General features: G+C 47.3%; 3 protein-coding genes and 1 pseudogene across 4 annotated transcripts; 3 read left to right on the top strand and 1 right to left on the bottom strand.

Annotated features, from left to right (window-relative positions):
* The first annotated feature begins 29,039 nt into the window (after nt 1-29,039).
* Nucleotides 29,040-30,009, top strand: LOC121441335 (vomeronasal type-1 receptor 94-like). The gene has a single exon (XM_041642468.1). It carries the CDS (start codon nt 29,077-29,079, stop codon nt 30,007-30,009), a length of 933 nt encoding a protein of 310 aa, XP_041498402.1. The 5' UTR covers nt 29,040-29,076.
* Nucleotides 30,010-41,491: 11,482 nt separating this feature from the next.
* On the top strand, nt 41,492-42,427 carry LOC121436117 (vomeronasal type-1 receptor 54-like). Its single transcript, XM_041635796.1, has one exon. The coding sequence runs from the start codon at nt 41,492-41,494 to the stop codon at nt 42,425-42,427; it is 936 nt and encodes a 311-aa protein (XP_041491730.1).
* Nucleotides 42,428-55,234: 12,807 nt separating this feature from the next.
* Nucleotides 55,235-55,996, bottom strand: LOC121436112 (annotated as a pseudogene).
* Nucleotides 55,997-66,361: 10,365 nt separating this feature from the next.
* Nucleotides 66,362-113,854, top strand: Wnt7a (Wnt family member 7A). 2 transcript variants are annotated; one of them, XM_041679364.1, is made up of 4 exons: nt 66,362-66,702; nt 68,823-69,049; nt 83,293-83,409; nt 111,551-111,732. In XM_041679364.1, the coding sequence occupies exons 1-4, from the start codon at nt 66,632-66,634 to the stop codon at nt 111,580-111,582; spliced, it is 447 nt and encodes a 148-aa protein (XP_041535298.1). In that variant the 5' UTR covers nt 66,362-66,631; the 3' UTR covers nt 111,583-111,732. The 2 variants fall into 2 exon arrangements, with proteins under 2 accessions (XP_041535298.1, XP_041535288.1); XM_041679354.1 differs by having other exon boundaries at nt 66,368-66,702; nt 83,293-83,564; nt 111,551-113,854.
* The last annotated feature ends 30,022 nt before the right edge of the window (nt 113,855-143,876 follow it).

Below are 143,876 nucleotides of genomic sequence, written 5' to 3'. Positions count from 1 at the left end.
AACAAAACTCACAGAGAGGGCGGGGTTCTGTCCAGGAAAGAGCGCGGCACCAGCTGGGACAGGCGTGGTATATATAACTGTAAGATACTGTCGCTAAGTTATTCAGGCCTATACTCTCCATTATCGGAATCCTCCACTGTGCAGCCATACAGTGTGGTTTAGCTAAAGGAGCCGATGTGTCCTCCTCTCCCCAGGTAGTTGGTCAGCTGTGGACTCTGTGACCCTTGTCTAAACCTGTGTTGTAAGATCTCGGGGCTTTCTCCCTGCCTCTCTCCCTCCCCCGACACTTATCTTCTATTTTTCACTCTCTCTGAGTCCCACTCAAGAAACTGCTCCCTTTAGAACAGAAGGCGGCTCAGACCCTGCTGTGGCATGGGGCCTCGCGCCTCTGTCGTGTCTGCTGTGAAGCACACGATGCTCTATTTATTGTAGAAAGTGACTTTATTTGCCTTCTAGAGTTGTTTATAACAGATGGTTATAAGAGGTAATAAACAGAAAATCTATGCCTGTAAAGAATACAAGAGTTACTTTTACCTACAAAAAAACCCATAAGAAATAATAAACCATTTAAAACTTATTAAAGAGAGAGTAAGTAAAGTCTTTAAAGAAATATTAAAGTAATATAGAAAGAATAAACCAAGTAAAGATGGAAATACACAGGAAGTCTGGATCCTGTATGGTGCTTTGCTGACTTTGAATTTTTGAATGTTGATGAGCAAACAACAGCTATTAAGAGACATGGGAATATAAAAGCAACTGCTGAATTAAACAAGCCTAGATAATTTAGGGATATCTTTAAAATGCAATTCAGAAAAAATATTGCATTTGGGAAGAGCTTATGCCTTTGTTTCAACAGGAAATGAAAGGCTGTGGATTCCTCCCAAATTAATAGAGACCAGATTTGATTGGGGTGACCCTCTGAAAATCTTGACTACAGACATAAAGAAGTAAACCTAGGAAAACTATAGGACAGGTGATATTTATGCTGATCTTTTGACAAGGGAACAGCTCTGAGAGTTGGTGAGACATGATAAATCCTGTTGGTTACAGAGTCCTTGTGACTTAATACATGCCATCCTTTCATAAGGCCTGGATAGCATTTTGGTTATACAGTCCACACAAACTTAAAGCTGACAGATATTTTTTACCTGCTCAAACATAAAATTAAAAAATAATTTTTGCTTGGCTTGTGTACAATGCTAAGTTCATACTTGTGTTAATGCAGATATGTATGTTACCTTTGAACGTTCTTGTGTTTTCAGACCAAGGGGACCAGCTACTAATGAAAATGGGGACCCTAGATAGTCTTTCAGAATGCCTCTGTTGCAGTTTCCACAGAGTTCTGCATTCAGAGAAGATTCAAGGTTGCTAGCTGAGGTGATCCAGCCATTATAGACGATTCTTGCCAGGACTTTGGATAAGCCTTGTACTTTCCCATTAAACAGAGACTGGACAACAAATGTTGTGACTAGTTTTCTTAGGATTTGATAATTATCTCAAATTTCTCAGGGTCCACTGGGAATTCCATTACCTTCAGACAATAGGACGCAGTCTAGAGTATACAATGTCCATATTCACAAGAGGTGGGATGGGTAATTTTTGGTTATTTGGTGCATTATGAATGTTTGTCATTTGTCATCATTTAGTTGGGATACAGAAATATAGGATAAAAGGCAACTATTAATCGCAAATATTCTACATTGGTATAGATTCTTATGTAATATACAAATTTAAGGTTATTTTGCTATTTGGTATATATGTTTCTACTCTTGTTTAAGGTATTGTACCTAAGAAACTCATTTAAGAATGCAATTTACAGTTCTAGTTCTTGAAAGCTCTTATTACAAATTGTTTAGGATAATTAAGAAATGTGAGTTAGTATTTAGTCATCTGTAACAATCAAACTTGTAGTCATATTAGATATGTTTTCAAGATTAAAGAGATATATTTTAGATAGATAGGTGATCTTCAAATGCTTCAGATTCTACAGAATATAGCATTTAAAACATTTAATAATCTAAGGCTTTTCATGACAGTGAGACATGTTTGCTCCTGGCAGCACCAATCAACGTCATAAAAAGATGATGGGTGTTAAAGAACCTCCATATGGAGTTTGCTTTCACTGTGTCAAACCTAGCCATTTGGGCAAGAAACTGTCACTCCTAAACTGCTGAGAGTATACTGTCCACATTGGACAAGCAGGACACAAAGGAAAAAAACTGCTGAACTTTGCCTAGACTAGGTGGGATAGTCCTTCAAAATTCCTGCTTCACAAAAAAGTTGGTCAGATATTCTAGGCCTGAAGGCCAAAGATGGATTTCCCAATGTTGCAGAAGAAACTTGGATGACTTTCCAGGTATCCAGATATCTTTGTCTTTCCTGTAGTTTTGGAAGTTGCTTGGTCTGCACTTCCTGTTTACTCAGGTAGTGTTATATCTTTCTTGGGTCTCTAATGGGGTAGAAGATGATATAGTTATAGTTTTCCTTATTATAAAATTCTGAAAACAAACTTACATAAAGATGTAAAGTTTGTAAGTTTAAGAAACATAAAAGCTTAAATTATTTATCTAAGAAAACATTTTGAGAGGTAAAAAATAATTTTTGGTTGGTAATACAAGTTAGGATAGAAAGTAAATTAGGTATACAACTCTGAACTCACCAAAATAGGTTAGGTAGTGAAGTATTTTCTTTGAATTCACCAAATTCAAATGAACTGGATATTGTAAGTGTAATTCTTACTTAATAATTATTTTTATTGTATATGATCTTACTATGTTAAAATTAAAACTTTTCTTTTTATTTAGATAAAAGAGGAAATGTTGCATAATATTTGTTTTTTTAATTTTTTTGAAGATTTATTTATTATGTATACCGTATTCTCAGTATTCTGTCTGCACGTATGCCTGCAAGCCAGAAAAGGTCACCAGATCTCATTACAGATGGTTGTGAGCCACCATGTGGTTGCTGGGAATTGAACTCAGGACCTTTGGAAGAGCAGGCAATTCTCTTAACCACTGAGCCATCTCTTCAGCCCCACAGAATATTTGTTTAACTATGTAAAGATGTGTTGCACTTGCCTGCCTAAGGCACCTGATTGGTCTAATAAAAGGCTGTATGGTCAATAGTGAGGGAGGAGGTATATGCAGAACTTCTGGATGGAGAGAGTAAGTAGGAGAAGGAATTTAGGCTCAGGGGAAGAAAGAAAAAGAGACACCAGGGGACACGCAACCAGACATGGAGGAAGCAGGAAAGTAGGATCTCCAGAATGAAAGAAAGGTGAAAATCCCTGAGGCAAAATATAAATGAATAGAACAGATTAAATTAAGTTAAAAGAGCTAGAGGCACAAGCCTAATCTATGACTGAGCATTAATAATATTCCTCGTATCTTTATTTGGGATCTCATTGGTGGTCTAAAGTGCTGTGGTATCCTGTCTGCTGGGAATATGTGTTGTTCTCATTGGTTGATAAATAAAGCTGCTTTGGTCTATTGCAAGGCAAGATAGAGCCAGGCAGGAAATCCAAGCAGAGATACAGGTGATGAAGGGCTGAGTCTGGGAGACACCAGCCAGCCACCAATGAAGCAAGACATGTAAAAAAATAATGTAATAAGCCATGGACCACATGGCAAAGTATAGATAAGAAATATGGGTTAATTTAATTGTAAGAGCTAGCTAGTAATAAGCATGAGGCATCACCCTAACATTCATAATCAATAGAAGCCTCTAAGTGGTTATTTTGAAAGTGACTGTGGGACCAGGTGGAAAGAAAAGCCTCTGTTTATAACAAAGAAAAGTTCCAACTTCAGTTTCCTTGGGTTTTAGGCTATTTCAGTAATTATAAGAACTGTCTTGTCTGACCACTCGCTGTGTTCTGACTCTGTGTGACTTCCAATTCCTTTAGTGAGACAAGGACCCACAAAATCAGAGATAGTGTACAGGGTAACTTCTTAGTACATGGTATGTTGGTGAAGTCCCCTGTCTTACTCATCCTACAGGCAGAAACCACGAGCACTTCTATTCCACAGTGATAGAGTATGGTGAGGCTCAGTGAAAAAGTGTTCATTTAGCATGCCCAGGGCCCGAGTCCAATCCCCAGGAAATACACTAGAAAAAGTAAAAGAAGAGAAGATAAAGAGGGGGGAAGGGGTAGTTGAGTAAATCAAGATGAGATGTTTGCTTACATGTGCTTACCATGGTTTGTATTGTTTTGAGTGTGATCCCTAAGTCCATGGACTGGAAGCTTTGTCCTCAGTGTGGTAGTATTAGGAGGCTGTGGACACTTCCTGAAGTGGCAGCTTAGTGTAAGGTGATTACAGTAACAGTGTCTTTGTTCTTGGAAGAAATCAATGTTATTCTTAAAAGAGGGGTTGATGTAAAAGAACAAGTCTGGCCCCTGAATCACTCTGGCTCCCCTGTAATCTGTCTTACTCACATGTACGCCCATGACATCATTCTCTATGATGAGACACATCTAAGTGGGCATCACCAAAGTAAAATAGGAGCCAGAATCAGATTATTGAGCTTCTAAACTGTGAGCTAAATAAATCCTTCCTTTATACAGTGCTAGCCTCTGGCATTTTCTTATAGCAACAGAAGATAGACACTGTCAAATCAAAGCTGGAGAGCAGCAGAGTTGAGATCCCGGTCTACATTCCCTTTTCAGAGTCCTTACATTGACGTAAGCAGACACCCACTCACCATCACTAGAGTTGTTACTGTCTTCTATCTTATAGAAGAGGATGCCAGAACAGAAATGTTGTCCTCAGTTCACCTCCTCTCTTTGGATAACAACTGGATATTAGACCTTGAATAGCTAGAAGATTTCTCCCATTCTGAAAGACCTCTTCTCACTGTGCTTTAATGTTTTATGTTTGCTTGCTTTGGTGTGACTTTTGTTTGTTCTGCTTTTGTCTTTTTCCAGACAGGATTTCTATGTGTAGCCCTGGCTGTCCTGGTACCCATTCCAGGTTGCCCTCAAACTCAGAGATCTGCCTGCCTCTGCACTGTCACCTTCTGGCTTTTGGTGTTCTTTTGCTGTGCAGAAGCTTTTCAATTTAACACACCATCATGCATCAATTCTTGCCACTATTTCCTGAGCTATTAGACATCAATTTGGAAAGTCCATGTTTGTGCCTAAATCTCAATGGGTTTCCTGAGTGCTCTCCTCTCTCAGGTCCAAGGTTTCACTGGCTATCAATAAGTTCTTTGGCCGGTTTGGGGTTGGTTTTAAATAGGGTAAGAGATAGGAATGTAGTTTTGGTCTTCTACATGAGGACATCCAGTTTTCCCAGATTAAAACCTCTGCATTTTGCAAGATGTGTGATCTTTAGTTGTTGTTGTCATTGCTTTTGCCTGTTTAAAAGCATAGTGATGATGATAATGATAATTATTATTGTCTTAGAGCTACTATTGTTGTGATATAATATTGTGACCAAAGAAACTTTGGAAGGAAAGGGTTTACTGTATTCTTTCACAAAACTGTTCATCAATGAAGGAATTTAGGACAGGAGTCTAAACAGGGCAGGAACCTGTGTTGTGGTCTGGTACCAGCCCGTACCATAAATTATTTCTCCAGACCAGAAGAAAGGCGTGGGGTGGGAATAATTGAGACAATTCACATGGCTTTATCAGGAGGGAGATTTTCAGCGATCCCTCATGAAATCCTGAGTTCACATCCTGAAAATTCTTCTGTGTTTATTATCCAAACAGCCTTATATACCAAAACATAAACTGAGGGGGAAATTCATTAGCATTCTATTTCCTAGGTAACCAGGTGGATGGCTGTGGTCACATGCACACATCTACCTATGCCTGCTCTGTCACATCTTTCTATCTTCCTGTTCTGTATGCCAACTCTTTTCAGGCATCCTCCAAATTACAGAAGGAGCAGAACAACATTAGCATATCCTGACCCTTTGTTGGGGAGGTGACTACCTCCTGTGTGGCAGGTGCAAACTATGGCCTGGAAGTCTGGCCACCATTTATTGTAGAAATATGGGCCACAAACCTGGAAGTAGGAGCTGCAGAAGGCATGGAGGAATGCTGCTTACTGTCTTATTTCAATGGTTTTACTCAGTCTACTTCCTTATAGACACAGAACCACCAGTCCTGAATGGAACCATTTACCATGGGTTGGGCCGTCTACTATCAACCAGTAATTAAGAAAATGCCCTGCTGTGTGGTGGGGGTGCATGCCTTTAATTCCAGCACTCAGGAGGTAGTGGCAGGTGGATCTCTGTGAGTTCAAGGCCAGCCTGGTCTACAAGAGCTAATTTCCAGAACAGACTCCAAAGCTACAGAGAAACCCTGTCTTTTTTTTTTTTTTTGGTTTTTCGAGACAGGGTTTCTCTGTGGCTTTTGGAGCCTGTCCTGGAACTAGCTCTGTAGACCAGGCTGGTCTCGAACTCACAGAGATCCGCCTGCCTCTGCCTCCCAAGTGCTGGGATTAAAGGCGTGCGCCACCATCGCCTGGCAGAAACCCTGTCTTGAATAAACCACAGAAAAGAAAAAAAAAGTGTTACAACTAAATGTCATGGAGGCTTTTTCTCAATTGAGGGTTCCTCCTTTCAGATAACATGTGCCAAGTTAACATAAAACTAGCCAGGACAATTATGTATATGGTTTGTGCAGGTTGTGGTGTAGCAGTTTCTTAGGAGAGTAAAACATTCCATCCTAGGGGGAAGCTCCTAAAGACAAAGAAGGAGAGAGAGAGAGAGAGAGAGAGAGAGAGAGAGAGAGAGAGAGAAGAAATGACTCAAAAAACCGATTCAGGAAGTCTCTGAAGCTGAAGCTGACTGGATTAACTAGACCCCTTCTTCTCTAAGTAAACAGTCAAGCCTTCTAAGAGTTATTCTCAGACAAGTTAAGCTGCAAAGAAGACTTAGACAAACTGAACTGCCTGAAAGAGGTTCAAACCAACTGAGGCACCTGGAAGGGACACTCTCCAACATGTTGAGCTGCCTGAGGGTTGTGTTGTGTGCTCCAGGTTCTCAGATTTTGGGCTTTGTCACCTGTGATGGGGTGGCCTTTGGTGATACAGCTGTCTTTGAATCATTTCTGCTCCTGTAAGTAACCTCTCACTCATATTCCTGTAATCAACCCCAATAAAACTCATTAGTTCACCAAGCTGGACTTTAGTGACATCCATACTTTGAGATAGTGTGGGTTCCCTACCTGAGCATGTGTTACATTTACTTAGTAAAAGTCTGTCACACAACAGAGGTGCACATGCCATGACCTCTTTTTAATAGATGCTGCCTTTTAAGCTACTCTATCCTAGTCAGCAACTGCAATTTCACTGCTACCAGCAGCAGCAAAGCTACAAGAGCTGCAGCCTGAGGAAATTCTGTTTCTTCAGGCTCTGACTCTTTCAAAGCTATTAAGAGAGCATATCTAAATCTCTGTCCCACTAAAGAACTAAAGGTTGAGGTAGAAACCTGTTTCCCAGAGAGCGGAATAGAAAGCAGCTAACCTAGTTCACCTCCTCACATCTCTCAAGAAGTCCTTGTGGTTTTTCTCACACTCCTTATAAACCCTTCTCCATCTGGCTCCTCCCTACAACTTCCAGTCAGCTGGTTGCTGACTCAGCCTACAGAACACAGGTGAATTTTATTTAATCAAACCCGTCTTTGCATCTTTAACCAACTGTTCCAGAGCTTTTTTAAATAAAAGTAGCACACCTTAAAATAATATTCTACAACATTTAAACAAAAAATGAAAGGTTTTTAACTCTAACATGATAAGACTGTACACAATAAGAACAATTAACATGTAAAAATTAGGGCTGGAGAGATGGCTCAGAGGTTAAGAGCATTGCCTGTTCTTCCAAAGGTACTGAGTTCAATTCCCAGCAACCACATGGTGGCTCACAACTATCTGTAATGGAGTCTGGTGCCCTCTTCTGGCCTGCAGGCATGCACACAGACAGAACATTGTATACATAATAAATAAATAAATAAATATTTTTTTTAAAAAACAAGTAAAAATTACATTCACAATGTAATGAATTTCAGTTCATTGGAGTCTGGTAAATTAAAAGAAAATGCCCCATTATCTATCATATCTTATTGAATCTAAACTTTTATACCTAATCTGCTCTATAGTGTAACTAAGGAAAACTGCAACTATAACTATCTGGTCTTCAACTCCATTAAAGACCCCAGAAAGATAATATTATTTGAGTGAACAAAAAGTGTATTGCAAGCAACTTCCAAAATCTCTAGAGACATCTGACTGCCTGGTCAGTCACCCAAAGTTCCTTTGCAATGTTGGCACAGTCATCTTCAGCCCAGAGGCCCATAGTACCTGGCAGATTTTTTCAATGAAGCAGGAAATTTGAAAGACTGTCACACTTATTTTGGCAACTCTTTCAATCATTTTCCTCTGGTTCCTGCATGATGTCTATCAGTTTCTTCCATGAAGCAGGAATTTTCAAGGACTGTCCTGCCTTGTTTTGGCAAACTTCAGCCGTCTTTTTCCTGTGTGACTTGCAGAATGTGTGGCAGACTCTTCTTTGAAGCAGGAATTTTGAAGGAACTGTCCTTCCTTGTTTTAGCAAAATTTATCAGTTGCTTTTCTATGTGTCCTGCAGAATATCTGACAGACTTTTCTGTGAAGCAGGGATTTTGAAAATCTGTCCTGCTTTGTTTTGGAAAAATTCTACAGTTTTTTTTTTTTTTTGGTGTGTTCTGCATGTCCAATCTGCACAGCACATTGTAATCAGTCAAAGGCAAGAACCATTTCTTTGCCCAGTGGCTAACCTTGCCACAATGAAAGTAAACTTTATAAACAGTTTCTTCAATGCCCATTATCTTCTCTGAAGTAAATCAGTGCTTCCAGGAAGAGATGTGTCTCAGTGCCTTGAAAACATTTAAATTAACAAAATATTTTAAATGCCATATTCTATAGGTCTTTGAAGTATCTGAAGATCACCTATTTAAAATATATCTATTTAACCTAGAAAACATACCTAACATATCTACAAATTTGACTGTTATAAATGACTAGCTACTGACGTATGTTTCTTGATTGTTCTATAAACTTATAATAATAGATTTCAAAACTAGAAATTTATCATACATTTTAAAATGAACTGTATAGGTACAATACCTTAAACAAGAGGAGAAACCCATATATAATATGTAGTAACAAATACAACTTGAAATTTGTATCAATCTACAAAAATCCTTTAGACAAGAGTAGAAACATTTATATAGTGTAATAAAAATAACTTTCAAATTTTATCAGTATATCAGAAATAATGTTTGAAGAAGCCAAGAAAGTTTTGCCTAAATGGGGATTACAAATTGCTCCTGGAAAAAAATACTAAGAGGAGACTCTGTCATTTACCTAGGTTATAAAATAAGTTTACAGAAAATTAGAACACAAAAGGCACAAATTAGGAAAGACTGATTCTGGACTCTTAATGACTTTCAAACACTGTTAGTAGACTTTTTCTGTCTATGACCCACTGTTTGGATAACACCTGATCTAACAATTTATTTAAACACAAACCTTAGATGGTAACAAAGACTTAAACAGTCCCAGGGAATTAACAGCTGAAGCTGAGAAAGAATTAACTGTAGTTGAAGAGAAATTACAGGATGCACATGTGGATCAGGTGAATCCAAATCTTAATTGCATTATAGTGATAATGCCTTCCAGAATTTCTCCTACATTAATTTTAATGCAGAGGAAAGATATTTTCTTAGAATGGATCTTTTGCCACATAAACCTAGGAAAAAATTAAAAATTTATGTGGAAAATGTCTCTGAATTAATTATAAAAGAAAAATTGAGACTTTGTCAACTAGCAGAAATAGATCTAGCAGAGATTATAATGCCTTTTACTACTGATGAAATTTAAAAATTACGGAAAGACAATGAACCCTGGCACAGTGCTGTGCTAATTTTTTTAGGAGCGATTAATAGCAATTATCCCAAAAATGATAGACTTAACCTTATAAAGAGAACTACTTGGATTCTTTCCCACGTTGTAGGTGTCACACCATAACTGGAGCCTGTACATTCTATACTGATGCAAATACATCAGAAAAGGCAGGTTACATATCAGAAGATTTAAGTAGGGCAGAACAAATCCCTTGTAATTCTGTCTAACAGGCATAATTATATGCTATTCTCATGGCACGAAGGGATTTTAAAGACTCTCTCAATATAGTTACTGATTCACAATATGCAGAAAGAGTTGTCTTGCATATTGAAACTGCTAAATTATACCAGGTGATACCGAATTGACTTTATTACTCATTCAGTTTCAAAATATAATTAGGAATATGGTTTGTCTCATGTACATAAAACACGTCTGATCCCATACAGGATTTCTAGGTCCTCTAGCATAAGGTAATGCTGAAATTGATTGATCATTGTAAATGTACTGAAGGCCTCAGAATTTCATAAAAAACATCATGTTGATAGCAAAGGTTTAAAGACAGAATTTTCTGTTACATAGCAAAAACTAAGGAGATTATAAGGAGATGTCCTACTTGTTCTTTTTATAACCAAACACCACTACCTGCAGGAAGTAGCCCAAAGGAATGAAATCTGGCAGATGGATGTGTTCTACTTTACAGAATTTTGAAATTTAAAACATGATCACCACACCATTGACACTTATTCAGGTTATCAATGGGCAACTGCTTTGAGAAAATGCTGATTCGGTAATCATGCATTTATTAGAACTTATTGCCATCATGGGTATACCTGCACAAATAAAGACAGATGATGGTCCAGCATATGTCTCTAAGAAAGTGAAACAGTTTTTGGTTATTATAATAAACAACATAATACAGAGATATCAGATACTCCTATAGGTTAGGCAGGTATAGAAAGATGAAATCGAACTGTTAAGCAAACAGAAAGGCATGGAAAATACCCCCAGAAATAGATCATATAATGCTTTATTAACTTTGAGTTTTCTTAACATGAATGAGAAAGGAACAAAGGCAGCAGAGCGGTATTGGATAACAGAAAAAAAAACCTTATGAATTAAATCAGCTAGTGTATTTCAAGGATGTGTTGACCTCAGAATAAAAGCCAGGAGATGTGCTACATTGGGGAAGGGGTTTCACTCTTGTCTCTACAGGAGAAGAAAAAAGCTGTGTATTCCTTAAAAATTAATAAAGATTTGGTTTGAAAAAGACCTCTTGAGACAAGAAATGACAGCTCATCCACAGAGGTCACAATCATCCATGGGGTGGTAAAAATACCTCATAAGTGTTGAGGCAGGGTTCTTGTCTTTGCAGAAAACTACTCATCTTCAAGAAGTAAAGAGACCTTGGATATTTAGATGCCTAAAGAAGAAAATATAGCTATCCATAAGGAATCACCAAGCAAAGAGAAATCTGACTTATTATACCATATCCTCTACAGGGTAAAATTTCATTACCTGAACACACACACACAGACACACACACATCCATATTTATGTACATATACATATACATACACACATGTATATATATATATATATATATATATATATATATATACACACTTCTCAGTATAATAAAAGTGTAAACCACTTAAAAATCAAACTGGCTTTGGAGTCGGACAATGGCTATCCATCTCTAAATCTAAGCATGTTTTTTTAATTTAATTTATTTTTTTTTATTGAGAAAAGGAGAAAAATAAAAAAACAAGTTTCCACCTCCTCCCAACCTCCCATTTCCCTCCTCCTCCTCCCACCCTACGCCCCCTCCTCCCACCCTTCTCCCCCTCCCCCCACTCCTTTCCCCCTCCCTCTCCAGTCCAAAGAGCAGTCAGGGCTTTCTGCCCTGTGGTAAGACCTAGGACCTCCCTCCTCCGTCCTTATCTAGGAAGGTGAACATCCAAACTGGCTAGGCTCCCACAAAGCCATCACATTACATAGGATCAAAACCCCGTGCCATTGTCCTTTGCGTCTCATCAGCCCTCATTGTTCGCCATGTTCAGAGAGTCCAGTTTTATCCCATGCTTTTTCAGTCCCAGTCCAGCTGGCCTTGGTGAGCTCCCAATAGATCAGCCCCACTGTCTCAGTGGGTGGGTGCACCCCTCGTGGTCCCGACTTCTTTGCTCATGTTCTCCCTCCTTCTGCTCCTCATTGGGACCTTGGGAGCTCAGTCCAGTGCTCCAGTGTGGGTCTCTGTCTCTATCTCCATCCATCACCAGATGAAGGTTCTATGATGATATGCAAGATATTCGTCAGTATTGCTATAGGATAGGGTCATTTCAGGTTCCCTATCCTCAGCTGCCCAAGGAACTAACTGGGGACCTCGGCTTGGGCACCTGGGAGCCACTCTAGGTTCAAGTCTCTTACCAACCCTAAGGTGGTTCCCTTAACTAAGAATTGTGCTTCTGTGCTCTCCTATCCAACCTTCCTTTATCCCAATCCTCCCCTTCTCCCTTTTCTCTCCCCATCTCCCCTTACCCCCATCCCACCCCACCCCCAAGATCCCAATTTTCTCCCCGGCAATTTTGTCTACTTCCCATAGCCAAGAGGACAACTATATGTTTTTTCCTTTGGTTCACCTTCTTACTTAGCTTCTTTAGGATCACCAATTGTAGACTCCGTGACCCTTATTTATGGCTAGAAACCAATTATGAGTGAGTACATCCCATATTCATCTTTTTGGGTCTGGGTTACCTCACTCAGGATAGTATTTTCTATTTCCATCCATTTGCATGCAAAATTTGAGAAGTCATTGTTTTTTTACCGCAGCGTAGTACTCTAATGTGTAGATATTCCACACTTTCTTCATCCATTCTTCCATTGAAGGGCATCTAGGTTGTTTCCAGGTTCTGGCTATTACAAATAGTACTGCTATGAACATAGTTGAACAAATGCTCTTGTCATATGATAGGGCATCTCTTGAGTATATTCCCAGGAGTGGTATTGCTGGGTCCAGGGGTAGGTTGATCCCGAATTTCCTGAGAAACTGAAACACAGATTTCCAAAGATTGCATTCCCACCAGCAATGGATGAGGGTACCCCTTCCTCCACTGCCTCTCCAGCAAAGGCTATCATTGGAGTTTTTTATTTTAGCCATTCTGACAGGTGTAAGATGATATCTCAAAGTTGTTTTGATTTGCATTTCCCTGATCGCTAAGGAGGTTGAGCATGACCTTAAGTGTCTTTTGGCCATTTGAACTTCCTCTGCTGAGAATTCTCTGTTCAGTTCAGTGCCCCATTTTTTAATTGGGTTAATTAGCATTTTAAAGTCTAGTTTCCTGAGTTCTCTATATATTTTGGAGATCAGACCTTTGCCTGTTGCGGGGTTGGTGAAGATCTTCTCCCAGTCAGTAGGTTGTCTTTTTGTCTTGGTGACAGTGTCCTTTGCTTTACAGAAGCTTCTCAGTTTTAGTAGGTCCCATTTATTCGATGTTGCCCTTAATGTCTGTGCTGTTGGGGTTACACATAGGAAGCGATCTCCTGTGCCCGTCTGTTGTAGGGTACTTCCCACTTTCTCTTCTATCAGGTTCAATGTGTTCTGACTGATAGTGAGGTCTTTAATCCATTTGGACTTGAGTTTTGTGCATGGTGATAGATATGGGTCTATTTTCATTCTTCTACAGGTTGACATCCAGTTATGCCAGCACCATTTGTTGAAGATGCTTTCTTTCTTCCATTGTATACTTTTGGCTCCTTTATCAAAAATGAGGTGTTCATAGGTTTCTGGTCATAAAATTCGGGTCTTCTATACGATTCCATTGGTCGACTTCTCTGTTTTTATGCCAGTTCCACACTGTTTTCATCACTGTAGCTCTGTAATAGAGTTTGAAGTCAGGGATGGTAATGCCTCCAGACAATCCTTTATTGTATAGGATTGTTTTGGCTATCCTGGGTTTTTTGTTTTTCCATATAAAGTTGATTATTGTCCTCTCAAGATCTGTGAAAAATTTTGATGGGACCTTGATGGGGATTGCATTGAATCTATAAATTGCCTTTGGTAGAATTGCCATTTTTACTATGTTGATCCTCCAATCCAAGAGCACGGGAGGTCCTTCCATTTTCTGGTATACTCCTCAGTTTCTTTCTTCAATGCCTTAAAGTTCTTGTCAAATAGATCTTTCACTTCCTTGGTTAGAGTTACCCCAAGATATTTTATGCTGTTTGTGGCTATCGTAAAAGGTGAAGCTTCTCTGATTTCCCTCTCTGCTTCCATATCCTTTGTGTATAAGAGGGCAACTGATTTTTTGGAGTTGATCTTGTATCCTGCCACATTACTAAAGGTGTTTATCAGTTGTAAAAGTTCTTTGGTGGAGTTTTGGGGGTCGCTTATGTACACTATCATATCATCTGCAAATAACGAAAGTTTCACTTCTTCCTTTCCAATTTGAATCCCCTTGATCCCCTTATGTTGTCTTATTGCTATTGCTAGAACTTCAAGCACTATATTGAAGAGGTATGGCGAGAGTGGACAGCCTTGTCGTGTTCCTGAGTTTAGTGGGACGACTTTGAGTTTCTCTCCATTTAATTTGATGTTAGCTGTTGGCTTGCTATATATAGTTTTTATTATATTTAGGTATGACCCTTGTATTCCTAATCTCTCCAAGACTTTTATCATAAAGGGATGTTGAATTTTGTCAAATGCTTTTTCAGCATCTAATGAAATGATCATATGGTTTTTTTCTTTCAGTTTATTTATATGATGGATTACATTGATAGATTTTCGTATGTTGAACCAGCCCTGCATCTCTGGGATGAAGCCTACTTGATCATAATGGATAATTTTTTTAATGTGTTCTTGGATTCAGTTTGCCAGTATTTTGTTGAGGATTTTTGCATCGATGTTCATGAGTGAGATTGGTCTATAATTCTCTTTCTTGGTTGAGTCTTTGTGCGGTTTTGGTATCAGAGTAACTGTAGCTTCATAAAAGGAATTTGGCAATACCTCTTCTGTTTCTATATTGTGAAATACATTAAGGAGTATAGGTATTAGGTCTTCTTGGAAGTTCTGGTAGAATTCCCCATTGAAACCATCTGGTCCTGGGCTTTTTTTGGTAGGGAGGTTTTTGATAACCTCTTCTAATTCTTCGCGACTAACAGGTCTATTTAGATTGTTCACCTGGTCCTGGTTTAACTTTGGTATATGGTATTTATCTAAAAAAGTGTCCATTTCCTTTACATTTTCCAGTTTTGTGGCATATAGGCTTTTGTAGTAAGATCTAATGATTCTCTGAATTTCCTCTGTGTCTGTGGTTATGTCCCCCTTTTCATTTCTGATCTTAATAATTTGCAAATTCTCTCTCTGCCGTTTGATTAGTTTGGATAGGGGTTTGTCAATCTTGTTGATTTTCTCCAGGAACCAGCTTTTTGTTTCATTGATTCTTTGTATTGTTTTCTGTGTTTCCATTTTGTTGATTTCAGCCCTCAGTTTGATTATTTCCAGACTTCTACTCCTCCTAGGTGAGTCTGCTTCTTTTTTTTCTAGAGCTTTCAGGTGGGCTGTTAAGTCTCCAATGTGAGCTTCTCTGTTTTCTTTAAGTGGGCACTTAGTGCTATGAACTTTCCTCTTAGGACTGCTTTCATAGTGTCCCATAAGTTTGAGTATGTTGTTTCTTTATTTTCATTGAATTCCAGGAAGACTTTAATTTCTTTCTTTATTTCTTCCTTAATCCAGGTATGGTTCAGTAATTGACTGTTCAGTTTCCATGAATTTGTAGGCTTTCTGGGGGTAGCATTGTTGTTGAATTCTAACTTTAATCCATGGTGATCTGATAAGACACAGGTGGTTACTAATATTTTTTTGTGGATGTTTGCTTTGTTACCGACTATGTGGTCGATTTTTGAGAAGGTTCCATGAGCTGCAGAGAAGAAGGTATATTCTTTCCTATTTGGGTGGAATGTTCTATAGATGTCTGTTAAGTCCATTTGATTCATTACCTCCATTAATTCTCTTATTTCTCTGTTAGGTTTCTGTCTGATTGACCTGTCCATTGGTGAGAGAGGAGTGTTGAAGTCTCCTACTATTAGTGTGTGCGGTTTGATGGCTGCCTTGAGTTTTAGCAATGTTTCTTTTATGTACGTGGGTGCTTTTATATTAGGGGCATAGATGTTCAGGATTGAGACTTCATCCCGATGAACTGTTCCTGTTATGAGTATAAAATGCCCCTCTCCATCTCTTCTGATTGATTTAAGTTTGAAGTCAACTTTGTTAGAGATTAGTATGACCACACCTGCTTGTTCCTTAGGTCCATTTGCTTGATAAGCCTTTTCCCAGCCCTTTACTCTGAGTAGGTGCCTGTCTTTGTGGTTGAGGTGTGTTTCTTGTAAACAGCAGAATGTTGGATCCTGTTTTTGTATCCAATCTCTTAGCCTGTGCCTTTTTATAGGTGAGTTGAGTCCATTGACATTAAGTGATATTAATGACCAGTGGTTGTTAACTCCGGTCATTTTTTTAGTCGTAGAGTTTGTGTGTTTCCCTTCTTTGATTTGTGTTGGTGAAGGGTCTCTAGATGTCTGAGTTATTGTGGTCATTGTTGGACTCCTTGGTTAGTGATTTTCCTTCTATTACTTTCTGTAAGGCTGGATTTGTGGCTGCGTATTGTTTAAATTTGTTTTTATCCTGGAAAATTTTATTTTCTCCATTTATAGTGAACGAAAGCTTGGCTGGGTATAGTAATCTGGGCTTGCATCCATGGTCTCTCAGTTTCTGCAGTACATCTATCCAGGACCTTCTGGCTTTCATGGTTTCCATGGAGAAGTCAGGTGTAAGTCTGGTAGGTTTACCTTTATAAGTAATTTGGCCTTTTTCCTTTGCAGCTCTTAATATTCTTTCCTTATTCTGTATGCTTTGTGTTTTGATAATTATATGGCGAGGGGATGTTTTTTTTTTTTTTGATCCAGCATATTCGGTGTTCTGTATGCTTCTTGAACCTTCATAGGTATATCTTTCTTTAGGTTGGGAAAGTTTTCTTCTATAATTTTATTAAATATATTTTCTGGACCATTGAGCTGCACTTCTTCTCCTTCTTCTACTCCTATTATTCTTAGGTTTGGTCTTTTATTGTGTCCCATATTTCCTGAATGTTTTGTGATGAGAGTTTGTTGGACTTGCTGTTTTCTTTGATCAGTGTGTTTATTTTCTCTATGGTATCCTCAGAATCTGAGATTATTTCTTCTAACTCTTGTATTCTGTTGGTTATGCTTGTTTCTGTAGACTCTGTTTGTTACTTAAATTTTCCATGTCCAGCCGGCCCTCTGTTTGTGTTTTCTTCTTTGCCTCCATTTCAGTTTTCAAGTCTTGAACTGTTTCCATTATCTGTTTGATTGTTTTTCCTTGGCTTTCTAGGGTATCATTTACTGATTTATTCAATTCTTCAAACTTTCTGTTATATTTCTCATCCATTTCTATAAGGGCGTTTTTTACATGCTGTTTAAGGGCGTCAATCACTTTCATGAAGTCAATCTTTTCTACTTCTTCTTGATTAAGGTGTTCATGTCCTCCCATTGTGAGGTCGCTGGTTTCTGGTGGCTTCATGTTGCTTTTCAGTTTGTTGGGCGAATTCTTGCCTTGGCATCTGCCCATCTCTTCTTCCAAATGCTCCCTTATGGATCTTCTTTTACCGGATCAGGTCTCCTTGCCTACCCAATGCTGGCTCTCCCCAACGTTGGCTCTCCTGGTGCCAAGAGATCAGGTCTCCGTGTTGATTGGGCAGCTCGCAAACAAAGCACCTACCCTGCTTGGTGCAGGCAGGCCATAGAAACAAAGGAACTCCCGCCCGCTTGGGTTCCCCGAGGATTCGGACCCAGTGCCCAGACAGACTGGGCTGGGTGATGTTATGTGCCGAAAGAGGGCGGTGGGGCTGAAGTGGGGAGGGTTCTGGATGGAAGCTGGGTGGGCTAGGAAGAAAGAGGCGGTATGCAGGGAGTAGAGGCCCTGCAGAGAGCCCAAGAAGGATTGGGGGCCAAGGAACCTCTGAGCTCCCCGTCCCAGGCTGGCGCCGCAGGGCCAGAAACTCACCCCAATGCTGGCTCTCCTGGCGCTGAGAGATCTAGGTATGTTTTCAATGCAAAGATATGATTTAAATAGATAGATCATCTTCAAACACTTTAGAGATCTACAGAATATGGCATTTAAGATATTTTAATAACCTAAGTTCTTCTTTTATATGACAATGAGACACATTTGCTCCTGGCAGCACCAATCTACTTCAGAGAAGATAATGGGTATCGAAGAAACTCCACATAGAGTTTACTTTCTATTGGGCAAGAAAATACCCATGTCTCAACTGCTGAAAGTATGCTGTCCTAATTAGAGGAGCAGGACACAAACTATCCTGCTTCACAGAAAAGTCTGTCAAATATGCTAGGCTTGTAGGCCAAAGATGGATGCCCCAATGTTGCAGAGGAATTTTGGGTGACTCTCCATGCAGCCAGCTGTTTCTGTCATTTCTCACATTTTTTTTTAGAAGTCACTTGCTTGTTCTTCCTGCTTACCCAATTAAAATTATTTCTTTCTTGGGTCTCTGAGGGAGTTGAAGATTAGATAGCTATAGTTATAGTTTACCATATACAGAAAGCAAGTTATGATAGAAAGTAAATTATGTATAAGACTTTATGTATAGAATATATAAAATGCCTTTAAAATGAAATAATGAGAAGACTTAACTAAAAATCATGCGATTGTTGGGAGCAGTGAACTCCCAGATCCTGAATTTCTTGTAAACAACTGTTTTCCCCTGATCTGAGTGCCTGCAGCTGCTCTGAGTATGAGTTCCTAATGGCAGGGGAGTGGTTTCTGGTGTTTGGCTGGAGCATGGCTATCCCTGTATAAGCTGCCCCTGCACACAATAAAGGGGGCATTCTTGGGGCATTCCTGTTTCAAGGATGACCCGTGTCTCTGTCAAAAAAAAAAGACTTACTAAGATAGGATAGGTATAAAATATTTTTTTCTGAATTTGTCAAATGCAAATGAACTAGACATTGTTGTTATATTTATTGCCTGTATGTATTATACATAGTCATTGTACTTACTGTATATAGTTTTCTTATATTAGTTATAACCTTTTCTTTATTTAGACAAAAATGGGGAAATGTAGTGGCATTTCAGTCTTTTTTAATAAATAAAGACTGCTTGAAGATCTGAGAGTAAAACAGTCCAACTGGTTATTCTTATAGATTAGATTATGGTAACACACACCTTTAATCCAATTAGCCACACTAGTTGCCATAGAACTGGGCAGTGCATGCCTTTAATGACATTGGTGCACACCTTTAATCCCAACCCTAGAGAGGAATATAAAATGGAAGGAGGCAGATCTCAGACAGTCTCCTTCTGAGATTCCTGAAGCCAGTATTGCTATTTTCAGACTGAGGTCAAGGTAAGAGCTTGAAGGCATAAGTCATAAACAATCCCACACCAGTTTGGAATTATGATTAATAGGGTGGTATTTACTTAAAGGGGAAAAAACTTACAGATCACCGTCCCAGACAACAGCCCTCTGCGCAATCAGGAAGGAGTCTAATCGCCAGAAACGGAGCAGGAAGCAAAGAAAGAGTAAGGAGGGAAGTGGCCGCTTTTTTAAAGAGAGAGACCACGCCCCAATGGGCTGGTATCTCAGCGGCTATTGGCTGGAGGAGCAGAAGAACCTCCCGCAACAAGAGCTGGCTGTTTTACTTTTTGGATGGTCAGGTTGAACCCCAATTTCTGACCCTGAACTTCTATTAATTGTGCTTCACAATCTCTTTGGCAGTTTTTATTCATTTAATTTTTTGACTTTAACAAAATAAATATTTATCTTTCAACAGTAAACTATGAGTTCCATGGCTTTTCAAGGCATTGGAGACCCAGTATCCTTTTATTTTGCACTTTGCAATTTCTAATGACTCATTTGTCCCTTTGCCTTAAATGCAGCTTCAGTCTCCATCTTCACATTAGGTCAGCTACAGGTAAGAAAGGCTGGGATGCTCCTCTCAATTACCAGCCCACCATCTAGAATTTAGTCATATGACTCTTTTTTGCTGCTGCTCTTGTGAATGTAGCCTCCACTTATTCCGACTCAAGTTAGGGCTCATTATAGAACAATGTTTCCATGAGTAAGATAAAATGTTTAACAATGTTTTTGGACCTTGTTATAGTAGAGCTCATTGATTTACCACATTTTTCTAGTCTTCCATTGTTCTAGTCTAGTCTTTGGCAGTTTTTATTTTCTGCCCATAATGAAGCAATTTCAGCATCAGTAAGAGGTACTACAATTTCTGCTGGGTCCATTTCTTTCAATTGATGAAATCTTAATTTTCCTTTTAGAATCAATTCAGAAACCTTTTCCACATAGGTCTTTAAGTTTTTATTTTGCTTGTTTGGCTAAAAAAATTACTTTAAGATAGTATCTTCCCTCTGCATTAAAATCCCTGTAGGGGAATGCATAAAGTGTAAAATAACCAAAATTCAATCAAGCTCCAGATCCACATGATCCACACGAGCAACCTGTAATTTGTTTTATACCAAAGTCAATTCTCTCTCAGCTTTAGCTGATAATTCTCTTGGACTTTTTAAGTCCTTGTCATCTTTTATGGTTTGGAACAAATTATTCATTTCTTGAGTTGTTACTCCAATAGTGAATTGAAGATAAGAAATGTCTCCCAGAACATTTTGAAAGTCATTAAGAGTTCACAATTGATATTCCCTGATTATTACCTTTTGTGGTTGAATTTTTGTAAGCATTTTATTTCCTATGTAATCAATAGAATCTTTTATTTGTATTTTCTCACAAGCAATTTGTAATTTCCAGCAAGGCAAAATTTTCTTTATTTATTCAAAAGTATCTGCATTTAACTCAGCTAATAAGAATCCAAATAATGGTAAATTATAGACTGGAGAATGTACACAAATTATTTCTAATGACTAACATATAAACTATTGGCACAGGGTGGAACTGTTAAACATCCCTCATGGGAGAACTTTCTATTGATATCTCTTTACAGGCTGAGAATTAATATAAGTAGGCACCATGAAGGCAATTTTTTCTCTATCTGGATGTTTAATTGTATGGTAAAAAAGTAGTCTTTTAAATTAATCACTATAGGGGCTGGAGAGATGGCTCAGTGGTTAGGAGCATTGCCTGCTCTTCCAAGGGTCCTGAGTTCAAGTCCCAGCGGCCACATGGTGGCTCACAACCATCTGTAATGAGGTCTGGTGCCCTCTTCTGGCCTGCAGGCATACGCATAAATAGACTATTGTATACATAACAAATAAATAAATATTTTTAAAAAATTAATCACTATAATAGCCAATCCCTTAGGCAATAAAGAAGGCAAGGGAATTCCAAATTGTAAAGAGCCCACTGGCTGAATCACCTTACTTATGGATCTTACATCTGTTACAATCCTTCATTTTCCAAATTTATTTTTAGTAACAAATACAGGAAAATTCCAAGGACTTGTGATTCTTCAATATGTTGAGCATTTAGCTGCTCCTTTACTAGCTGTTCTAAGTCCCGTAATTTTTTAATGTCAAAGGCCATTGTTCCACCCAGGTTTGTCAGTCAACCATTTTAAAGGTAGGGCAGTTGTACCTTTGAAATACCAACAGCTTTTATGCTATGCTTACGTACCTCTTGGATGGTCTGTGACTGCCCTTGATAGTTTCTTTCAACATTTACTCATAAGCATTTCTTATTTTTTATAGTTTCTGAGATTGGGGAAATAGTAATCTGTGTTTTTCTACTGCTGCAATAAATTACATCCTCATAGATTCATTGTTATGTTAGCCACATATGGTTTCAATTTTCTTATCACGCCATCTGGCATGATTCTTTCTTCCATGTGGTTCTACCACCTGTTGGAATGCCAATTATTGCCCTCTTTTTTTAATGGTTGCTGCCTTTTAAGCTACATCTACACTAGTCAGCAACTGCAACTCCATCACTACCAGAGGCAGGCCATGAGAGCCACAGCCTGAGGACACTCTGTTCCCTCAGGCACTGACTCTTTCAAAGCTACTTAGAGAATTTAATTAAATCTCTGTCCTGCTAAAGAGTTCAAGATTCAAAGGCTGAGGTAGAATCCTGTTTTTCCAGAGAGTCTGAATAGCAAGCAGTTCACCTAGCTCACCTCCTTGCAGCGCCCAAGAAGTCCTTGTGCTTTTTCTCCCTTCCTCGTAAACCCTTCTCCACCTGACTCCTCCCTACAACTTCCTGTCAACTAGTGCTGATTCAGCCTTCAGATCACAGGTGAATTTTATTTAATCAAACACATCTTTGTATCACTAACCAAATGTTCCAGAGCATAAACAAAACTAACACACCTTAAAATAATATTCTAAACAGAGGTCAGAGAACAACAGTGTGGATTCAGTTCTCTCCTTCCACCTTTACATGGGTTCTAGGGATAGAACTCAAGTCCTCTCCGAGCAGTGGTGGTGCAAACCTTTAATCCCAGCACTCGGGAGGCAGAGACAGGTCTATTGCTGTGAGTTTGAGGCCAGCCTGATCTATAGAACAAGTTCCAGGACAGGTTCCAAAGCTACAAGGAAACTCTGTCTTGAAAAACCACTGTTTTGCACCTTTGTTTTTTTGTTTCTTTTTGGAGGCTTTGGGAGGGTGTTGTTACTGTTCTTCTAAGACCTGCTCCAGGCATCTGATTTCAGGGGTCAGGGAGGACCCAGACATCAATATGTTTGTATTGTCTTATTTAATCATCACAACCAAAGTGCAATTTCCACTCCTTTTTCTTTAAAATCATGAAACCAAGACCCAGAAAGGTGAGTCATTTTCCTAAAGCCACGTGCATCTACACTGGCACCAGGAAAGTGTATTCAGATCTCACTGGCTTCTCCAAAGTATTATCCTTGGTTTCCTGAAAGAGCAGCCCCACCTCTGCTACAGCATCCCCAGTCCCTCTCAGGGGCTGTCAGGGACAGAACTGTGTAACTGGCTAGCAGCGGGTGTTCAATGGCCATGCCATGCCAGCCATGGGTTGGAGGTAGAGGAGTTTTGGGTTTGGCTTGAAGTGAACTGTACACGATGATCAACATCTGTCAACTAGCTTTAAAGGCCACTGTGCTCTGTCAGTCTCCAATCCCCACTGGCCCATCCACATGGAATTAGAGGTTGGAAATCTATAGCCTTCAGTTCTTCTGTTTCTACTGAGATCCTTCTAGGTTTCTAGTTCTCTGTGGAAGTTACTAATCTTTCCGTCCTTCTATCTGTATTAACCTCTAACACTGGCAACTGTTGTTCTAAAGTATGTTTTCCAATTCTAATACTTGAACTATTCCTGAGTCCAATAAAATAACTGTTTCTATCGACAGGATATTTCTATGCAGCTTTGAACACAAATCCTGTCTTCACCTCCTAAACGCCTGGAATGTGGGTGTTTGCCACCTTGGCTGTAAGTAGAATCCAGTGGGCTCTATTTTGTCCCCAGGTTTCTAATGTTCTGTATAACTCTGTATAAATGGCATGAGAGACCTTGCTGGGAATTTCTGTCAGCTCAGGAGTGAGTCTTCCTGCTGCATAAGTGAAGATTAGGCTGGTCCCTTAGGCTTCTGGGGCCTGAAGTCTAGCCTGGGCTTGGCCTTGGCATCAGCAGCCTTCATCTGCCTGTGGCTGCACCACCTCCAGGCTCCAGCTCTGCTGTTTCCTCTACTTTATCATGTTACTTCCTTTTAAATGTACTTGTAAAAGCCACTTGCAGCTCGAGTACTGAAGCTGGAAGTATGAAAACTGAGGCACAAGAACAACACTACCTGGGAAGCAAGTGCTCCATGTGAGATTCATCAGAAAATATGAAATGGGTCGGGACTAATTACATTTGAGTTCAAAATGAGCAAAGTCAGGTTGTTTACATCATGGGGCCAACTGATCCCTCTCACAAATACAGCAAGGGAGCTCAGATCATTTATACCCAGCCCTCCCTAGATGCCTGTTATCCAGCACAGAGTAAGTACTGTGACAGGCAGGCATGGGGCTCCACTGGGATGCCACATTTCCGTGCTCCCCAGTGGGAATACCTTCGACACACAGTAAACTTACAAACGGCAGAGATATATTAAAACCCCTTCTACCTGAGTCTGGGCAGATCTCCTCAGACAGAATTCTCCCCTGCCACGTCCATCTGGGTAAGTGTGCTGCATCCAAGTGCAGACTCAGAAGGTGGTCGGGTCCCAGGCAGGCAGTGGAAAGAGGAGCAGTGGGGCTCAGGGAGGTTTTCAGTGTCTGCAGAGGGGATGCTGAGCTCTGTCAGCCCCTCGGCACAGGGACTGTGTGCTGCAGGGCAACGAGGGTATTTTCGTCTTAGGATATTCTTTTCCCTAGTTTACAGACACTCAAAATTAATTTTGGATCCACATTTATTCCTACGAAATAAGTAACTCACAATGAATATCTGAAAAAGTTGTCAGTTTCAAAGCATTTTACTGATTTACCAAAAATCAGAGGTCTTGGTCCTTAGCCTCTACCAACCTGGTCAGAACTGTCACGGAGTAGCCATGATGATGAGGTTGCCAGGACAATAATTGTTAAATTGCACTGAACACAGTGGCAGGTTCCTTCCCTGACTCATTGAGAGCAGGAATAGGATGGCCTGGGAAGAGTGGTTGAATGCTTTATCTTTTTTCTATGTTCTTCCCATGCGCTACATATCATTTTTATAATGGAAAAACCTGAAACTCATTTTGTTTCAGGACCACTCTGTCCTGCTGTCTCTACTTGGTTTTCAGATTTTTTTCCCAAACCTCATCTTTTCATGAACTTATGTGAAGAGATGGGCAGGAACTAATTTCTCTTGTCACTGAGGTGATGAATGCTCTGACAGGGAGGTCAGAGTCCCTCAGCAGGAAAGCTAAGTCAGCAGGCGTCACTGGGTGATGAGGGAAGCAGGTTGTGCTGCAGCACTGTGTAAGGTCCCACATTGGTGGCTAGAGTCTGTGCCATGCTGTTCTTCTGGGGCTGCTCTTCTGCTCCTGCTCATTCTGGAGGGTGATTTAGAAACATCAGGTGACATTCTTGCTGCCAGTCTGAGCCCAGAGATGCGGCTTCCAAGGTTTCAAAATTTAAAAATACAATTCTCACAGCCTTTCAGAAACAGCTGTCATTCCGTATCCCAAAGGCTCTTCATGATTTGCACATCACATTCCAGTTCACTTATTTTGGTCTCTGGAAACAGTGCTGGCATATGCTTGGTGATGGTTTTCCCTTCCTGGTGCACCAGCAATCTATCCCCAGTGTCTTCCTAGTTTAAAGTTAGCATTTTGCCAAAAGTAAACATGCTGACTGAGTATCATCCTCAAGTCACGTGCATGAAGCATGACCGGTGTGACCTATCACATCTCTCTGGTGATGCTATGGATTGTGGGTTGTCCATGGTTTGGGTAACTGTGGGATGGCACAAAGGCTAAGGTCATGGCTTCCTTGATTCAGACAGCACAGGAAATTTTAAGTCCTCTGTCCTGAGAAGCTGCAGCCTTCACAGTTGGCTTTAACTGAGGAATGTTTAGATTCTCTGTTATTTCTTGCTCCATGCATTTTTTCTCTAATCTTCCAAAAAGTCTTCCCTTCCTCTTCTCCAATATAACCTTTTCTAATGGGACCCACTTCATGAATTTGGGACCTTTCCTGACACCATACAGAATACCATATCTCTAGAAAGCAGCCCGTTTTGTTACATTGTGTAAAATCAATCACAGTGGATGATAAAAATCCCAAGCTATCCCAGGCTATCCCAGGCCCTCACAGCTCAGTCTCTCCTTCCTGGCTTTCCTAAGTGCTTTAGGATCGCAGGGCTGGGTTTCTGAAGTGATGCTGCAAAGAGCACAGCCATGCCCTGCTCTGCACAGCGCCTGGGCAGACTGACAATGTGATGTGTTCATGAAGATCAACTTTCTTTTCTTTTCTGGTTAGTTCAGTGGAATTAAGGAAAAATGCACATTTCCAGTGGTGTAGGAGGTTCTTCTGTATTTGTGTTGCTTTCCCTGGTAAATAAAGAAACTGCCTTGGCCTTTTGATAGGGAGGCACTTAAGTAGGCAGAGTAGACAGAACTGAATGCTGGGAAGAAGGACAGAGTGGCAGACGCCGTGGTTCTCCTGCCTGAGACAGACACTGGTTAGACTCTTGCCGGTAAGCCACAGTCACAGGGAGATGGGTTAAACTAATATGTAAGAGTCAGTCAATAAGAAGTTAGAGCTAATGGGCCAGGCAGTGTTTGAATAAATACAGTTTCTGTGTGATTATTTCAGGTGTAGGCTAGCGGGGCAGCAGGAACAAAGGGCCCGTGCTTTCCACTACAACAGTTCCAGAAACAGCACAAGAGAAAAGATTTTAGGACTCCCTTACTTCTTAGTTAGCAGTGATGACATGCATGCAATGCAAACTGCTATTTTAACTCTACAGGTTTCTGCCTTCTTCCATAGAATTAGTGTATAAAACACACACTGCTACTCAGTGCACACAGATCACAAAGCAACATTCAGAGTGTGTGCTCCTGGTGTCGTCTGTCCCATACAGCTGGGAGACAGTGGAGCCCTATTGCTCTCTCCTTTGTTTCCCCACTATATCATGACACAACACAGATGTTAGAACTGTTCAAAGTAGAGAAAACTGCCATTTTACCTGATCTCTGGAAAGCATCACTAACTCCTCCTCCGTCCCTAAGCCCTTACTCTGTTCTGATTCTTGTGACCGGGACTTGGAAAACAAACCCATAGAGTTTATAAAGAATGTCACAATTCAATGGGAATAATCAAACACTATTCATTTAGTCAACACCTGCTGCTATCCAGAATACATGGTCTATAATCCTATAAATGATTAAAACTTTCTTCTAACAATGCTATAGAATTTTTACTTCAGAAAATCTGCTTTGTTAAATGTTTTTACCACCTATCTGCCTGGGTCTAAATCCTTCAATGGTTCCCTGTCCTTGTGAATTTTATCTCTTTTGTCATTCCATAATACCTTCCATTATAATATCACATATCTCAATAAGTACAAAACAATTTCACCCTACACCCTTGACTTTCAGTGATAACTTTTTACCATGTAATTGGAATTTCTTTACAATATTGCATATTCTATATACAAGGTGTCTAACTAAAGGAGATGTGACACTGCATTTCCTGTCCTAGTTATTGTTCTCTTGATGTAAAGACAGAAACCATTGCCAAGGCAACTTATAAAAGAACACTAAATTCGAGGCTTGGTTACAGTTTCAGACAGAGTCCATAACCACCATGGCAGCGAATGTGGAGGTGGGTAGGTGGGTAGGTGGGCGGGCTGGTGGGTAGGCAGGCAGGTGCTGGAGCAGTAACTGAGAGCTTACATCTCATCCACAAGCCTGAGACAGAGGGGGAAGAAGAGAGGAGAGGAGAGGAAAGGAAAGAGGATAGGAGAGAAAGGGCCTAGTGTGGGTTTTTGAAATCTCAAAGCCCATACCTAGTGACATACTTTCTCCAACAAGGTCATATCCCTTAATCCTTCCACCATTTCCACCAAATGAAACTAAACATTCGAAGACATGAGCCTGTGAGGGCCATTCTCATGCAAAGCACCACATTTCCTAAAATAAATTTGGGGATGGCATATCAGAGTCTGGAGAAGTATCACATCTCAGTTAAGGAGGGCAGGGACTTAGACTCCCATGGAGCCCTCCTTTCAAGACCGAGTTGCACCATTTTCCTTTAATTAGTTCCGTAAAGTGGGATGGGGAAGTCTTTCCCCTGACTTCCCAGGCTGAAGGAGAAGGAGGTGGAATGTGCTCGGCTGATGTTACACTGTGCTTTTTCTCATGGAGGCAGCTCTGGGGTGGGGTTAGAAACACGGGGTCCTGGTCACAGAGCAGCGCTCACACGCTGAACTGTCCGTCAGCGTTCTCTGGAGAGGACTCCGCTCCAGTGTTCAGTTATTTTCTCATTTCTCATTTATCTTCTGTTTCAGGCATGGATAGAGCTGACCAGTCACTACAAGCAGCCTTAGCTCTCCCAAAGCACAAACATAAGGCGCTGCATTAGAAAATCTGAAACACTGACAGAGACGATCATGTGCTGGAACACTGCCGTGTTTTGTGTGTATAAAGCATGTTCTTACACACCTAGTGTCTCCCTGACACAGGAATGTTGACAGAGCTTTCTGTCCCACCCAGCAGTTATTCAGTCCCAAAGAAATCTCACAGAGGTCTACATTAATTATAAACTGTTTGGCCTATTAGCTTAGGCTCCTTATTAACTCTTATAACTTATATTAGCCCATAATTCTTGTCTGTGTTAATCACGTGGCTTGGTACCTTTTTCAGTGAGGCAGTCACATCTTGCTTCTTCTGTGTCTGGATGACAACTGCAGACTGACTTTTCCTCTTCCCGGAATTCTCATTGCCACGCCTCTACCTTCCTGCATGGTTGCCATTGCCTCACCTATACTTCCTGCCTGGCTACTGGCCAATCAGCATTTTATTAAAAATAATACAACTGATAGGACAAAAGACCACCATCCTACAGCACAGGAACACAACTGTCCATATGTTCCAGAGGAGGTGATTGGAACCCAGCCTTAGCTGGCTAAAGGTCACACTCAGGAAACTGCTGATTGTGTGTGGAGTGTGAAATGTCTGGATTCATAGTTCACAATTCCCAATATTTGCTACTAAAATATATTAAGAAATCTGAGTTTACAATAAATAAACCAAGTAAAGACAGCCTTGAATAGAATACGGGCATGCCCCATCCCTGGACCCTCTGTCACTGCAAAGGGCTGACTTCCTCTTTTACACAATCATCCACATTCAAACTCGCCCTAAATAGTAAAGCTCTGTCTATAATGGACCTGGCAATCAAGACGCTGTGGATGAAAACCAAGATCCTGTTCCTGCTCCATTAAAACCCAAACATGGGAAATGCGAAAAGACATCATTTCTGGTGGATGCTGTTTTTAATGCGGAAGGCGCTCACACACTTGCGGCCACCATGGACACAGCATCCAGCCATGGCTCTGAAGTCTAGGACAAGTGATAGCTGAGGACGGTCTGTGGAGTGTGAGGTGGAACTGAGATCTTCAGTGGAACAGGTGTCAGGAGGGGCTCATGTGGCTGTGCTCATGATAAGCCATTGCTGTACTCTTCTCCTCAGCCACTCTTTGTGCCCACATAAGATGAATGAGAACAGCCGACTCCACGCTAGTTCCAACTTAAGGAACACCCTTCTCTCTGAAATTGGCATTGGGATCTCAGCCAACAGCATCCTTCTTCTCTTCCACATCCTCAAGTTCTTTGGTGGGCACAGGCCCAAACCCACTGACCTGCCCATTGGTCTCTTGGCCCTAATCCACCTACTGATGCTACTGGTCATGGCAGTCTCAGCTACAGACATTTTTATTTCTTGGCAGGGATGGGATGACATCACATGTAAATTCCTCGTCTACTTGTACAGAGTTTTTAGGGGTCTCTCTCTGTGTACCACTAGCTTGTTGAGTGTCCTCCAGGCTATCATCCTCAGTCCCAGAAGCTCCTGTTTGGCAAAGTTCAAGCAGAAATCTCCCTATCACATCTCACGTGCCCTTCTTCTCCTGAGTATTTTTTATATGTTCATTAGTAGTCACCTCTTAGTGTCCATTATCGCCACACCCAATTTGACCTTGAATAACTTTATGTTTGTTACTCAGTCTTGCTCTATTCTACCCATGAGTTATCTCATGCAAAGTACATTTTCCACATTGCTGGCACTCAGAGAATCCTTTCTTATTAGTCTCATGGCCCTCTCCAACGGGTACATGCTGACTCTCCTGTGCAGGCACAAGAAGCTGTCCAGGCATCTTCACAGCACCAGCCTCTCTCCAACAGCATCTCCAGAGCTAAGGGCCACCTGGTCCATCCTGATGCTCCTGAGCTTCTTTGTGTTGATGTCCATCCTGGACAGCATCGTCTCCTGCTCAAGAACCATGTTCCTGGATGATTCGACATTTTACTGCATTCAACTCTTAGTGGGCCATATCTATGCCACTGTCAGTCCTTTGGTGTTTATGAGTACTAAAATATATAAAGGTAACTTGTTGAGGTCTATGTGTGAGAGGGTGATAAATGTTTGAATATTCATTGATGGGTAAGTTCCTTTAAGAAGAGCCAATGTGCTAGCATTAGAGCTGTCAATCATGGCATAGTGAATATGTGCTTTGATATACATGAAAATATGAAGTTGTGTTTTTTTCTCTTAAAATTATTTACTTTAACACATGTGGTGGCAAACATGTAACAGAAAACTAAACCACATTCCCTTTGAGATATGATAAGGAGTACACACACACACACACACACACACACACACTCACACACCAATGAGTCTTTAAGGGAGTCCTGTGAGGTGGCTCTTACACATCATGGCCTGGGATAGCCCCCTTAACTTTTAAGTATGTGACTACTTTTAACACCTTTCAATATTTCATCTTTCTCTTTTATATCTATTTTTACAAATTAAAGAAGAAAACATTTCTTGTCATAAATAGTCATATGATTCAAAAGAAAAGGAATTACATAGCTTTCAAAACAGAACTATGTACAAGGAACCACGCTGTTGTAAAATATTATTTTAACTAGGAAAAGACATTTGTTTACACTGCCAGTCAACCAGACATAGAAACAGTAAAAAGTAAGTCATACAGAAGTCAGAAACATAATCCCTGAGGCAAAAAGTAGATAAAGAGAAACAGGTTAATTTAAGTTAAAAGAGCTAGCCAGGAAAGAGTTAAGGCCAAGTGTTCAAAACTAATGAAAAGTCTCTTTGTCATGATTTGGGAGCTGGTTGGTGGCCCCAATGAAAAAGCTTGGCACATTTGGTATTCCAATGTTAGGGTCCATATTTCCACATAGGGCCCAAGATAGCTGGAAAAAAATGAATATGGCTCCTTTAAGAGACTCTGCCATACCAGTACTCTCAGAAGAAACCAAAAGCTAAGTAAAAATGCCTGCCACAGTGCAGCGTACCAATTTCCTAGAGCTGGGGGATTAAATGCGATTTCTGATTACACACCTAGGACCTGGCCAGTGAGCCTACAGGGGCAGAGCCAGCCACCAAAGCTGCAGCAGAGGACCCAGTGGTAACTTCGCAGTTTTTTTTGATTCTGCAGACAGAAAAGGCTAGAGATATGCAATAAAGAGAGATAAAACTCGAAACAGGTTACGGAGTGCTTTAAAATGTGCGTAGGTTTAAGAAAGTAAAGAAAAATGGGTATAGACAGTCATAGAAAAATTAGTTTCTAAATAATAAAAAAGAATAAGCCGCATAGGGATGGGAAAAACACAGGGAGTCAATCCTGTATGATGTTGTGTTGACTTTAAATTTTCTGAATGCTGATGAGTGAAGAACAGCTGCTGGGAGACACGAGATTGTGAAAATGACTGCTAAATTAAACCAGTCTAGATTCTTTAAGGATGCCTTCACTTTAAAATGGAAGTCAAACAATGTATTGTTTGGGGGAAGAGGTTATGCTTTTGTTTCCACAGGAAATGAAAGGCTGTGAATTTGATCAAGGTTAATAGATATCAAGTTTGATCAGGGAAGACAGGTGATGTATATTTTGCCTGCTCAAACATAAAGCAAATCATTTTGGCTGGCTTATGTACAATGTATAGTCTATACTTATGTGTATATAAAGTGTGTTACCTTTGAAAGTCTGTGTGTTTTCAGAGCAAGGGGATTAGACACCAATGAAAATAGGTTACCCAGGTAATTCAGCTTCCCAGAATGCCTCTGTTGTAATTTCCTCAGCATTCTGAATCCAGAACAGCTTAAAGGCTGCTGGATGAGATGGTCCAGCCTCACAGAATATTCTAGCTAGAATCACAGATAAGCCTTACCCTTCCCCATTGCACAGAGACTGGACCACAAATGTTAAGGCTAGTTTTCCAAGGACTTGGTCATTATTTCAATTTTCTCAGGTTCCCTAAAGATGTCATTGTCCTCAGACAACAAAGAGCAGTCTAGAGAATGAAATGCCCACATTCCCAAGAGGTGGGGTAGGTGATCTTTGAATATTAGATGGGTTATGGATGTTTACCATTATGTAATGGGAATATAAGAATATAGGATAAAAGACAAATATTAACCTCAAATACTTTACATGGGTATGGATTTTGATATAATGACACAAATTTAGGGTTATTATTTGCTATACTATATATATGTTTATACTTTTATATAGCGTGTTGTGTTTATACAGTTTATTTTAAAATGTATAATTATGAGATGCAGGTTAGCAGTCATATATAATAATCAAATTGTATATTAGGTAAGTTTTCAAGGCAAAACAGATATTTTTACTTTTTATTTATTTGTTTTTATTTTGTTTTGTGTTGTACATTTTATCCACTCCTCTTTCCTCATCTCTCCTCCCCTTCCTCCATGTTGACTCCCATTTTCCCAATTTGTTTAGGAGATCTTGTCTTTTTTTCTCCTTTCTAGGCAGATTCATGCATGTCTCTCTCAGGTTCTTTTTTGTTCCCTAGGTTCTCTGGGCTTGTGGCCTGTAGGCTGGCTGTCCTTTGCTTTATGTCTAATATCTATTTATGAGTGAGTACATGTTATATTTGTTTTTCTGGGTTTGGATTCTTTCACTCAGGATGGCTTTTTCTAGTTCTGTCCATTTGCCTGCAAATTTAAGATATTGTTTTTTTGTAGCTGAATAATACTCCATTGTATAAATGTGCCACATTTTCCTCATCCACTCTTTGGTGGAGGGGCATCTAGGTTGTTTCCAGGTTCTGGCTATTACAAATAATGCTGTTACGAACATAGTTAAGCAAATGTCCTTGTGGTATGAGTATGCAACCTTTGGATATATTCCCAAAAGTGGTATTGCTGGGTCTTGGGGTAGATTGATTCCCAATTTTCTGAGAAACCACCATACTGATTTCCAAAGCGGCTGTATATTTTTGCGCTCCCACCAGCCATGGAGGAGTGTTTCCCTTCCATCCTCTCCAGCATAAGCTGTTATCAGAGTTTTGATCTTGTCCATTCTGGCAGGTGTTAGATGGTATCTCATAATTGTTTTGATTTTCATTTCTCTGATGACTAAGGATGTTGAGCATTTTCCTATGTGTCTCAAAAGGCATCTTGCAAAATGTGGAAAAGTGAGGGTCACAACTGAGACTCAACAAGGTGTTTAAAGTGCCAATTTCTTCCTCTAATGATAAGTCAGTTTGTTTGGGTGGGCAATGAAGGGGATTATACACATTACCTATCCTGGGTTATGATGGAACAGGCTGATGCATGGACAAGGGCACATCTCTTACTGGGCCCCATATTGGCGTTGTGGCAGTCTAAGGAAAAACACAAGCATATCCTCACCCATGAGTTAGCAGGGGGGCTGGTGTCTGCCATTGGAGGTTGATGGGATCTCTTCATCTCATTAGGGGTAGGGGTGTGATCCTTGGCAGAGATGCCTAGGGCCTGAGACCCTTGTCGTCAAAACTAAAAAAGTTCATATGGAAAAGGACCTCTGTTAAGGCCAGATGAGGATCCCTCGTAGCCTGTGGTGAGATTGTCCTGTCCAGCAGCTCCATAAGAGCTCTGTTGGTCCTTTCCACGATGTCTTGTCCCCAAGGATTGCAGGGGATGCCAGTGGTATGGGAAATCTTCTAGGACCCCAGAAAGTCATTGAATTGTTAAGAGGCAGAGGCAGGGCCATTGTTTGGATTACCAGATTCTCCTCTTACTGGTGGGGCTAAGGAGCATCCCACCTGGAGTTTAAAGGGACTGGTGTTTTGGCAGGCTGTGACCTCAATCCTTTGCCAATGAAATCCCTTATTGCATCTGTGGAACGGGGTCCTGGGTTGTTCCTGGGTGCAGTCACATTGCAGATGGTCTGGTTTGCTGCACCTCAACAAGATCTATCTACTTGGGGGCCCTCAGGGGTGTCATTGGTGCACTGCCTGTCTGCAAGGAGGGCATCCAGAGAAGCGGTGAGGGCAACGATGGAACCATTACTGGGGTCAAGGTCTCTTGTGGCCAGTAACCACTTGTGAATGCCCTCATTGTCTGCAATCACATTGTGTTTGGGGCATTAATCCCTTCTCAAGCCAATTGTTTGATTAACATTACCCCAGTGGGGCCCAGGTCTACTCTCTGCTCCACTGCCTCGTTGACATGCATGAGAAAATCAGTAAAAAGTTCCCCTGGCTGTTGAGTAAGATTATGGAAGTAAGCTGAAGGGTCTTGCGGGGTGAATGTCTTAAGAGCTTTGAAAGCCAGGTCAGAGACCTGTTGCTAGTAGGCTTGATGGCCCATCTGTGCCTGATGGATGGGATGTACAAAGTTACCTCATCCAATGAGCATGCCAAGGGTCACTGGAACATCAGTTAAGAGGTCCATTAGGGGCACTTTGTCCCAGGTTGAGCAGAAAGGCTTCTGCCGGATTTTGAGGTCTGAGATCGGGGAGTCTGCAGCAACTGGGGATCATACCACACTGTGAAGGATTTTCTGCCTTCAGGGGAAGGTGGACACGGAGGCACTTCATTCCAAGGGTACCACAGTGGAGGTGTAGCCTCCCACGGCGGGAGTGGAACTGACGGGGAAGTGGTACATGTGATCTTAACTGTAGTCAACCTCTCCTCAGCAGGTTTTCACTGAACTGTCTGCCTCCTCAATATTGAATGCTGTAGAGAGATCAGACATGGAAGCGGTGGAGGTCATGGAGAGGTTACCCATTTTTTTTTCAGCATTCAGGAGCTGAGCCTTGGTCCCATCTCCTGGGGGGTCAGCCCTTATGTGGGGGTGCTGGGCAAACTGAAACAGAAAAAAAAGTGCCTTCCTAACTGGATGGGAAGACAAACACGGCAGAAAACACAAAAGAAGGAAAGAAAGGGGGTTCTAATGCTTACCTGCTGAAAGAACCAACAACATGCATTAAGGGGCCTTCTCACAGAAGCGCACAGTCTTGGGGGTGCTGTCCAGCACCGCAGGTGAGGGGAGGCAGACAACTAGACCCAATGTCAGGAAAGCAAAAGTAACTTCTCATGATGTAAACAGCAATGCCAAAACCAGAAAATAATCAAAACCCCAAAAATCACAGCTGCAATGAAAGAAAAAAGGACCCTGACCAGGCAAGCTCAAAACCCACACCTGGATGAGCCTGGGAAGGTGGAAACCCTAGATGAAAGCTACAGAGAACTTGGAAACAAGGTGGCAAGTGCCCATTGTCAGGAAGGGAGGATTAAATGGACGATTTTGAATATGAGGTGAGTGTAAGTTGTTGAAGAAGCTTCAAACACATTAACCAAGTAGGATTCATCCAGGAAGTAGGAAGCCCACAGCCTGTTACTACCGGGAAAACAGGGCCACCATGGTCCAGCCTCATCCTGAACCCGGAACTTCTCTGCCTGTAGCAGACCAGACTTCTGCCTTACACGTGGCATGGTGTGTCACATTGGTCACCATTTACATGTGGTACTCTGTCCCCACACAGTCCCTGGGAAGCTCTGAGATGAGGATCTGCAGGTGAGACTACTGTTCGGAGGAGCCGAGAATCACTCTTAGGAGAAGCTGGAGAGGTCTGAACACACATGCCAGGTTCCTAATGCTTGTTGTGTGGTAACAGGCAGGAGATTCCACCTCTCCAGGTCTTCATTTTGTGTGTGTGTGTGTGTGTGTGTGTGTGTGTGTGTGTGTAAGGGAGAGATGTAAGCATGTGTGTGTTTGTGGGCCTGGGGACTCCCTCTTGTGTGCATGTGGCAGCCAGAGGTCATCTTCAGGTCTCATCTATTTCTCTCCACGTCGCTTGTTGAGACCAGGTCTCTCACTGAAACCGAGAGTCATTGTTTCAGCTAGACTCGTGGGGCAGTGAGGTCCCCTCTTGGAACTTGGATTACAAGCATGTGCTTACATGCCCGACCTTTACTTGTGTGTTGGGGATCTGACTTCTGAACTTCATGCTTGTATAATAATCATTTTATTCAGTGAGCCATCTCCCAACTAGCTCCCTGATGTTAATATATGCTCCATCGGGGAGAATTATAGGCAACCCAGGAAGAGGGTTGCCTGTAACACAGTGTAGGGAAAGCATCCTTGGAAACACAGGGAGTAATGGGAGGCCCAGGAGAGGCATCCCAGTGAATAAAACTGGTTTGAATTAAGTCTAAGGAATAAAATGAGAAAAGTTAGGGTTGTCTATATGATATAAACTTTCTGATCTCTCCCGCAGCAAGGGAGCTCAGATAAAGTTTGTGCTTAGCTCTCCCTAGATGGTTGTTATCCAAGACAGAGCAGAGCAGCTCAACAGGTAAAATCTCCACTGGGATGCCACATTTCCGTGATCCCCAGCGGGAACTTGTCACCTTCGACACACACTAAAATTACAAACTACAGAGATGCATTAAAACCCCTACTACCTAAACCTGTAGAGATCTCCTCAGGCAGAGTCCTCCCCTGCCACGTCCATTTGGGTAAGTGCTCTGCACACAGTGCAGACTCAGAAGGTGGTCGGGTCCCAGGCAGGCTGTGGGAGGAAGAGGAGTGGGGCTCAAGGTTTTCAGCATCTTCAGAGGAGACACTGGCAGCCCCGCGGCACAGGGACTGTGTGCAGCACAGCAACAAGTGTGTTTTCTTCTTAGGATATTTCCTGAAACTCCTAAAATTTAGTTAATTTTTCACAGTAGACATCAGTGTTTTATATTTATGTTTTGTCTGAATTAAATGACTCACAATGAAGAACTACATCAATGCTTCCTTTTATGTAGTATGTTTTAGTAATTTAAAATTATTTGTATGTATTTAAACAAATGAGGTTTTTTTATTTCATATATTCATTAAAATCCATACTTTTGCTACATTCTTAACTAAAACAAAACTACTTATTATATAAGTCACCTATACTTTAGGTAATTAAGAACCATTACAGGGTGTTTGGAAGGAAATGTCCTTCCTTGTGTCAGCATCATCTAGTAGAGGGCATCACATTACTTAGTGGTCTCCACCGGTGTTTTCTCCTGAAGTCATTTGATCCCAGTTCAGTTTCAGAAATCTTATACCAATGCTCTTGGCTTGTTGTCTGTGCACTACACAGTAAGACATATCCTCAGAGGGGATCTCAGTGGCTGGAACACTCAATATTAACTACACAGTGAACACAGTGATCATTTTCCCTCTTGGTGTCTAAAGAGCCAAGATCCAAATTCCAACAGCCTGAGAGGAACATTTGTGTCCATCAATCTGTCCTGTGTTCCAGTCACTGAGAAAGTGCCCCTTCCCAACACCCTGACAGTGGAGGTGCTGCCGGTCTCTTTTGTTCAGAAGAGAATGCAGGATGTTAGTCAGGCCTCACCCTGTCCAGTTCTGTGCTTAGTGTTCGACTTTCTCAGTCTGGATCTTTATAAACCCATCAGAACAGACACGAGCAGTTGTCTTTCTTACTGCTAACACACAGAGACTAAGAGGAGAAGGGAGAGACAGCTGTGCAGGAGAGAGAAGTCTTGGTCATGTTTCCTCCTGAGCTGAAGACAAGCAGAGTCTGCTGCAGGCTGTGGGTGTCCCGGGATTACAGCGGGGTCAGAGATGAGGCTTCTCTGAAGCTTCCTGCTTCTGTATTTCAAAAGAGCACTTTCCTGTCCTCTGTTTTGGGGTGTAGTAAAAGTGTTGGTCAACATCCTGGCTACAAGTCTGAACGCAGAGAAGCACCCACACTTGTTTCAGTTAAAAAGGTGACAGGGATTAATTCCCAAGATACTTTTCAGAAGCAGCCATCACTTCCTAGCCCAGATATTCTCCTGGCATTCCTCATGGCATTCCTGCAGCACCTGTATCTCATGGCCCCTCTGCACACAGCGCTGACATCTGCTTTGTGATGGCCTTCCTTCCCTGACACACCAGCCATCTCTCTAGAGCCTTCCTAGTTTTCCAGAAAGAATTGTGCAATGAGCAGAGCACACTGCTCAGTTCCACCTCATCCCAATCCCTGGTAGATGCGCCAGTTCCCCTTCCAGCCCTCTGTCCATTTTACATGAACTTGCAGAGGGGACCAGAGTGACGACAGCATGGTCAAGGTGAGTGGGATGAGCATGAAAACTACAAGCATGCTGTTTGGTGAACATAAGAGTGGACAGGTACTGTTAAGTCCTGACATAACCATGTTTTTTATCCATCCTTTCAACACCAGGAGATGGGTGGGCCAACTCCATGGTGAGGAGGAAACAGATCTGTCCATCCTACCTGCTTCTCCCTGGAGCAGTGCACCTCCCGGGGCATAAGCATTCTATCCTGTAGTGACATCTGCCAAGGCTTTATTCCTCCCATTCCACTCCCTACTTCCAACCAGATCACAACTTCGGGCCACTGTCCTGAGCATCTGTCACTTGTTAGAGGCCCGTTTGGTGATGTCAGGTACTTCAGGGCTCTCCCTGATTGCAGCAACTCCAGGATGACACAGTGTCTGCAGTCATGGCTTTATGAACTCTGCAGTGCAGGGCAAGCTAACTCGATCATCTTTAGGGGACATCCCTACAGCTGGCTCTCACAGGGAGCCTCAGGTTTCTCCTGGTCGTTTCTTCCTTCTTGGGTATTGTTTTCCTCGTCTGTGCACTAAGCCTTTTCTGTTTTATACTCGTCATGTGTGACAATTTCCCAAGCCCATGTCACTTCCCCTGTGACTTATTTCCTTATATACAGAATGCCAGGTGTCTCTGAATAAGTCGGTGTTTTCATTGTGCAAAAGGCGATCTGGGTTCACAATACAACAGGCGATCCTCCGACACCCACAGGACAGTCGCCCTTAACTTGTCTGATGGAGGAATGAGACTTAAATGATGATGCTGAGGGTGGGCTGTTAATGTCCTGTCCCCGGACATCCAAGGCCATGCTCTGCTAGGCTGGTGTGAGCTGATAGGCTCACCTGGGAGGGGGTAGTGCTGAGGATTCCTTTCCATGGCTTGCTGAGGGATTCACCTTCTCCAGATGGCTCCCTGTTGTTGGTCTAGAGGTTACTGCATACATTTCTTTACATCATGCCCAGTTTAAAGACCTTTGGACCTCATGTGCTTGATCTGCGTGTCTGACTGATGAAAGTGTGGTGCCACACTGGGAGACAGCAGGACGGCTGCAGAAACGTTGTCTGCATCTCTCCTGGCCTGGTGGCACTTGAGATGACAGGATGGCATTGCCACCTTCTTATTCTGTCTTCTGGATGAAGGAGGCTTCTCTGGTGCCTTATTATTCTCCAGAAAAATAAGGTTTTCCAGTGGCTCCAAGGCCTCATCTACTGAAGTTGTGTTTTCATGAGATCAATCTCATTTTCCTGAATGAGGGTTTGCAGTTACAGTTTACAAAGGACCATGGACAACAGAGACACTGTCCTGTTGTGGTGAAAATGTACAATTTACATTTCACAATGTGCTGTGTAGGATTGAAGGTTCCTCCTTCTCCTCCTCCTCCTCTTTCTCCTTCTCCTCCTCCTTCTTCTTCTTTGTCTCTCTCTCTCTCTCTCTCTCTCTCTCTCTCTCTCTCTCTCTCAGATTTTGTTTCTGAAATCTGCTGACTGAGACTGGGATTTTGTCATTAAGCCCATATACTATACAATGAAAATAATAACTCAAGGGTAATTCAGTAAATAATTCAGTAAATCTTATTTAAAACTCTGCTTGTACTGTTACTGCTATTATTCTTACATTATTATTACTATTAAATTTATAAAAGTTTAACTTGTCCTAAGGATTATATAGAATTTTATTTAGGAAAATTTCCACGCATATATGTATTCTCACTACATACATGTTTGGTGCCTGTGGACCTCAGAAGCAGCTTTTGGATCCCTTGGAACTGGTGCTCCAGGAGGTTTGGGACTGCCGTGTGGGTGCTGGGAACTGAACCTGAGTCCTCTGCAAGAGCAGCAGATGCTCCAACCATGTAGCCATCTCTCCAGATACGTCTCTAACTGTTTAAACTGACTACCTTAGCTCTGATTTCTTTCTTTTCATTTCATTTATTTAGTTTGTGGGCAAGGAGAAGGAGGCATGCTTGCCGCAGCACACTCGTTGGGGTCCTCGGAGTTGGCTCTTCCCTTCCAGAATGTAAATCCCAGGAATCAAGCTCACATCATGATGATTGACAGCCAGCCCATCTGCACACTGAGCACATAGCTGGTACGGTGTTCAGGAACTTGGACACTTCTGCTTCTCCCTCACATCTTCCAAGTTCCCTGGTCTAAATGAGATAAAATCAACACAACCTTGAATTTCAGATGATAATTGCTATATGATTAGGAAAATTTTATATTATTATGCAATTCAGGACTATGATACTTGAATTAAAGTAAATGTTTGCACTGCATGAGAAAGAACCTTCCAGAAGATCCTCCATCAAATCTTCTGGTGTTCATCTGAGCTTGGACTTCCTGAGTCTGAGAAAAATCACTGCTTTCTCAAGGAGGTATGGATGCCTAGATGCCTGTGCAGCCCACTTTTAGAATGAGTTTGATAATTTTTCTTTCCTTAAAACCCTACAATGGGAATGGCTCTGGATCTATTGTAATTATAATTCTACTTCTATTTATTTATTGTCACGTGCTAGAGGAGAAAAACCCCAGACCATGTTCCTGCCAGTATATAATAACTGGGCGCTTCTCACCGAGGCTTTTGCTATGCTGTGAAGTGAACATATATCTCAGATGCAGTTACAAAATTGGATTTACAGAAAATGCCTAAAATGCTACTGGAAGGGAGGGCTCAGATATTCTACTGCTTTCATATTTGATCTTCTCTGTTTCAGGCAGAGCAGAGTGATCAATTGTATTAAAAACTATATTAACCCTCCCAAGTCATAAACATAAGGAACCTCATGAGAGTAAAGCCAGCAGCAGACACTTCCACAGCTCACCCTGGGCAGGAAACACTGCCATGCCTGGTATGTAGACGTCATCTTCTTCCACGCCCAGGGCTTCCCTGACACAACACACGACTGTCCATTTGTTCTAGAGAAGGTGATCACAGCTCGGCCTCACAGTGCTCACGGGCACACTCAGAGGAAATGGCAGACTGTGGGTAGAATGTGACGCAGTCGGGACTCAGTTCCCACACACGAAGAGCATTAGGTCTGCAGCAAACGAGCAGGACAGAGAGAGGTGGAATAAAATGGCTCTGGCCTGTTTGACCCTAGGACACTGTTTCATGCCAGGGTCTCATTTCTACTTTCCTGTAACCCTCACTGACCTTCATCCAAAACTGTGGTGCTCTGTGTGCCTGATGTCAAGATGATACAGATGAAAGACAAGTTGCTTTCGCCTCAGGAAACCTCAACTATGAAGCGACAGGAAAAGAAATGTTTGTATGATACATGGCAATTTTTAATGTGAAAGGAAGCTTAGACAGTGGTGGGCATAAGTGTTGGAATGGCAGAGAGGGGTGATGGCTTCCGGACAGTTTGAAGGGAGGCGATGTTAAGGGGAATAAGGCTGAACTGTGAAGCATCGACAAGTCTTCCTGAGGTAGCGATGCTGTCGTTGACTGCAGTTGATGAGCAAGGCTGGATTTGTGATATGGAATCTTCTCGCTGTCCTCCCCGCACAGTTTCTACCTGCTTCTTTCAGGTATAAAATGAATAAAATCAATAAACTGTCCCATAACACTAAGGTAAGAAACACCATTTATTTCGAAGCTGGAATTGGAGTCACAGGCAACAGTTTCCTTGTTCTCTTCCACATCCTCAGGCTCGTTCATGGGCAGAGGTCCAGACTCACTGACCTGCCCATTGGTCTCTTGGCTCTAATCCACATGCTGATGCTGATAGCCATGAGTTTTCTAACTACAGACATTTTTATGCCTCGGAGGAGATGGGGTGACACCACATGCAAATTTATTATGTTCTTGTACAGGTATTTAAGGAGCCTCTCTCTCTGTGCCTCTAGCCTGCTCAGCATCCTCCAGGCCATCACCCTCAGTCCCAGAAGTTCCTGTCTAGCAAAGTTCAAGTGTAAATCTCCACGCTACATGCTAGGTTGCCTTCTTTTCCTCAGTGTCGTCTATGCGTCCATTAGCTTTCCCCTCTTATCATATGTGATTGCGACCCCTAATTTGACCTCATCTAGTCTTATCTACCTCACCGAATCTTGCTCTCTTGTACCCGTGAGCTCCTTTGTCCGGCACACATTTTATATATCTTTAGTTGTCAGAGACGCCATCTTTGTAGGCCTCATGGCCTTCTCCAGTGGGTACATGGTGACTTTCCTGTATAAACACAAGAAGCAGTCACAGCTTCTCCACAGCACCAGGCTTTCCCTTAAAGCATGCCCAGAACAAAGAGCCACATGGACCATTCTGTACCTCATGAGTTTCTTTGTTGTGATGTATACCTTGGACAACTTCCTTGCCTACTTAAGACTCAGAAGTGATGATCCTGTGATTTATTGCATGTTGATTCTCATAGGCCATAGCTATGCCACAGTCAGTCCTTTTCTGGTCCTCAGCACTGAAAGAAGTTTAATTAACGCTTTTAAATCCATGTGCTCAAGGACAGTAAACATGTATGGCTGAAGGATGCATGCCTGAGTTCCCTTAAGATGAGGCGGTACACTGCCACCAGAGCTATGCTGTGAGATTGCTCATGTGCGCTTCTTTAAAGTGAAAATTTTAAAGTGTTATTCTTTTCTATTTTTTATAAATTATTAAGATTTATTTATTTTATGTATATGATGCTCTATATACACATGTGCCTTCGTGCCAGAAGAGGGCATCAGATCCCATTATAGATGACTATGAACCACCATGTGATTGATGGGATTTGAACTTAGGATCTCTGGAAGAGCTCCCAAAGCTCAACTGTTGAGCCCTCCTTCCAGCCCCCAGAGTTATTACTTTTTATTGCTGTTAAACCTATTTACTTTGATATATATGGCTGGCAGACATAAAAGAAAAGCCACATGCTGGATATATAAGTGTATTATACTCGCCAGGGTATCTTCAAGGGAGATATTGGAAAGTGAATCTTCCTTGCCATGTTGTCATGGTCTGGGCCACCCATACTAATTTAAAATATCTGACAGATGTGATCTCTGATTTACCAAATTAGGTATGCAAACATTATTATAATAATCATATAACCAAAATACAAACCACACATACACACAGAACAGAGACTGAGACAGACAGAGAGACACAGAGAGAAACACACACATACAGAGACAAACACACACACACACACACACACACACACAGAGTCTATGTATAATACATAATCCTAAGGATGGCTAAACAAATTGCAGCCTCTCTACACTGGGTTGTTATTCAGCTTTCAAAGGAAAGTGGATTCTTCACATGGTACCACACAAATGAGCATGAAGCCACCAAGCTGACTGAATAAGAGTCATGCAGAGTGAATTCTGTGTGGATTACTTGGAGCAGGAAGAGCTAAGAGACTCACACAGGTAGAGACAAAGTAGAAGGTTGTTCTCAGCTCAGGGGGGATGGCCATGAGTGGGGGGGGGGAGAAGTGGTACAGATGGTTGGTAAAAACGTAAATCCCCTTGATCTCCTTTTGTGGTGTTATTGCCCTAGCTAGAACCTCAAGAACTATATTGAACAGATATAGAGAGAGTGGACAACCTTGTCTCATTTCTGATTTCAGTGGGATTGTTGTGAGTTTCTCTCTATTTAGTTTGATGTTGGCTGTTGGCTTGCTGTATATTGCCTTTATTATGATTAGGTATGTTCCTTGTATCCCTGCTCTCTCCAAGACCTTATCATGAAGGGATGTGGTGGATTTTGTTGAACACTTTTTTAGCATCTAATGAGATAATCATGTGGTTATTTTTTTTTCAGTTTGTTTATATGGTGGATTACATTGATAGATTTTTCTATGTTGAACCATCCCTGCATCTCTGGGATGAAGCTGATTTGATTGTGGTGGATGATTTTTCTGGTGTATTCTTGGATTCGATTTGCCAGTATTTTCTTTAGTATTTTTGCATCAATGGTCATGAATGAGATTGGTCTGTAATTCTCTTTGTTAGTAATGTCTTTATGTGGTTTGTGTCACGGTAATTGTAGCCCCATAAAAAGAGTTTGGGAATGTTCTTTTTGTTTCTATTGTGTGGAACAATTTGAGGAGTATTGGTATTGGTTCTTCTTTGAAAATCTTGTAGAATTCTGAGCTGAAACCATCTGGTCCTGGGCCTTTTTTTTTTTTTTTGGTTGGGAGACTTTTGATGACTGTTTCTACTTCTTTAGCAGTTATAGGTCTACTTAATCTGCTTATCTGCTCTTGATTTAATTTTGGTAAGTGATATTTATCCAGAAAGTTGCCCATTTCCTTTAAGTTTTCCAATTTTGTGGAGTACAGGTTTTTGAAATATGACCTAATGATTCTCTGGATTTCTTCCATGTCTGTTGTTATGTCCCCCTTTTATTTCTGATTTTGTTAATTTGGATAGTCTCTCTATGCCTATTGCTTAATTTGGATAAAAGTTTGTCTATTTTGTTGATTTTCTCAAAGAACCAACTCTTTGTCTCATTGATTATTTGTATTGTTTTCTTTGTTTCTATTTTGTTGATTTCAGGTCTCAATTTGATTATTTCCTGCCGTCTAGTTCTTCTGGGTGAGTTTGCTTCTTTTTGTTCTAGTTTTCAAATGTTCTTTTAACTCACTGGTGTGGGATCTTTCCAGTTCCTTTATGTAAGCATTGAGTGCTATGAACTTTCCTCTTAATTCTGCTTTCATTGTGTCCCATAAATTTGGGTATGTTGTGTGGTCATTTTCATTGAATTTTAGGAAGTCTTTAATTTCTTCCGTTATTTCTTCCTTGACCCACTGATGATTCAGGTGAGCATTGTTTAATTTCCATGTGTTTGTGGGCTTTCTGGAATTAGTGTTGCTGTTGAATTCTAATTTTAAACCATGGTGATCCAATAAGTCACATGAGGTTAGTCCACTTTTTTGTATCTGCTGGGTGTGCTTTGTTGCCTAGTATGTAGTCAATTTTTGAGAAGGTTTCATGAGGTACTGAGAAGAAGGTATATTCTTTTATGTTTGGATGGAATGTTCTATGAATGTCTGTTAAGTCCATTTGAGTCATAACATCTATTAGTTCCCTTGTTTCTCTGTTACTTTTCTGTCTGACTGACCTGTCCAGTGGTAAAAGTGGGGTGTTGAAGTCTCCCGTTATTAGTGTGTGTGGTTTATTGTGTGATTTAATATTTAGAATTCTTTCTTTTACATATGAGGGTGCTCTGGTATTTGGGGCATAAATGTTCAGTACTGCGATTTCCTCTTGATGGAATTTTCCTGTGAGTAATATGAAATGACACTTTGTCTCTTTTGACTGATTTTAGTTTGAAGTCTGTTTTGTTAGACATTAGGATAGCTACACCAGCTTGTTTATTATGTCCATTTGATTGGAATTTTTTCCCAACCCTTAACTCTGAGGCAATATCTGTCATTGAAGTTGAGGTGTGTTTCTTGTATGCAGCAGAAGAATGGATTCTGTTTTTGTATCCAATCTGTTAGCCTGTGTCTTTTTATAGGTGAGTTGAATCCATTTATATTAAGGGATATTAATGACCGGTGATTGCCAGCTCCTGTTACTTTAGTTTTCATTGTTGGTGATGTTATTGTGTGTGTTTTTCCCTTCTTTGGGATTTGCTGATGTGAGATCACCAATTGTCTGTGTTTTTGTTGATGTAGCCAACTTCCTTGGGCTGGAGTTTTTCTTCTACTACTTTGTGTCAGGCTGGGTTTGTAGCTAGGTATTGGTTGAATCTGGTTCTGTCGTGGAATATCTTGTTTTGTCCATCTATGGTGATTGATAGTATTGCTGGGTATAGTAGTCTGGGCTGGTATCCATGTCTCTTAATGTCTGCATAATGCTTGACTAGAACCTTCTGGCTTTTCGTTGTTTCTATTGAAAAGTCAGGTTTAATTCTGATAGGTCTGCCTTTATATCTTACATTTTACTTTGTAGCTCTTAATGCTTTTTCTTTATTCTGTATGTTTAGTGTTTTGATTATTATGTGGTGAGGGGACTTTTTTATCCAGTCTATTTGGTGTTCTGTAAGTTTTTGTATCTTCATAGGCATATCTTTCTTTAGGTTCAAAAATTTTTCTTCTATGATTTTGTTAAATATATTTTCTGTGCTTTTGAGTTTGACTTCTCCTTCTTTTATATCTATTATTCTTAGGTTTGGTCTTTTCACTGTGTGCCATGTTTCCTGGATATTTTGTATTAAGTTTTTGCTAGATTTAATGTTTTCTTTGACTGATGAGTCTATTTCTTCTATTGTTTCTTCACTGCTTGAGACTCTGTCTTCCATCTCTTGTATTCTGCTGTTTATGCTTGCATTTGTGATTCCTGATCATTTTCTCATAATTTCTGTTTCTGTAATTCCCTCAGTTTGTTTTTCTTCTTTATTGTCTCTCTTTCAGTTTTCAAGTCTTGAATAGTTTTTTTATATATTTGATTGCTTTTTTTGGTTTTCTTTTTCTTTAAGGGATTTGTTGATTTCTTCCATTTTTAATTTGTCTTTTCCTCCATTTTGTGAGGGAATTTTTCATTTCCTCTTTAAGGGACTCAAACATTCTTCTAAAGTTATTTTTAGGTCTTTTTATTCTACTTCATCTATATTTGGTTGTTCAAGTCTTGCTGTTGTAGGTCCAAGAGTTTTTATTGGACTCATGTTGATCTTTGTGGTGTTGTGTGTGTTCTTACCTTGTCTACCCATCTTTTCCTCTGATTGGTGTAGTTGGGACTGTCTGTGTCTCTGGTGATCAATCTTCAGGTCCAGTGGATCCAAGACTCAGATGGCTGCTCCTCATGGTACAGTCAGGACCACGGTTCCAGTCATGGGAGTTGGTCTTTCAGTCTCTTAGGGGTCACTCCAGCAGCAAGAATCTTCACTGTTGGCTTGCTTACTTTTTTTTGGACAGTATCTCAAGTGGCTCACACTGACCCACACTAGCATCAGACTTCTTGTGTAATCAATGGTGCCCTTGAACTCCTCATCTTCCTGTCTCTACCTCCTAAGTACTAAAATTATGGGCTTGTGCCAGAATACCTGAGTGGCAATTTAATATTTTTTTGATACTGGGTTTCTCTGTATAGCTCTGACTGTCCCAGAACTCACTCTGTAGATAAGGCTGACCTTAAACTTGGAAATCAACTTCCTCTGCCTCCTGAGTGCTGGGATTAAAGATGTGTGTTGCTACCACCTTGCTGAAAATTAATTTCTTATATATGTAGTAGCTAGTAATTCTAAAACGGATCCTTTGGATAAACAATAAATAAACAAATGGTCTAGGTTGCACCAAAACTCTCTGAAAACGTGTGCCCACACCCTCTCCCCTACTTGCAAGTGTTGCCAACAGCACTGTCCATAGTCATGGTCAAGGGTAATAAGGGCGCTCCAACACAGCAACACACAGGCAGGTGGAGTCTCCACAGTCAAAGTCAATGGTAATAAGGGCACTCCGCACAGCAACACACAGGTGGATGGAGTTGACATCAAATGTATACAAAACAAAATGCATCTTACGTGCACCACGTGGAAGGAAACAGACTGCAAAAACTGGGGTTTATTTCACTCATGTAACATTCTTTATGAGGAGCTTTATAGGGCAGAGAAAGGATGAATGATGTGAGGGTTGGGGCAGGGATAGGTGGGTTGTTCAAGAGAGGTGCAGTCGAGAAATATCAAGGTGATGAACTGTTCTGTTTTTGATGGGGACAAGGCACCAAGACTACCGATTTGTTAAAACACACATAATTTTGTATTACAAAGAGTGATTCTCAAGGTTTTAGTCTTCAATAAAAGAAACAGACTTAAGAATCTTAGTGCTATTTTTTTCCTGAAATTATAAATCTAAATTTAACATAAACTGTGAGACCCCATGCCAACATGGATTCTCTGAAGCAAATGAGTTTCCTAGAGAGGTAGGAGTTAATGTTCTTAGGTTGTGGTAGCTCAAGCCATAGTTTTGGCAATTAGACTGATGCAGGAGGATCACTTAAAGTTCAAGTTCAGACTTGGAATACGTAGTGAGTTTAGGACAACCTAAACCACAGAGTGAGACTCTGCAGAAACCAATCAATCAACGTATTCTGCCGTCCTAGGGTTGCTGCCCAGATAATCAGTGAGTTCCATGCCAATGAGAGACAGTGGTTCAAAGGAAGTGAACAGAGTTCCTAAGGATGATACCTGAGGTTGCCCTCTAGCCTCCATATCTGTGTGCACATGCACATGAATACACACATGCACACACACACACACACACACACTACAGGAATCTCTAGTCTCCAATTAATATGTGGGTGAGAAAGTTAGCCAAGTAGTTAGGAGAAGTTGCTGCTCTTCCCCAGGATCGTAGTTCAGTTCCCAGACTCCACATGAAGTGGCTCACAGCTGCCTGTAACTCTAGCTACAGGGGATCCAACACTCATTTTGGCCTCCCGTGGGCACCTGCACTAATGGGGTATATTTCCACACAGATATACACACATACACATAAATAGTAATAAATCTTGACTAGAAAAGATATCGTGGACTGAGAATCAAAAGGTAGAAGTCAATGTATCAAGCAAGCAGAAGATGAAAGCAAGCTGGTGTAGCCATTCTGATATCTGATAAAACAGACTTCAAAACTAGAAGCCATTACATATTAACATGGTGACTAATTCACCAGGGAGATATAACAATTGTAAATGTGTAGCAGTGAATGTTAGGGCTCCAATTCCATAATGAGTGTCAAAGGTAGATCCTAATGTAACCATAGAGGAGAACTTAAAGACCCTCTCATATTTTGATTGATCATTCAAATTTAAATCAGTCAGGAAATACTACATCACAGATGATCTGGACTCGGTGTAAAGGGGGCATTCCATCCAAGCACTTTTCAGCATCACATGGACCTACTGTAGAATAGATCACACTCTATCAAGTGTCATCTTGAAAAGAATAAAGAAACTGAAATAATCTCTTGTGTATTATTGGATCATAATGGAATAAAACTAGGAACCTCTGGTAACAGAAACTACACAAGTGCTTGGGGACTGACCAGTATACCCTAAGTGAAGAGTGGGCCATGGAAGACACCACAGAGTAATTCTAAAGTTTCTAGATTCAAATGAAAATGAAGCACAACTTAGCAGGGTTTTTGAAGTGCGTAGAGCAAAAGTACCTCAGAGAAGAAAGTTCATGGCTTTGAGTACTTAATCTTTAACAAGCAGAGAGCTCATAAATAAATAATACAATGATATACCTCCCCCAATGTCTCAGAAAAACAAGAAGAAACTAAACTCAAAATAGCAGATGACAGGGTATATTGAAGTCTTGTACACAAATTAAAGAAATGGAGACTATAAAGAGCAATACATAGGTCAACCCATAGTAGGGTTGTGGGAGCTTGAGAGGTGACTCAGAGGTTAAGAGCACTGGTTGCTCTTGTAGAGGAATGAGGTTTCAAACCACAGGGTAGTAGGCAGCCTACTGGAATGCCAGTCTCGGGGAATCTGATGTTCTCTTATGGCCTCTACAGGCACTACACACAAGTGGTTTCCAGACAGGCAGGCAAACCACCTATACACATTTTGAAAGAAAAGTTTCTACAAAAGGAGCAAGTTTGACAAAACCATAAATAACTTACTCAAAGGAAAGAGAAGATTAATATTAATAAAATTAGAAATGAAAAGGGGGTGTTACAACAGATTGCAATGAAATCCAAAGGACTCTTAGGGAATACTATTAAGGTTTATATTTTCAAAACGGGAAAATCTAGCAGAAATAGAGAAATTTCTAGACACAGGCAAATTACCAAAGTTAATAGGAACAACTTAAAAATACCCACAGGCAATAGGATTGGAGCAGTCATCGCCAACCACAGGCAGTGGACTGGAGCAGTCGCTGTCAACCACAGGCAGTGGACTGGAGCAGTCGCTGTCAACCACAGGCAGTGGACTGGAGCAGTCGCTGTCAACCACAGGCAGTGGACTGGAGCAGTCGCTGTCAACCACAGGCAGTGGACTGGAGCAGTCATCAACCACAGGCAGTGGACTGGAGCAGTCGTCAACCACAGGCAGTGGACTGGAGCAGTCGTCAACCACAGGCAGTGGACTGGAGCAGTCGCTGTCAACCACAGGCAGTGGACTGGAGCAGTCGCTGTCAACCACAGGCAGTGGACTGGAGCAGTCATCAACCACAGGCAGTGGACTGGAGCAGTCGCTGTCAACCACAGGCAGTGGACTGGAGCAGTCATCAACCACAGGCAGTGGACTGGAGCAGTCACTGTCAACCACAGGCAGTGGACTGGAGCAGTCATCAACCACAGGCAGTGGACTGGAGCAGTCGCTGTCAACCACAGGCAGTGGACTGGAGCAGTCGCTGTCAACCACAGGCAGTGGACTGGAGCAGTCATCAACCACAGGCAGTGGACTGGAGCAGTCACTGTCAACCACAGGCAGTGGACTGGAGCAGTCGCTGTCAACCACAGGCAGTGGACTGGAGCAGTCGCTGTCAACCACAGGCAGTGGACTGGAGCAGTCGCTGTCAACCACAGGCAGTGGACTGGAACAGTCATCGCCAACCACAGGCAGTGGACTGGAGCAGTCGCTGTCAACCACAGGCAGTGGAATGGAGCAGAGAAAAGCCATGGGCAGATGCATTTGCTGCTGAACTCACCCACTGTATAAGAAGAGCCATCTCAGTGCTCATCGGACCCTTTCACATCATGGAGGAGAGGACACCACCAGGCACATTATGCAAAGGCAGCATCACACTGACACCAAAACCATATAAATATACAAAAGAAACCATCACAACAAAAAATATACAAACCAATTAAAAATTAGAAAAATTCTCAATAAAATTCTTATAAACAAAATTCAGGAATACATAAAATGAGTGTATAATCATGAAGATGATTTTATTATGATTAATATGATTTCATTCCAGGGATAGAAGAGAAAGTCAATACAGGCAAATCCATAAATGCAGCACAGCATACAAGGAGATTTAAGGACAGAAATTACATGAATACCTAAACAAGATGCAGAAAAAGGCCTTTGAAAACATTCAGTTTCTCTTCACAATAAAAGCTTGAAGAAAGCAGGAATAGGTCAGACACACTTCAAAATAAGAAAAATCAATGTATGGTTAGCTTCCATCCAATGATATATTAAGTAAAGAAAATATGAAAGAATTTTCTCTAAAATAAGGAAATAAGAATCATCTCTTCACTCACACCCAATGTAGTGACTTAACCCATCACTAAAGAAAGAAGGGTTATCAGCCAAACAATCTGAGGGAAAAACTCATCTATCTGATCAATGCTTTCAACAAAACAGCAGGATACAAAATTAACAGACAGAAATCAGTAACCTTTCTATACAGCAGTTGATGGTTGTTTGAATTGTCAACTCAACACTGCCTAGAATCACCTGGGAAGGGTCTCAATGAAGGACTTCTCCACTCAGGTTGCCTGTGAGCACATCTGTAGGTGTCTATATGGATTGTATTAATAGAGGTGGGACACCCACCACTGTAGGTGGTGTCATTCCCTGTGCAGGGACAGAATTCAACATCACCAATAGCTGTCAGAGATGACTTACACAGGGTTTTAGCTTCCTACCATGTAATCTACTCTGGCAAAGCAACAAATTCTAAAGGCACAAAAGGATTCAAAGAAGGTAAATGGATACCTGTAGGAATGAATGATCTAAAAGAACTTAAGCAAGCAGTAGTAACTTATGGCTTGCATTCTGCATTTGTTAGGGAGATGGTAAAGACTTGGACTTCTAGCATTAAGGGCACCCCACATGACTGGCTTCAGTTAGTTTCAGCAGTCCTGGATGACAGGCCTTAACTGATGTTTAAATGTTGTTTCAAGGAAGAGGCAAAAATTTTAGAACAACAGGGAAATGCAAAAGGACATGAAACTTCCCAAGATCAAATTCTTTGTGAGGGCACTTATGCTGACCCACAGGCTCAAGCTCTTTATGATGAACACATCTTGTCCCTATGTCACAAAGCAGCCTTAAATGCTTGGGACAGGATTCAAGAACTAGGAAAACAAATTGAATCATATACCAGGGTTAAACAGGGGCAGAGAGAACACTTTAGTGACTTTTTACAAGGATTAACTAAGGCTGTACAAATAGGAGTAACAGACACAGATGTTGGACGGGTATTTATTGACTCTCTGGCTGAAAATACCAACTTAGAATGCAAAAAGATACTTGGGCCTTTAGAGATTAGATCATCACCAATAGGGTGAATGGATCGTGCATACAGTGAACATTGAGACATTTTACTATAATCCTGAAGCTTGGGTAGGAGAAGTAATTTACAAAGGTATGAGGAGACATCAAAATGCCAAATGTTTTAATTGTGGTAGAATAGGTCATCTAAGAAGGGATAGTAGACAAGTAATTCCTAGAAATAATGTCTCCTCTGGTAATGGCAAAAATAAAAGGTATTAACCTGGATTATGTAGAAGGTGTGGTAAAGGCCGACACTGGACCAATAAATGCAGATCAACAAAAGACAGACACGGCAACCTGATACCATTGGGAAATTCCTTGGAGGGGCCCCTCGCAGGCCTCCAAGTTAAAAGTGGTCCAGTCATTCCTAGTCACTGTGGAGGACATGTCTCTCCAGGAAAATTAAAAAATCTAGAGCCTTCTGTAAAAACCATATAGTTCTGAATGATGGAATAAACATGGAGGATGAATCAAAATTTCCAATATAAAATAGGAAATGTATATTCTAGCAGACTTCTATAAATGATCAAAGACCAAAGCTAAGAGTGCATATAAATGGCATTGTAATTGTGGGTTTAATAGACATGGGTGCAGATGTGAGTACATTACTTCAGAATCTTGGCATCTAATTCCTGAAGTAATCTTTGAAGTTTCCAGGAAGAAGATGGGGCCCCACAACAACAATGCCCACCTGGTTGATATGGCATCATGATGCTGATAGTGCTACACTATAAGACCTGTTTGGATACCAGCTGCTCAAGATGGTTCCATCTTGGTTAGTTGAAATAGTACACTTTTTTTACAAAGTTCTGGCCAGAACTCGAAATAGGAACCTCAAAAAAAACCCTACCAAATAATCAGAGACTATTTGCAATTATACCAGGCAGCAATCTTGGAACTTAACCATCATTTTACTTTCACAAGATCCCATAGAAAGAGCATGGCCCCCATGATAGCTGGAAGTAATTTTAGAAGACCATGTCCCCTCTCCCAACAAAGTTTGTCCTTAGGGTTAGAGACATCATTTAGGGGTTGATTATAATTGTTATAGTGTTGGGATTGAGGGGAAATTATGTAGGCTCTGGGATCTCTTTGAAAAAAAAAGGGAAATTGGATAGGATAATAGATTAGTGTGAGCTTACTCATACTCATAATAATAGTGAGTAATAGAGTGAATACTTGTAAGCTATTATTTATAGGCAATTTACATTGGTTTAGATTCTTGTATATTGATACAAAATTAAATTATATTGAATATGTTCCTATTTTTATCTACAATATTTGTATACCTAGGCAAAATCATTTTGTCAAATTGTATGCATGCATGTTTCTTCTTCTGCTTAAGATATTTTGTATATTGATACACTTTTAGGATATATTTATCATATTGCAGTATAATTTCTACCTCTGATCAAGATACCTATACATTGTTTACATTTTGAGGTCATTGTCCTCATTTGCTGCACTGTTGTTTAAAGATTGTTTAATATTCTAATATGAAGTCTTAGTCTTTAAGGTATTAAGAAGTATAGGTCAATAGTCATCCATTTTTGTCATACTTATAGTTAGACTAATCAGGTTCTTTAGATACATAGAGATTGAATTCTACATAGATAGGTAATCTTCAACCACTTCAAAGAGCTGTAGAATATGGCATTTAAATAAGTTAGGGTTCTGTTGATATGAGACATGATTGCTCCTGGCAGCACTGATCTATTCCCAAAAGAATGTTGAGCATCAAAGACACTCCACTTGGAGCTTGTTTTCTTCTTGGCAAAACTGGCCTTTGGGTAAGGAACAGCCCATGCATCAACCACTGACAAAATGCACGATGTCCGAACAGGACTAGCAGGATGTAAGAAAAAAGACTGTCAAATCTCGCCAAGACAGGGTAAGACAGTTTTGAAATTTTTTTCTGCCTCTGAAAATGGTCTGTCAGTTACTCTAGGCCTTAGCCAAAATTGGTTGCTCCAATGTTGCAAATGAGACTTTGGATAATTGCCTAGGTAGCCAGTTGTCTCTGTCATTTGTTGCACATTTTAGAAGTTGCTTAATTGCACTTCCTGCTTACTCAAGTAATATTATTTCTCTTCTCGGGTCTTCCATGGGGTTGAAGACTAGATAGTTGTAGTTATTTTCCTCTCATGACTTGGCCAAGTTATTTATAATACAAGACTTAGACTCCTCAGGATAGGATAATTATTGAAACATTTATCACATGTTTCTTGCTTGATATTGTTTATGCTGGGTGTAATTCTAATTTTTATACCTGATGTTTGTTCTTATTGCACATAATTTTGTATTAGGTTTAGAACTCTCTTATTTAAACAAAAAGGGGAGGTGCTGTAGGAAGTCCTACAGCCAGTAGCCTTTAAGTTACCCGCCCACTTAGACATTGCCTATTATTCTATCAATGACGATGTAAAGCGCGCCTTCGCTCTCTCTTCTGGCTGCAAGATTTGGTTGCTATTCCCCGTTTGAGCAGAGGACTGTGATCTGTGAGTCTACCCCTAAATAAATAACCCTTTATTATACTCAATTTTGAGCTAGTATGGGATTTCTTTTTAGCATCTGTCTTCAGTAGCAGAGACCCTCAAATACTGGCAATGCCAGGACATCTACCAAGGACAAATGTGGGTGTGGAGCAGAACCAGCTCAAAACAAAGAGAGAATCTGTGTTTACAGGAGGCAGAGATGGAAGAGTGGGGATATTCAAGCCTTTGGAGTCCAGCCTATTACACCATGAACTACTGATGCTGGACATAGAGTTGTATGGATTTGGTGTTTATCCTACTGGATTTTGTTTTGGGCTTATTGTGATTATGTTCTGATCCTTCTGTTGTGAAATGGAATATTTAGTTTGTGTCAATATATGTTGCAAGTATGTAACTTGATTTTTTTTCTCTGAAAGAGACTTTGGACTTTTTTTTTTATTGGGGAAGGGGCTTTAATGTTCTCACAGATATCAAATAACAGGTTAACAATAAGTCATGATTACAAAAAAGAAAACCAAGGCATCTGAACTAGTCAAATCTGAAATTATTGCAAAAGGGGAAAAAGTTCTTTTCAATGCAGAATGATGAGACTTATTTTTAACGTATCAATGTTTTCGGCGAGTCTGGAATCTGTAAATAGCAGGGGAGTTCACTGTTTCTTTCTTCACCTTCACCTTCTTATTTTTATCCATAAGATCTTTGCAGGTTTGAATTTTCTGTGCAACCACGAACAGCTTCTTCTCCCAGTCAATTCGCTGCGCCAAGCAATCATACTGCCTTTGTCTTTCTTTAGCTATCCTCTTGAGCCGAGTCTGAGGTGTGAGGCCTTTCACTTTCTCCTTCTGCAAGGTCTCTATCCTGGGTCTATTGAAGACCCTGTCTACCAGTTCTGGGGCCTTTTGCAAGTGAGTTGCAATATCAAACCGTTCAACTTCCTTTTTGGTGTCAAAAAAGAACACGTGCTTGTTCTGTTGCTTCCCCTGGAAATCCAGCAGGTGGAGCTCTGATTTCAGTCTTTCGATTTTCTTGGCTTCTGCGACCCTTTTCATCTCTATATATTTGATGTCCTGAGTTCTCATCAGCTTTAGCTGCTCCGGTGTCACTTCTTTCTTGGTCTTCTTGATAACATGAACTCCGTCCTGGAGCTTATCCCGAGTCATTTTATAGTAGAATTCATCTGGATTCTTTTCCAGAGCCTTCTTCCGGAGAGCTCTGAGGAAGTCTTGCTTTTTATGATAGTCATTTGCACGAAGTTTGTAATCTTTCTTCTTCTCCAGCAAACCCAGATATTTTCGAAAGCCAGGCTGGCTTCGTTCTCAATGTTCCCGCTGCCGAGACTTAGCTGCCTTGCGAAATGCCACCGCCATGCCTACTGGGGTCTAGAAAATGCTCAGCAAACTCCACCACCGATACCACACTATCTGAGCAGCAGCCTCCGCCAAGACTACCGGAAGCAGGCCCCTACTTTGGACTTTTAAAGTGAAATTTTTAAGGCCCATGGGGACTTTGAAAGTCGGAGTATAATTTATTAGATAAATATGAGATTTAGGGGAAAGGGCCCAACGGTGATATCTTTAAGTGATATGTTTTTATGTCAACCTGACAAAGAGTGGAGGTTAGTTTTGTCAACTTGACACACTCTAGAATCATGTAGGGTTGGGTCTCAGTGAGTCTAGATCTGTGAGCTTGTCTGTGGGAGTTTATCTTAATTCATTAATTGAGCTAAGAGAACCCTCCATCTACGGCTGCCACCATCCTGTAGGCAAGGGATCCGGATCTGCAGAACAGAGAAGAGAGCAGTTGAGAGCAAGCACAGGTACATTCACCCTCTCTGCTTCCAGGCAACCAGTGCAATGTGATGGGGCTAACCTGGTGCTCCAGCAACAATGTCATGGGCTAGCCTGGTGCTCCAGCAACAATGTGATGAGCTAACCTGGTGCTCCAGCAACAACGTGATGGGCTAACCTGGTGCTCCAGCAACAATGTGATGGGCTAACCTGGTGCTCCAGCAACAATGTCATGGGCTAGCCTGGTGCTCCAGCAACAATGTGATGAGCTAACCTGGTGCTCCAGCAACAATGTGATGGGCTAACCTGGTGCTCCAGCAACAATGTGATGGGCTAGCCTGGTGCTCCAGCAACAATGTGATGGGCTAACCTGGTGCTCCAGCCACCAAGCCTACCCATCTGGTAATGATGAGTATTCATTTCCAGTTTGTGAAGCATGGGGATTTTACACATGTACACACATGCACGTACATGTGTGCGTACATACACACACACATACGAAGAATATAACTAAGAATGGAGAGAAAATATAACCTCACACGTTTGACTTAAAATAAATTTTACTGAGAAACAAGAACAGAGTATCTGATTTTTACATAATAGTAGCTTGTATAGAAAATAATGGAGTTTTGGTAGAGAAATTCTGACTGAATTATGTTAAGAGTCTTTGGAAGGAACAAAACACCTTGGATCTCAGGAGAGTTCTCGAAACATTCCAGCAACAGTAGCCTTAGGAAAGCCAGAATCGAATTCAGACCCTCACCAGGTTTCTGAGAGAAACTGTATGGTTGGATCTGTTGTACTGAAGCATGCTGGGGACTGAATCTTTTGATGATTCCTCTGTTGTCATACCTGGAAAGTTAATTTCACAGTGTTCACTGACAGCCGCACTAAAAGTATAGGCTGCTTATAAAATTAATGTCGGGACTTTCTAAAAGTTCCTGTAACCAAGCCAGTGGACCAGCAGGCCAACCTGCAAGGGAGCCTCAGCCAAAGCCTTAAGTACGCACATTCTGGCGCCACCTAGTGTCATATGGGAGGTCGGCAGTTTAAAGAAGTAAACCGCACAGCAGAAGTTCACACAAGGAGAGGTGTGTAAGTGTTGCAGCTAGCTCTGAAGGAAGAGGCTTCCCCAACAGAAGTGTTACAACCCTGCTCCAGCACAAAAGGTTTCCCCAGTTCAAGTGTTACATCTCTGAAGGGAAAAGTGTTAGTTCCCCCATTGGCATCAGCCTGCCTGCTCCACTGGGGCAGTTACGTCATCACCTCCCCCCAAGAGCTTTTCCACTCTTGGCTATGAGACACTTTAAAAGTACTCATCAGTCAGTTCCCTCTCTCGCCCCTCTTCTTGCCTGTTCTCTCTCTGTCTGCCTCTCTCATATCATCCTGGTCCTGGCGTATCTGAAGGCACTGTCACCGTCCTGACCTTGGCTTTCCCTATCTGAGTTCTTTTGGTCTCTCTTAGTTGTACAACTCTGCTTCATAGACGGGAAGTGCAGTGCCTGCTCCCTGTCCAGCTGCCCGTGGCAAATCAGAGCAGCGTGGAGATTCCGAGCAACATTCGCCGGATCTAGAGACAGTGCTCAGGAGAGTCACGGGAAGTGAGGGATCCTGAGCTTGGGCACTGGCACCTAGAGGAGAGACTCTCTGCATGTGAGCCTTCTGAGGGGCTAGAGCAGCCTGGACAGGACTCAGGCGAGGGCTGGGCATCTGTGGAGCTTCTATCCCAGCCCCAGGAATCTGAGGAGGGGTTAGTGAGACAAGTCCGCTGTGCTTAGATTTTTCCAGAGCCCAAGGACTAAGAACCAAACACCAATGTTTCATGTCCTTTCACTAGGAAACAGACAGATGGGCAAAACCAACACTGGGAGATTTTCCTTCCCCCTGGAAGAACTAATCCCAATGTGGGCAGTGTGGACTGCCATGGTGCTCACCAGGCCATTGTGGACCACAGTCTTCCTACTTCCAGCTCATCATCCCACTCACAAAGCTCACAAGAACAGGGGAATGAGGGTAACCCAAGAATTATGTCTTCCACAGACTTCTCAAAGATAAGAACCATTATGGTTACTTTAACATCTAAAGAATGATGGGAAATGCAGCTTCCAGCCAAAAGCCAGAGAGCAGCTCTATCATCACAGTAACCAGTATTTTCTCACTACAGCGTATCTACAATGACAACAGTCACACTCATTTGTTTAGAGACATCAGCTTGAAGTCTACCATGGGCCCGGAACATAGCTTCCTGCAGAGGATCCTTTGGTGAGAGTACATAAAGAGAGACCTCCCTGGCTTATTGAAGGAGCACTCACTGGGCACAAAACACTGATTACCTACTGCTTCCTTAATCCCACAATACCCTGGGAGGAAGCCCTGCCTCCTCAACTGGCTGTCTCAAAACTGACAGGCTAAGAATCTGCTAGATGTTCAGCCACGAGGCTGGATATCTCAGCAATCTCTCTCTGACACTGGAATTCTAGAGGATTCCTGAAGAGTTGCTGGTCTTCAGTCTGTTATAATCTCAAAGAACTTGAATCTAATATTGGTGTAGGAGTACTAGAGCAACAGGATGGATGGGTTTGTCTGTGAGAGTGAGGGCAAGTAGGCAAAACAAACAAACAAAAAACATTTCTTCCTTCCATGTCCTTTATCTGATTATGTCACCAGAAGGTGTCACTTGTACTTGGTCTAAATAACTTGATCAAGAAAAATCCCTCACAGGAGTGCCCAGTGCCTTGCATTTTCGTTAATCCCAGATGCAGTCGAGTTGACGATGGAAATTAGTCGTTATGGTATCTTGTGCTACTCTCAAATCAGCAGAAAGAAGTGCGGCCAATGCTACAAAACCCAGCTTTGAAGTGGCTGATAGCAGTGTTGGCCTATTCAAGACAAATGGCAGCTCAATCCTGGCCCTGCGCAGCCTCGAGTGCTGATGGGAATCAGCTCTCCAAGCCTCCTCCTCCACAGCATGGGCGACAGAGTATAACATGCAGGCTGTCATCTGCTTTCTTCCCAAGAGCTGCAGACTCTGGAGTGGGTTTAGCTCACAACCATGCGCACAGATTCACACATGGAAGCCCTGGGAGGGTGTGTTGGGTTTGTGTCTGTCTGAAAACAAGTATACTTTAAAGTCTCACTCGGGGATTTGAGCATTTCTTTGCCAAAAAAACACAGCACTTGGGGGAGAAGCAGACACACTACCAGCGTGCCAGGCTGCCTTTCTGAGTTGCAGAGATCAGGACCAAGAGGGCACTGAGTGTCTGTTCTCCTTTTTCTCATTCTCTGATGCCACCTGTATGAGGAGAAACTGTCCCCAAATCACTTTTGTCCCCCCTGCAAGGAGTTCACTGTGAATTGCAGCAGGTTGCTCTCTCTGACAGCAATGTCATGGTTTCACAGAGCAGAGGTGGAGGTTGTTTTCTCCTTTGACCAGATGAAAGGCTGTAGGAGGCTTTTGTGAGTGTGTGTGTGTGTGTGTGTGTGTGTGTGTGTGTGTGTGTGTGTTGGGGGGGGGCGGACAACGAGCTCCTAAATCATGACATGGAGACTTATTATTAGTTATCAATGCTTGACCTAGGCTTATGCTCTTTTCTTGCTAGTTTTTTTCTTTAATTGACCTGTTTCTCTTCATATAATTGCCCGTTTGACTGTCTGTCTGTCTGTCTGTCTGTCTTAGTTTCCTGCCTGGCTTCTAACCTCGGTTGGGTCCCCCTCTTTCTCCTCATTCTCTTCTCTCTTGTTCTAGGTTTCTCCTCCTCTTTATTCTCTCTTTCCACTAATCTCACCTACCCTTCTTTTCCTATCTATTGACTGTTTAGCTCTTTATTAGACCAATCAGGTGCCTTAGGCAGGCAAGGGGAAACAGCAACACATCTTTACATCATTAAACAAATGCAGCATAAACAAATGTAACACATCTAATTAAGTAATATTTCATAACGGAAGGTACTATTTTGGGTCTTAGTTGTCACCAAAGGCCCATGTGAAGGGTTGGACCCCAGTTTGTGGTGCTCCTGGGAGGTAACTGGACCTTCAAGAGGTAAGACCCAGTGGAAGGACATCAAGTCATTGGGGACAGGCCCTTGAAGAAGAGAACAGGAAGGACCTCAGTTCCTTCATGTCTCTCTCTTGCTTCCTGAATTTCACAAGGGGAGCATGTTTTTCCCTGACAGCTTCCTGCCATGGTAAACTGCCTTACAATAGGGCTAAGCAACCACAGACCAAAACCTCTAAGACCTAAATAAAGCCTTCCTTCTATGAGGCAAAGGCCTGAAGTAATTTGTCACGATGACTGGCATCTGACTGTCAGGGGATTCTGGGTTTCTAGATGTTTCTGCTCTCTAGATGTGGGAATGAAGTCTGCAGGCCTCATCATCTTGTCCCACCTGCTCCCAATCTGAGAGACAGGACACGAAGGCAAGAGCTCCAGGGTGGGAGAGCCAGACACCTTCATGAGAGAGGCCCGGTGTTCTCCCACCAGATACCAATGGGGCTGTCCACACGGAGGTGGTCACAGTGTGGTGGCATGTTGGACAGCCACAAAGTGCAGGCACTCACCTCACCTATACAGTCCCACAAAGGACAGGGCCATAGTCCTGCTCAGACCCTTGGGTGCACTCTGCAGGAGGAAGGCCTCAGTCCCTCATGACATACAGTGGCTCTGGCCAGTTCCTTCTGACTGCTTCCTGCTGTCATTCTCCATGGGCTGGGTGCTCAGGCATTTGAGAGCATCACCTTGGTGTCATATCCACCCATCTTGGTGACGCTCATGTCAGGTAAGGGGAACAAACCAGCATGCAGGCCAAGGTAATGCCACACACCCGCCACTGTGATGGGGAGAAGTGTCCTGGTGGAGCTCTTCAGGTTGGCCCTGGGGTGCTTTTCATCACCCTGTGTCAGCACGAATCTCGTCAGAGGCCTTCTTTGCTGCTACCTGAGGTTCTCCATGAGCCACCCTGTCACATTTACGGTGTTTTCCCTGAGCAACAGCCGACTTCATTCATCATCAGTGGTCCGCATAGCACAGGACCCCAGCAGCTGCAGTTACTTCAGTAATGGAAGGTTTTCTGTGGTCTATGATGTTTTGCCTTTATTTCTCTTCCTTCTTTCCTTTTGGGGGTGTGTGTCTTGTGGGGGGATTGTATGTGCATGAATGTGTATTCGTGTGTGAGCCTACATTAGAAGGATTTGGGGTGTCCTATTCTATGGCTCTCTCTCTTATGCCATAGAGACAAGGCACCCCTTAGTATCAACTGTTACATGGATTGAGGTGACCATATCTTCTGTCTCCAGCAGGTGGCGGAAAGCACAAAAGCAAGTGTGCTCCTGCCCAGGTAGGCTTGTTTTGCCTGAAGATGTAAGAGGGAACCAATCCACTGGGTCATAGAGACAAATCTTTCCAGGACCCATAGAGGTCACAGATGGGGAGAGAGATCCTGGGCTAACAGGCATCGGCAAAAGACAATCAATCTGCAGCAGCCCAAGGCAGTCGATCTCCTGTGGCTTTGGACCTGGAATGGACCAGATTCAGTGTCCACTTCTCAGCCCCGTAGAGAATAAGTGACCTGGAAGTTACTAGCTTCAGAGCACACCCAACAAACAAACAAATGAAAAGCTGTCTCGGATAATGAAGTTAATAAGAGGTAGAACTGGGACCAAATCCCAGGCTTAGCGACACCCAAGATGTGGGATCTCTTCAGCAAGTCATGGTCCTGGTTTGATACAAGTCCCAATGCAAGTTGTGTAATCAGAGTCGAAGGAGCTTTGTTACAAGGAGAGTATCCTCTAATGGGAGAAGATGGTGTGAGCCTGGACATCCTTTAGGGCGGGAAGGACTCTCCCAAGACAAGCCCAGAGGCAGTGGAAGCCCAAGGAAGAGTCTTCAGATACAGACCTGGTCCTAGGTAGGGAGATGTATCTGACTCATTCAAAGATCTGCAGAGAATACCTGGCCCTCTGAGTCTATAACAGCCTGGCAAAATTTAATCAATGAGAGATATTCGATAAAGGGATGAAGAAAAAGTTAAGAACTGAGGACAGAAGTCAGATGGATCAAGGCGGGCTTTTCAGGTGAGTAGAGAGAGAGACTTGGGCAGGTTTTGAAGGGTGAGCTACAAGTTTACCACATGGAAAGAGAGTGGAAGGTACCCTCTCCAGCTATGCACAGAGGAAGAACAGGGCACCCCTTCTACCATATTCAATGTGCACCTCATACCTCACATACACATCACGCACACACATTCTACATTCAACACATGGGCGACAAAGAGGGAGGGGAAGAGGGGAGCAAGGGGAATGCTCCAGTTTTACTGACTCCCTTTCCCAGCTATCTGTCAATCAGGCGGAGGCATTGGGGCTTTGGGGATCCCCCCTGATCCTAGGTACTGAGATGTTCCACCCATATTCTAATTTGATCACTCATGCCCATAGAGACCTCAGTCGCTCTTGACAGCCCAGATACAATGCCACAGCTGGGATCCTGAAACGTTCCCAAAGACTGATGCTTGTGACACCATTGAGGGGTTGTAGAAACTTTTATGTTTTTTTTTTTTTTTGAGACAAGTTCTCACTATGTAGAGTAGGCTGGCCTTGAACTCAGAGATCACCTTCCTCTGCCTCCCAACTGCTGGGAGGTAGTTTAAGGGTTGGTATCTCTCTTAGTTAGGGTTTCTGTTGCTGTGAAGAGACACCATGACCATGGCAACTCTTATATGAAAAACATTTAATTGGGGTAGCTTGCTTACTGTTCAGAGGCCCAGTCCATTATCATAATGGCAGGGAGTATGGTGGCATGCAGGCAGACAAGGTTCTGGAGAAGTAGCTGAGAGTCCCACATCATGCAGGGACCAGGAAATGGCCTGCGACATGAGCAAAGCTTAAGCCCGCCTCCATAGTGACACGCTTCCTCCAATAAGGCCATACCCACTCCAACAAAGACACATCTTCCAATAATGCTACTCCCTTTGAGAGCCATTTTCTTTCAAACCACCACAGAATCTAATGGGAGGAAGTTAAATTTTCAGGGAACATTTTCTCTTCCTGTCCCTCTCTGCTTCTTTGCGTCCCAGCTTCCATAACCCCAGCACTCCCCTTTCCTAAGTGGGCCCCTCATGATGTACACAGCTACCACAGGACCAAAGGTAGTAGAACCAAGTACCATGGGCTGAAACACTGGAAACTGTAGGCTAAACAAGACTTTGTGCTTATAAGTGTATTTATCTCAGGAATTTGTCATAGTACACACAGTCATCTCAGCTCCCCAACAGTCTCTTCTGTTGTGGTGGCCTTGGTCTTTCTTCTGTAAGTTTATGCCACCATGGAAGGTATGAAAGCTATCCTAGTGTTTAGGAGGCAGAGGTAGGAGGATCAGCTCAGCAGAGCGAGTTCAGGCTACACAGTGAGTTCAGGTCGGCATAGACTACACAAAACTCTGTCTTTTTTTTTTTAAAAAAAAGTACACACACAATGAAGAATGAAGGGGTAGTGTAGGAGCCACGGCTGGAGCAAGTGCTCTCCAAGCTCAAACCTCAGCTCCATCACTGCTACTGGCTGTGAGGATGTGGGGCTATTTAATCCCCCGTGATTCCATTCCTTGTATTATACCCACTGATGTGACCATCAGAGGGCTGACTTATCAGGCTGCAGCTCCGAGGGCAGTGTTGCTTCTGGCCTGACCATTCTGTCATCCTCGGGCTACTTGCTCGAGGAGGCAGAGAGTATTCTTTCTCTCCATTCCTCTGCCTCGGAATGTTCTTCAATCTGGAGTCTTCCTCCACCTCTTCCTCCTCTTTCCCCTTCCCAGCAGGTGCCCTCAGCATTTGCCTGCTCTGCTGCCCTACTGCCACAGCTTCCACACACTCCCAGGGCGTGAGTGTCCCGACGACATCTGTGGCATGAATGACTCTTTTGCTGTAAGATGACAATGGTGTGCATTGGAAATGACAAACCAGAGAAATGTTATGGAAGAGACCAGAAAGGGTCTGACCCTTTGTAGATGAGGAGGAGGAGCAACACAAGAGCATGCTCCATGGGTGGGGAGGTCACACAGAGTGATAATTGTTCACAATGCCTCAACGGGGCAAACCTGAAGCCAGGAGACTGGTGGATGGCTGTTGGCATCTGGAGGGCCTTCACGTACCTGTGTAGCAATCAGGACGGATGGCACCAGGCACTCAGTTGGGACTGTAGTTTGCAGTGACTCTACATATTCCTGGCTTCCACACAGCACAGCAGCCACTAGGGTGACTCAGGGCTCCGGCATGTATCCTTCTGCCACCGAGACCTGTGACTCCTGCCCCATTACCTTTCCCCTGTCGTTGAGGAAGCCATCGCTGGCCAGGAGGTAAGCCAGGAGGACACAGAGAACACCTTGTAATGGGAAAATGGTAGAACAATGTAGTAGCCATGTTCTGAAAACTGCTCCAGGCTGGGGGTAAGGCTCACTTGGGGAAAGTACTGTTAGCGTTAGAAAAGGACTTGGTTCAACCCCCAGCATCCCATAAACCACAGTGGAAGCACACAAGTCTGAAATCCTGGCACTCCTGAGCAGCAGCAGAAGGACCCGGAGCTCAAGGCTATTCTCAGCCCCAGCCAGTTCCCTGCCAGTCTGGGGTACACTCAAAACAGCAATACAAGCACTCTTCAGCCCAATACATCCCATCTGCCCATGAACCCATTAGGCTCATCAGGCTCCCCTGTGCCCAGCTTCCTTCCCATCCCCATCAGGTCTCCACAGAACACCCGAAGGATGCTCTGGAATGCACACGCCAAATGTGTCACCTGCTTGTTCTCCAGTGTCCCCCACTGCTAAGAGTTAAGGTCTGCAGTGCCCCCCTTCCCTCCACCTCATTGGCTTTCATTCTCTTCACCCCAGCTATTTCCTCACTCACCCCTCAGTTTCAACCATAACAGGTGTCCAAATCCTGTGACCTGCTAGGGACAGCCCACTCACCTCCTCAGAGCTAAACTGAATTCCAGTACCCAGAAACCTCTCTCCCATCACCCTCTCTTGTGATCTTCCTATCAGCCTGGATCTGGAGCTGTAAGGTCTGTCTCTTCACTGTCCCCTTTTTCCTTGGATAGGCCGTGTTCACCATGGTGCCTGGCTGGAGTCTGTAGCCCGTGCATGCATGCGTGAACAGCCATCTCCGTGGAAGAAGGGTGAGCACGAGCGTAAATGAGTGTGTGTATGGAATCCTAAAGTGGAGAGAAGAGTATGGGTTCACTAGAGTTGGGGCTACCTTGTTCCAATCTAGCTACTCACCAGATGATGACTTTGATTTTGAGTTTGACTTTACCTTAATGAGCCTCAGCTGAAACTTCTTGGCTCATATATTCCCTGTTCTCTGGATTGAGGTGTTTTATCAAAGGAAGGGACAGGAAGACACGAGACCAGATACACTACCTGAAGTCTCCAGCAGATGTCGCTACGAGAGCGCCCTGAGCTTACACCTGCGCGAGTTCTCAGGTTCTGCTTCTGGTCATTGGGCTTCAGTCCAATTCCAAGTCTCCACTGGTAGCCAGATTTCGGAGATCCTGGAACGTCTAGCCCTCGCTGCAGCCAGTCCCTCGTACAGACGAGGGTGAGGAAAGAATGTGTGTGGTAGTAGTTCTTTAGATGAGGTCGCCACCCCGGTTTCTAGCCCGTGTGACAGAACTCTAACCAGGCACGAGGGTTCTGGAATGAGCCTCTATCCTCTCCACCCAGAGGATGGCCCTTGGGCACCTGCTGGTCTCAACCTGCGAATTAGTGAAGGCGAGCGGGATTCCATCGCCCCCCACCCCCAACTCCGCTCTGCCACCCCGCCTCCCACCGCGAGCTCGGAGGAGCACCGCGGGAGCGCGCTCGGGGCAGACATCCTCGACCCGCGGGCGCTCGGGCGCGGGGCGGGCGCTCCGGGAGGCGGGCGGGGGAAGGGCGGAGAGGGAGGGGCGGGGGCGGGCGGCAGCAGCGCCCCGCAGTCCCCGCGCCTCAAACACTTGCCGCGATCGCTGGCGCGCAGCGTCGCCCCGCGTTGTGCGTTTGTCCCTCTCTCTGGCTCCGCGGCTCCCGCGCTCTGGAACAGTCCCCAGCGCCTAGCGCGGACCGACGTCCTGACGGACGGCCCAGGGAGCCTCGGCTTGTGCCCCCTGAGCAGGCTATGTGGATTGCCCCGCCGGGCCCGGCCGGCGGGATCAGCACAGCCCTGCCCGTGGCACCCGCCACCAGCAGGGACTATGACCCGGAAAGCGCGGCGCTGCCTGGGCCACCTCTTTCTCAGCCTGGGCATGGTCTACCTCCGGATCGGGTAAGCGCCGCGCGCGTCCTCTTCGCGCGTGCGGTCCAGCGTGCGGTCCAGGCAAAGTTGCTTGGGTACGGGAGGGAGGCGTGCTGCCCAACTTAGCTCAGGAGAGGCAGTGGGCGGTGCGGGAACCCTGAGGGCACAAAGGATCCCAGCCAACGGACACCTCCTGAGCGCTTACTGCTCCGTAGAACTGGGCAGGGGATCGGGCCATCCCAAAGAATCGCGGAGTCTGGAAACCCTCAGAAACAAATAGCTCTGGGACTCTAGAGGAGACTAGCTGCTCCACAGGGTCATCTTTCCCAAGGACCCTGCAAGCCACAAGCACAGTAGGTCTGGCAGGACTACAAGCACCCCAGAGAGCTCGGTTCCCGGGAGAAACTCCATGCGTTGGGCGCAGCCCTTTTGCAGACAGGGCTCCCCAGGTAGCAAACAAGGACCTAGGGGAGGAGGAACGTTCTCTGGAAAAGCATTAACCACCTCTCAGAGGCCTGGCACCGCCTATTTCCAGTGACCCTCAGACCCACATCCCAAGGCAGAAGGCAGCACCCTCAGCGATCAGAAACAAATAGTAAGACCACAGATAGTCAATCGATGGTCAGAGATACCAAGGAGAAACGCTCTCTAGACACCAGCAAAGGGAAGCGAGACAGCCCGACCCTGGGGTCGCTGGGGTGGGAGCCAAGGAGCCCAGGCGTGCCTGGAGGTGGGGCAGGCAACACTCTTACTAGAAAGTGGAAATAGGCGGCTCCAGATACCGCTGCGCTGCATTACATGGTGTCTCCCTTTGTACTTAGGAAGTGACTTGTGCGGCAGGATTCGGGAGATGTGGTTGGCTTTAGTCATGGACAGAGGTGCTGGCGCCAAAGGGCCACCCTTGTAGATTTCACACCTGCCTCTCTACACACCCCCTCTACCTGCTGGGAACCTCACGTTGCCACTTTGGGGAGGACTCGACCCAAGACCGGGGGGGGCGTGTGACAGACCCTTTGTGTTTCTCCATCGCCACCCTCAGGCCTCCCACTTCCCCAACCCCACCTCTCTGGAACGGGATTTCGCAACCAAGTGTGCGATGAGTGGACTAGGCGGCCTCCAGCCCGACCGCGGATCAAGAGGCGGCTTCTGGGCTCGCGCGCTGCCTGCCTGCGGGTGTGTTTTAAGTGTTATTGATTCGCCCGCGTCTGGATGGCTTTTCTTTTTCCCACTTGCTTTAATCTTCATCTTGGCCGGTGCACTGCCGCCCTTCGCTCATCCACTCATCCAGCATCCAGGAAGCGGGTCCGGCCTACTGGCTCTGGCCGCGTTAGGTATTATCTTCTTTTTTAATTAGAAACGGGGAGGAGACACAGAAACCTGCAGAAGGAGAAAACAGCAGAGCTTAAACCTCGGAGATCGGACACCTCATTGGCTCACTAGGGGCCCAGTTACCCTAGGGGGAGGAGGAGGTCAGGAGGGCGTGGCCTTCTTCTCTCTGGAGCAATTGGAGGGAGGCCCCAGTAAAGACTTGCAGTGACTTTGACCTGCTCCGCTGCCCCCTGGGTCCGAGGGTTAAGGTCCCCAAACCTCTGGAGGTTTCCCAGTCTGGTTGGTAAGACTGGCTCCTGTGTCTCCCATTTTGTGTATTTTAAGTTTACCTGGGTTATTCAGATGACTCCAGCCCCTGGGAACTGTTACCAAATATTAAAAAACGGCACCTCAATATGTGCTTCCCAGCGACCCTTCTGGGCGCAGACTGCCTAGCAGAAGCTCTTGCTTAAGCAGTACTGTCTCTGAGATACACAGAGGGCTGTGAACTTGCTCCAGGTTCGAAAACAGAAAAGCTTTGATGGAAAAGAGGCCCGCCCCCTTGGGCACTAGTAAATTACTTCTCTGAAATTTGGGTCCCATGGTGTCATTGCTCTCTGTAGGGAGAAACATATCCTGGGGGCCAGTTAGAGGTTTAGAGGACTTGTAGGTGAGATCTTTACTACCTCATCCTTCTGGCCTGCCCTCCCTCAGACACTCCACCCTCCCCGTGGCTGTGTGGGAGGTCCACTATAGTATCTGAGTTGAGGTTGCCCCCTCCAGCACCTGCGACCCCACAGTCTCCCTCCAGGTCTCACCCCCTGTATCTGTGTCCCCTCCAGTGGCTTCTCTTCCGTGGTCGCTCTGGGTGCGAGCATCATCTGTAACAAGATCCCAGGTCTGGCTCCCAGACAGCGGGCAATCTGCCAGAGCCGACCGGACGCCATCATCGTCATAGGAGAAGGCTCCCAAATGGGCCTGGACGAATGTCAGTTTCAGTTCCGCAATGGCCGCTGGAACTGCTCAGCTCTGGGAGAGCGCACTGTCTTCGGGAAGGAGCTTAAAGTGGGTATGTGATCATCAGACACCCTATGCAGGGCCTTCTGGGCCACCCTTGGGACCCTCCGTGGTCCCTTTACTAGCGCTGTGCTCTAGTGCCCTTGCTGATGGTATGTTGTGGGTGTATGGATTAACGCCTACCAAAGGCCAGGGTTGCAGATGGAAGCCATGTGTGCACTTTGTTGGTTACAGACAACTACAAACCAACAGAGAGGCCAAAGACTCACTGGCAGATCTAACGTGTTTTCAAATGAGGTACCAATTTAAATGTGGGGTGTTTTACCCATCATAGGGGGTTGCAGCTTCTTTTGGGAAATGGGCAGATCTATTGACCACTTAGTGTGGGCTGGCATCATTGTGATAGTTTGAGCTGAGACTGCAGCCTCCTGAGGGTAGGGTCTGAGTGACCCTTTCTCTGCCACAGTCCCCAGCACTCCCTACTGTGGTCCAGCATGCATAGTCACTCCCGTGACATAGACAGTCCCGCGAATCCATCTGATTTCTGCAGTAATGTTTGGCAGGGATGGGGGGTTGGTATGTGCAGACGTGTATATATGCCTGAGCATGTGCACACGTGTAACCAACTTGTAGAGCAATCATGATAGGTGTGTGATGAGAAGAGAGCAGGGAATGTCACTGATCTTCAGGAGGTCCTGGACCATGGGGGAGGATGTGGAGATGTCTTCTCACTTTTATGTGTCCAGGCTTAGGGGCCCAAGATGGCAACAGACTCACTTCTGTACTGTGTCCTTCCCCAAGCCACAGGGCAATTCAGGTCTCTTGGGGCTGGGCTTGTACACAGCTCTGCTGTAAAGGTCCCCTTGAATTGCTCTCTTCAGCCCTAGCACCAGCAATTCCAGCGGGATGCTCAAAACCCCCTGTCCAGTCCAGCATCCTCCACATTCTGGCTGCTTTCCCCAGCTTCCCAGGCTGCTCCATCTCCCGGCTGCTCCCAGAAGGAACAGTTTAGTAGAAACCAGAGCAGGGTATTACTCTGTGAAAGACCCTTTAAAGGGACCGTTCACTCCAGCCAGCAGGAGACTATTGCCCACCTGTTGCTGAGACTTTGGTCTCTTCAGGGCCACTCAGTCTTGTTCTCTTTTCCAAACACACTTCACTGGTTCCTCTTAAGGGCCATCGTGCCTCTCTGGAGATCAGTGCCCAAATCCTCTGCATGCATTCAAGTCTCTGGGAGCCTCCCACTACCTGCTCCTTGGCTCCATATCAGCCAGCACCTCACACTATCTCAGTGCTTTCTGCCCACTCCCAGCCAGCTCATGGTGAACATGTCATCCCCTGCCTCCAGGAGTCTTGCTCAAGTCCACTTTGGTCACTAGATTCTGTATAGACTACAGAGTCGGGCCCTGTGGTCTGTATGACATGGGCAGGCAGGTTCCCTCCTGCAGAGCCCCTTTCCCAGCATTCCCTGTCTGGATACTCTTCACACCCACCTGTCCCCTCCCTCATGTCAGCCTCAGAATCAGTGTTATTGTGGAGGAGAGAGGAGCAGACCAACTCAGCTCAGGCAACACCAAGACTGCGGTTGAACCCTCTGAAACCCCAGGCTCCCAAGCCTTCTGTTTGTCACCTGTCAGCTTCGTCCTTCTCAAGCGTCCTACCCAGGCTGGGTGTAAGGACCCTAATGGCCTTGCTGGACTATGAAGAATTAACTGAGCTTCAGAAGTGAGTGGCCACTTGGCCAAAGTGGGTGACAGGGTCTTCCAGGACAGAGATCATCTCTTACAACTTCCTGTTTCAGAACGAGTATAGCCAACCCACAGACACACTCTGACCCATTGGGCTGTAGCAGAGGGGGGCAGGATGGAGGCACTCTTGAATTATAACACCCCACACACCTAGCTACATACTGTGGGATTAGCCCTACATAGTCTAAGGAGGAGGGACGCCACCAGTATCCTGGGAAACAAAAGACTGGGTTAGAGGCATGCCAGTTGGGACAGGTAAACTATGAGGAAGCACAGAACATGGCAATGCTGGGGTACCATGGATGAAAGTGGGAGCTAGAGCTGGGAGATGTGGGGGCCCAGTCTAAGAAGCCTGAATTTCTAGGACTTGGAGTCTGTTGAGATATTCTGACTATGACCATGACTACCAATGTATGGGCTGCACCTTAAGCATTGTCACAAAAAATGGCAACTTCCTATGAGTCATGTCTTTCTCTTATGTTAACAAGTATCTTGTTATCTCTAAAATTTGGGATTCCTGGGATCCTCACCCTGCCACCGCCCCAGGATTCTTCAGCTTTTCTCATAGAGGTGAAGTCTCTGACGTATGGATCTGCTCTGACACTCTGAACCACAGAGCACATGTGTCACCTTTTCAGGGACTTCTCAGAAGCTCCACCCTGCCCATCTTTGTATAGTCTTTTGGCTAGAGTTTAGTCACATGGCTTCACCTAGCTGCAAGTGAAGCTGTGAAAGGCAGTCTTGCGTACAGAGCAACCATGTTATCAGCTCAGGATGTGATTATGAGGCAGGGTAGCTAGCTTCTAGTTCCTTCCTCCCACCCATCCCTACTGTGGTCCTCTGTTCTGCCTGAGCTTCCTGGCTTTGCCTTTCCTTCTGAGTGTCTGGATTTTCATGCAGAGATCTGAGAAGGCTGTGAGCATGTCTGGACAAGGCCTCTTGGAAGCAGAAATTGAAACCAAGTCCAACACACCCAGGTGAAAAGGGGACTGTTGAAATGCCTAAGGAACTGGAAAACTAGGGATGGTGCTGGCTTCAGAATAGCTGGACCAGAGGTTGCATTGCTTTCCACCAATGCCATGGGGACAACCAGATGGTCATTGTAGACCCAGGACCGCAATAGGTCCAAGACTTCAGGAAAGACCCTTGACCTACCTCAATGCTTCTTCTGGTTCTACAGCTTAATGGAGCTGGACTTTGGCTCATGTGTTCATTCCAAGGGCAAGGTGCCTTGCTGGCCACCACGAGAGAACTCCACTCTGGGCGTCTCTCATGGAAAAGAAGCAGAATGCCAAAACTGGGGCTTAAATAGCTGACATTTATTCCTACCAGTTCCTAAGGCTTGAGGTTCAAGACCAAGGCCCAGCAGGTGTGCTTTCTTCTGAAGCCTCTCTCTTGGACTTGCATAAGCTTTCCCCTCTTGGTGCTGGGGATCCAATCCAGGACCTTGTACTTACTAGGGCATCACTCTACCACTGCCTGTGAAGCTGTGTGGTTGCCTTGTCCTCACCTGCTTCTTCCTTTCCCTCATGGATGCTCTTATGGTTCTTTTTAAGAAGATACCAGTTTCGTGGAAATTGGCCCACCAATGACTTTATTTTAACCCAACCACCCCTTTAAAGACTTCTGTCAGATTGCAGTCACATCTGGGGTGCTAGGGATCAGGGTTTCAGTGTGAGTTATGGGGGACATAACTGAGCCTACAGCAGCAAGCAGTGGTATGGTCCATGACTTAAGAGAAATGCTGGAGGGCTGGAAGGGGCTCAGAGGTGGGACACCCCCTCCCCAGATGGAAAGAGGAGTTTGGATCTAAGAGCAAGGTAAGGGGCTTGCTAGCTAGTCGCTGGGATCATGGGTAGTGGGAAAAAACAAGGGAACTGTGTCTAAGGTCCTAGGAGACAGGGAGAGGGCTCAGGTAAGAGAGGGTTCTAGCAAGTAAAGCTTCCCTGAGAGTGCCAGGATTCTTTCTGTGTGGTGTAGGATGTGATATGTTTAATAAGCTGAGACTTGGCCCCGGGGAGACTCTCTGGGGGCCCAAGAAGGGCTCTAGCCCCACCCATCCCTATCCTTTTCTTCTGTGTTGGGGATTGAACTCAGGGCCTTAAGCCTGCTAGGCAAGTGCTCTGCCCCCTTAAAACACTTTCTTAGGCCATTAAACCCTTTTCCAATGGAGGAGGGATGGCCCTTCCTTGTGGGAACTTCCTTCTCCACCTGTCCCCTCCCAGGCCAAACTTTCTCTCGTTGTAAATGTGGAGGGGATGGAGAGCTTTCCATGTCCCTGGGGTTTATATTTTATTCATCATAACAGATATCCTCCCTGTGAAATGACTTCATTTCAGCTGAGTTTAATCATGACGGTGGCAGATTCCACTTCTCTGTCACTCCATAGTGCCACTATGCTTCCCAAGGGGACTTCTCAGACCTCCACATTCCTGCCAGGTTGAGTGGGTGCCACCCATGATTTATATTTCCCAGGGAAGGGAGGAGGTTGTGTTTACTCAGCCTGAGCTGCCTGTTCATGCCTTCTGCCCGTTGCCCTGTTGTCTTGCAGGTTCTCCCGTTGGGCTGGGATGGCATGGTGATACTGGTGTCATGATACTGTTGGGGAGCCTCACTCTCTGCTTTTCTTCACTGAGGCTCAAATGTGGCCAGAAGCTGAGACAGTCCTTTTCTGTGGCCCTGTCCTACCAGTCTTACAGAGAGGCAAAAGTTAGCTGCATCCGTGGCTGGTTTGGGGCAGAGCTGAGACTCAGTAGTGAATTCCCCATTGCTGGAGGGATTTGCCTCTGTGTGTGAGCCAGACTTGAGAACCTCAGAGAAGCTGTCTGGGGCAGCTAGATGTGCTCCAGAGTCTGAGTCACACCCAGGTTTCCATTCGGCTTCACCCTTATATCGCTGATGACTTTGGGGGGCATGGACCTTTTTCCTCTCACTCTGCCCATCTGATGTGGTTCACCATGGCAGGTAGCAGCAGAAATACATGATACAGGAGTAAGACGCTGGCACCTGGTGGGCTGGATCTCCCCTTTCCCTCTTCATGGAGCCTGTGTGCTGATCTGATAGAGATACAGCTCAGGAACTGGGGACTCATTCCCCAAGTTCTATTCTTTGTTTTTTTTTTGTTTGTTTGTTTTGTTTTGTTTTAAGGTAGGGTAGTTGTCCTGGGACTCATTTGTGTACCAGCCAGGTCTCGAACTCACACAGATCCACCTGCCTCTGGCTCCTGGCCCAGGTTCAATTTTTTGTGTGGCAGAAAGTATTGACCAGGCCACTAACCTGAAGTCCTTACATTGACTTAAATTGTGTCCCCAAATCTGCCCGATTCTCATCGCCTGGTTTAAAGCATCTTCACACGGTCAGTGCCTGGACAACTTTCCTTATGCACTCAACCCGGCTTGGCCCTCCATTCCATGCAGACATCAGTGTTGTTCTAAGTAGGATGCCCCCACATAAAACTCTATTGTGATTTCCTGTTGCTCTCGGAAGAAATGCAGACATGGTCCCTACTCCTTTGGCCAAGTCCTCTCTTGGCACAGTCTGCTGTCCCCTCTGCCCACATGCCACTCCCCAGACGTCCTCCGTCTCTCTGCTTCCCACTCCCTTAGAGATGCCCCGCCATACTCCTGCAGTGCGTCCCTATCCACCCTTTCCCTTTCCATATCTTCCCCGATGCCATTGCTGCTCAGACAGCTCCAGGCCTTAGTCCTAACTACCTGCTGTCTCCTAGCCACAGACCTCGACCACAGTGATAAGGATGCCTGTCTCCCAGGTGGCTAGGGGATGGACGAGGCTGGTGAGTCTCCCTTTGTTGCTGGACCATCTCTATATCTCCAGCCAGAGCTCTGTAGGGAGCCGTGGCTTCATGCCCAGCACATGGAAAACTGGTGACCACCATGAGCTCAGCAGACATGGGTACACTACAGAATACTGAACCAGGGAATGGTTCTACAACGCGCACAAGAGAGACAACCGAGCTGCTTCATAGCCTGCCACCCTGGTATTATACAAGGTTCCCCTCAAGAGCCACCTCCTCCAGGAAGCTCTCCTTTGAGACAGCTGGCCCTGCCCAGTGGGCTGCTGTATTCATTGCACTCACCACGTGTGGACACGTGGAAGAACGCATCTCTAGTTAGTCATCTCTTCCAGCCTGAGGCTCCTTAGGACTTGGGTCTGCCAAACTGCCTTTTTCTCCCAGGACCCCCAGGCCTGGTAGAGGCCAGAACCTGGCACATCGTAGGTTTTCATGGAGTACCCGAAGACCACTCCTTTCCCCGCATGACCCCAGTGCCTTAGAGCCAGGGAGCGCAGGCTAGCCCTGAACACCATGTGTGCCTTAGAGCCATGGAGCACAGGCTAGCCCTGAACACTGTGTCCAGGAGTCCCTCACATAGTTTGTAAGTGCTTTATTTTCCTTGCTGGGAAGATGAAGCATTTCATTTTCAAATAAATAAGACTGAACATTGTTTGCCACACATATCTGTTTGGGTCCTTTGATGCTGTGGCACTTATCATGGCAGCTGTTTTGTGTTTTTAGTGCCAAGTGTGGGACCCAGGACCTTGTGTACATTAGGCAAGCCTATTCAAATAGCCATCCAGTGCGCTCACTCTTCCGTCATCTTCCCTTTGCCTTGCCGTCCAGGGGGATAAGTATTGACCAGCCAAGAAAGACGATTGTAGCCTCACTCAAGAGCAGCTGTTTCCAAGTTCTGCTCAGCAAACTTGTCCCCGCCATACCCTGCCTGGCCCTGACCATCACTGGCAGATGCTGTGCAGGAGGGGTTTGGTTTCATGGCTGGTGATTGGGGGAACTTAGCTTGTAATACTCTTTGCTCTGACCGGGCTGATGTGTCTACCAGTATACTAAAAGCCCTAAAAACTTGAGCATCTGTTCCATGATAAAGCACTGCAGAGGCCCATATACTGGGAATGGCTACTCTGTGATACCCTTACAGGCAGCTGAACTCAAAATGCGATTTGGGGCCAACACTCAGGTCATCCACTCTCAGGTCCAACATCTTTTCTATGGGTTCAAACAGGGGCCTGCTAGCATCCAGTGTGATTGGGACCCATCAGGTCTGCCCAGTCAGCATTCTGCAGCAATTCCCAGAAGGCACCTAGGAAATTTGGATGCCAGAGTCTCCACACAAGGGCAGTAGAAATTCACAGACATGTCTGACATATATCCGGGAATGCATGGTATAGGATAAAGAGCTCAGACCCAAAGCCTACAGCCATGAGGTTTTACAGTTTCTGAGGAGCGTGTTTGGTTAAATTCACAGCTGTTAAATGTTTATGGGCTTAGATCCCTTCATACCTACCTGCCCACCCCACGCTCACTCACCTATCCCACAGACAGGATCTCTGTACAATAAAAACTGGTGAGCAACACACAAATCAGCCACGTATCTTCCAGCATCTGATGGGACAGATAAAGCTGGGATTGACGTGCGCTCTATGAAGGGCTGTGTCACCTGCAGGACCACCCTGGCCTGCAGGACACAAAGAGGTGTGTATTAACCTCAGTACTAACACTTGCCGTCCTCCCCCTTGAAGAGATTTCCCTAGAAGCTCCGGAGGAGCGCCTCTTGTCTACAGGGCAACCTGGTAGTGGCTTCCCGGGTTCTCAGTTCGCAGATGAGAAGGGTGAGGCTCAGGGATGCAGGGTGTAGGGTTGGAGTCATCCCACTGGCTGAGGCACAGTGGATGGCAAGTGCCCTGTCACGCAGACTGAGCTGAAGACACCTGGCATTGGTTCCCTGGGCTTCTGTGTAGACAGTTCTGACATGTGGCTGATGCAAGGCTCAGCAGTGCATTGTGACTTGTGCAGGGTCCTAGACTCTGGAAAGGATGGGCCAGCAGGATGCTGGAGTGATGGGCAGGGTCAGAAGAGAGGCTTCAGAAAGAAATAGAGAATCCCAGATGACTGTGTTTGTTTGTTTGTTTTGAGACATAGCCTCATTTAGCCCAGGCTGACCTCAAACACACTATGTTGCTGAAGATGGAATTAAACTTCTCCCCACTCCCAAGTGCTAGGGTTACAGGCATGTTCCATCATTCCCAGATTTCCCATGGAAAGGTTTTGCACATCACATCCAGAGGTTTTGCTCAGGCAGGGAGTTGTCCAAGAGATTCGATCAGGAGGTTGAATGATAATCACATTCTTTGTGCACACAGAAATTTGCTACGTCGCCAGCATTATCAACAAAGAAATGGTGGTTTCCATCATGTGCTCAGGGGGTGCCACATTCCTTTCCAAATGCTCATGGCCTCCGGTTTGGTACCCTCCTGCAGAATTTTTCCAGGGATGGGCACACATGACCTAGGATTCAGCCTCAGGTCCACCCGCCTCCATCAGGGCCAGGGAAACTCTGATGCATTACCTTTCTCTCTGGGGCAGGCATTTAAGCCTTTCTCTCCTCTATTCTAGAGGACTATCTGGGTCCATATCCCTTGCATGAGAACCCCTAAAATCCCCAAAATGCTCTGTCTTTTTACCCACGGCTTGGAAAAGTGGAGCAGCGTTCGGCTGCTTGGCAGGATGGATGGGAAGTCCTTTCCAGGGAGAGAGATAGAGCGAGGGGCGGCCAGCTCCACTTTCCCTCTGCCTTTCTTAACAATGCACCATCTTGCCCAAGCAAAAGCTCTTTTCTTCCCCCATTCTCGCTTAGAACACAGCCAACAAAGGGCTTTTTGTCTCGTTTGCATTTTTTTTTTTTGCAAGCCTCCGTTCATCCTGGATTTTCGCTCTCCTGACATTATTCTTTGAGATGAGCTTTTTGTTACATGGTCTTTCCAGCTTCTCCATGGTAGACAGTCCAGTGCACACACACACACACTCACACACACACTCACGCACACGCGCACTCCCTTGCACACACAGTCCCTTTCACACAGTCATTCATTCAACCCAGAGACTCCGTAGGTCAATAATCTAGATCCCCACAACTTCAAGGGGAGAGAAAGAAAACTCAAGTCAGTATAATATGCAGATGGATAAGGTGCTGGCCATCAACGCAGAGAGGGGACATCAGGAATGGCCTCAGAAGTGGAGACATTTGCAGCCACATCATGGTAGATACCATGTTGTTAACTTGATGGTTAACAATGTCTCTACTTTGAGCTGCTGTTTGCTGATCCCTGCCAGGTGTGGGCCAGGCCTTCTTTCCAGAAAGATTATTCATGATTTCTAGTCTAGAAATGAAGACCCCAAGGCCCAAGAGGCAGGTTAACTTGCCCAGCATCTGACCCTGCTGAGGAGCAGGGAAGCAGGGACCCATGATTTCTGCCTCACAGAGCAGCAGAAAGGGACTTTCTAAGCTTAAGAAAGTCATAACAAACGGATGGTGACCCTTGGGGGACAGTCAGCAGTGTGCTGTGGTTTGGCTCTGTGGGAAGAGGGACCCACAGACAGAGCTGAGGCAGGACAGCAGTTAGAGTGGGGTGAATGGCACCTGCCTTTCCCAATTTCTGTCTCCTGTCTCCTCATCTAACTTAACCCCCACACATGATCCTAACCCTTAACTCTCCTGGTTATGCCCCGAGTGCTTCCTAACTCCTGTGTGGCAGAGTGCTGGGCTGTGAGTGGCTACCACACCAGCCTGGTGAGAGCAACCTTTGTCCATCTGTCTGTTTTCCCAATCATCGCTTGTTTCTGCTGGTGTCACTGTGGGCTGCTCACTCTCTGACCCATTGGCTTTAAATAGCAAAAGAGAAAAAAAACCCTGCAATGCACACTGTGGTTTCCAGTCAGATACCGTAAATACACCCAGATAATATTCCGGTGCAAACCACGGGCAGCATTCGCAAAGGGCGGAGGATGGAATCTTTGGGGCCAGCTTGGACAAGGGCTCATTTCCTCTGTCCCCGTGGGACTGCTCTGGAGCTGAACACAGAGGGCGTCGACCAGTCTCTGGCTTCACCTCAGTACTAACACTTGCCCTCCTCCCCCTTGATGAGATTTCCCTAGAAGCTCCGGAGGAGCGCCTCTTGTCTACAGGGCAACCTGGTAGTGGCCTCCCGGGTTCTCAGTTCCCAGATGAGAAGGGTGAGGCTCAGGGATGCAGGGTGTAGGGTCGGAGTCATCCCACTGGCTGAGGCACAGTGGATGGCAAGTATCCTGTCACGCAGACTGAGCTGAAGACACCTGGCATTGGTTCCCTGGGCTTCTGTGTAGAAAGTTCTGATGTGACTGATGGGAGTTGAGGGTAAGGTGGAGGGAGGGGATTCCTCACTGGGGACCTGGAGATCTGGGGTCCTGGGGACTGGTTCCAGTCTAGTCTCTGGAGTCCCAGGTGACCTCAGACAGGTCATCCTTCTATCTGTGGCTCTGGGAATCTCTTCTTTGACTCTAGGAACAGGAGATGGCTCTGCCCAAGACAGGATCCTGGGACTCAGATCTGGGATCCAGATCCCTACTCAGTTTCCCTTCACGTCAATATCCCTGTCTTACCTGACCCATACTGGACAGGGACATTGATCTGGGTGCCCCTGTCCTGGAGACTTCACTCCCACAGACCGTTCAAACCCTGACACCCCAGTCTCACCACTGCACTGTTCCGTGTCTTCAGAGTCCTCAGCTAATGCAGCGACTCAATCTTGCCATATGCCTTCCTGCAAAAGCAAAGCCACACCTGAATCCCACAACGTCCGGCCTGCCTGCAGCACCATGCTTAGTGCACGGCAGGTGCTCAGGATGTGCTTCCTGGCCTAGGTGACAGAGGCCAGATTTTAAATGAAGACCTTCCTTTTGCCCCTGATAGGTCAGTGTAGACTCCTCATCACCAAGCTGGTAGCTGTTCGCAAACATGTGTCAGATCTGGTGGAGAGGTGGGCTGGAAAAAGAGACAAGAGTTGCAGGAAAGTGGTCATATTCTAGAGTCCACTTTTAGGTCAGATCAGGTCAGCTCTTGTGCCTGGGCTTCTGTGAAGAGGTGACCAAGTCAGCCTGCCCCTCACAAGTTGGTTGCCTCGATCTGTTGATCAGCAAGGTGTTCAGGACACAGCCCAGCCAGCAGCCCATTTCTGAGGTCTTGGCACATACTGTATGAATGCAGTGTCATTAAGCCTCGTCCACCACATCTGTCTGTGGGAGCTGAAGGAACCACTTAGAACTTACCCGCAGATTCTCTGCAAGTACCGCGAGATGCGCTCAGTAAGCGTCCCAGTGAAGGCTTCCCAGGCTGTGCTGGGAAGAGTGTGGACCATCAGGATTGAGGAATGGCCCAGGTCATGAATGGGGGCACTATGTGACCTCTCAATTTGCTTCCGGCTTTACTTGTGCCTGTGACATCAGAATGTTTCTGTGGGCCTCAGCTCTCCAGTCCCAATCCAGGGAAGGAAGTTTGGGTGGGTAGAGCAGCAGGGTGACCAAGAGATTCCAGGACCCTTCCCTACTAGATCTGCCATCACCCCATTTCCTTCTCAGGGTACCAGGACCTGACATGTATCAACTGTATTAACTGGCAAGTATTAACTGATAACCCAATGCTGTCTCTTGACAGAAGCAATGCATTCTGGGAAGAGCTGATGCCTCTCCTCTCTAACCATGGCTTTCAGATGTAATGACAAGGCAGGGTAACAATGATGCCCAACAAAGACCTTGACTCTCAGTTCTGACCCTAGTCTAGGTAGAAAACTTTAGGCAATTGCTTTTCTTCTCAAAGCCTCTGTTTATCAGTAAAATTGGATGGTGTCTTACATTGGGGCTGCTGCGAATACACCCCAAAGAGCCAAGTGTGGGTCTGGCACCAAGTAGGTGCACCACAAATGTTACTCATTGTCTACCCTTGTCCCCGTGAGTCTGCAGAGTCTGGGAATGACTGTGCTTGCTTCCTGGTTGTGGTAGACAGGACAGGCTGAGAGGCATGCAGCCTGTTCGCCATGGGCTCCATCTCTGCCTGGTCAGAGCTTATAAAGCCTCATTCTCTTCATTTGCAAAGTAGGGCACTGTCACCAGCTCACTTGAGGGGCCATTTATTTGTTTATTTTACTTTATTTTATTTTACGCGTATCCGTGTTTGGCCTGCATGTATATATGTGCACTGTGTGCATGCTTGGTGCTTGCAGAGGTCACCAGTTGTGAGAACTGGACATGGTTTAGATAGCACCTGACCAGGGAGCATGGTACTAGGCGAGGGGAGCTGTCCCTCCTTGCTTCTCAGAGCAGTGGGTGCTAAGGGCCAACTTGTCAGGGAGGTCAGGCCATGCATGGTCCAGCACCAGACTCCTTGCTGGTCAGGTACACCTTAAACTGGAAGCCTGACTGCCCTCCCCTCACCCCAGGGAATGTGTGAGCTGAGGCCATGGCCACCTCTGTAGCCATTGTCTTAGGTAACTGACTCTCATCACCTACATCACGCTGTGGCTTGGGAGACTCAAGAAATCAAGTGGGGGGCAGGCAGACACCCGAAGTTACCACAAGAAGCATAGGTGTGTCGGGCTCCACCGTGCAGGGGGAAGCCCGAGAAGGGCGCGGCCCCTAGTCGCCCCTCAGTTTGCATATTGCACTTCTGGTCTGGCTAAGGGAACATCATTCTTCCCACCTGCTGCAGTGACAGCAAGGAGCACCTCTGTGCTCTGAGGTCATTTACTCCCAGGACAGCGCTCGTTCAGGTGAGGCAGCCAGGGCAGGTGTGCAGCTACACTCTGGTGGCCCAGGTGAGTTAGACTTCTCTGCTGGCTCCGGTTTCTTCAAATGTAAGCGCAAGAAAATGAAGAGCCACCCCCTTCACCTTCAGTTCTGTCCTCAACAAACGCTGTAATGACTAGCTTGGGACGCTTTCTCCAGCTTTAAACCTTGGTAATTGCTTTCTGTTCCCCACAACCTCCATAGGAAAGTGGGAGCTGTTATCACTTCTTTAACAAGGGCGGGATTAGGCACGGAGAGACAGCTGCCTCACCTGAGGTCACACAGCTGGAAAGCAGTGGAACACCATTGCCTCTGACTGTCCCTTTCTCCGGGCCCTTGAGGGGTTGACATTGATGGTAATGCGCTCCCCTAGAGTTTTGTTTCTCATGTCTGTTTTCTGGAGTGAGCTGGTTGTGGGTAGGGCACTTCCTCCTTAACTCTCTATGATCCTGGGAAACTCAGCAGGTGCGCAAAATGTCTTCTGCAAGCCACAGCATTGAGCTGCCATTTTGAAGAAAGACAGGGGCTCCACTCTGAGGACCCCATTTTTAGACATTTGTTAAGCCAGATTCTGGCCTCAGCATTTTACATGGCCCTCGCATTCCCTTCCTGGGTAGACATTGGCATTATCCCAGGCTCATGGATGAAGAGACCAAGGTCTTGGAGAAGAGGGACGATCCCATAGCAGTCATAGTGACCCAGACATAAGCCTAACTTGATAGGGGTGCTGTGGGTCGCTTTCCTGAAAGCGGGAGCAATACTGGCTCTGTCCAGCCAAGCAGGGTACCAAAGCAGCAGTGGGGAGAAGGTAGAACAAGTGGTGCATGAAGCAGATTCGAGGGAAGCCCAGGTGAAGGCCAGGATGCTAGGGCAAAGGCTTGCATGTTTCTCACCTGCTTCCTCAGTCTCCCTGGCAGCCCATTGCATCTCTGCCTCAGCTCCAAAACACGTTCTTCCGAGGTGTGTTCTCCCACCCATGCGCCTGCTCAGTTTCAGCTTCTTTCTCACTCCCCCAGGCTGTAAGAGCTCAGCGCCCAGGGCTCCTTCAGGACTCATCATGGGCAAATCCTATTCTCCTTCACCCTGCAGTGCACACATGTCTCTTGAACCTATTTGGCAAAGGGGAGACTGAGGTCCAGAGAAGCTAAGTGGCTAAGAGGCAGCAGGACACTTGCACCCACTCAGTATTTCTGTTGGCTGCATCCTGTTGCCCAGATCTTTCTACTCCTACAAGGCAGCCACAGAGAGGGTGGAGGACAGATATAGGAAACAGTGTGTCACAGTAGTATCAGTGGAGAGCCAGAGATACTGTTTCCAGAGGTGCCACTTGCTGAGCACTGGCTATAGCTTTGAAGACGAGCCCTTGATGCTTCTATCTCTGCCACAGCTGCCGAGCCCAAGGCACAGGGCAGGGGTGATTACTAGTCAAGGCACAGGGGCAGGGATTAATGTCCCCAGCTTCAGCCTTCAACCTGTGCACTCTACCAGTGTTCCATAAATGTCACTTTTCTGTGATGTGAACACATGCACAGGTGACAAGATTCTGTCAGGTGTACTGGGAGAGGCAGGGGGTAGAAATGGGATAGAAGATCTCTCTCTCTCTCTCTCTCTCTCTCTCTCTCTCTCTCTCTCACACACACACACACACACACACACACACACACACACACACAATCCAGCTTTGCTGGGGTTCAGGGATTGCAGGAGAGTGAGTGTGTACTTGACTGGGGTCCCAGGCATTATCACCACCTAAGAAGTTCTCTTCACAGTCAGCATGAGACATCTGGGTGACTCTTGGGGAGCCACTGCACTGTGCTCAGCCTCTCCCCTAGGCCGGATCCCACCTTCTCCCTAGATGCCTTTACTGGAGCGTCTCCCAGATCAGCTCTTACAAAGCTCTTTCCGCTCTTCTGCCCCCAGGGAGCCGGGAGGCTGCCTTCACCTATGCAATTATTGCTGCGGGTGTGGCCCATGCCATCACAGCTGCCTGCACCCAGGGCAACCTGAGCGACTGTGGCTGCGACAAGGAGAAGCAAGGCCAGTACCATCGGGACGAGGGCTGGAAGTGGGGTGGCTGCTCTGCCGACATCCGCTACGGCATCGGCTTCGCCAAGGTCTTCGTGGATGCCCGGGAGATCAAGCAGAATGCCCGTACCCTCATGAACTTACACAATAACGAGGCAGGCCGGAAGGTAGGCAGCAGGGAGGACACTGCAGTGACAGGGGTGGTGTCTGGGAAAGCCCAGCTCTGCACCTAGCTTCGAGTGTAAGCATGAAGCTTATTGGCTGAATACAAAACCCAAAATGGCTGCTTCCCAGCAAGGAGGTAAGAGGGAGGCTGATAAGTTCTCCAGGGTTCCGCTGTCAGCTGTATAAACGGACTCCGGGGAAGGACTGAGGCAGTTGACGGAGGCATCCACAGGGACCAGCTTTCAGAGTAGCTATCCTTTTCCTGTTGCCTAAACCAAGACCTAAGCCAATCCTAGAAGAGTGGGGCAGGATTCCTCCTGTTTTCAGCAGACCAGCTGGGAAGGGAGGGGAGCTGAATGCCCAGACCGTGAAGGGAAGCAGATAGGCCCGAAGATCCATAGGGCAAAGCAAAGAGCCACGAGTTGGGGGTAGCAGAGGGAGGCAGGCTCTGCTCATGTAGGACCAGCTATGGCTGTTGAAATGCAGAAAGGCACCAATACAGGCTGGGAATCCCATCCCAGAAGTATTCGCACATCAGCAGCCTGACCAGGCACTGAGGGACGCCCAGGTCACTGCTACCTGAGAGGGCAGTGCCCCTGGTTAAGGCCTGAGGCTGGGGTGGGGTCCTGAAGGCCTGTGAAGGATTAGAGGTGGGAAGGGGTCTATGCTTTGCTCCATGAGGTATCTGTGAGGCAGGGCGGACACAGACACAGAACTGTGGTGAAGTAGCCCCAGGAGGTTGTGTCATCTGTAACATACTGTTCCTGGTGAAGAAACTGAGACACAGGCAGGAAGTCATGTGCTAAGGGTCCCCCAGCACTGGAGCCAGGCATGTCTGGACACAGTGTTCACCTTCTCTGAGCAGTTGTGTACATGGCTGCGGTGGCTGAGACGGTGACAGGGTCCCCTTTGCTCAGTCAGGCTCTGTCATTGCTGTCCTGCCAGGGCTGAGGAAAGGATGGAGGATCTGAGATCTGACCCAGCATCCTTAGCGCTCAGCCAGGGAGGCATGAGCCCATGTTGCCCACACGTGCAGAGGGACGCAGTGAGGAGTGTGATTGGAGGCCTACATACCGTGAAGGCATAGACAGACCTGTGTCCAGAAGGGTGAGAGGGGCTACCCCCTTTCTTGTGTCCCTCTGGCCACATGCTGTGTGTCACAGCCGCTGATCAGCCTTGATATGTAAAAGAAACCTGGTCTTCCCCAGAATGATATCCAAGTAAATCAGGTGGCCCCCAGGGACCATCTTGTCCAGACCGGTCATTCTGTGGGGGTCTCAGCTGTTCCATCCTTTCCATGGTCGCAAAGTCCTAGGGGGAGATCAGAGGTCACAGGTGCTGCCCCTTCCTGAAGCTCTCATTCCTTGGAAATTCCCTTCTTTATCTCCTCATCCCACTTACCTGTTTGGCCTATGCTGAGGTAACACATGAGGCTAGCCCATGTGTCACAGTGAACCCCAACTCCCAGCTGGGATGCAGCTTTGTTCCATAGCTTCCTCACTCAGGACAGCCTTGGGGTGCCCCTTACCCTGGAGACGGACATGCTGCACATGGACACATGGATCAGGGCCCGAGCAACTAGGTAGAGGCACGATGGCTTCAGAGCAGAAAGGGGCAGAGGTCTTGGCAAAAGGGGCCTGCCTGAGGTGTGAGGGGCACAGAAGGAGGGATTTTTCTTGCTTGATGGTGAGGGCCTTTCTTAGTCACCGTTCTCTTGCTGAAAAGAGACACCATGACTAAGGCAACTCTTATGAAAGAAAGCATTTAACTGGGGGCTGGCTTACAGCTTCAGAGTCCTTTGTCATCGTGGCAGGGTGCATGGTGGCACATATCACACTGGAGCAATAGCTGAAAGCTACATCACTGTCTATAGACACAGAGAGAGAGAGAGAGAGAGAGAGAGAGAGAGAGAGAGAGAGAGAGATTGGGCCTGGCATAGGCTTTTGAAACCTCAACGCCTCCACCCCCCCACACCCAGTGACACATTTTGTCTAACAAAGCCATACTTCCTAATCCATCTAATCCTTTCAAATAGTGCTACTTCCTGGTGACTAAGCATCAAATATTTGAGCCTCTGGGGGCCACCGTGATTCAAACTACCACAGGACCTTTGGGTGTCTCCCCACAAGAGCAGTTCATCTAAGGACCATGTGCCATCCTGAGTATGAGAGTTAGCTGGGGACCCTGGCATAGGTCTGGATCTCAAGGATATTATTAGTTGTAAAGCACACCCCCTCCCCAGGACTCCCCAGCACACACCAGGCTGCACTGGACTCCACGCGGCTAGTGGGGAAAGGCCCACAGCAGTTGATGGAGATGGGTCAGGACACTTGAGAAGGATCGTGGTCTTGTTGATCACTCAGTGCCTCGCAGAGTCAAGACTCAACCTGACCACAGGCTCTGGAGCACCTCAGCAGTTGGTGTGAGAGGAAAGCAGGGGCAGGAGAGCCAGGAGAAAGGTCATCCATGCCTCCTGCAGGCTAATGAGAGGCCATTGCTACAGGAACGCCTACTGTGTACCCTGCAAAGGACGAGGACCAGTGTGATTCCAGTGGACTCAAGACCCAGGCCATGGTGGCCGGGGCATTGCAGACCAATGTGTTTAGCCTCTGCCATGGCAGGGGTAGTCACAGAAAGGCAGGCCCAAGACTGTAGATGCTCCTGGGGAAGGGGCCTGGGAATTGAAATCCCTCTTCTAGACTGATGTCACAGGCCACTCTGCTCAGGCTGATGGAGTTCTAGACTCTCTCGTTCTGGTTAGTGGTTCAAATCATAGGACACTAGAGGGAGAGAGACGTCTGGAGAATGGTCATTAAATACTCATGGCAATCTCTGTGTCCTTGAATTATCTCTTTCCCATCCCTTGGGTGGCAGTGAGATGAATTAATTACTCCATGGCCCGTGTCCTCAGGCTAGTGTGATTCAGATAAAGGGGCCAAACCTTTGACTCATGGCTGAATGTCGGGGAGAAAGGTGGTTCAGAAAACACAGCAACAGTGCAGTTTCCTATGGGAGACAAGGAACTTCAGTCAGGCCTTGAAGTAGAAGCAGAAGGATTCCAGGAAGAGGGCAGTTAGCATAAGCAGGCATGGGACTCAGGGATGGAGTGTCTGCATTCATGATGCCCTCCAATCAATCCCCAGCATTGAAAAAAAGGAGTTGTTAAATCCTAAAAGAGCAGTAGGGGCTCCATGGTCTGAGGCTGGGAACAGGTAGTGAGGTTGCTGAGGAGGTTGAAATCAATTCAGTGTCAGAAGTAGCCAGAAGTGGTGTGATGGGGTGAGCTTTGGGTGGATTCCTGTTCTTCCCTGGCACGGAATGGAGAGCTACGAAAGGCCTGAGAGGTAGCGGGTGCCGACATCTAGGAGTTGGGGAAGTATAATAAGCAGCCATTGGGCAATGATTGGGGGTGTGCTCCTCACTAAGTTAGGTAGAGGAGACAGGTGTTGAAGAGCACAGGAGGGCTCTTGGAGATGTAGAACTGGTAACTCCCGAGGGTTCTGGCACCTTCTGTGGAGGAGGGACAAGGCAGCAGGAACTGCTAAGGATGCCAAGCCTCTGAGGGGTGAATGACAGAGTTAAACAAAGACCAGGGGGGTTCTGGGGAGGGAGGTGCTGGAAGGGAGGTGACCAGAACACAGACAACCTGGGACCCGCACTGCACAGGAAACTTTCCCCCTAGTCTGCATCTGACAGTGGCTTCTGCTGTTTCTTGGCCTGGCAACATTATTTCTAAGATGCAATGACATTGTATCTTCCTCCAACTCTGAGTCCTCACAGTGACATTGTATCTTCCTCCAACTCTAAGTCCTCACAGTGACATTGTATCTTCCTCCAAGCTGTAGAGGCTGTGGAAGGTGAAGTGTGCTGGGGAGCTCTGGAGGGTCCTGGGGAAGGATGGATTGTCAATAGCCCCTGTCTGCAGTGAGGGTTGAGACCAGGACCGGCAGCCTGAGGACAGGGCCCCCCACTGGGACAGGCCAGCCCTGCTGGAATGTGCCTTGCTCCAGAGAGGTGAGCTAAGGGGGATGGAATTCCACCTGAGTGTGGAGTCACCTCTTGCTCACAAGGGGTGTTGGTCTTGTCCCTTCCTGCCCTGCCCTGTCTGGTCTGGGTGCTCCTGGGGGCTGGCTTTCTACTCCGGGCATGGATGCAGGGAGGCCAGTGTATCAGGGGACAACAGGGACCCAGCCCCTGGCAGCAAGGGCGAGGCCCAGATAAGACTTGCTCCACTTGGTTGCTGCTGGAAGCCACTTGCATACTTGACCAGAGAGAGTGGACAGTGTGGCATGTCAAGTGCCCAAGTGGCCAGGCCCCACCTCCCCGGAAACCAGCTAGCAGCCCTCAGGCTACTGTGCTCACAAGTCCCACCCCATGTTTAGGGCAGATATGGAATCTCACTTTCAAAACGCAGGAAAGGCCTGCATCCTGGGCTCAAGGGATCTGAAGGAGGGTGGCCTTGGGTCTTGGAGGCTTTTCCAGGACTGAGGTGGGGTGGAAGAAGACTCAGAGCTCTTGCTTTGCCCTTGCCCTCCTGTGCTCACTAGCCTGTGGTCCTGAGGTCCTGGGCCAAGCATCTTGTTCCTACCCATGGCTTTTGCACAAGTTGCCCATCAGGGTGAAGTTCAGCTTCTAAGGAAGTCTTCTCTCCCCAGTGCCCACCTAGTTTCAGTATACCACTCAGCTCCCTCCCTCCCTCCCTCCTTTCTTTCTTTCTTTCTTTCTTTCTTTCTTTCTTTCTTTCTTGACATAGTTTTGCTATATAGCCTAAGCTGGCCTTAAACTTATCTTTTTTGTGTGTGTGTGTGCGTGGGGATTTGAAACAGAGTTCCTTTGGGTGACAGGCCTCTGCTTTTAATTTTTAAGGCAACCTGCCACTTGAATTTATTCTCTTTGCTCAGCCCTTCATGTCTTTATGGCCCATCACCTCCCACCACAAGGAGGGGGCAGGACAGCTGAATCCTCTATGCCTGGAATGGTGCCCCGCACACAGTGGGGTTCAAGAAGGGTTTATAGAGTGCATGAATGAATGGCAAGTGTCTTCTCTTTCCTGGAAGTGTCTGGGGAGAAGATTCCCAGTTAAATTTGGATTCAAGATAAAAAATCAATTTTATATGTGTCCTAAATGTTTTATGAGACACACAATTAGATGTCTTCTTTGTTTATGTCAATTTTGAATTTAACTGTTCTGTGTGTTCTGAATGAAGCTCATGCCATGGTAACTATGTGTTCACATGAAGCAGGAAGAACACAGACTCTAAGAACCCGCCATTCAGTTCCCCCATAGTGGCAGCCCATAGAACTGTAGGATGCTGTTACCCCCGGACTCTGGCATTGATACCATAGAGATACAGAGCCTGAGGGCTGTGTGCCACCTTCCCTCCCTGGGGACACCCAGTTGGCACACACCACTAATCCACCTCCTATGTTTATAATTTTGTCATGTTGGAAGGTTGTATAGGAGTGCTGAAGTGTGCAGCCTATAGAATCCTTTCTTTTTTCTGAGACAGGTTTTCTCTGTAACCATTCTGGCTGTCCTGGAACTCACTTTGTAGACCAGGCTGGCCTGAGACTCACAGAGATCCACCTGCCTCTGCCTACCGAGTGCACGGATGAAAGGTGTGCGCCACCACTGCCCTGCTAGAATCCCTTCCTGTTCAGTGTTATCTCCTAGACTCATTCAAGTTGCTGTTTGCACAGTAGCTCTTGCCTCTCAGCAGCCACGTGACAGTCCACAGCTCAGAGGCAGCACACTTGGTTTATCTGTTCCCCCGCTGAAGGACATCTGGTTTGTTGGCAAGCTTGGGCCGTCGTAAATAGAGCTGCGGTGAATGTGTGTGTGCAGATTTTTCTACGACTGTACATGTCTAGTTCTCTCTACTAAATGCCAGGAGTGCCAACATACTGTTGCTGAGATTTTAGCGTTATGATAAAGCAGCAAAGCATCCTACAGAGGGATGTCAGCTTCGCATAACAACTGCCGAGACCACTGAACCGTAAAGGGGAAGAGTTGCCTTGGCTCGTGGTGTTGGGGGTTCATCCCACGATGGGTTGGTCCTGTTGCTGTGGGTTGGTGGCAGGTCATCACAGTAGGATGTATGAGGGAGCAAAGCTGCACACTTCATGTCTGGAAGGTGACAGACAAGGATGGGGTGGACTATGTCTCACTTTCCCCTTTGAGGTTACCTTCAATGACTTGAAAACCCCCTACATGACCTATTGGGAACCAGCCCTTTACTACATGGGATTCTGGGGGACATCCCAGGTTAAGCTACAGCACTGGTGTTGCCATTTTCCACTCCCATAAGCCAACTGTGAGTGACCTGGCTTCTCCACAGCCGTGCCCACACTTGCTGATAACACAGGTTTTTATTTCTGTCATTGTGATGGGTGTGTGCCGTATCTCACTGCGGTTCTAGCCACACCTCCAGTGGCTGATGAGGTGAGCGCCTCTTCTTGTGTGTTTCTGCTATCTGTATACCCCAGAGGGCACAGTGAGAACATGTCTGTCTGGCTTGCCTTTTTACTGTTGGTTTTGGACATTTTTAATTCATCTATTCAGATGCTCTTGTCAGGTCCATGGTTTACAAGTCTTTCCCCAGTCTACAGCTTGTCTTTTTATCTCTATGACAGGGCCTTTCACAGAGCAAAAGTGGGCCCATTGTTGCTGCTGTTTGATTGTATACACCATCTCACTGTAGCTCAGCCAGCCTGGAACTTGTGGGACGGAAGTCTTTGAAGGTTAGCTAAGAACCCTTTGTCCCTAGGCCCCTAGGGTGCTTTACTTCTAAAAGTTTTGCATTTAAATTCCTGGTATGGTGGCATGTGCCTGTAAGGCCAGGACTCAGAGGGCTGAGGCAGGTAGACTGAGTTTAGGGTCAGCCTGATCTATATAGTAAAGCCCTGACTCAAAAAAAAAAAAAAAAAAAAAAAAAAAAAAAAAAAACTAAGCATTTAAGCCCATCCATTTTATAACTAGTTGTTTTAATCCAACAAGTTACTGCTTTTAAAAATTAATTAAAATTTTAATCTATTTTAAAATGCCTAATATAAATTTACCACTTCAACTATACATATATACATTTATTTATATGATTAAGCAGCTCAAAGTCCATTAGTATCATGAAACATCACTACACCTGTGCACAGACTCCATCGTACAGAGCCCTCCATCATATCTGCACAGGAGACATCATCTCACTTGTGCCAGAGACATCATCATCCCTATGCCAAACGTCCATTCCTACATCTATACCAGAGCCTCCATCACCACACTTATACCAGAGCCTCCATTCCCAGACCTATTCCAGAGCCTCCATCCCTATGCCTGTACTAGAGCCTCCATTCCCACACCTATACCAAGACCTCTATCCCCAAACTGTGCCAGGGCTTCCATCCCCACACCTGTACCAGAGCCTTCATCCTCTCACCTATACCAGAGCCTCCATCCCCACACCTGTGCCAGAGCCTCCATCCCCACACCTCTACCAGAGCCTCCATCCCACACCTGTACCAGAGCCTCCATCCCCACACCTGTGCCAGAGCCTCCATCCTCACACCTCTGCCAGAGCCTCCATCCCCACACCTGTACCAGAGCCTCCATCCCCACACCTGTGCCAGAGCCTCCATCCCCACACCTCTTCCAGAGCCTCCATCCCCACACCTCTTCCAGAGCCTCCATCCCCACATCTCTACCAGAGCCTCCATCCCCACACCTCTACCAGAGCCTCCATCCCCACACCTCTACCAGAGCCTTCATCCCACACCTGTGCCAGAGCCTCCATCCCACACCTGTGCCAGAGCCTCCATCCCACACCTGTGCCAGAGCCTCCATCCCCACACCTCTTCCAGAGCCTCCATCCCCACACCTGTGCCAGAGCCTCCATCCCCACACCTGTGCCAGAGCCTCCATCCCCACACCTCTACCAGAGCCTCCATCCCCACACCTGTGCCAGAGCCTCCATCCCCACACCTCTTCCAGAGCCTCCATCCCCACACCTGTGCCAGAGCCTCCATCCCCACACCTCTTCCAGAGCCTCCATCCCCACACCTCTACCATAGCCTCCATCCCCACACCTCTTCCAGAGCCTTCATCCCACACCTGTGCCAGAGCCTCCATCCCCACACCTCTACCAGAGCCTCCATCCCCACACCTCTACCAGAGCCTTCATCCCACACCTGTGCCAGAGCCTCCATCCCCACACCTCTACCAGAGCCTTCATCCTCTCACCTATACCAGAGCCTCCATCCCCACACATGTGCCAGAGCCTCCATCCCCACACCTCTACCAGAGCCTCCATCCCCACACCTGTGCCAGAGCCTCCATCCCCACACCTGTGCCAGAGCCTCCAACCTCACACCTGTGCCAGAGCCTCCATCCCCACACCTCTTCCAGAGCCTCCATCCCTACACCTGTGCCAAACCAGGACCAGTATCCAGGGAAAGAGGATAAAATAAGGGAGGAGTGGGACACCAGTGACCGAATAGGGCAGTCTTCCCAGAGACACTGGCAATGCCTATGGGTCCCCAGCTGTCACTTTGCTCTGGGCTACCAACACCTCCTCTACTCAATTCTATGATGACATGACAACCTAGGCATAGCTCAGAAAATGGCTGGACACCATAGTCTTAAAGGAACTTGGACCATTCATCCAGAAAGAAGGTGATTTTAGCCAGCTGCCACTGTCCCCCAGGCACTCAGCAGACCATGCCCCATAAGGAAGCACCATCGAAAAAGTCATGTTCAAGCTCAGGTGAAGAACATACAGGCTCTTGTTGGGGAGTGGCGGGGTTGATACTGCCTGACACAAGCTTCTCTGCTGGGAGGACACAGGCAAGTCTAATGTCAGCACCAACAGTGCAATCCCAACTTAATCCCCACAACCGCTAACCTCCAGCCTGGTCCCAAGTCTGCCACTTGGGAAAGTGGAGGTGGGCAGAGGTAAAATGGCCCAAGGCTACACAGAGTGCTCAGGTTACCCTAGGCGTCTGAACTCAAGCTGCCTCCAGACTAGGGTTCTGGGGCTGTCCTCTTTCAATCCTGACCTCCCATGAGTGGTTCCACAATATTATCCAAAAATTCTGGAACCTTCTGAAGCCATTTAGAAGCTTTGGTTGTCAGCCCCCAAGTTCCCACTTTCTAGCCACCTGTGAACTGAGGGTCGGTCATTCAGGCCCTGTGTCTTGTCTTGCTCTGGTTGTGGGGCTCCGGGCATTGTCTTCCACCTAGAATAAGACACTGGGGGGCCAAAGGAAACAGCTGATTTAAAGGTTTTATGCACTGATGTTTTTTAAAGCAGAGTTTTTGGCCTTCACAGCTCTGGTCTTGTGCTGGGCAGAGGGCAAGTTTGGAGCCCTGAGCCCTCACCGGCAGGGTCCTTCTTGTTCTCCTAGGAAGCATGAGCTTCAGCCCAGCGTCTCCCAGAGCCCAGCCTGGCATAGCCTTGGTGTCTTCGGGAGGTGCAATCCAAGGGCTAGTGCAGGCTGTGGGCTTGGGAGTGCTGGTCTCATCCCTACTCAGTGTGTGTTGCTGTGCTTTAGGCTGGACCTGGCCTTGCTGCTTCTGGCCTGGGTATCCTTAGCCTGTCACTTTGCTTCCCTGCGCCTGCTCTTTCCGTCTGGGAAACGGGCTCACCTCATAGAGTGCTCAGATGGACTGAAAGTGTTTATGGTGACGTTGTTGAACGGTTTCCTTAAGTCACGCATGACTGTTTGAACAAACTGCAAATGAGTATGAGGAAAACTCAGTTCTTTGGCCTAGGAGTCTAGTACTCGGTGTCCATGTGTGGCTCATAGTTAGCTCATGACTTCCCTGCAACAGGAAGTTCCCTAGACCCTGGAGAGCATAGGGTATTTAGAACCTAACATTAATAGCAAAGTTTAGGAAGGCCTCCATAGCCGGCCACCTTCCTGGCTTCCAGGACCAGCCATGTGATTTCCCCCAGAAAGAATCCCCCACGTGGCTGGTCCTGGCAAGAGCTTACTGGAAAGTAACCAAAAGGGAGGGGCAGCGTAGTGAGGCAAAGCTGGGGCTCAGTTACGCCGCAGTGAGACCAAGTCAAAATGGCCTCACTGGGCACACAATTGCCTTCTTTGTCCCCCAGGAAGGGGACTAGAACTCAGGGTGTTATCAAGTAAGTGAAGGGGAGGGCAGCAGAAGGGGATGGAGAGGGCTGAGAGGCATGGCATAGGCCTGCAGGGAAGGTAGGACTGGCTCCTAGAAGCCAAGCTGTCAATTCTGCTAATCCTGGACAGCTGTGTCCTTTGCAGGAAACTTCAGGTGTGCTAATATACCGAAGAGGACTTTCTGCCTAGCCAAGGGGACTCACCTGCAGGGTACATCTCAACCAAGGGAGATGGCTAAGGATGCGAGTGTTCACCATGCCATAGGACGGCTTTTCCTGCTCCCCACGGGATGAAGTCCCCTGCCCACTGCATGGATGGTGGGGTGCAGATGGGGGAATATAGCAAGCCACTGGTGGGGAGGGGGTGTCTCCTGATAACCAGAGCCTTAAAGACAGCAAGACCTGGGCACTGGCTGTGGGCAATGCCAGCTTCAGCTGCTCACTGTGGTGTACCATGTGCCCCTCTCAAGACTGGACATACTGTGTGTGTGTGTGTGTGTGCGCGCGCGCGCGTTTGTCCCATTCCAAATGCGTCTCACAACTACTCTCACCTCACAAGAGAGGGCCTGTTGTTATCCTGCCACAGGAGGAAACCGAGGCACTGAATGAGTGGCATGCAGGAGGTAACCCTGTCACCCGCATTGGCAAGCCACACTGTGTCCATCCGCTGTATACCTGTTTCTTAGCCCTCTATTGTGTGTGTACATGCATGGTATGCTGAAGTCACAATGACTAACAAGTTTCACACACCTTATTCCTGCAAGACCTTCACTATTTACACCTTTTCCTGGCCAAGCCTTGCAGCTCAGTGCAGGTGAGCAGAGTCCCTGGGCCCCTGTTGTAAGCAGGCATGGCCTCTGAGGCTCTGGTGGGCCTCTGTGCACCAGAGGGTTGTGCTGCAGGAAGCTGTTCTCCTTTGGGCAGGTAGGGTTGCTGGCCACACCCCGCTCTAACTCTCAAGAATTCCAGTTGGGCCTTTGTTCTGTGCTGGCAATAGAAATGGCCTGAGCATGGGAAGAGCTTCCTCCTAGGCTTGATCGGGCTGCTTGTTTGTTGTGTGATCTTGAATAGCTGCCTGTCTCCAAGGCTCAGTTTCTTTCCCCCTTGGGGGGGGGGGAGTTGAGGCACCAATAGTAGACTTCTTAGATCCCCTTGAGCAGAGGATCCACTGCCTGCAAAGTCCTGGATGGCCAATCTTCCTCTGTGGAAAGCTCGCAGCCCTGTGCAGCTACTCTGAGACTTCATGAGTCTTAGAAGCAGGGGTTGCAGACGTAACATGAAAGCCAGAGTCGTGTTGTAGGTATTTTTTTAAAATGGGGGTGAGGGTGAGGCGGGGTCTCCCTATGTAGCCCTGACTGGCCTGGCGCTTGCACAGATCCACCTGCCTCTATCTCCTGAGCGGTGAGATTAAAGACTCGCACAACCACGCCTGGCTAGAATCTGTTCTATTCCTAAAGCTCTTGCTAGCTCTGTGCTCCTCCCTCTTTGAAGCCCTGTTCAAACAGCTTGTTGGAGAGATCTGGGCAGAAGGAGCTGCCTGGAAGTTATTGAGATTTGTTACTTCTGAAAAGGGCCACAGGAGACCAAGTCACTGTGTGATACTATGAGGTCCCTGAGATGGGTCTCTAGGTCAGTCAGTCATACCTAAGCAGCTCCTCTGTAGAGAGCCCTGTCTAGGACCTGCAAACTTCTCCACAAAGCCTTATCTACAAGCAGAACTTCTGTCCACACTCCTGCCTGCTGCATCCAGCAGCTTTCCTCCTCCCGGCTGCAGGCTGCCTGGTGGCCTAGAATAGCCTTGCCCTGCTTCAGGAAGCGGGTGCCATCCAAGGACAGAGCGTGGCCTTGCCTCTGGCTACGTGCTTCCTTTCACGCCTCACAGGTGGGGCTTCACCTACTGCCCTACTTCTGCCCACTACAGATACCCAGGAGTCACCTGTGCACCAGACCCTGAGTTCAAATCTCCTGCAAGCAGAATCTGCCCCTGCCTGGTGTTCCGGTTCAGCGGCACCTCTTCCTGGCAGCCCCCAGACTTGATGCTGCAGTCTTTTCAAGTGTAGATTGCATCTCCCACCCTCTGTCATAACCTCACACTCTTCCCTTCTATCTCAGCACAGATCCCAAAATCTTCAAAATATCCAACAAGACCCTCCCTCGGTCCTCCTCTGTTCCGACCCAACATCCTATTTCCCCTTTGCCTAGTACCCTCCTCCTCCACTGCCCTCCTCACTGGTCTCAGATATGCTGGGCCTCAGGCCCTTTGCACTTGCCAGTTTCTCATTGCTGCGCCCCCAACACTCACCCCACCACACATCCTCAAGTCCTTGCTCAGATATCACCTAAGAAGGGTTTTCCTGACCACCCCACTGGAAACTGCCCCCATCTGTCTCACCACTTCCTGTTCCCGCCCGTGTTTTGTTTTCCCACATAGCACTTTCGACCACCTGACATAATATTGGGAGTTTGCCAGTGATCCCAACATGACCGGAAAAAGTCAGAGCGCTTGCTGTAGAAGGCCTCCAGTGGGAGGGCTCAGGCCCGAAGATTCCCCCACCCATGGTCAAGGGTCTGTCTCTTCCATCCCTGTCCCACTTACTCAATGGGACAAGGTTTGTTTTAATGCAGCTCTTATCATACGGAAGGCATTATTCTAAGTACTTTGTACATATTATCTTACACAGTGCTCCTAAGAGCCCACGAGGTGACCACTCTCATAATCTTCCTTTATAAACTGAGGCGCAGGGTCAGTCACTTCCCCAAGATCAAGATTACATGGCCAATAAATAAAGAGCCAGAATATGCACACAGAAGTACAGGGCCAGAACCCATGTTCATTATACTCAAGTCTCTCTGTGCCTGCTCACTTTATTTGTTATATGTGCCTACTTCATGTTAACTGCATTTTGGAGATGAACATATACATAGATGACAAAATGCTGCCCTCCCTCAGGGAGACCACAATGCAGTCAGAAATCCTGAGCCAAGATAGGGAGGGGGAAAGGTCTCATTCGGGAAACATGTGCTGACACCTGTAATGTGTCAGTTCTGGACAGCAGAGAGGAAGCATGGTTTCTGGTTTTGAGGGGTGTGCAGTGTGGTGGTGCGGGAAGAAAGTGAACGATTGCTTGGAGACCTCACAGCAGAAACCGTGTCTGACACAGAGGAGCATAGGGCATTGTGGGAACCCAGAAGAGGAGGCCTCTGCGTGGGGACTGGTGGAAAGGAACAGATGGCCGAGTGGTAGCATGGCCACCTAGGTGTGTGGGTGAATGGCCATGTAGGTGAGCGGAAGATGGAAAGATGGATAGATACGTGGGGGGGATGGGTGTGTGGATAGAAGGGTGGCTGAACAGATGGATGCAGAGATGGTTAGCTATATAGTTAGAAAAGAGGGATTTGGGATGGATGGATGGATGGATGGATGGATGGAGATGTGGATGGTTAGATGAATGGATGGAGGGATAGAATGGGTAAACATGTGAATGGCTAGGTGAGAAAGATGGAAGATGGATGGGTGGGTGGATGGGTGGGTAGGTGGGTGGATGGATAAACATGCGAATGACTGGGTGTGAAAGTTGGAGGATAGATGAGTGAGTGGATGGATGGATTGATGGATGGATGGATGGATGGATGAGTGGATGGATGGATGGATGAGTGGATGGATGGATGAGTGGATGGATGGATGAGTGGATGGATGGATGGATGGATGAGTGGATGGATGGATGAGTGGATGAGTGGATGGATGGATGGATGGATGAGTGGATGGATGGATGGATGAGTGGATGGATGGATGAGTGGATGGATGGATGGATGGATGGGTGGATGGATGGATGAGTGGATGGATGGATGGATGGATGGATGAGTGGATGGATGGATGGATGAGTGAGTGGATGGATGGATTGATGGATGGATGGATGGATGGATGGATGAGTGGATGGATGGATGAGTGGATGGATGGATTGATGGATGGATGGATGGATGGATGAGTGGATGGATGAGTGGATGGATGGATTGATGGATGGATTGATGGATGGATGAGTGGATGGATGGATTGATGGATGGATGGATGAGTGGATGGATGGATGAGTGGATGGATGGATGAGTGGATGGATGGATGGATGAGTGGATGGATGGATTGATGGATGGATGGATGAGTGGATGGATAGATGGATGGATGGATGGATGGATGGATGGATGGATGGATAAACTGTGAATTACTGGGTGGGAAAGTTGGAGGATAGATGGGTGAGTGGATGGATGGATGCATGGACGCATGGATGGGTAGATAGATAGATAGATAAACATGTAAATGACTCAGTGGGAAAGTTGGAGGGTGGATGGTTGGTATGAGGGTTAATGGATAGATAGATCATAGGCGCATGGATGAATGTACATATCAATATTTGAAATATGGACCAGTAAGGTTGGAAAGGACAGCAGGATGCATGGATGGGTGGGTGGGTGGATGGAGAGTTATTTGGAAAGATAGTTGATTGAATGAACGAGTAAAAAGCTGAGCTCATTGCTGGGAAGTTGGACACTTTCCCAGTGAGATCACCAGACCAGCTGAAAGAAAGGGTTGCAAATCCACACATTCATTCACACAACAAATGCCAGCAAGCACCTATTTGTGTGTCCGGTACTGTGTCAGGCTCTGGGATTAGGTGTGGCACTTGCCTTTATAGAACTGACATTCCAGGGGGAAGTCAGACGACAAATAGATGGAGAGAGGACCATTGTCAAAGAGTAATAAATGTCATGTCAGAAAGATAAAGCAGAGTGAGGGGCAGAGATGACAGGAATGGGATGTTATTGGGGGTAGATAGAGGAGCCCTCTGAGAAGGTGAACCGTGAACAGAAACTGAGCCCTCTGGGGAATACCACTTGAGTCAGAGCATTCAATAGCCCAGAGGCCAGTGTGGCCTCACCAAGTGAGCTGTGACTATAGAAGTGACAAGGTCACAGGTAGGAGCACTGGGAGCAGGGAGGCACTGGGGGACATGTGTGTGAGAGGCCTGCTGGGAGTAGGCATGCCTGGGAGGTGAACAACCTGCCTCTTGGGTGTGAAGGTTTACAAGGACGGTTGCTGTCTTGGAAGCCGGTGGAGACCACTGAACATGGGATGGTTTACTGTGGAGGGCTCCCCTCCCTCCTCCCCTGGAAGGGTTCCCAGTTGGGAGGCCATCAGCATTTTAATTACAGCTCCCAGTTCTCAATGGTTTGCAGCCCAACCGTGAAACAGGCCCCGGGCAACATGTGGCACTTCCGTGATTTACTCCCTCACCCTGTCTATATTTAGTGCCCCTGGGTGCTGTTGGCCAAGTTTTCTGAGAGAAAAAGAAACGGAATGTGGGGGCGGGGTTAAGTCTGCGATTTTAAGGGCATCGATCCATTTTTCAGTTGTCCTCTGAGGTAAGATTTCTCAGCCTGCCCTAAGTTACTGGTGCCCGCTGATGTGGGGTACAACTATCCAGTGCCCTGCTTCTTTTCTCTCTGAGAGAATGAATGCTTTCTGCCAAGTGGTGGCTTTGGAGGCTACCACAGATCAGGTGTATCTACAGGCATGGGCTCCCACTCTCTGTCCGAGGCTGTACTCCTCATGCCCCCCACCACACAACCTAACCCAAAGCTCAGGATCCTGCAGGGCTCCTCAGACTTCACATGGCCATAAACCACATGGAGGGTGGAAACACCCTCTGACTGACGGTAGGTCTGGGCAGGGCCCGCGGCTCTACATCTCCAGTAGCCTCCCCAGTGAGGTAGGTGCTGCTGGGTGCTGGGGCTGGAATGTATATGCCAAAAGTTTGGGTACTGGAAACTTAATCCCCAAAACCAGGTGGAGATCTGGAGGTGAAGCCTTTGGGAGGTGATTAGGGGCAGACAGAGTCTTGAGGCCAGCCCTTAGAATGGCATTGGTGGCTTTAGAAGCAGAGGAGGAGAGGCCTGAGCTCCGGCATTATCCTGTCTCACATGCGACACTCTGCCATGTTGTGACACGGCACAAGGTCCTCCCAGATGTGAGCACCGTGTGTTTAGGCTTTCGGCCACCAAAACTAAGCTGAATAGTTCTGTATTCTTTAGACATTTCCTTCTCTCTAATATTCAGTTAGAGCCACAAAAAACAGCCTGGGACATTGGCCTTAGGACCACAACTGGGCAGCAAGGACCTCGACCTGTGCCATCCGATAGAAATCTAAGATAAGCCAGATGGGTAAGGTGTTCTAGTGACCACATCAAAAAGACAAAAAGAAGCCTGGGGATGTGGTTCAGGGGTAGAGCACTTGTCTAGCATGCACAAGGCCCTGGCTTTGATCCTCGGCACTAAAGAGGGAAGAAAGGATGCTCTTAAGGGAATAATATATTTTATTTAACCTATTATCGTCCTTCAGCACATAACTAGTATAAGAATACCGAGGTCTCGTGTGCTGCTTTTCCGTGATAATTGTCCATGCTCTTGTGTTTGTGCTAATAGCACCTTTTAGTTCAGGACATCACATTGCTTCCACGATGCCCACTCTTCCACTGGATGCTCCAAATCTGACTTAGGACTGGCTGGGGAGAGGCAGCTTCACTTCCCAGGTCCCTAAGGCAGATGTGAATTTCTGCTGAGGACAACCCTGGGGAAACGAGGAGGTTGTACTAGGTCCCGCAGCCCCTTCCTCTCCCAGGTGGGCCAGCAGATCTGCTCTCCACCTCATTTAGCTCACAGAGCCCAGCAGTAGCTTGTCTTATCAGTTCCTGGTTTTGTGGTCAGAGAACCAGGTTCAGAGACTCTAGGCAACATTCTCAGAGTCACCCAGCCAGAAGATGATAGACCTGGGACTTGAAGTGAAAGCTCTTTCTCCTCCACAGTAAGATACTCCAAGTCTTTTACTTTTAGCTTGACATGACTTCAGGGGAACTTTCAGCCACTTTCACTTCTGTGGATCTGCTGAGGTAGCCTGGACCCTAAAGCCAGACAGCTTCTAAAATGGTTTTGGTTGGCAGGGCTGGGAGAGCCCAAGTCCCTGGGAGCTCCAGGTCCTGGCTCCTGCAGCAGATCCTGAAGTTTAGAGCAGTACCAGGAAGTCCATGTCTCCTCAGCCATGCCTGCCATCTGTGCCTAGTGGAGAGGCCCTTTGTACTCAACTGGGAATTGCTGTGGGGTCAAGACCAGACACTCAACTGGAAGAACCCCAGTTCCATCCTACAGAAATGAAATATAAGTCCCAGCTAGAAAAGGTCTATCTCAGAGGAGATGCCCCAGCGTGTATGTCCCAGCTACTTGAGACCAGCCGTTTCTCATTCCCAGATACCTGCTGAGCATCTCCTAGGAGGAGACCTAATCTAGATGTCTCATGGACCCCACAGCAGAGGGTTCTGCACAGTGAAACCAGCAAGTCCTCTAAAAACCCATGGCTGGGAGGATCCAAGCCAGGGGTGTGCAAGAGAGTCTGACAGAGGAGGGTGCCGAAGCTGAGGACCCAGGGTAAAGTGCCACAAGCAAGACGGTCGCAGGCACAGGGGTCTTGAGTGAGAATAAATAGGGCTTCCCAGGAATGCCTGGTACCAACTGTTCACTGAGGGTGTTTGGCAGGGCTGAAAGGCAGCAGGTATCCTAGGCCCCAGAGGGTAGGGTGAAGTTGTTTTCTTAAGAGGTTGCCAATTGGCCTCTGGTAACTGCCCACATCCCCACCCCAGGGAAGCCCAGGTGTGTGCTGGCCTCTAGGACGAGTGTATGGCCCAGTATACAATCTCCCAGCAAGTCTATCCAGAGGTCTGTGGGGTCTCCATACTCCTTCCTTTCCTATCCTAGACATTGCTGAGACAAACCCAACTTCTCTCCTATGTCTCTCTAACCCTTTGGTCTTGGCATCATCTGGATTTCTGCCCAGGTACTTCTGCTACTGGCCATGCCCTGGACAAGCTTCTCTGCATGCCTCAAAACTCACAAGTCCCATCCTTCAGGAAGCCTCACAAGCACATCGAATCAGAACCTATGAGAGCCTAGGCCAGATTTCTGGAAATTCAGCCCCCATTGACTCTGCAGGGCTGGGAAGCCAAGCTTGGGAGGAAAAGTAGGCACCACCCACACACCAGGCCAGGGTCATACTTTGCACACACAGACACAGGAGCAACTATGCTCAGGGCTGCTGGCCCCATAGGGTTGTTTTTATTGTTTTGGGGTTTTTTTAAATTATTTTGTTTTGTTTTGTTTTGTTTTTTTGTTTTTGTGTTTTGAGATAGGGTTTCTCTGTAGTTTTGGAGCCTGTCTTGGAGCTAGTTCTTGTAGACCAGGCTGGCCTCGAACTCACAGAGATCTGCCTGCCTCTGCCTCTCAAGTGCTCAGATTAAAGGTGTGTGGCACCACTGCCTGGCTTCCCATAAGGGTTTTTAAAAATTGTTGTTAATGTTGATTTTTGCAGTAGCTTTATTGAGCCATTCATATGCCACACAATTGCAGCGTATAGTTCAGTGGTTCCTAATAGGTTCGTAGAGATACACACTGACCACCAAAATAAACTTAAAACTTTCAATACTCAAAAAGGTTTTAGTAAGTACTGACTGCCACAGGCCAAAAGTAAACCAACAAGGCCTGTGTTCCAGTAGAGGGGAGGCATACACAGGAGGACCGGAATTTCAAGGCTAGTCTGGGCTACGTGAGACCCCCTCCATCTAAAAAAAAGAAAAAAGAAGTCAACCCATCAGCCATCATCTTACCCGTCGTTCCCTCTCCCTCAGTTTCCTGGTAACTACTGATCTAGTTTCTGCTTCCATGGATTTGGCTATTCTACATGTATCATGTAAGTGGGATCATATTGCATGTAGTCCCGTGACAGGCTTTGTTCATGACTGTCGTGCGTAGGGCACTTCCATATTGTAGCATATGGCTGGGACCTGGAGCCTCTTCCACAAAGCCCACCTGCTAAAGACTTAGTTGCCATCTTAGAGAGGGAATGTTAGCGGTCTGGGAGCATGTCTTTGAAGGGGAGCACGGGACCCTTACCTATCCAACCTCTAGTCTCTCTGTCCCTGTGTGTGTGTCTCTGTCTCTCTCTGCTACCTGGTTACCATGAGCAGCTTTCTTCTGAGTGTTTCCACCATGAGGCACTGTGACACCACAGCCCCAAAGCAAGCCTGGAAAGAGACTTTGGACACCGCATGTGTCAAATAAGCCTATTACCCGCCCCCCCCCCCATGAACTGGTGACCTCAGTAATTTTGCGGTGGTGACAGAAATCTGAGTAACAACATTGCTTTCCTTTTCATGGCAGAAGACTATTCCACTCTATGGAGAGACCACAGTTTGTAGTGTCAAAGTCAAACAAAATGCAGAGATTAATCTCCAGCTCAGATCTTTTTAGGGGAAATAAACCAAGCACGGGCATGCAATCTGAAACACATAAGTGCATGCCTTTGAGCCTCTGGTTTTCGGGGAAACAAAGGCCAGTGGGAGGATTTAGGAGAGAGAAATCTACACAGCTTATTTTGAGATAAGGTCTGCTGGAGCTTGAGGTGCCAGCAGGAGCTCTGGCTGTTACTTGAAGCAAGTCTTCAGGTCACAGGGTATTCGGTGGTTAGCTGCTGAGTGAAAACAGCCCTAAGGACTGAGTCCTGTGACTGACCCCCCCTTCCCGTGGCCCCTTGGACTCTGACAAGCAGCCACCCTTTCTCTCTCTCTCTCTCTCTCTCTCTCTCTCTCTCTCTCTGTCTCTCTCTCTATTTGATTTTCAAGACAGGGTTTCTCTGTAGTTTTTGGTTCCTGTCCTGGAACTAGCTCTTGTAGACCAGGCTGGCCTTGAACTCACAGAGATCCGCCTGCCTCTGCCTCCCGAGTGCTGGGCTTAAAGGCGAGCGCCACCACCGCCCAGCGCAGCCTCCATTTCCAAGACATTATCAAAGCAAATTTGTCCATTGAGGGCCCTGGGAGTTGTTCCACTCCAGCTACCGTTATTGTGACTTCTGGTCTGCCTTTAGTTCTGTCCATGTGCCCAGGCTCTGCCACCTTGGAGCTGTCTACAAAAGGGCACAGGTCTAGAGTCAAAAGAGGAGGAGGGATTGACAGATGTTTGCTCCAAGAGTGGGCTGCATAGGCCATCCATATCCTAGATCTCCAGGGGCTGGTCAAAGCAGCAGGTTGGTGGGTGCTTTTTTGCATTGGCCCCTACCGTTCTATCAAAGATTTGAAGAGAAATCCATTGTCCCACCCACAATCCCTCTGGGATAGTAAGACTTTTGAGAGCCCGATCCTAGCGTTATTAACAGCTTGAGCGAGGTGAGCCATGGCCCAAAGCTGCTACCACCTCATTTGTCTGGATTGGTGTGTGTGTGTGTGTGTGTGTGTGTGTGTGGAGGGGGGAGAAAGAGAGAGAACAAGTGTGGTCTACTACAGGAGATTGAACCTAGAATGTCCTGCACGCTGAGCAAGTGTTCTACCACTGAGACAACCCCCAGAAGAGGAGCGTTCCACTTTACAAGTATCTTCCAGACAGGTTGTAGGAGGGGAGTGTTTCCTTCAGAGCCACCGCTGCTGGAAGCTGGCTTCAGCCTCTTGCCCGCGGTGGTTGATGAGCTACTGCTGCCCACCCTACGGCGTAAGTCTCTCTCTCTGCCTCCCCGGCTGCCTGACTCTAGGCCTGGCCCAGGAATAAGATCATGTGGTACAAAGATGAATGAGAACGAAAGAAAACAAAAGAGCAGACAGACAAAAGTCTGCTCACACCACAGAGATTGCTGGAAGCGTGTAGGTTTGCCCTATATCTTTCCCATCACAGGCAGGGCCCCCCAGCTGTCTCACCTGAAGCCACAGTCTACTCAGCTTGGACCACAGGACAGTCCTGAAGCCACAACTATCCGTTTATCAGCTCAGGAGGGACACCAGGCAGGAGTCTGTGAGCAGACTGTGAGCAGCTACTGTCCCCAGGGCTCAGTTACTGCCCTTTTGAAATGGCTCTAAGTGTCCCTGGGACCTCTGTGAAGGGATTACAGCAGCCTCAGCTTACAGTGGGAGAAACTGAGGCCTGGCCCAGGCCCACTGCCATGCAGGAGTCTCTCTGCTGGCCTCTCAGCTGAGCTCACACCATGTCTGAGGGTGTGCATATGCTCGTGTTTATGGAAGCTTGCATGTGCCGGGAATTTGAACGTGTGTGTGTGTGTGTGTGTGTGTGTGTGTGTGTGTGTGTGTGTAGTGAAAGTGTGTCATTGTGTAAGTGTACAAGTATATGAATGTGTCTCGTGTGGTGTGTGGAGGCGTGTGAACATGTGATTTTGAGGGAGGGTATGAATGTATATGTAGATGAAACCTGGCACTGCTTGTAGCGATGAATACAAGGGTGTGTAACCTGTGGAGCTGTGGGGGTGAGTGAGTGTGTGTGTGTGTGTGTGTGTGTGTAAACACTTGTTGCATCTGGCTGTTTGACCACAGCAGACCCATGCCAGGCATACAGGTGTACCTAGGGAGTGTGAACCTAAGAGGAGACAAGACTGGGCCATTTCTGAAGGACAAGTTCCTATAAGACCCCAGAGTTAGAGGACAGGTTCCAGACAAGTCCAGTAGCTCAAGGACAGCAGGGAGTCACACACAGCCTCTGGTCCCCTGTGACCCACAGACAATGCTTTTCAGTGGTGTCTGCTTTACACCAGAAAACCTCTCTGGCTGAGCCCAGAGCCCTTTTTCCTGGGCATGCCCTCCATGCAGGTCTGCAGCACAAGGGCTGTAGGGCCCCAGTCTGTGGAATGCACCTCTGCCTGCACCCACCTGAGCCACACAGGGATGCTGGCTTGAAGTGAGTGCACTCAATGTGCCTTAAAGAATGCGACCAAAGAGAAAATACCCCAAGTATTTACAGAAAAAAGCCGCTTCCCTCTTTCATCTGAGTCGCCCAGAGGAACACAGCTGCAGCTAAGTACAAGGCAGCTTTTGGCTCATGATGGATGGGCCAGAGGAAGAGGGGAGGGGAGCAGGAGGAGAGGAGTGAGATGGGGAGGAGCAGTGAAGGCTGGGGAGCCAGAGGAGGAGCAGTGGGAGGAGGAGCAGTGGGGAAGAGAAACAACAGGAGGAGTAGGAACAGTGGGAAAAGGAGGAGCAGTGGGGAGGAGGAGCAGTGGGGAGGAGGAGCAGTGGAAGGAAGAACAGTGGGGAGGAGGAGCAGTGGGAAGAGGAAGAGTGAGAGGAGGATCAGCGGGAGGAGGAGAAGTGGGAAGAGGAGCAGTGGGAGGAGGAGAAGTTGGAGGAGAAGTGGGAAGGAAGAACAACAGGAGGAGTAGGAACAGTGGGAGGAGGAACAACAGGAGGAGTAGGAACAGTGGGAGAAGGAGCAGTGGGAGAAGGAGCTGTGGGAGGAGGAACAACAGGAGGAGGAGGAGCAGTGGGAGGAGGAGCAGTGGGAGGAAGAGCAGTGGGAAGAGGAACAACAGGAGGAGTAGGAACAGTGGGAGGGGGAGGAGCAGGAAGGAGGAGAAGCAGTGGGGAAGAGCAAGTGCTCCCTGCCTCAGGATGTTTTGCTACAGCATGCTACCACAGAGAGTCTGATCACCTGGATCCCTGCTCACCACCTGAGGCACAAATGACTCAGAGTTGATGCCTCAGAGGGGACCTGGGAAAGAAGAGGCAAGGTCAGCTAACTCAGATTCTCAGACCCCAAGGCCCTGACTTCCCCATACCCTCTGAATTGTGTGTGTGTGTGTGTGTGTTGTGTGTGTGTGCAGGTACACATGTGCTGTAGGACATGTGTGTGTGTGTGTGTGTGTGGAGGTCAGAGGACAACCTCAGGTGTCGTTCCTCACCTCCCTCCTTCTTTGAGACAGGGTCTCTTTGCTCTTCATTGTGACAGACACTAGGCTAGCTGGCCTGCTAGCTCCTGGATAGTCTCCTGTCTCCACAGCCTGTCTTGCTAAAGGAGCACTCAGATTCAGATGTACATGTGACTATGACCAGTTCTGTGTGAGTTCTGGGAATCCAAGTTTGTCCTCCACTCCCACAGCAAAGCTTTACCCACTGGCACCTCCGGACCTGCCTCCAAGTCCTCTTTAATATTCAAATCAGTCCTTAGCAACCCACACCATGTTGTTTGTAGCCCCAAATCTATCAACTAGAGACTATTTCACACACACACACACACACACACACACACACACACACACACACAGAGTGTATTAACACAACTCCAGCTGGCTCAAGGACAGAGAACTTGCTGATTCCTGGGACTGAAGGGTCCTCTGACAGTGAATCCAGGTCCAGCTTGATCCTGGGCACAAACACTATTCCCAGCTGCATGCATCCCTACTTCCCATCTCGCTCTCTTAGTTGGTACCAGATTCAGCTTCCTGAGCTGGCCAGATGTCTCTCCACAGCTGTGGGCTTCACTTTCCCTTTTGTTCACTCTAGTGAGAAACAACCAACATATTTTCAGTTCACACCCAATTCCCAAGACTTACTCTGATTGGTTGCGACTGGATCAAGTCACCAGCTGATCCTTACCAATGGTTGGTGTGAACTGGGAGAAGTGACTAGTGGGAACTAGGAGAAGTAGCTGGTGGGAACTGGTGGTACTGACTGGTGGGAGCGAAAGGGGGAGTGGCTGTGGGAACTAAGCAGGGACCGATGGGATCTAGGGGGTTAAGTGATAGGAACTGGGGGATGACTGATGGGAACTGGGGGGTTGACTCAAAGGAACTTGGTGGGGGCTTGACTGATAGGAACTGGGGGAGGGGGATGACTGGTAGGAACTGGGGAGAGTGGATTGATAGGAACTGGAGCAGTTGCCTGATAGGAACTGGGGAAATATCTGGTGGGAACTGGAGAGGGGGCTGTTGGCAGCTAGAAACAGTGACCAGTGGGCAACTTCCATTTTGGTGGTCAGGGAAAACCTTACTGAGGAGCCAGAGTTAGCCATGTCGCCTTGCTAGAAAACAAAGAACCAAAAAAGAATGTCCTGCTGAGGTAGGCCAGACCTGTGCAGATGAATAGACCCGAGATCCTGGAGGGTGGTGCATTCCTAGACAGAGGCACATTCCTGAGGAGGGCTCGGCAGAGGTGATCCAGCCCAACAAGCAGGAAGTCCCGATCCTGTTGAGAAGCTCGGATAGCTTCAGTGTGGCTCCTGACTGGGGGTCATGGACAGAAACAGTGATGTTCAACATAGGGAAACAACATGTAGAATGAGGTGACCCCTGGATGCTGTGGAGCGTGACCCACACTTTGGTAATGGGTGCCCTACGGCATGGACTGAGTGGGATCCGGAGATCATGTCCAATCTCTTTCCTCTCAAAACCCATCCTGTCCTCCGGGTCCTCTGTGACACTGCTGCCGCCACTGTGAGAGGCTGGGGCAGGCCCAGCAGGCAGACTCTGATAGTATCTACTTGGCTTTTTGTATGAGTCAGGGAATTTTCTGGAGCCAAATTTCTCCCCAGGCCTTCCCAAACCTGAGCACCCCACCCTGAGGAGTTCTGGGCTCTGGGCAGCACCTGGTACATTGTTGGCACTTCCTGGAGGACTTGTCAGAAAGAGATGGATGTCTTTCCCTCCGGCGGTGCGGAAAATCCTTCCTGCTGCTTTAGACAGGTTTGGGGCACTGCTGGGAGACAGAGAAGGATCTCAGCTGCAGCCCCACCCACTGGGTGCAGGAAGCCCCTCTGTGGAGCCAACTGCTAGTTGTATACGCTCTGAGACAGGTAACTTTCCCTTTCTCCTGAGCCCCATCCCAGCAGGGGTGAGCTGGGGAGAGAAGGCTAGCCTCCCACTGAGCATGCTCTGCTGCCCATGAAGACCCTCCTACCAGGGTCCAAGTCCTGCCCTTAGTCACACCATCCTTCCTGCTTGCCCTGTCCCAGACAGGAATGCAGAGTCTTTGAGACCACAGAGTCCAGGGACTCAGGGACCCTGGACATTGCTTTCTCCAGGCTGAGTTCCGCTGACCTGTCCACTAGTCATGTTATACCTTGTTGTCTGCCTTTTGACGGACAGGACCCCGCTCCAGCAATTCTCCTCACCCAGCTTCCCAAGTGCTGGTGTGACGGGGGTGCACCACCAGGCTTGTCTGCTCTTCTTCCACTCTAGAAAGCATAAGGGATGACCCTCCTAGAGAGGGTGTGCATTAGGCATCCAGCAGCACGGCCTCAGACTGCTGGCCTTTTAGTAGTTTGTGGTCATTGAAGCATTCAGTCTTTCTCAGTCTCTCCCAGTCTATGCTTTTGCAACCAATTTTAAGATTAAGATTTTGGGTGCTTGCTTCTCTTCTGGTGCATTTACTCACCTCGTGTTAGTCTGTAGAAGGAACAGAATTCTTCCTGGGACTCCACATGACCCCCACTAGGCATGCCAGGTGATGTTGTACCAGAAGACCCCCCTGCTCTGCAGAGGACCTTCATTCTGAAACCCCTGCTCTGAAGAGGCCACCACATCCTGAATGTGCTCCCTGTGTTCTGGGCACACGCTCTTCCTCAAGCCCAGCTTCCGGCCTCCTGACTCAGTGCAGGATTCCCCACCCAGCAGCCCCTGTGATTGGTTCACTCACAGTCACTGTACATTTTGCCTTGTCTCTTTTCCCGTGTCTTCTGCCTGCATCATCTCTGGCCTCGGCACAGAGGACAGTGTCTTTCCTGCCACTGTCTTTTCCAACTTTATGATCTTGTGGCTACCTATATGGTGAGCCAGATGCTGCTTGTCCTGAAGAATCAGCCTGGCCAGCTTCTCAGCCCTGTCCCCCTGAGCCTCTACCCTCCAGCCATAGGACCTCCTTCCCATAACTTCCAGAGTCTGTATCCCACCCACACGGGCACAGGCAATGCTGTTTCAGTCAGTCCTTCTTATTCCCTGGGTCCTGTGCAGATCTTGTCTTCCTGAAGCCCACCCTAGCCTTCCCCAAGTGTTCTTTGCTATTCCTTTAGCCCACAGTGCTCACAAGTTTCTGTGCGTCCCATGGCTACCTTGGGTCTGGAACCATAAGCTCAGAGACAGAAGAGGCTGCACCTCAGAACAGGCAGGGCCAGTGTCCACTGTCACCAGGCCTTCTAGAGGATGCTTCCTGCCTCTGCCTGAAGCAATGCCAGCAGCATAGAGCGCGCATCCTTTGCAAAATGAACAAGGGAATGATAGAATGCCCCTGAGGCCAAACAGCCCTCCACCCTCCTTGCAAACAGAAGTCAGCACTCTTGCTACAACAGGTCAGTTGTCATGGATTGATGACTATCCCATTTGGGGCTTTCTAGAAGTGGAGGCTGAGAGGAGAATTCAGATCTGAACTCTGTAGGAGACAGGTAGACACTAAGCCTTGAGGAACCTTTGGATTGGGTGCTACCCACCTGTGTCACTGCCTCAGTTGGAATGGCCAGGCACTTGTCCCTCTGGCTCTAAGTGCCCTGAGACAGGCCACTAGGGCAGAGTTCCTCTGTGTCCCAAAGAGCTCTGCCTTAATTGAGAACACGATAATATGGGAGGCTCAACACCGCTCAGGAGACAGACCTCTGTCAGGGACGGACAAATGGAAGGAGCCTACCTTGATAATCAGGGGAGGCTTCCTGGAGGAGGTAGATTTTTTTCCTGGCATATGAGCTGAATCAGAATAAAACTACTCAAACAGGTTTCTTAATCCATAGGACGAAATCAGTGGGTCAAAAGGGTGGCCCACTGCTTGGGACTGGAGGCCTGTGAGCCCAGGACAAGAAGATGTCCTACTTGGGACAGTAAGGGCACATGCTCCAATACAGTCCAGCGGGAATCCGGCAGGAGCAGTAACTCCCCAGCATCTTTCAAAGGGCCAGCCAGCTGAGGCTAGACCAAGATGTGTATTTATTCTCTCCTGGGTTTCCCTTTGTGTGATGTGTCGGTGTGAGTGGCAGACCCTAGCTTGCCTATCCACCCTCCTTTAACCTGGGACCCAGAGGTGTGACCTGATAGAGTAGTTCAAATGGCCGTCTTCTGAGTACCTGCTGGGGGCTAGTCCTGGAAAGGTGTTGGAGACGGGCTACTGTGGGGATTTCAAAGCCCCACCATGTCTGACCTGAAGCATGGGAGGGGACATAGGAGGACTGGCAGCTCAGGAACCAGGGTCTAGCCCGGCCTCGAGAGGTGGGAGCTAGGATGAAAGGATGTGATCTCCATAGGTTTCCTCTGCTGCTGTCGGTGCCTCAGGGAGGCAGCTGGCTGCCCAGTGAGTGACCAGTCCTGGCCAGGGCAGTTGTGACTGAATTCAGTGAGATCGCTGAGACTTTCAGAGTGCAGAGTTAGCAGAGCTTGGCTGGACTTCACCTGATTAAGGGACCGTTCAAGGTCACCACAGCCTCAGGGCAACAATGGTTGCAGAGAGAAGAGGCCTAATGGGAGAGGTGGGGTGGTCACTATATCCCTAGAGTTTTGGAGACCAGCCTTCAGCTCAAGGACCTGCTGCCAGGTGCCCCTGGGCAGTGTATAAGCCATGGCTGTTGCAGGACACCAGAGAAACTGTGCCGACTTTGGTCTGACATCTCTACCGGCCATGGTGAAGCAGGATTTTGTTCTCACTCAGTGTTGACAGATGTTACAGGTTTGGTAAGGAATCTGAAAAGCCCGTCTTTTAAACTGAACCTTCCTGTGTTGTAAACATGGTGCAAAACTGATTTCAGGCCTACTCAAACCAAAGAGAACTGGCATGCATTTGGACTGAGTTGGGCTAATGTCACCAAACCGGGAGAGCAGAACGTGAAGAAGTTGGGAGTAAACAGGGCACACACACCCGGGGAGAGCACTGCGACCAGGCTGTGGAGGGAGAGGTCCAGGCCTAGGTTTCCTGTACCAAAGAAGAAAATAAAATATAGCTGGCCGAGAGGGCCTGGAGGGTGGGCTGGGCCTGCGCTTGGCCATGAGCCACAGTGACAAGTTCTGTGCTTTTCCCTGTTGGTCCTGCAGATTCTGGAGGAGAACATGAAGCTGGAGTGTAAGTGCCATGGCGTGTCAGGTTCCTGTACCACTAAGACCTGCTGGACCACGCTGCCGCAGTTCCGAGAGCTCGGCTACGTGCTCAAAGACAAATACAATGAGGCCGTCCATGTGGAGCCGGTGCGTGCCAGCCGGAACAAGAGGCCCACCTTCCTGAAGATCAAGAAACCCCTGTCCTACCGTAAGCCCATGGACACTGACCTGGTGTACATTGAGAAGTCACCCAATTACTGTGAAGAGGACCCAGTGACAGGCAGTGTGGGCACGCAGGGCCGTGCCTGCAATAAGACAGCCCCTCAAGCTAGTGGCTGTGACCTCATGTGCTGCGGCCGCGGCTACAACACACACCAGTATGCCCGAGTGTGGCAATGCAACTGCAAATTCCACTGGTGCTGCTACGTCAAGTGCAACACGTGCAGTGAGCGCACCGAGATGTACACATGCAAGTGAAGAGAGGTCCCGGGTCAGACCGCGGGCAGGACGCAGTCTCCCTGTTGGCCACTGCCTGAATACTCACAGGGAACCACGGAAGCACTGACCTTGTCTTTTCTGCTGAGGGGGAAGGGTATCCTAGGTTTCCTGCAGACTCCTGTGGGAAGACCCTCTCAGAGGCCTCGCCCATTCTATTCCACACGAATGCTGCTCGACCGCCCTCCCCCTGACACCGCCCGGGCCCCTCCAGAGCTGGAGCAAAGTTTTCTGTGGCAGGCGCTCTGGAGCCTTGGGCCTCGTCATAGCAATATTTAACAGTTTATTCTGATAAGAAATAATATTAATTTATTTAATTAAAGAGAATTCTTCCACTTCGTCAGGATCCGTTTTCTGCAATCAAAGTGGACTGCTTGAGGTCCTGGTGGGACGACTTTGTCACCAGGACTGGGAGCGATGAACAACTGTACATAATTATTCTTTATGCAGATGTTTCTACTAGTTGATTTTGCAAGTACCCTTCTGCAGCACTAGATGTTAGGTACAAAGAGCAGACGGTCTTTATACACATAGAGATATATATGCACACACATTTGTATTTTTTTGTTTTGTTTTTGCTGTTTGCTGCTACCTATCCAGAATTTAAACTGGTCCAGATCTGGAGTTGTTCTTCTCCAGGATATACCCCGATTCTTCTGCCTTCCTCAGTTCAAACCTCACTGTTAGAAAAGTCCCGCTGGGAATAGTGCGTGCGAGGGGATAGGAGTCATCAACTCCCAGCAGTTCCCATCTCTGGAAAGTGAACCACTGGATAAAAGGGTTTCTAAGAGACTATTTTTCTATGGATATTTTATTTATATGGAGTCTGCCTGTGCTGCCCCATGGCCTGTGCTTTTTCTTAACACTGGTACTCACTCAGGGGCAGGGGGACGAGGCCAGGTGTGTGGGCAGGTCCTTTGGGGACCCTCATACAGCTGGGTTTTGGAGTTCCATTTGCCAAGGGGGCCATAGCAGTTCCCAGATGCCTGGGCGGGGGTATCATCTGCGTTAAGTGAGAGGGAATCGTCTCCCAGCCTTAACTCGCTGAGCTTGGTTCTTGGAATGGGAATCTTAGGAGGCGACCTCAGGATGAACTACAGTGGTAGATGAGTCTGTGTCTTGAACACTTTGTGATTATCAGGGGACCTGGCATCCATCACCAGGCAGAGGCCAGCTCAGGGAAGCTGAGACCCCCCCCCCCAGCCCAGCCACTGCCTATGTGCCTACAGGTAAGGTGCCATCCTCAGAGAAGGGGTCAGAATGCGGGGAGAAGGAGGAAGCCAAGAATCCTTGACCAACCATAGTGAAAGTGGTGGGTATGGGCCCCTCTGCTGCAGACCCAACTGCATCGGAGGCTCTCAACCAGGAACGCCCTCCAGAAAGCTGGGGGTATTTCATGTGTGTTGCATGCATTTCCACCTGCGTGCAGGCATGCACATTTACACACTCCCATGGCAGCACTGTGAAGCACCTCCAGAGCGCTCACATGTGGACATGCCTGGGAAATCAGATCACATGCATGGAGCCGTGTGCCCAAGCGTCTGTGGTCCCATGGGGTATTACTCAGTGACTATATTTGTGGGCGGGGTGCAAGGTAGGCAGCAAGGAACTACCTTGATGGTGTTGAGCCACCAAGAGACTGCCACTCTGAACTCTGTCTCCACAGCTGCTGGTGAAACTGGAATGCCTGTGAGACCACAGCCCTGAGCCCTGCGGCCTGTGTGCTGGGAGCCCCTCAGTGCTGAGGTCATGTCCAGTTCCCCACCTGGGTTACAGCATGACAAATAAACATGGCTGGATTTCTTCCCTTGAATGCATTTTTAATTTTTCCCTTCTACGTAGGTGTCTAGGTGGATGGACATGTGACTGGAAAGATGGAGTGGATGAATGGATGCATGGATAAATGATGAGTGGGTGGATGGCTAGATGGATGGGAGTGTGGATGGGCAGATAGACGGACAGACAGACAGAATTTCCTGGGTTCAAAACTGGCTGTGTGTTCTAGAGCAGCCCACTTAACCTCTCTGTGCCCATCTTTCGCTATTGGCCAAGCAGAAGCTGCAACAAGATGGCAGTGACCCAGCGAGCTAACACATGTGGTACAGGCCACTATGAGACTGGAAGGGGGAGGGTTATGGAGCAGAGATCTGTGAAGCTGCGGCTGAGTCCCCAGTACGCGTTGCGTGGTTGGGATAATAAACACTTGGTGATTAAGAATGAATGCGTGGTGGGACCTAGAGGGCTCGTGAGGGTACCAGAGGTGAGGACCTGGAAGACAAGAGGTTAGCTTGTTTGAAGGTTGCAGTATACTGGAGCTGTCTGGTGCCTATGGATACAGCCCCAGACACAGCTTCTTCACTAACAGGCAGCACTGGTTACCACAGCAACGCTCCTGGACACAGAAGAATGAACTGAAGACAACAGGCGAGCTCAGTAGCCACCCCAGCTTAGCGCCGAGACAGCAGAGAAAGAATCTGCAACGCATGCACACACAGTCACAGCAAGAACGCGGACTGAACGGGAGAGGACAGAGACTCGAGAGCCCTGTGACTCCAGGCAGACCTTCACAAGCAGCTACAGTACACACACACACACACACACACACACACGCACGCACGCACGCACCCACCCACCCACGCACGCACGCACGCACGCACACATACACACTAACCAGCCAAGGCAGCAGAAACCCAGGTCCCCAGCATTTGGGGGGCTAAAGCAAGAAGATGAGTTCCTCTCTCTGAAAGCAGAGTGGGCAGTGCTGTATTCTTAAGATGCGCTCACACCCAGACACAGACCCCAGGCAGGGCTTGGGGAACGCTGCAAACCTGTCCTTAGGAGCCATGCCTCGGGCTTTCCTCTCCCGCTGTAGTCTCTGGTACTTGCTCAGAAACAGGCCCTCAGTGCTCATGTAAGTGTGCATGGTTGAGTGAGGGTCCTCATGTGAGATTAGAGAGAGCCAGTGGTACCTGCCTCAGGAGGTCACACCCAGACGGGAGGCCTTTGGTTCTAAAGGGACAAGAGCTTCTGAAGCTTGGCATTTGCTTCACAGAGCAGTGTGCTCCCTAGCCGCCCTGCTCACAGCCGGAGAGTCTGGGCTCCAATCACAGGTCTTCCCTTTCTTGGTTTGGAAAGGCTTGTATGTGAGTCATCCTCTCCTCTCCTGCGACAGCACAGCCAAGACAGTGACTTGAAAGGAGGAAGGTGCCACCCGGGTTTCTGGTTTTGGCCTTTCTGCTTTAGGCCTATGGTGAGGCAACACATCGCCATGGGAACATGCGGTGGGAGCAGATAGTGGAGTACATGGTGATGTATGTGGTGAGGAGCATGTAGTGGAACACAGGGTGGGAACATGTGATGGAGCACGTGGCGGGAACATGGGATGGGAACATGTAAGGGATCACATGATGGAGCGTGTCGTGGGGTGTGTGGTGGTGGGAACACATGTACTGGCGCGCATGGTGGAGCAAAGCTGCCCACTGCACTGGCTTCCATTCATACAAAGGGATTTCATGGTTTTCAGACTCCTCCCCATGACCAGAGGCTCTCCGATGGTGTGACCCTGCTTAGCATCTCTTAGCATCTGTTTAGGGTACCTGGCTGCTTGGGTCAACTAGATTCAATGCTCATCTGACCCTTCCTTCTTCCAGGCAGGCGCCCTTCAATGCCCCCTCACTGCCCGTCCCCACATAATACCCCAATTCCTGCCCAGTTCCAGCAGTCTTCCTGGCCCTTCCCAAGCTGACTGGCAGATTGTATGTGCTTGTTGACTAGCTTTTAGGGTGGGGAAGTCTCTCAATGCCCAACATCCAGATGGGACACCGAAGAAAGCAGAGACAATGTGTCACCTTCCCAACTCTTCCCAGAAGAAAGTCCGAGGCAGTTAACTCTGGTCCATCCTGGCATTTCTGAGCGCTCACCTCATTTCTTTCCAGAGCCCTACCGGCTGCTCATGAGCAAGCGAAAAGACACAGGTTGACCAGGCGAAGAACACTGGGCTTGGGCTTCTTCATACCAGAGCCATTTCCTATGGCTCCTACGACCCTTTCCCTATGCATCTGGAAGACGGTTCAGCAGGAGTTTCTCCCACAAGGAATGCTGGGTGGGCGCAGAATCCTGTCACACCCATGCCTGGATGAGTAGTACTTACTTCTTCTCAGAAACCACCTTGGGGGCAAGGCTGCCAGGTGGCAAAAGTCTAGGTTTGCAGGGACCTGGGGGGGGTCTCTCACTCTGCCCCTCGCTGATTGGTGAATTACAAGGGGCCAATGGTACCAAACCACCAAGAGTCAAGCTTTAGCTACTCAAGCAACTGGAATGACCTACTAAAACAGAGACACAACCATCTTGTTAGCCAGGAGGGAGGGAGCAGAGGCAGCTAGTACCAATCCTCCAGGAAGGAAGGGACAGAAGGGCAGGTTACACCAGCTTCCCCTCCCTGTGCTCTCAAGGGTGCAGGGGAGCAGGCATTCTTTATACTTTTGAATGGCAGATGCTCCCTAGTTTAAAAAATGCACAGACATGTCTTAGAGAGATGAAAATACACACAATTCCTTGGAGGCTCTGATGTTCAAAGAAAACGATTGTTGCCAGACTTGACGGTGGGCATAGAAACCTATCCATATTGCAGATGACCTGAATGAGCCCAGGCTGCTTCCCACTCACCTTGGCAAGCACAAGTCACAGCACCTTATTCTTCTGTCATACAGTGGCTTGTGGAACATCTCTTTACACTGTATGAATATATGTCACTGTGATTGGCTTAATAAAGAAGCTGACTGGCCTATAGCTAGGCAGGAGAAGGTAGGCAGGAGAACTAGACTAACAGAATGCTGGGAAGAAGGAGGAGGAGACATGGAGAGAAGGAAGATGAACGTGTTGTGCTGAAAGAAGGTACCACCATGTGGGTTAATTTAAGTTGCAAGAGCTAGTTAGTTAGTAGCAAGTCCTAAGCTGTCGGCCGAGCACTTATAATTAATAACAAGTCTCTGTGTAGTTATGTGGGAGCAGCTGCCAGAGTACAGAGAAACTGTATGCTGTTAAGATAACCAGTTGGATTTAGTGGGTTCTAAGGGCCTGCTGGGGAAAATCATTGTCTATCCACCATTAAGAGCCTAAGTATTGTCTTTCTGTGCAAATACGCAGTTTGGCTAGGACCAGAACTTAGAAGTGAGACTTTCAGGTCAAGCAATGCTAGACCTTTTTGCTAATTCCCTAACAACTCTCTGTCTAATGGGAGGCCAGAGCAGGCAGGAGAGCCCTGGAGAGTGAGCTTGTCTTGCTGGAGGTCGTAGATGCCATCCACCAGGGTACCACAGAGAGGTTCCTCTTTCCAGTTCTGGATTGCCCAGTGACCTTTTCGCCTGTCCCGACTAGCAGATCTATTTTTCATACAAGGCTTCTGGCAGCCGAGGAGAGCTCCAACCTTCATGAGTTTCCATCACAGATATTAACTGAAGCCCCCAAATAATTAGCAAACAGATGGGCAGCCCCATCCTGCCCAGGGACTCCAATAAAATGCACATCAGAAATACACAACTTTTGAGAAGTAGCACCACTTCACCAGAAATCAGAGGCAGGGGTGCTCACGTGTGCCAGCTAGCAGGAAGGCAGAGGAGCATGGAGAGAGAAGATGAGGGGCAGCTGGAACCAGCGGCAGGGGACAGTCCCAGCCAGGACACAGCAGCTCTACTACACTGGGGCAGCAAGGCGACAAACCTGGAGTCACGGGGAAATGAGAACCTAGGTGAAGGGCCCTATATACCACGGGTCTCCTCTGTCGTGGACTTATGATGAGAATAAGAGCCTGAGAGGTGTTATTTGATGCAAGCACCTACGACACAGGTAAGACTCAATCATCAGTGCTGGTTTCACACCTCTGCTCTGAAATGTTCAGCAGGGGTGCTACCAGGTTAGGCAGCTTTAGGATCGGGCTGTACCTTGGGGGGAAATGGACCAGGGTCAGCATGTTCTGTGCCTCCATCTCTACAGTGGTACATGGGGCTAGCGCAGGGGTTTTGAGTGCATGTGATTCGAGGAACAAACAGCATTGCATAGACTCTCAAAAGGGGTCTGACATGCCATGAGCCACCAGACATGGTGGCTTAGGTGGCTCTGCCCTTGGCTTCAGCATTGGTGAGTTCAAGAGAAGATTTTGGGATTGAGATGTCCCAGATGCTTCTTCAGGTCTGAATCCAGAGCCACCCAGGACTCCAGGGCTCAGGGCCACCAGGTGGCCAACCCTCCGCAGCAGGCAGCAGCTAGAAAGCAAAGCAAACACACCGAGGGCAGGAAGCTCCTGGGTTGCAGGAAAGCAAACAAGCTGCTTCCTCCTGCCACACGCTGCAGTCGCCAACCTTTCCCAGGGCCCATCCTTGGGAGACCACCTCAGGCGCCTGGCCTGTGTTTGGACAGCTTGTTGGAGAGTGTGGGCGGAGAAAGGGGAGAGGCAGATCTAGGCCCATGCCTGCTGAGACCCGGTCTTGTGCCCGAGCCTCCCAGCTGCTCCTCGGGGCACTGCTGGGAACCACTCCCCGGCCCTCATCCCTGGCCTATGCCCCGCATTGGGCCACAGGCCTTGCTTTCATGGGGCAGGTCTGTGTGTGGTGTTAGGAAAGGGCCATGGAATCAAAAAATCACTCGTAGCCAGTGTTGGTAAAGTGTTCCCAGGAGGCCCAGCACAATTCTCTGTGCCATCTGCAGACTACCTAAGGCCAGAAGTTATAGTGGGTCTCTTGGTGTCTCTAGGAGGCCAAGTCTTTTCTTTCAGTGCTAGAGTTGAAACCCAGGGCCACAGACAGGTTAGGTTTATATCAGCCCCCTGCCATGAAACTGCAGCCCAGCTCCATAAGCCCCAATTTTCAGATAAGTAAAAGGAAGCCAAGAGAAGTGAGGCCGCTTGTCCAAGGTTATCCATTTCGCCAAAGAAGTTTTCATCCAGTGCCCAAACCAGAGAGTCTAGCCTCTTTGCTAATGTATGAGTTTCCTCTCACTGCTGAAACAAACTCAGTAACTTGGTGGCTTGGTACAACACACACCTGCTTGCCTGGTGGTCAGAAGTCTATAACCAGACTCCCCACATCAGAGTCTGAGTGAGGTCAGGGCTGGCTCATTCCAGAGGATGAACCCTTTCCTGTCTTGTTTGGCTCCCAGAGGCCACCTGCACCCATTGGCTGGTGGTCCTTCCCTCCAGCTACAGTGCACATCACACTAACCTCTGACTCTTGCCTTGCCGGTCCCTCAGCAAGGACCCTTGTGATGGGTTGGGTTAACATGAGCAATCCAGGACAGCTGACTTGTTTTTTTCCGTGTATACACACATGTTTTTTATGTGCCTATACATTCTAGAACTGCAAATGAAAGGATGCTCTCTGTTTTTCTGAGATGACTTAGCTCACATGCTGTGATTAGCCCCATTTGCATCTGTGCTCCTACACATGACATCATTCTGTTCTTCTCTTGGATAAAATAGAACTGCATTGTGTGTCTATGCTCATGTTTTCTCTCTGTGTCCCTTTGCTGGTGGCTGCATACCTTAGGTCCTGTGACCAGAGCTGCAGTGAGCGCATGTCCACCCACTGAACACCCTGGCTCACCATTCTGAGATCACACCTTGAAGACCTGGCTTTGTTCTGGGCCTACCTGTACATTTCCAGGTGGAGAGATAGGGACCTCCCTGGCCCTGTGGGGTGTGTACTCCTCACCAGGCCCTAGCATGTGGCTCACTGCTGTCACCACAGAGGGGAAAGGCGCACCTGCCTCCAGCCTTGATGCACAGTCACACCTCACACAAGCGCTTGCAAAGAGCAAGTGACGGAAGCAGAGTATGGCTGTCACATCCATGGACACTGCAGCCAGGGCACACTGAAGATGCACCACAGTTAATGCCCAGAGGCTCCCAAGAACTTTCTCAGGTGACGCTTCACAGCCACAGGCCTGCTGCTTTATGGTTTGAAGGAGGGTTGAGACCCCAAGGCTCATATACTGGAGGCTTGGTTCTCCCTATGGTGGGTAGAGGGGTGGATTGTTGAGGGAAGAGGTTAGGCCTCTGGGGGGAGCTGGGTAGGTCACTGGGGGAGGTGGGGAGGTCACTGTGAGGGGGTGAGTAGGTCACTGGGGAGAGATGGGCAGGTCACTAGGGGGAGGTCGGTAGGTCACTGGGGGGAGAGGGGAGGTCATTGCATGGAGGTGGGTAGGTCACTGGGGAGAAGGGGTAGGTCACTGGGGAGAAGGGGTAGGTCACTGGGGGAGGTGGGTAGGTCACTGGGGAGGTGGGGAAGTCACTAGGGGGAGGGGGTAGGTCACTGGGGGAGGTGGGTAGGTCACTAGGGGGAGGGAGGGAGGTCACTGGGGTAGGGGGGTAGGTCACTGGGGGGGTAGGTCACTGTGTGGAAGTGAGGAGATTTCTGGGGGGAGGTGGGTAGGTCACTCAGGCACTGCCCTTGGAAGGGCTTAAGGTAGTTTTCTTGGGACTTAGTTAGTTGCCCAGGTAGTTATTAGAAAAAGGTACAGCGGGCCCCACATCACTTTGACCTTCTCTGTTAAAGTATGATCTCTTGCTACTATGATGCCGTCCACCTCAGGCCCGGAGCAGAGGCCGAGCTGACAGTCACCTGATCTTGACTGTCCAGCCTCTAAATTTATAAGGCAATTAGCTTCTTTTCTTTCTCCTTCCCTTCCTTCCTTCCTTCCTTCCTTCCTTTCTGTACTAGTCAGGGTTACTATTGCTGTGATGAAATACTATAGCATGACTAATAAAAACCCAGAGACAAAAATTGGGGTTCAACTTGAAGGTCAGAAAAGCAAAACAGCTCTTACCTCTACCTCAGTCCAAAATGGCGATCCTGTCTCCAGTACTCTCAGAATGAGACTGTGTCTGAGAGCCATCTCCCTCCATCTAATATTCCTCTCTAGAGCTGGGATTAAAGGCGTGCACCACTCGGTTTCTATAGCAAACCAGTGTGACTACTGGTGTGTGTGTCACCACTGCCTGGTCTGTAAGCCTGACCAGTGGGGCTGTTTTGCTTTTCTGACCTTCAGGCAAGCTTTATCTATTAAAATACAAATGAAATATTACTACAAAATACCATTACCAAAAGCAACTGGGAGAGGAAAGGGTTTATTTGGCTTACATTTTCACATCACCATTCAACACTGAAGGAAGTCAGGACTGGAGCTCAAACAAGGCAGGAGCCTGGAGCCAGGAGCTGATGCAGAGGTCGTGGAGCAACTGGCTTGCTCTCCATGATGAGCTCAGTCTGTTTTCTTTCTTTTTTTTTTTTTTAAGAGATGTAGGCTGTATTCACTAAGACATTCTACTTCCGAGTTTTGTCAAAGCCATGTCTTTAAGATAACAAATTAATAATGGGATTTTGAAATAAAAAGTTCTACTGTGTTGTATGTTTTCTTATTAATATAAGATCTTAGGGACAAGCAAGAAAAAAATGATTATAGTTTAATAGTGATGTGTTTTGGGGTCAAGTTGACAAGGTAGCCTGGCTCACCCTAACTGTCAACTTCATGCAGCCCAAAGTTATTTGCGAGGAGATGCCTCAATAAAGAAATTGCATGTGTCTCAGAATAGGCATGTTTTTGAGGCGTTGTCTTATAGATCCAAATCCACCATCCTAGAATGGTCTCACCCCATGGGCTGGACCTGCTCTTATCAATCACTAATTAAGAAAATGCTCTACAGCCAGATCTTTTGGGCGGTAGAGATAGGGTTTTCAGGTGTTTTCAAAACAGGGTTTCTCTGTGTAACGGTACTAGTTTTCCTAGAACTAGCTCTTGTAGACCAGGCTGGCCTCGAACTTACAGAGATCCGCCTGCCTCTGCCTCCCGAGTGCTGGGATTAAAGGCATGTGCCACCACCACCCAGCTTCTACAGCCAGATCTTATGTAGGTATTTTCTCAACTGAAGTTCCCTTCTTTCAGATGATTCTAGCTTGTGTCAAGTTGAGGACACTTTTCTTTTAGACATGGTTTCATATAGTCCAGGCTGGCTCAAGCTTGCTATATAGCTGAGGATGACTCTGAACTTCTGATCATTCTGCGTCCACCTCCTGGGTGCTTGCACCACTGCACTTGGTTTAAGCCTCTTTTGTAATTTCTAGCCTCAGATGTTTTGTTACAGAGACACAAAACAGACTAACCCAACTGTCCAGTGTGATAGCCAGTGGCTGTCACCTGTGGTTGCAGAGCACCTGAAAGGTGAAAGGGCAAGAAAAAGCTCTGCAAGAGAAAAATCCAAGTCTTTGAAGAAAGAAATCAGAGAAGATATCAGAAGATGGAAAGATCTCCCATGTTCATGGATCGGCAGGACTAACATAGTAAAACATGACCATTTTCCTCAAAATAGTCTACAGATCCAAAGCAATCCCCATCAAAATCCAATCTCCATCAAAATCCCAACACAATTCTTTACAGACCTTGAAAGACCAACACTCAATTTCATATGGAAAAATAAAAACAAAAGCAAAAACAGACAAACAAACAAATAAACAAATCCAGGATATTAATACATTCCCACACAATAAAAGAACTGCTGGAGGCCTCACTGTTCTTGATTTCAAGCTCTACTTCAAAGTTATAGTAGTAAAAACAGCATGGTATCGGCATAAAAACGAACACATTGATCAAGGGAGTTGAACTGAAGACCTAGATATAAATCCACATACACATGGAACCCAATGCCATGAAACTGGGTGAATTTCCAGCCAAGAAGTACACCGGGAAAAGGAAAACATCTTCAACAAATGGTGCTGGTCAAACTGGATGTCTGCGTATAATAGAACAACAGAGCCGTACTTATCACCCTGTGCAAAATTCAAGTCCAAGTGGATCAAAGACCTCAACATAAATCCAGCTACACTGACCTTCATAGAAGAGACACGGGGAAACAGTTTTATTTTTCCCCACTTCACATCCAATAGAGGACTTCTATGCAAAACATATAAAGAATTCAATAAAGTAGATATCCAACCCAAATAATCCAATTACGAATGGGGTACAAATCTAAACAGAGAATTCTCAACTCAATTTGCTGAGAAACACTGAAAGAAATGTTCAACGTCCTTCGCCATCAGAGAAATGCAAATCAAAACTACGGTGGGATTTCATCTTACACCTGTCTGAATGGCCAAGACCAACAACGCAAGTGACACTTCATGCTGTAGACTAAGGGGAACACACATCCATTGCCGGTGAGAGTGTAAACTTGCACAGCCGCTATGGAAATCAATGTGGCAGTTCCTCAAAGAGCTTGGAATTGATCTGCCTCAAGGCCCAGGTATTCCACTCACAGATGCAGCCCCTGTGTCAGCAGGGTGGTGACTTTAATGAAAATGGCACCCATGGGCTCATCAGGAGTGGCATTATTTGCAAGGATTAGGACATGTGACCTTGGAGTAGGCATGGCTTTAGTAGGGAAAGTGTGTCACTGGGGGTGGACTTTGAGGTTTCAGAACTCTCAGCTCCTTCCCCGGCACCATGTCTGCTCCATGCCACCTTGCTTTCCATCACGATGATAATTTACTGAACCTCTAACCCTGCCAGCAAGCCAGTAAGCAGCACCCCTCTGTGACCTCTACATCAGCTCCTGCCTCCAGGTTCCTGCCCTGGTTGAGTTGCCGTCCTGACAGTGATACGGAAGTGTAAGCCAAATAAACCTGTTCCTCCCCTGCTTTTTGATCATGGTGTTTTGTCACAGCAGTAGACACCCTGACTAAGACAAGAGGGTTAGCCCCAAATCATCTCTCAAGCTTCCCAGGTCCCCACCTGAAATGGGACTTTGTTGGCCTCTCCCATTTGTTCCTTCTGTTAGCTGCATCTGTAATGGTCTCAGTCCCAAGTTTCGAAGATGTGTCCCATCCCTGTCTCACTGTCCAGCCCTGCCAGGTCTGCCACCACTAAGATCAGCATTTACGGTGCCATCTTGTAGGAGGGCTGGTGTTGCCATCATCTTACAGATGAGAAAGAGCATCAGCAAGGGAGACCTTCTCTAGCCATAAGCTAATAAAGCCTCTTCAGTGCTGCTGCAGGGGAATTTCTAGAGTAAACAACCTAGCATTTGGGGACAAGAGTCAACTCTCAGGATTATCTGGCATGACAGCGGCATGTCCATCCCTTCAGCCACTATGCCACCTAACTCCTAGACCAGCATTGGAGCCTGAGAGTGGCCCAGGGTCTGAGTGATTGCCCATGGGCAGATGGCTACTTTGGCAAGAGCTAAGCAGCCAGGGAACAAAGGGCTTTCACGGGATGCAATCCAGGTTGAGAGAGGGGAAAATGGTCAGGTGCTCATAGAGGCAGGTTCACACGGAGGGAAGGGGTGAGCTGTGCAGGACTGGTTGGCACAGGGCCCCAGGTTCCGGCCCACATTCCCAGAGCAGCAGACAGTCCCTGGCAATGGCTGAAGGCCCTATTTGTGCGATATGTCAGCAGAGAGGGTAGGCCTTTTAAGGGGTAAGATCATGAGGCTTGATAGCATGCCGGGGCCTCTCCCTGGGGAAGCCAGGCCCTTGCAAGGACCGTCAGTCATTGTTAACTGTGTCCCTGTGTGAAGGAAAACGGGACACTGCTAGTCACTGATACCTGTGCGATCTGGCCACCAGGACTCAGCCACACCACCGCAGCTCTAGTTACAGGCCGGATAGGCAAGGGGGCCTGCAGCCCTCTAGTATACTCATGGCAAGAAAAAAGAGGCGGAGAGGTGCACGGCGTGAGGCTACAGGGGTGATGGCAAGTCACCCAGGGTCCTGTGTATGAAGTCACATGCTATCCAGGATCGCCTGTGTCTCGCTGTCAAGAAGAGAGTGATGGGAAGAATGTGGAGGGATGAGGCTGAGAGAGTGAAGGGTGGAGAGGCCTTCAGCCTGGCTTGGGAACCAGTGCTCTGGGCTGAAAGGCCTGCCGGTCTCCACAGTGAGACCACCAGTGGGGCCTGTAACTTCCACCCAGCCCCACAGCCTCACAAGAGCCTGCTAAGGGCAGCAGGGTTGGCACTTGTGAAGCACCGAGTACTTTTGTGACATTATTACCTACTAGTGCACGCTGTTCGTGTGTTTGGTGGTGTTTGTGTGACATTTATTACCTACTAGTGCACGCTGTTTGTGTCTTCCGTGGTGTTTGTGTGACGTTTATTACCTACTAGTGCACGCTGTTTGTGTCTTCCGTGGTGTTTGTGTGACGTTTATTACCTACTAGTGCACGCTGTTTGTGTCTTCCGTGGTGTTTGTGTGACGTTTATTACCTACTAGTGCACGCTGTTTGTGTCTCCGGTGGTGTTAAGGGACTCAGTCCTCACAGCAACCTCCTGTGATGGGCACTAGAATTACCAAAAGTGGGACAGAGAGGCAAAACAGATTCCCAAGATCACACAGCTTCGATGGGGCAGAGCAGGATCTGTTAGCACTGAGATTAGAACCCAGTCCTCTAGCTCCAGAATTCCTACCTTTGGGAACCACTGAAAACTGGCAGGAACCAAAGTCAACCTCACTAGAACGAGGCCAGGCTCCGGCCTTGGATGGGCAGGATATGAATGAAGACTAAAGCAAGAAGGACACAGAGATGTGACAGCAGGGAGCCCACAGGACTGAGAAACAGTGGAACACAGCCATTGCCACCCTAGGCCACAGGGACAGAGGAGAAAGGGGTCATAGAACTCAGGTCTGGAGTAATAGGAAGGGACTCAGGGTAAAATCAATGACTACAGATAGAAGAGGGAGGTGAAGGCAGGGGTCAGGCTCCCTTCCCTGATGGCTCTACCCAGGGAGAAACCCCAGTGTGGATGCCTCCCGGGGGCAGAGCAAGAGGGGAGGATGGGGGGAGCTGTGAAAATCCGCTGGCCCAGGGCACAACTGAACAGCCCTGAGAAGCAGTTTATACCAGGTCCAGGTCAGGGCAGTTCCACAAGGAGTGGGCTGTGAGCTTGCTGCTCCTCCCTGGTACGTATGGCTTCTGAGATGTGGAGCCAGGAGTGGTCAAAGACCACGGTATTACAGAGCTACCAGGAAGGTGGGTAGTTGTGGGACCTAGTTGCCCTAAGGCAACTGCAGTAGAATAGCAGGGGCACCTGCAGCTTAGAGTCACTAGAGGATGAAGCGGAGCTGGAGTTTTGAGGTGACATGGCTAAGGGGAAAAGGACATCTGTGACATTCTGGATATTTGGTTAGTCACTGGCCATCATTACCAATCTGAAGACTGCCAGAGGCTGGGAAGTGAGGGGATGATGGAGGGAGGGAGGAAAGGGAGGAACAAATGAACAAATGAATGAATGAATGAGGGGTGTGCAAGCAGGGAACAAATGAATGAAAGGGATGGAGGAGGGAATGAACAAATGAGTAGAAAATGAACAAAGGAAAGAAGGCAGAGAGGACAAAGGAAAAGAGGGAGCCCAAAGAGGCCTGGACTTAAATGATCCAGCTGCATCCTACTGCTGCTTAAGATGCTAGGCCTGCCGTCACCATGGTAATGGGAGAAAATCACAGAGCAATTTGTAATCAGCAGGAGGTGGGGGGCTCCTGCTAGAGCACTCTGGGAAGGAAGGGCCCTGTGGGTCCCAGACTTGAGCTCCCACTGAAGTCTGAGGCCTTTTGCACCACCTTTCCAGGGTCCTGCCCCCAGTGTCCATAGCTGGCTGAGCTTCGCTTCCCCTCTCTGAGGTGCCTGCAGCATCCCTTCACCAGTTTGTAGCCAATCTCTCTGCACACTGTACACTGTGACCCAGTCCTACCTTCAGGCCACAACCCCACCTCCTCCCCTTGTCCCAGGGAAGCCTTCAGAAACTGCCATGTGCCATGCTCTCCAGATGGGGAGGACATTGTCCAGTAGCAGCTGCAAACACCTCCCAGCACTGGCGGGCTCCCGTCAAGAATCATCTTGAATAAAACCATAAAACCCACCATGCTCGTTCTAGGCACAGACCTTAATTAATGAGACCCGAGTCTTAGCTGACCCAGCCATGGCTTCCTGCCAACCTCTCTACTGTCCCTCCCTCTGGACATCTCACAGGCTTCTTCAACAGTAAGAGGCTGAGGAGGAACTTCCAATCCAAGAAGTCACATGTTCAAAGCCACACAAACTCATAACCATGTTTGCCTCCTAACACAGCCAAGAGAGGGCATGGTAGGGAACCCCATGGGTGAAACCATGCCTCAGGCTGCTGAGAGCCCTTGGGAAGAAGAGCCTGAGCCTCCAGAGTTCACTTATCATGTGACCTTAGGTGAACCATCTTTGTCCTTTGAGCTACAGTCGCCAACTGTGAAAAGTTTAGAGGATCAAAGAACTGTTCCGCTACGGAGAGAGGATGAGAGCCCAGGGGCCAGAAAGACAAGTGTCCCATAGCTCGGTTGTTCTGGGGTCCAGCCACCACTGCTGCGGTTGCCTCCGTGATTCCATAACTCAGTCTGTGGTCCATTACTGCCTGTCCCAACTCTGGTCCTGGAAGCTGTCCAGCTGTAAATGGAAAGGAGCTGAGGGCTGGCAGAGCAGGCTGGCCTATAGCTCAGGGGTGAGGAGACTGCTTTGATCAATGGAGTCTGGTCTGGTTTGGGCAGGACAGCATAGAAGGGAGGAAGGAGCCTCAGCCAGTCCCTGTGTTCTCCACCCATGTCCTAAGCTACCCTCCACAACTCAAGAGCGTGGACTCTGCCTTGCTTTGAGGACCATGGCCGTGCTGTGTGCAAAGGCAAGAGAATCGCCTGGAGCGGCTGCATGCATGTACGCATGCACACTCACACACCGTGTAGGTTCTCAGCTTCCAGAGCTAATGGCCTTATCTGCACTCTGGATCAAGCAAAGCCCCTTCCCCAGGGGCTGCAAAAAGAGCTGGTAGAGTATACACCATTTAAGGCAAACACTCAGGACCCCACTCCCACGTGGTCACCATCCTACTTTTATTACTGCCAGTCAAGGTCCTGAGAGGGCAGTAGCCATCCAGGGACACACAGCAGGGCACCAGGACCAGCACCTTTGTCCAAGTATCGGTGGAGGGAAGTGAGGGAAGGAAGAAGGCAGTTAAGGAGCCCCGTGTAAGCGCCTCACACAATGGGGTCACTGGCCAGACCAAAGAAGGTGGCTGAGGCGGGCTTGGCCCTGCTTAGCATATGAGCTAGAGGCCCCCGCCCCTTCCTGAGTGGGTTCCAGGACTAACTATAATGTCCCAATTGTCGCACAATACCATGATGGAGGGCCCTGTCACATTTTTGTCGCCGTTACTGGGGTCCCCATTCATGGCCACTGTCACCAAGCTCAGAACAAGCTGGCTAGGCAGCCTCCTTTGCATTAAAATGGGTGAGAACTAAGCCTTCCCACTGCTCAACTGGGCAGAAAACGGGATTAGGCCAAGGACGGCTGAAGGCCCCTGTTGGGGGCGGTCCCCGAAGGCCAGTGTCGCCACTGCCCTCTGGCCTGGGCCATGCACCAGCTCTCCATAGCCCTCACTGAGGGAGAACAACCCCCCCCCCCCAACACACACATTTTAGTGTCTCTAGCTACACAATGGGGTTAGGGACATGAGTGCCTAAGGTTTCATTCTGAAGTGAAGAAACTCCACATTTTTAGGTGTCTCAATTAGAGCAGAACAGAACACTGCTGTTTCGTGGTGGGTGGGATGGGGATGAATGTCCATTCTTGGTGGGGGGCACCTCTGTTTGTGAGCTTCTGGGCGCAATAGCAAAATACCTGAGAGGAGCATTTATAATGGGAAATGTTTACTTTGGAGTCAGCATTTCAGAGATTGGAGGCCATGACTAGTGGCCACAGCCCTTAGGCCTCTGGTTGAGCAATGCACCATGGTGGTGAAGGATGTCAAGCAGAGCTGCTCTGCTCACAGTAGAGAGCAGAGGAAAACAGCAAGAAAGGGCTGGGGTGCCACATGGCCTCAAAGACACATGTCACTACGGTCAGAACCCACAGCTTAGCAGCGTCTGAGCAGTGCCCAGAGCTCCTGGCAGGGGGAGTGTCCACGGGGAGCAGCCACAGAGGGAGGGGACTGCCTGAAGGTAACCAAGAACCAGGTGAGGGTGTACTGGCAGGAATGTCAGCTGTGGCAGGGGCTCAGCAACCAAACATGTTACCTAGAGACGCACACACAGAAGCCCACGGCCGCTCGCATACAAGAATGTGGAACTACCCCACATGTCCGCAGATTGGGGGAGGCAGGTTAAATACATCCCCCACACCTCGGAGCCCATGCAGCTCAAAATGAAGGCCTAGTGTGACATTAGAAGTGGCAGTACATCCAAGACTACCAGCAAATGAACAAGGACAGCTGTGGAGAGGCCTATCAGGGCTCATTCACAGGCAGTGGAATGCAGCGTGTGAACCCACACAAGAATCCTCGGTGAAGAACTCAAGGGGCCGAGAAGGAAATCTTGGCTTTGTGACCTATGTGCTTCTTTACCACTCTGTGTACAGATGGTTCCCAATTTGTGACTGCTCACTTTGGTTTTTGTCTTTGCAATTAGGCAAAGTCACATGCATTCAGAAAAAAAAAGCCCAGCAAAAACCAACAGTACTTAGAGTGTACACATGTGCACAGAGCTGAGGATGGGGGCTGAGCCTCAGGCATCCTAGGCAAGGCTCTACTGGAGTCACAGGCAGCTCCAAATGGCTTTATCCTGACTTCCATTCTGAAACTCTCAGTGGGTACCCCTCACTGCTGACACTCCTCTTTGCGGTCACTCCTCTGCTCCACCTCCACGGCTTCTTGCTCAGGCCTCTGAAGGGAAGCATCCCACTACTATATAAGAAGACATTCTGGCTGATAACATTTGCAGGATGCTCCAGGAGGCCCTGGCCCAAGACCTGCAGTCTACACCACTAGTCTGAGCACTAGCCCCAGACCTCTTGCCTGAGTATCCCACCTGGGCATCTTCTCTCTCTCACACACACAGGAGAGATACATGAGAACCCTTCCTTACCCACATTGGGGCAAATATGGAATGTAGACATCAACAGGGCTGTCCCACTCTAAAGCGCATGCCCCTCTGGCCAGAGATTGTCTCTGGAACACACTGATACATCAGAACATAGCCAGGCAGCGATGAGGTGCAATGGAAGGCAGTGCCGCAAGATGAGGAAGCCCAGGGTTAAGAAAGTACATAGCCTACCCTAGGGTTTCCCATGTGTCCTTTGAGAGCTTAGGGAAGGGGCAGGCTTCTGACCACTGGTAAGACACCCCCGCAGGGACAGAAGCAACCAGATTATCCATGCCCCTGCCTCTGGGATCCCCAGATCCTAGCTGAACGGGCTCAGCTTGTGTGACGCAAGTCCTTGCTGCAGCCCAGTCTGGGGGCTTGAGAACAACAATTCACGGGGAGTGGGCAGTGTGTGCCCAGCTTCGTGCCCATTTATCTTTCTGTGGGTCACGAGTGCCTTGGAGAGGAGCGAGCGTACTCTGCCCCCCGGCATTACCTGAGCCTCAGACGCTAGCTAGAAAGTTCCACACTGGAGGAAGCTGAGCACCACCGAGGGGATTACCCTGTAATTTGTATGCAGTTGCAGGTCATTACCAAAACGACAATGAAATGCAGGCTCCCTGTAATTAGATGCTTTTATGAATTGGGTTCCAGGGTATTAATGGCAAAGCTATCAGATCTGCTCCTCCCCCGACTCTGATGCCCTTTGTCTGCTATCTGCAGGCAGAGAGGCCCAAGGGCCCCTTCTGAGCACCTTGACTGCAGTGGTCCAGTTTAAGGATCTGTCATGTTCTAGGTGGTGGTCCCTGCCACAGTGGGTTGTGACACCCCACAACAAGCCTCAGAACCAGCCCAAATATCTATAGATTGGAAGGTGGGGAGGTGCGCTCAGATCTTGGGATGTGTTCCAGCCATGATCGTTAGGGAAGCAGCTGGCAAAGAAGAACAGAAGGGCTGCCCAAGACAATCCTTTACAGGAACAAAGACCACAAGATGAGGACTTCCGCAGCTCAGCGGAAGTTTCTCTGCTTGCTCGGGCTATTGTATCTGGCCCTGCTGCACAAGCTCTCAGCACACCTTGCCTCCTTTCTCACATGGACACCGCTCCCTGGAAAGCCCACGAAACCAGCAGGGGAAAGAAGATCCTGAAAACCTTGGTACCATGCCTGGCTGAGCGGACAGCCTGGCACAGTCGCTTTGCCCATGATCTGCTCTAGCTACGTTTAACTTCTGAGACACAGGGCACCGTATTATACCCGACCGATTTCTCCTCCATGTGTCCACCAAGCACCTCCCCCTCTGGGGATGAGACGTGTTCCATGTTAGCTCATCCTCTCTGTGTCGCATGCCCCCTACAGCATGAAGAGCAAGGTTTCCACTTCTGCTGCCAGATTTGGTGTGTGTTTGTGGGCCGGGGGGGTGGGGGGGAAGATAAAAGTAAAAAGTAACAGGTTAATGTACAACTGTTTCTCTAATTAGAGTGAGCTCTTTGAGCCAAACCCCACCCCTGCCCACATCTTGAAAATACCCTAAAGTGGAGGCAAATTAAATGCGCACAAGCCACCCCGCCTCACGGCTCCAGAGCAGTCCACTGGAGTGACCATTTGATTAACACCTGCTACCCTGCCCACTGTTCAGAAGAATTGCCAGTCTTGGAAATAAAAGCGAAAGCTCAAAATTAGAGGTACAATTTCTATGGAATGCATACTGATTTTTGCACAGTTGTAAGGTTGGGAAAACAGTAAACTGAGCCATCATTAGTCTGGGGACTGTCTGTAGACAAGGATTTCCCCTATGAGAAAATTCAACATCTCTCTTGCCATCCCTTCCTGCAGTCAGCCATGGGATGCTATTTGAATATGCAAAGACCCATAGGCTTGCACACCGGGGTGTCCAGCAGTGGTTACAGGTTTTCCAGAACTTTGTGGTCCACCTGATGATGCTCTTTCACACTGCCAAGCTGACTAAGAGAGACGAGCAGTCACCAAACCACAACCTGGTGCTGTGGTGTCTCCCTATTTCCTTCACTTTCTACCTCAGCCTCATTCTATGTTTTAGACATGGAAGCACACGGGCAGATGCTTTGGTGGGATGTAACACAAATGGCCTTTTGCCTGGTTCCCAGTACAGTCCTATATCTTTGTGACTGGCCAGAGACAACTTTAGGAAGGAAGGATTCTACATGGGCCCCAGGTTTAAAGGCTACAGCCCATCATCGTGGGAAGGTGGGACAGTGTGTTCGTAGGCTCAACTTTGTGAAGACACACAATGGCCATGATGGCCATGGTTCAAGGTGAGTGAAACAGTTTGAGCTGGCAGTGGGAGTGTCATCCAGAGGTTCTGATTTTGCAGGACGCGAGTGTTAATAGGACCGCAAAGGCTAACACCAAGGTTCCAGAAAGATGCCGAGGCCAGGCAACGGGCATCAGGGCTGGGTTCTTTACATGGAGTCTGGGCATTGGCAATGAGTGAGGTTGTGAAAAGTAAGGTCTTAGCTTCAATCAGGACCTCAGGATATTGGGTATGCTGGGAATATTTGCCAAGAAAGAGAAGACACATGTGCCACAGGCAAAATTGCTGTAGGGGAAAGCTACCCAAGCCCGCCAGATCACAGATAACTCTATTCTACCACAAGCCACAGCTGTTGGACACAGAACTGCAGCAGCATTTGGTATCCTCCCTGCTGGGTTTTAGTCCTGCTGTGTGGTCTTGTCTCTACTCTTTGAACCCTCACTCCTTCCTACTGAAATGGAAATGTCTATACCCAGTGCTTTGTGTATCTGAAGTATCTCACTTATAAACAAAGTCTACTTGGGTTCACAGTGAAGAGAATGGAGTGCCTTGGGTCTTAGCAGAGACCTTGGACTTTTCACTACTGCTGGGACAGTATAAAATTACAGGGATTTTTGAAGTTAAATGAGATGAATTTCGCATTGAGATGAACCTGAGTCTATGGGGACAGGGTGGAATATTATGGTTTGGATGGGAGATGCCTCACAGGTTGGTGGAACTGCTTAGGAGATTGTGTGGCCATGGGAGGGTGGGGACGTACTGGAAAACTGGGTGTCTGGGAGGGGTGGCCTTGAGGTTTATGGCCCAACCCAGCTCAGATGTCCTTAACACAAAGAAAGCATGTTGTCAGGTGTTGGGTGTCTCATAAAATGCATGAGTGACATCCCGAAAGTCACAGAGGGGTCATACAGAATGAAGTCACATCAAGCATGGCTTCTGCTGAACTTGAGTGTCTTTCAGACCATCCTGAAGTCAGGACATCAGAAGTCAGGGATGATTGCATGTGTCGCGGCGTGCAGCAAGGTCCTTTCTCAAGGGGTGTTGTCCTATCCATCCAAGGGGTTCTGAGCTCCCGTACTCACTTGTTAGGCTTCTGACCCATCTTTGTCAGGCACTCAGCTTTACACTTAATTCACTAGGCCATCTGTCTAGCCTCTTGCAAAATCCACAGAAGCATACAGCCATCAACATACCACCCGTGTATTGCCCGTGCACATATAGTCCAAGTTCGCACCAGATGCACACGCTCTCATACTCAGTCATGCATGGACAGCCCACACCCTATGGCCCTGCAGGCGCACAGCTGCCCCCTCTCCTCTCCCTGCTGACTCAGAGTTTTGCTGCATTCCTAAGTCCCCAAGGGACACACACTCTTTACCCAACCTCTTTGCTCCCCCAGCAATCTTTCCCCCTCCCCTAATACCCACCTAGTGCAGACAGACTTCACAATTCGGCCCCTCATGCACTGTACCAGCGGACCAGCCTCCCCCCACCCGCCAGACACAGACTGCCCAGAGACACGATGCATTTACTCTGCCCTACTGACCTCTCTCACTCACGGACACAGAGCCTGCTCACAGATCACCTAGCCAAGACCTCAATGCTCTGCAGCTCTCTCTCGCCTTCCCTTCTGGGGACAGCCAGGTCGCCATTGCCTTAGACAGAGTTCCCAGCCTTCCAGGGGGGCTGTGAGACCCAGTGAACAGCTGGATTGGAAGAGCTCCAGTGCCAGGTGCCCTGACAAGGTGGCAGTGAGAGCCAGAGCCCCCACTACCCACTTCCCAGGCCTTACTGGTCTGGCTCAATTTATTTGGAACCCAATAAAAGACTAAGGTAAAAATAACTCCCAGGAAGTGATCACTAATTACATGCAGGTGCTAATGGCCGCTGGCTCACTGACTGCCCCAGTCCTGCCTCTGTGTGTATGGGTGGGGGGGTATCATTCCAGAGTAGCTGCTCCTGATCTGCATAACGGACCAGGCCTGGCCACTCACCCACCTCCCTGATGGCCTATGCTCAATTATCCCCAAACAGAAGGACACACATCCAATAAGCCGAGGCCAGGTGCACACTCCAGCGTCATCTAAAGGACAGTCATTGTGGTCCTCAGAAGGAAACTCTGTGACTCAAACTCACATCCTGCAGCAGACACTGAGGCTGAATACAAGGGGTCACACCTCCAGAGATGGTCCAAGGACACTCCTCCCTCTGGTCCTTCAGGGCCTTTGTCCGTCTCTTCATTTCCTGATAGTCAGGAATCAGCAGAGGAGGCAACCAGGTCAAGGCGGGACTGTGAGTGGCAGCCCAATGGCTTAGTGTATGGGGTCTTATTCAAGGCAATGGGGATTCTGTACCTGAGTCTCTGAGGGCGGAGCAAGCCACCTTCAGCATCCACACAAACACAGACTCCCTGGAGGAAGGCTAGAAGGGATGTCTGTCCTCATGGTGAGCCTCTTGTCAACTGAAGCAGGCCAGCCGGTTTCAGGGCACCCAGGGAGTGATGGCTGGCTGTTTTGACATGAGTATCAGCAGAGACACTCATATGCTCCATTAGCTAGTCAGTCCCTTCTGAACGGATCTCCATCAATGACCCCTCCCCAAGTTCTCTACCCCAGACAGCACGTCGAGTCCTTCCGGATACAGCCAGGTCCCCAATAAGGCTATGCCAACTGCCACCACTACCCAGGACACCAGTGCTACAGCCTAATGCCTTCTTAACCAGTTTGGACTCTTCTGTGCCTGTGCCAGCTCTCTTTCCCACAAACACGCCCTTCCCTAAAGGCAACTGGCAACTTCTGGGCCCTTTCTCTGGAAATCAGTCTCTGACATCCTGCACAGCCAGCCTTCCTCTGGATACCATAGCAACCCTCCCCCACCCCACCCTTACCCTTGCCATTCCCTTAATTTTACTGTTGTCCAAAACCCCTTGTTAAGGACATGGACCTGATGTCTACCTGGGCATGCTCAAGCTCCTCAGCGCTACCACGCCAAAGGAACAGGGACTTATAACTAAGCCAGTTTGGACCTAAGCGCCCTCAGCCTCTCCTGGGCTGTTTAAGGCGCTGTCTGTTTCAGGACAGTTCTGCCTTTGTTTTTCCATTCAGGTGAGGGTCTGACAAGGGCTCCCCCACCCTCTCCTACCTGAAGTTCTGAGGACACCTGAACAAGGACACCTATCTGAATATCTGGCAAAGAGTAAGTAAGACCCTGATAGGACAGACAGAGAAATTGAGGCTTCTGCGGCAGAGACAAAGTTTGCACCCAGATACCCAAACCTGAACCTTCAATACCCATGCTCTGATGAAACCCAACTACCCCACCCACCTCCACACCCACCCCACCATCAAATCCAAGTCCAAGTCTCAACAGTGCTGAGAGCTGCAGAATATGGAGTTGTCTCTTCTGCCACAGATGTGGCTCTTTTGGATCTCCGAGGGGCTCTGTCCTAAGTGCATAGCGCCACAAGTCTGGTAGGCAGTTGAGCATGCCACAGGACTGATCCCCAGCCTCTGGCTGCAAGCTGTACCCACTGCCCTGACCAGCATTGGGGCTGTCTGTTGACAGCCTGGAAATGCCCCAAATTCAGAAATCCAGATACCATTTCTGCAGACCATGTAGCCCTTTTGTGCCATCATAGAGTTCCTCTGGAATAGGTTTTCTTGGGCTACAGCAGAGAGCTGACCCACAGGCCCACTCTGGGGAGCTGGCGTCTCTGGGAGGACAGACACCAAGTAGATGAACAGTCATCTGGATGCGGCAGTGACTCAAGTCAGTACGAATGGGTTGAGGGCTCAGTGAGACAAGCAGAATGGGACACAGGAAAGCAGCTAAGATGAGGCATCTTGCCGGGTCCAAAGAGCTGTGGTGCTCAGGCTGGCATCCTGACCTTTGAAGCTGTGCTTGTTCCCCACTTACAGTCAATTTGGGTCTCGTTCAGTCACCATCAAGCATTCAGGAGGCACACGTGACTGGTGGCTACCTTAGGACCATGCGGGTTAGGAGCAATGGCAATTCGATGTTTCTTACAAGAGAGGGATCAGGGAAGACCCCCAGAGTAGGTGACTTCTGAGCAGGATCCTAAAGATAAAGGAGAGAATCAAACAGCTAACAAGGGGAAGAGTAATCCAGACAGAAGGGACAGCCTGCATCAGCCCATGAGGAGACAAGGTCAGAGACACATTGTCCTGTCTGCTCTGCGGTCACTGGAGAAACTCTGGCTCTTCCTCTGAGAGGGCACTGCCAGGCAGTAGAGCCCCAGCCAGGTGTGGGTTCTAAGGAGAGTGCACATTGTCTCAGTGTAGAGCTTTATTCTAGACTCTTAGCTGTGCAGCCTTGTTTTGCTGTTCAATAGTGGTCCACACAGCCATGTTCTATATGCTGCAGGACATGTGGTGGTCATCTCAAAGTGGAAGTTAACCCATGGAAATTGGGCATGGTGGCACATGCCTGGAACCCCAGCACCCTAGAAGCCAAGACAACAGGATCATGGTAGGTCAAGGCCAGCCTAGGCTGCATAGGGAGTTCCAGGCCAGCTGGAGAAGGAAGGAGGAAAGAAAGGAGGAGGGGACTCGCAGGTCACAGCCCAGTGCCGGGTCTTGGCTTCTATGCTGGAAAGGGCTTGCTGCCCTATACCACTGCATTTCCCTCGGGCTTGGGCCTCACTCCCTACATTCCTTGGATAGCTGCAGGTGATGGACAGCTCTATAGAGAGGCTGCCCTCAGGCATCTCACTGGGCAGCTTCCACTTCCTTTGACCACGCTAGCAGGGCTGCTGGGAGGGGCCTTCTGATCCTACTAGGAAGTCCTCTTCCAGGCACCCTGCCCCCATCTCAGCCCCATACTCCCCACCTTCACCCTACACATAGCCTCGCCTCTCATATGGGACTGTGGGCAAGAACTTCTCCTCTCTGCCCCTACTTCTCTTTCTAAAGATACTCAGTCACTCAGCAAACACGTACAGAACACCTACTTACTCCGGTACTGCTAGGGCTACGGATAGAAAGCCATGGATTAGAAAAAGTCACCTTCCCTTGGCATCAGCCTTTCCAATTTGGTGATGGGGTGTCCAGATCCCTTATTTTGTGGGGTATCCAGATTCCTGTCTTCTGAGAACATGCCAAGAAAGAACCTGCTCTCTACCCCAGGATGGCGGTTGCTCAGGAGATGTACCGCTTTGGAGGGCATGGTCTCTGGTGAAGCCCATTACAAAAGGAATTTATGCTAGATTCAGGGAGAGCGTACTGATCTCTTCTAGAGGGATAAACTCTGAAACTGGAAAAAAATAGTCTTCACTGCCTATAGAAATATAAACAAATACTTTGAAAACTCTGCATTACTAAGAAAAGGAAGGGAGAAAATGGGGGGAAAGATTGATGTAACGGACGCCCCATCTATTGGGTTCCTAAATCTATTGGGAAGGGGTGGAACCATGTAATGTCTTTTTGCTGTCCAGGCCATATACACAGGATTTAAAAGAGAAAAGTCAAGAGAAGGAATTCCACACCCCCATTTTTAAGCCTGGTACCCCTCAGCACTCCCTGGTGAGTTGAGGCTTCCCTAAAGCTGGGATGGTGGCCAGAGGTGGGAACTGGGTTTGTGGGTAGAGAGAGACAAGTGAGATAGGAATGATCTGCAGAGGGGGCAAGGCCAGGAACCAAGGGCCTCAGGCACTGGGACACCACTGATGGTGAGAGCAGTGGGGTGTGGTCTAGGAGTGACACTGAGTGTCTTCAGAGTCCCCTCACTCTCCTTGATGACAGGAGGATGTGTCTTTACTGCCTGGAAGTCTCAGCCTTCTCTGAAAGGCAGTCAGTAGCTGTGAGAGAGGGTTCCAGAGCCCACCAGCCCAGGTATAGCTTAGCTCTGAGCCATGCCAGCCGTGCATGTACGCTCAGGCCCATTCTAAAACTGAACTTGGTCATAAAAGCTTGCCTCGGGTGGTTGAGAGCATCACCTGAGTTAACTGTCGAGTGTCTGAGATACAGTAAGTGCCCAGCACATGGTAGCTTTGCCCCCACCCCTGCCAACATGTTTTAATCTCCTGTATTAACTTCATGCCTCCTGAGAGTGGAGACAACTTGGGCCATGCCTGCCAAACAGATGCTGCCAGTCTGAGGACCAAAGGAGGAGATAGTCAGGATCTAGGCTCCTTTGAGGGGCAGATCCATAGCCTCTCACCACCTCGCTCCAGGGCCTTGTGAGACCCCACTGCAGAGATCCATCATGGCTGTTCTTGTCACTGCTTTCATTCCACAAACTGAGCCCTAGGATTGGCCGTTCTATCAAAGGACCCTACAGTGTCCCTTGAGGTCTGGCCCCTGCTGAACACTTGGAATCCATCTACCTAGGCATAAGAGACCTAGGCAGAGAGTGCGGGGCCCAGGATGGAACGAAAGAAAACTTTGGTTTCACAGGATGCTGCAGATGGGGAGTGGTAGACATGGGGCACCCTGGCTGAAACCCAGCCTCCTCCCCCTGCGCCCCTCAGTGGGAGGCCCACGAGTGCTCACCTGGAGCCATAAACAAGATGGTTCTGAGCCCCACCTGTTGCCTGGCATGAATGCCAAGACCTGCGGGGGTGGGGTCCCCAAAAAGGAAGCATCATCCATCCTGATGTGCCTATGCCAAACTTTTGAAGCGCTATGAAAGCTTCCAGACCATTGCTCTGCCAAACCTCACCTGTGAGCCAGTCAGTCACCCTCCTCCAGCCCATCTGGGCTTGAAGCTGAAAACCCAGCTAAGTCTCAGTAAGCTGGTCAGCCTCTGCTGCTTCAGTTTCTACCCAAGGCAAGGGCAGGGGACATTCCAGGACATCTCAAAGGGTAGCCCAGGGGGGGTCTGAGGAGGAAAGCCTCTGGGCCTCCATGTGGTCTCCCTGGGGCCTGGTAGTAAGCATGAGGATTTTCCTAGGGTGCAGGAAGTTGGCATGCACCCCACCCAGGGCTCTCAGCTGTTCTGCTGCTCTGAGCAGGAGTTTGCCCTGAAGCAACAGTCAGCCTGGTTGGGTGGTCCCTCGGGAGGCAGCTGGGTTCCTAAATCCAGACTGCAGGCCTGCCTCCACCTGAGCTGTGAGGACTCTGTCTACCTTGTCCATGGTGGAAGGAAAGGCTGTAAGCTCTGCCTGCCCAGAACCTGCTCCATGCCAACTTATATGTTCTGCATGACAGGCTGCAGGAGCAAGTTGCAGGTAAGGGTCTCTAGACAGGTCCTCAGGTAGGTCTGAGGCCCAAGCCCGGGATGAGGGAAGCAAGTTCCTTTCAGTAGGAGATCAACAAAGAGGACACAAGTACCCTTTCCCTGAACAGTCCGCAGGAGTGCCTGCTCGAGAAGCTTGGATTTTGAGTGGAATGCAGTGGAATGGGCATCACCCACGCCCTAGCAATGAGAGAGGGTAGTGACCCTCCAGATAAAGGGTGAGTGAGCATTTTTTTCTTCTCTGTTTCCCCTCTCACAACCACTACTTTTTTCTTTTTTTAATCTTCAAAGCGATTTGCAGAACCGAGCTAATTAATTTTCCAAAGCGGTGGGGCCATCACCTGTCTCCCTCCTGAGTCCCGCCCCAACCCCCAAGCATCTGGAGAAGGAGATGGCAGAGGGGATAACTCAGCTGGCAGAGGCAAAGGAGAAGGGAGGGCGGGCCGACCTGCAGCAGCCCAGATGCAGGGAGAGGAGATTAGAGAGGCAGGAGGCCAGTGGGCAGGCCTCCACCTGCCCTTCCAGGAGCAAGCTGCAGCCCAGCTATGCAGTGGGCTGTGTCCCTGCATCAGCCACTGTACCAGCACTACCAAGACCAAACTCTACATGGAGAGAGCCCTTATTTATTTATTTATTTATTTATTTATTTATTTATTTATTTATTAAGGATTTCTGCCTCCTCCCCGCAACCGCCTCCCATTTCCCTCCCCCTCCCCCGATCAAGTCCCCCTCCCTCATCTGCTCAAAGAGCAATCAGGGTTCCCTGACCTGTGGGAAGTCCAAGGACCGCCCACCTCTATCCAGGTCTCGTAAAGTGAGCATCCAAACTGCCTAGGCTCCCCCAAAGCCAGTACGTGCAGTAGGATCAAAAACCCACTGAGATTGTTCTTGAGTTCTCAGTATTCCTCATTGTCCGCTATGTTCAGCGAGTCCGGATTTATCCCATGCTTTTTCAGACCTAGAGAGGCCATATCATACAACAAAAGTATATGCTCAACTATGTTCATGGCAGTATTGTTTGTAATAGCCAGAACCTGGAAACAACCTAGATGCCCTTCAACGGAAGAGTGGATGAAGAAAGTATGGAATATATACTTATTAGAGTATTACTCAGCAGTAAAAAACAAGGACTTCTTGAATTTTGCATACAAATGGATGGAAATAGAAAACACTATCCTGAGTGAGGTAAGGGAGAGAGCCCTTTTGACCTGTGCCCTGGGTCTGGTATGTGAGAATACTGATTCGTCCAGGACTCATCCACTCCCCTTTCTTATTTAAATATTCAGAGGAATATTAACCTTGCTCTCAGCCCTTCTGTCCCTTCATGGGGAACAGGAGTCATTCATAGAAATGAGGCATAGGCCCCAGATTGCAGAACCTGATGGCTGACAAGACAGATTACCAGACAGCGGGATGACTTGCGGGTGGAAGCAGAGAGGCACAGAGATGTGCTGTGACTTTGTTGCAGAGACATTTGGTCTCGCACGGTGGTTTGATAGCTAAAAGGTGTTTTCCAGAGTGGAATGAATTAGCAGACAGGAGATTCAGACAGAGAGGGTGACAAACACAGAACAAGCAGGCAGAGGAGTCTGGGAAATGAGTTCCTGCTGACTGGGGAAGGTAGATCACTGAAGATGGAAGCCACGGAGAGACGTGGGCTTGCAGAGTCTCAGGCAATCCCTGGCCTCTACTCCCCACTCTGTGGTGTACAGAGATGATAGTGGAGTTGGCTCCTGTGGGAAATGAAAGGTACTGAGTGAACCAGAGACTACCTACCAGTGGGCAGCCATGGCATTTCCAGCTGCTGGAGGGCTGAGGGGAGGGAGCCATGCTCAGGACATGGAACCCTGATTCAAGGGCAGATAAGAGGTGCCACCCACAGTAGACTGGGCTCTCATACATCAGCGTAGACAGAAGTTTCTGTCCTTCCTCTTCCTGCAGCTGTTCAGTCCCAAAGAAACACACAGAGGCTTATTTTAATTATAAACTGTTTGGCCTATTAGCTCAGGCTTATTACTAACTAGCTCTTACAATTTAAATTAACCCATGATTCTTATCTACATTTAGCCACGTGGTTTTCTCAGTGCAGCATTCTCATCTTGCTTCCTGTGTTTGGTAGGTGACTGTGTCTCTGCCTTTCTTCGCAGAATTCTCCTAGCTTGGTCACCCTGCCTACACTTCTTGCCTGGCTACTGGCCAATCAGAATTTTATTAAACCAATACAAGTGATAAATTTTCACAGTGTACAAGAGCATTCTCCCACAGCACATCAGTTATCAAGGTAATTCCACACAGATTGGCCTGTTGAGCAATCTGATCTAGGCAATCACTCAGTTGAGAGTCCCTTCTCATGTGATTCTAGGCTGTGTCACCTTGACAAAACTAACCAGCAACATAAAAAGGAGTTCCAAGGTCATGGGGGTGGCCTTTGAGCTAGCTTAAGGGATCACAGATGTCACTTGTTGCTTGCCATAACCTCTCCAGTCATGGTCACAGACAACTGTCCTCACTCCAATACCACACCGGGTCATGGTAACAGTCAAGCCAAGAAGAAAGGAAGACCATGATCCACACATACCCTTTTCTAGAGAAAATCACACCCAGGAGCCCCCAGAAGTCTTCCCCTTAAATCTTCTAGGACAACCAAAGTTACACACCTCTCCATGGGTCAGAATTGGTCAAGGGATGTGAGGCTCCTCAGATCAGCCAAACGCAATCTGAACCTGTCCCCTGAGTTAAGCACTACAGTGTCACAACTAATTCTTGAAATAGGAAAGACCAAATATTTCTACTGTTAACATTCTAAATGGTTTTTTTTAAAGCAACCTCCTTCCTCACATTGTGTCTCTGACCTTGTGTGTTTCTCTTATCAGTCTCAACTCCAGCAGTCAGATATTTTCTAGAGAATTAGCTTCATGGACCCCCAGTCACTCTTCTACAGGCACACATCTATCAGCTCTGCCTGCACATCTGGGCACTTGGCATGTGACCCCAGGGAGAGATGGGTGGGTGCCAGCACCCTGGACCCATACTTGATGGTTCCAAGTCACCAAGAGCCAGAATCCCACCAGGAAACAGAAACCACTGTAATATAACCTATAGGGACTGGACCAGCTAGGTAAGGGAGAGCTGGAGACCAATTTCTCTTGGCAGTCAAGGGAAAGTTGCCTTGGGAGCTACCTTGCAGTAGTGGGCCCCAGAGAGGACAGGCCCTGCTTCCGGAAGCATCATGGAGAAGGTGGGAGAGTGGCAAATATTCTAGGCAAAGAGCAGCAGAGCTCAGAAACAGAGAATGAGCATTCGCAGTACCGGAGTGAGAAGCGAGGCAGGGCAATGCTGTGCCTGCCACCTCCTCATGGCAGACTCTCAAGCTGGGCACGCTCTGAGATGAAGAGGAAAAGAAAAGCAGGAGAGCCTGTGGTACGTATGTATGTATGTCCCCATACACAGGGGTGGAAAGGAGGGGAAGGAGAGCCTATGGTATATATGTGCTCCCACACAGAGGTAGAGAGTTCATGGTACATATGTGTCCACACAGAGGTGGAGAGGCTAGGCCTTGGCACGGCTGTCCACTTCCCGTGCCATGACCTCACTCTCTATGCCTCAGCGCCTGGTCTCTGGGTGAAAGCCACAGACGCACCCAGCACAAAGGATCATGGTGAGGCTTGTGTGTTTGTAGCATTTTAAACACAAGCACTCTCTGATTCAGGGCAACAGGCATCAACTGGTCTTCATGCCTAGTAAATGTTCTCAGCCTTACCCATGCAATGAGCCCTGTGCCAGGGCTGTGAGAACAGAAAGAAGCCTCTAAGTCTATGTATATATTATATATACATGTACATTTCTATATCATACACGTGTATCACATATTATATACACATATAACATAGACATAATAGTTTGGTATATGTACATTATATATTATTATGTTAATATATTATAAACATATAATGTATTATGCACATATATGCATATAATATGTATTTAATATATGTGCATACTTTAAGCCAAGTATATATTATAATACCTTTGTCAGGTATTAACAACTCCTTGTCATGAGCCTGAGTCAAACAAATATAATCTGAAGTGATTTATTGAAAGAATTGAGAAGTGTTAACAAGCTAGGAGAAGCCAAGACCTGGATATCCGAGGGAACCCAAGCAGAATACCTCCCCTTTCTGTCTCCATTTGGGGCTTCCCCTTCTTCTGGAAAGTTGCATGGAGCACAGCCACTTAGGCCTATGTTCTGGAATCTGCACACATTGCTAAAATCAACACAAGGGATGAGAAAAGCTACTGGCTATACACTCAATATAGACAATGCCATTATTTGCTACATGTGAATGAAAACCATCCCGAAAGATTATTGTCTAAGATCACAATAATGTCAGAAAATATGCAAATACAGATTACCTAGGAATCCC

The sequence above is a fragment of the Microtus oregoni genome, unplaced genomic scaffold (genome assembly GCF_018167655.1).
Source record: "Microtus oregoni isolate MIOR12 unplaced genomic scaffold, Mior012 000002F_ref0000024, whole genome shotgun sequence".
Classification (NCBI taxonomy): Eukaryota; Metazoa; Chordata; class Mammalia; order Rodentia; family Cricetidae; genus Microtus; species Microtus oregoni.
This window is presented reverse-complemented; position numbering and strand designations above follow the sequence as displayed.

Bases quoted from the DNA above. Each gene is read 5' to 3' on its own strand.
- LOC121441335 (XM_041642468.1), top strand. From the start codon at position 29,077: ATGAATGAGAACAGCCGACTCCACGCTAGTTCCAACTTAAGGAACACC.
- LOC121436117 (XM_041635796.1), top strand. From the start codon at position 41,492: ATGAATAAAATCAATAAACTGTCCCATAACACTAAGGTAAGAAACACC.
- Wnt7a (XM_041679354.1), top strand. From the start codon at position 66,632: ATGACCCGGAAAGCGCGGCGCTGCCTGGGCCACCTCTTTCTCAGCCTG. The intron at 66,703-68,822 runs GTAAGCGCCGCG...TGTCCCCTCCAG, and splicing joins ATGGTCTACCTCCGGATCGG to TGGCTTCTCTTCCGTGGTCG. The intron at 69,050-83,292 runs GTATGTGATCAT...TTCTGCCCCCAG, and splicing joins CGGGAAGGAGCTTAAAGTGG to GGAGCCGGGAGGCTGCCTTC.